The sequence below is a fragment of the Helianthus annuus genome, chromosome 15, assembly GCF_002127325.2.
Source record: "Helianthus annuus cultivar XRQ/B chromosome 15, HanXRQr2.0-SUNRISE, whole genome shotgun sequence".
NCBI classification, from domain to species: Eukaryota; Viridiplantae; Streptophyta; class Magnoliopsida; order Asterales; family Asteraceae; genus Helianthus; species Helianthus annuus.
Window position 1 is genome coordinate 364,266 of NC_035447.2, and position 144,179 is coordinate 508,444.

Genomic DNA, 144,179 nt, shown 5'->3' on the forward strand with positions numbered 1-144,179 from the left:
GATTAGTAAGGTCTTGTGCGATCCACAAGTCTTGTGCGATCCACTAGTATTGTGCGATTAATAAGTTGTACAAATTTTGTGCGACTGTCTTGTGCGATTAGATCATCTCTTATGTAATCTGATCTTGTGCGATTATCTTTTGCGATCAGATTATCACTTATGTGATCCAATCTTGTGCGACATGTTTAAGGCTGTTGGTTGTGATAACTTAACTAAAATTCGAAAATTATGAATTTTGATAGAGTTTCCTATTATAACATTGATCTAATTTTATCATAAAATTTCGAAAATCATAATTGTTTATCTCATTAACAGATTTCGAAAACAACTTATTAGATAAAATAAGATCAAATTAGGAAAAACATTACATAATTCAAAACACATTCCAAAACATAAGGGAAATTTCGAATTTTAACTAAGAACATTATGAACCCTAAAAAAATAAAAAACATAATTCTGGGTTCCGAAATCTTAATTTTAAGAATTTTGTTAACAGATTTCGAATATTAGGTTTGTCCATTATGATTTCGAGTCAAAACCTTAATTCATTAACTTCCGAAAACAGTAATTTCGGCAACAAAAACTCGAAAACATTCGTGACTTTTCAAGGCTTTAACAATTTTGTTTTCCAGATTTTTGATCCCAGAATAACGGATACAAAACAGAACTGGTTTATCAACATATGCTCTGATACCACATGTTGGATCAGTTCTGTTTAAATGTAATGGAAAACATGAATAATAATACCTGATACAGCATGCAGGCCAGCAGAGAATCCAGTCAGAGACGCAGCCACGGGGTTTGACATAGTTGTCAGCTTGATCTGGTTCCCCTTTAGGATGTATCTTCTTGATGGTAGTACCGAGTTCTTTAGGGTTGAAGAACTCGTAGTAATGGAGAGAGAGGGGGCGATATTGTGTATGATGTTAAAAATGTCTAACCCTAATCCCTCTCTAGTAATCTCCTTATATACACCCAAGGGGAAACCCAATTAGTTAATTAGGGTAATCTGGCCCATCAACAATTACCAACTAATTTATTATAGGTTTTAATATATTTTGATCCATATTATATAAATGATAATGATGGCTACTAGATTAAATATATAAATAAAATATTTAATCTTACAAACACTGTATATATGCATAGGAAGTTTGGTAAGCTATCATGAGTTACTGCTGATAATAACCAAAGAAACTAGTTTAATACCCGTCCGGTGGACGGGTTACGCTCACAACGTAACAAACAAAAATAACGTATATTGATGGTGTTTCGGTTTGCTTCTCCTTTTCTTCTTTTCCATCTCCTATTTGAAAAAGTTACAACCATCTAACTTTTCCTTTTCTTCTTTTTAAACCACTAAAACTCATTCTCAAAACACATTATCCAAACACAATGCATCATAATATTTTTGAATTACAACCGACGATCATGCAAAGCCTTTCCAGCCTTCATAAAAAAGTACCCAATCTCAACTGGCATTATCAATGAAAAGAGCAGCAATAGTAGGTATAGTAGGTAAAGGTCGTGTTAAACTTTATAAAGCCCCATGAGGCTAAGTTTCAAAAGCCCAGGGCTTGATCATGCAAAAACAAAATCCATGGACTTATGTCCAAAATCTAAGCAAGTCTATATAGGTTACATTTTCCTTTCTGGTATCTTCTGCATGAGTAGTTTCCATGGTAAAAAGGGCAAATATCTGAAGCTGGGGGTTTGCATAATGTCTCCTAACTTTCCCGTAGCTGTCAAAGTATCTAAAAATGAGCAAAAATATACAAGGTAAACAAATATTTCCCAAACGTACATAAGAGTCTGCTATAATAAAAATAGGGGAAAGGATACTAACCCTCCTCGTCCTTCGGTACCAAAATTTTCACTAAAAAGCCAAATTAGGATACATATAAAGACAGGCAGACAACATTTTCCTACACCCGATACAATCAGCCAGGATGGGTAACATGTGAAAACGGTTCAGGTTGAAATAGATCAATTTTAGCATAGGTCAAAACCGACAGAGTTGACCCATCTTTGTGTAGTTTCTGTATCCATCTAAACAAAGCCCCAACCGCCACCATGTTATATGTCTCCACAGGCCTTGGCGAACAAACAATTCAAAATTTCTTGCCCTTATTCACTTTCAAGTGGCTTCTCTTATCCCTCCGGCCTGCTAAATCAGAACTTAGATGTTAAGATACATGACTTTTTGGACCTACATAAACTCCATGAACATTAAATGTCCTACTATCTTCAAGGCGCAATTAGTAAATAAGATTAAACAAAATATACAAATTAATACACAAGTACTAAATATCAATGTAATAAAAAAATACAATTAAATAGGTTAGGTAATGAAAGACGAAACATAAAAGGCACATCATCAAGAGTTGAGTTAGTTAGTTACCTGTGGACATGAAATACAAAAAAACAAATGGTCCTTGGAGAACAACAAAGCGTGGAAGCCACTTATCGATTTCTGAATCATCAACAGGCGGTGGTTCTCCAGGTATTGTGGCCCATCTCTATGTAAACAAATTAAATCAAATTATCATTTTTTTAACAGAAAGAACATGTTAAGATAAGTGCAATCAACAACATTTGATGTTCAAATAGATGCTTTCTACAAAGATTAGAAAAAGACCACATAAGGAATATGCTGCTAAGCAAAAAAAAATGAACCACCTAGTGTCAAAAGATACTTACCAATTGAGCTAAATTGTTGAATATAGAGAGAAAAATCCGGTAAACTTCAAGCACTTGGTTTGACGTCACCACCTCTGCTTTGAAGGAAACAATATAAGCCAACAAAATCAAGATTAAGAATAAAAAATAAATTTGATTTCAAAGATCAGTAATATAATGTTCAAAAAAAAAAAAAAAAAACTGGCATACCTTTCTGTATCAGAAACTCTATATAAAGATGATTGTTATGCCAAAAATTCAGGCATAAATCAAGCACGAATACCAATGAGTTAGGTCAAGAGAAAATCTTGAGAAAAACTCAAACGAAATCAACTTAGTTCCAAGCAATTCTAATGTCTAAGCATCAAACCACTAAATTAACATAAGAAAGAGCAGACTAAACATGAACATCATTCAAACCTAAGCGTGCAGCCTTTCCCGGATCCAAAAGCCTTCCTTCCTAGGTTCCTATCGCCGCTCACCCTGTTCAGCTTTGCCCCTTTTCACACCTGAAGAAGAAGCAACAGTTACACGAGAACGACTAATATCAAGGCAGACCTTCTTAATCTAGATCTTCCACTTGTAGGGCCTGTTGAAAAAAAAATCTAAACGCTAAGTTTTAGCATATTGAAAGGTGAAATGATAGAAGGTTTTGACCACACAAACAGCAAAAATTCATCATCTCAAATCATCAACCTGATTGCAAATTGGACATCCAAAAACACATATGTTAAAAGGTATCGCAACCCATCCGCATCTTTTACGATGAAAAACAAAACAAAAAAAGTAAATTTATATACAAAGCAAGTACCTCAAGCAATTTCAAATGACAGGAACATCAAAATCGAGATTCGTATATATACCCAAATTGCAAACCTGCTTCAAGAAAAAGAAAAAAAGATAATCAAATAACAATAACAATACAAAATGTAAAGATACCATATTATCTTTTTGTCTCTGATGCCATAAATCCCACCAATACAGTACAGTTTGGCTTAAAATCCAAGAGACAAGTCGTGTTCTTTAGACACGTGTTACAACAACGTTCTGCAAGATCGCACCATTCATTAGCCCAGTACCAAATAAAACTTTAAAATGCCAATGACGTATCAAACTTTAAATTTAAAAAACCAATAACACATATTGAAAAAATATACCTGGACCAGCATAAACTTAGCATATCTGCTCGAAGATCAACACCAATAACAACTTCATAAGATTGCAGCCACAACTGGTTAAAAACATTATCAGTTAAGCAAACGACAAGGAAATCAAACGATTTCAGAGCTTCGCCGTATGAAAGCGAGCAGAGAGCAACGGTAATGTGTGGTAAGAAAGAAAGGAATTAGGGTTCCATACAGGAAGAGATAAACCGATTTACATGACCACTGTAATTCGTACTTATCATTGGCGTTGAATTTGGTATTCAATTTTCGTCTTAAGAGAGAGCAGCGGTGATGTGTTTGCTCTTCTGCGTTAGGGAAGATGAACTTGAAGTCTTGAACAATAGCCAGAACAATGGATCACGGAGGTGCGTGTCGATGGGTGTGATATAAGTAGAGCGTAAAAGCAGTTTTTGCAGATTAGTGGGTGGTTTTTGAAAGGATCTACCCATGATTTTAGGAGATAAAGTAGGTAACCTCTATAAACTGCCTATTTTTAGGAGAGAGGGTACATAACCTCCTTGAACTGCCAAAAAAACAGTTTTTTTTTTTTGAGTTTGGATGGTCAGGATCAAAAGTTGATTAGTTTATACGGCTGAGATTGTTTTAAAAGTTGGTTAGACTTAATGGGTTCCATATATATATATAATGCGAATTGTTTTAATCTAACATACTCTTTCACCAAAGGTTGTGTCATTTCAACAAAACGTTCTAATAGCTATGAAACACAAGTCTTTGGTGTATAACCACCGTTGTTTCTTTTGGAACTATCCGATTGGGATTCAAAATACATAAATTTAAAAGTAATTCAATCAAATTAATTTCAAAATATCAAATTGCTAAATTTCTCGACCATGTACCCACATAGGTCTGCTACTCAATTTATAAATATATCAACACTATAATTTACATTTACATCATATAAATAATTAACATGTTGGTGTATGGAGGTGTTGTACCCTATGTTTAGGGGGCTTTTCAAAAAAAAGTTGATATTACAATTTTAATCCACAACTATTTTGAATTTTTACTTTTAGCCCAAAAGTTTTCGTCTTTTCAATTTAACCTCACAACATTTTACTTTCAACTTTGGTGCCCTACACTTTTCATATGTGGCAAATTTTTCGTTTTACGTGTTGTTCTAGATTTTGCGAGTTAACATGGTGCAACGTGCGTGTGTGGTTCAACGTTTTTACGTTTCGTTTTACGTTTCTTTCTAGATTTTGCGAGTTAACATGGCGCAACATGCGTGCGTGGTTCAACGTTTTTACGTTTCGTTTTACACTTCGTTCTAAACTTTGCGAGTTAACATGTCACAACGTGCGTGTGTGATTCAACATTTTTACGTCGTCTATTTTTTCCCACTTGACAGGTTCACCACAACATGCAGGTCCTAAATGGACTTAGTTATTATTTTATATATTTTACGTTTTGGTCGAATTTCTTCGCAATAACACACTCCAACTTTAATGTTGGTGGTTGGTGGTGATGGTATGACATTTGTGCTATTTGTCACGGTTTTACGCCTCCACCGCAACGCGGTGGCCTTAATACTAGTTATGTTCAAAATACAATTGTTTAAATTAATGTTATGTTGTAGTCTTATTTTTTCGTTTTAGTAAAAAAATAATCATTATACTCGTTAAGACCATGGGTTATGGTGGGGCGGGGGTTTGGGGCATGGGTTGACACGTAGACTCCGAGGGGCACCACTGGTCACTTGCATGTTGGGTCGGTATGGCGGGGTGTGGTTAGCCCGCGTGGGTTGGCCACGTGTCCATTATTATAAAAAAATTGAAAAAAAAGCCTAAAATTATTATAAAAATACACATAAAATTAAAAATAAAAGCCTAAAATTATTATTAAAATTTCCTAAAAATTACAAAATCCTACAAAAAAAAGGATTACAAATCTAAAAAAAAACATAATTAGATATATAAAAAACCCCCTAATTAAGCGTTAGGTAGATTTTGAACAGGGCGAACTTGTCAAACGGCTTCCGCTCCTTGCCCCGGAACTCGATGTTGGCCACCGCCATCCGGTCTTCGTGACTTATATCACCGTCCGGGACGCTGTCGTAGTAGGCTTTAAAACGTTCGAGCTTCGATCGTAGTTTGCGTCACTTGTGTTGGCACGCGTTTAGATTGTGCCGGTCGTTCCCCACGTTGTGCCGGTAACTAGTGAAAGCTTCCGGCTAGTAACGAGTCTCACCGGGTTGGCGGCCCTTCATCGCGTCCACGACGCTCGTTACAAGTGCTATCTCTTCCTCGTGCGTCCATGAAGCCATTTTTCAAGTGTGGGTAGCGGGTTCAGGTAGGTGGAGTGAAGGGTTGGGGTAGCGATGTGGACAGGCGGTGGGGGGTTTTATAGTAGTTGGGGCAACGGTTTGGCTTGGCCAGACGGTTGTTTTTTAAAATTTAAATCCTACACCTATAGCCTAGCCAACCCAGCCAATGAGAGCCGGCCACGGAAGACCGCTAGGCACGCCCAATGCCCGGGTTGAAACCCCCGCCCAAAGGGCCACGCCAAAACCCAAGCCCATCCGGGGTGGTGACTTGGGCGTTTGTACCCAACCTACACTCCAACCCCGCCCCATACCCGATAGTGTAAGAACACTAAAAGTCTAAAACATGTATATCTGTGATTTTATATATCATACTTCTAGGTTTTTTTCTAAATTACCAATGACATTTACATGTTTTAGTTTTTAGCAATAACATCTATTAAATTAATAACTTATCTATCACAATGAAAGAAACTACATAAGTTATAACCATTTCGAAAACCGAACACGAATTATCACCACCAATCAAACAGAAAATTGTGTCGTCATTTATGTTACAACCTAATGCATAAGACATGATTAAACATTTAAACCTATTGGTTTTGAGCCAATCACGTAAAATCCACCAATGCTTGCATTCTTCTTCTTCATGCTAAAATTTGGGATCAAACCAACTAATGACCGTAGGGGTACGATGCCCATGATCCAGTGGTTTAGTAGTATAGTGTTTGTTCCTCGTAAAAGCATTGTAGGTTCAAATACTTGCAAATTTAAGGTTATGTGATATTTAGTTGTAAAAAAAATACTATTAAAAAAAGATGAAACTAGGTGTCCGATTTTACAAAAATTCAGTTGGATTCTTTTAAACAACTGTTAGTTTCTTTTAATATCCTATAGGTTTGAATTTGAGTACCCATTTTAAGTATACACTAAATATTCATCAAACTACAATAAATATAGTCATTCTAAAACTAGAATTCTTCACATTAAAATTGGAATATATTTAAGAACAGTCAGGTTTAGTCGTTCACTACACGGAATCAGTTTGCTAAAATAATATTTGTACGTTTATTTTGGGTTATTAGCACACATAGTAAGCAATAAACGTCGACTAGTTTAGTTCAAATTGATATTTATCAACATCAAACATTCATTCCAACTTAATAATTTAGTTCCGGATTCCAGAATATCTGTGTAGGTAGGTAGTGGGCCCAATTTGCACGTCTATTTGGACGAATAGAAGAATTATTCTATAATTTCCGTCATATTTACGGCAAACTCTGACTTTCAAAGTCAATTTTTGTTGTTTCATAAAACATACTTTTATTATCCTCCTCCTCTTCTTCTTCTTCTTCTTCTTTCCCTCCAAAATAAAAAAAAAACTTCAGCACTTGGATTAACTACTCCGATCAATGAAGACAACCGTTCTTCCCTCCGAACAACAACGTCGCAGCCTCAACCGCCATACCAAATTCCGCATATTCACCACTATCTCTTTGCTAGCCATCATCTTCACCTACATGTTCAACACTAACACTTTCATTTCATTCAACTTCAACCCAGCTATTTTCACCAATCACAAACTCATCATAAATTATAATCAACTCATCATTCAAGAATCACACAACTCACCTCTTAATCTCAAATTCGATATTTTGAATTCCAATCCCAAATTCGAAACCAGAGCAAACGAATTCCTTAAAGATTGTAAACTTAGATTCTTCATGACATGGATTTCGTCCCCTTCCATACTTTTTGGAGAACGAGAGCTTCTTGTTGTAGAAGCTCTCTTCAAATCGAATCCAGATAGCTGCTTGATCATAATATCAAACAACATGGATTCTGATCACGGGTTTCAACTTCTAAAACCCGTGATCAACTTGGGGTTTCGGGTTCAAGCTATTGAACCCGACTTTCACTTCCTGTTCAAAAACACCCCAGCCGAATCATGGTTCGGCTGTATCCAGAACAGGAAGTGTGACCCTGGGGAAATCCCCTTGGCACAAAACTTATCGAATTTAATCCGGCTCGTCGCTCTTTACAAATTCGGAGGGGTGTATCTGGACACTGACTTCATCCCGTTAAACAATTTCAGCGGTTTACGCAACTCAATCGGAGCTCAAAGTGCGAACCGGTTCGGAAACTGGACAAGATTAAACAACGCGGTTTTGGTATTCGACAAAAACCATCCTTTGTTATACAAATTCATTGAAGAATTTGCGTTGACTTTTAATGGAAACCGGTGGGGTTTCAATGGACCTTATCTTGTATCAAGAGTTGTGAAAAGAAATATGGAGTATAACTTAAGTGTTTTACCGCCGGCAGCTTTTTATCCGGTGGGTTGGGGTCGGATTGGCGGGTTGTTCCGGCGGCCAGTGGACCGGGGTCACCGGAGATGGGTGGAAGCTAAGGTGGTACAGCTGAAAGAGTCTAGTTATGGAGTTCATTTGTGGAATAAACAAAGTAGAAAATTAAGAATCGAAGAAGAAAGCATTCTTGCAAGATTGATTTCTCATCATTGTGTGGTTTGCAAAACTTTCAACAAAAGTCAACGACTTCGATAGCCCAATCCTTGACGGGTCAGTCAGACTCCCATCCCATGCATGCTAAAAACATCATCCGTAAGTAAAAGAAATCGTAATATATAACTCCCGCAACATGAAATTCTGGATGAAATTTTAAACCGTACAAAGTTGATGTTTTATCTAGTATATTTATGGAAGTCTCGTTAAAAAAACCATGTAAAAAAAAAGGTTTGAAAAAAACCATATATAACTCCCTTGTTTATTTATTTTTTGTATTTTTTTTAATCAAACTAGGATTGTTGTAGGTGAGTTATTTGAAAAAAAAAAGGTTTGTGTAAAAAAAGTGTAAATATTTATTCTTGTAGAAGTGGTATGTATCCTTTTAGAAACTTTTATTTGGCTATGATTCTACATACTTTGTTCGAAAAACATGAATATACCACAATCGTTTTCAAACCATTAACCGATATATTGACAGTCTTTGATCGGACCGCTCTAAGGTATATTCTTGATTAAACAAATAATAAGTGAAAATGAAGAACATATCTTAGAAAGCCGAACGAATCAACAAAATAAAAATTTATGTTCACTAGAACATGACGCAACATTTATATTCACTAGAGCATGACGTAACATTTATATTTACTAGAACATGAGGCACATCCAAAGTATTTTAGCTTTCTTTTGTTTCAACTTTCATTTGTCTTTCACTATTCCAAGCAATAGACATATATTTAGCATCTTGATGTGTATCTACAATGTCACACCCTCAATTTTCACCTGCGGAGTTTTACCGCAAAGCATGTAATTGACGACGATCTAGCCACTAATCATATTGAACCAAACATTTAAAACTATAAAAGCCTCACTAATAACATGATTAGCGATACAGTTTTTGATTGTCCAAAACAAAGTTTATGTTGCAGCGGAAAAATAAAGGGTTATTGGATTTTAATAATCCTAAGTTTCACCACTTGGCCGATAATAATCTCAACTTTAAAAATTCCCTCCAATAATCCCAACTTGTAAAAGTTTGGCCGCCATTGATCCGTTTCAAACATATGAGAATTTGGTCTCCTCAATAGATTCAATTACACTTAGAGACTTCTTAATTAATTTAAGTGCACCTATGTTAGAAAAGGATCAACGGCGTCCAAACTTTTACAAGTTGGGATTATTGAAGGGAATTTTTAAAGTTGGAATTATTATCGGTCAACTGGTGAAACTTAGGATTATTAAAATCCAATAACCCAAAAATAAAGTAAAACTCATCAAAGTGGATAGTATGTTTCAGTGGTTCACACAAGGAACACGCGTGTAGTCCCAAACAAGGCTACCGTAAAAAGTGTTGTCCCAAACCAGGGACGCATGACCAACTGGAACTACCTAAAATAAAATTTTGAGATCATAACTCAATTTCTACATTGAGTTATGACGTTCGCGATGGGCTTTAAATTCTGATAGAAAATGCAGTCTAGACTTTTGACACGAAATAAATCATTTAAAATACCAAACGACGTCGAAAAAATGCGTTTCCAGTTGCGTTTGAATAGGGCTGGCAATATATATCTGTATAAGACACGATTACACATGTTTACTAAAAAAGTACACAACGTGATTTTTTTACTTTTAAAAAATAAATATAATTATGAGGTTAGGATCCATCATTTCTTCTTCTTGGTACATAAAACGTAAAACAATGTTATAAACATGAGATATAAAGTAGTTAAACGAGTTGTATTCATGTTTAATATTTGTGTTACACGCGTTGTTAGAGACCTGTTAAACCCGATAAGACACGATTTGCCAGCCCTATGTTTGAAAGGTATCTCCTGGAAGTTCATCATAGACTCAAGAAACATCAGTTTTCAATTATATTTGACCCGGTTACAGCCGCTTAAAGTCGGCTGTAACATTCTGGACATAACTATTTCATTACCCGAACCCCATAAACAATTAATTTATGAACCCAACAACTTATAACCAATAACCACAATAGGTTTCTACCATAAATAAGATTATGTAGCAACTAATTTATCACTAACCACCAGGTTAAACCCATAAACAACATCCGAGAGACATACCCAAACCCGTGATTCAACCTAATCATTATACACACACGATTTTTAACAACTAGAATTACAAATATTCATCAAGAAACATCAACACTTAGCAGGGATTGGTAAACGCAGCCAAGATACTTTATAAAATCGTGTATAACCCACTAATAATACCACAAAACACATGACTCAATCCCACAATTAAAACCCTAGTGGTTTAACCTAACTCAAGATCAACTATATAACATCAACAAATGCGATTTCGAATTATTTTATATGACATGTAATTATTAAAACAACAAAAACCATCAACACAACAGAAAAACGCAGCGATGTAGCAAAAGATTTAATTACCGAAAAACATATGTAAACGTTTAGAATTATAACAAATATCAAGAGGCAATACCTAGTGATGAAGTAGAAGTATTATCGCCTTAAACCGAAGTTTTAAAGGGTTTGGGTCTTTCATGTGTCAACAATAGAGATGGAGGGAGAGCAAATTACGTACGCAGGTTAGGGTTTGGAGTTTTGTGAATAAAAATATAACTTCTGCATGTACATAACTATATTAATAGAACTAGTATTAAGTCCATGCGTTGCAGTGGTTGTCATAAAACTGTGTTAAGTAGTAGCAATGCTATACCATTGTCAGCGACCACCAACACCGGAAAAGCTCGTAAAAACAAAATAAATAAAAACGTGAAAAAAATAACGCTGAGCAAAAAGCATACATAAAATCTTTGAATCACGAACGCTCGTTGCTGAGAAATTAAACCGAAACGTAAAACATAGAAAAAATAACTAAGTCCATCCAGGACCCGTGTGTTGGACGAACTTGTCAAACGCAGAAAAATAGATGTGGCGCCACGGGCCAGTCAAACGTGAAAAAAATATACGAAAAAATGTTAAACCCCACACACACGTTGCAGTGCGTTAACTCACAAAATTTAGAACGAAACGAAAAACTTAGGAAAGATGAAAAGTATGGTGGACCAAAATTGAAAATAAAAAAGAGTTGGGATTAAATTGCAAAAGATGAAAAACTTTGGCTTAAAAGTAAAAAAAAAAAAACAAAGGGATTAAATTGCAAAATTGAAGTTATTTATTAATTTTAGATAAATATAAGGATAAAAATAAGTGATATCTATATATTGGTTATTAATTAATATTAATATTAAAAGAAATTTATTAAACAAACATAAACAAAATTTATGAGGTTGAAGGAGAGAATGCCATGTGGGATTATTTGAAGTCTTTTATTATAAGTTAGATTAGATAGGAGTTTTGATGGATTTGGGATACATGGCTTGGGCCGAAACTTCCTGGCCACAAAAGAAAAGATTGAGTTTAATGTGATTTAGGTTGGATTTTGGTTTGGAGGAATTATCGTATAAATTCATGTATACCTAAAACACATACTTAGGCTTAGAGGATGAGGGAATTTCCCCTTGTGGGCCGTGATTAAGGGGATTTGGGCTGGTTGGGCCGTGAAAAATGGCTGCAACAATTTGTTGGTATGTTGTTATTATTATTAGAGTTAATTGTCCGGATGGTTCCTGTAGTTTCACCTTTTTTCATGTTTAGTCCTCACCTATTGAAAATAGCAGGTATGCTCCTTATGTTTTGTTATTTTGTTACTTGGATAGTCCCCCGAGTAGATGTCAGTTAGTTTGGAAATAACAGGTATGTTCCCTATGGTTTGTCATTTTGTTACTCGGATAGTCCCCTGAGTAAACGTCAGGGGACTATCCGAGTAACAAAATAAAAACCATAGGGAGCATACTTGCTATTTTCGAAAGGTGGGGACTAAACGTGAAAAAACGTGAAACCACAGGGACTATCCGGGTAATTAACTCTTATTATTATTGTTGTTGTTGTTGTTGTTGCACATATAATCAACTAGTTATAGAAGTATACTTAATCAACTTCAACTAATTCTTATGTTGAATTGCACTAAGGGTTGTTTCTTTTGAATGAACATGTCAAAACAAAAGTTTAGATAACCTGTGTTGAATGGTTATTGTATGTTTTGGTTTAGTTTTAGATAACATGTTTCTGTTGGATGAACATGTCAAAACCAGATGTTACAAAGGTCAAAACAAAATTCTAGTTCTAGTACTGAAACCCATTTAAACTTCAAATCTGGTTACATGTGTTGTTACGAGGTTTTGTAGTTGTTAATACTTTCATGTTGCAGATTATATTAGCTTAATTGCAAGATTAGGATTTGTTTTGAATATGGAAGGAATTATGTCATTTATACATTCAGGGACTGTAATTGTAAGTAAAGTTATGAGGGTATTTGAGTCTTTTCACTGATTTACAAACGGTCATTTAGAGGTGTCACACCCTGGCTTTTGCGAAAGCGTGGGTTTATTTGGTGTGACTTCTTAATACCATAGCATAATCACAACAATGCTATATGAAAATAAAACCATGATGTTCATCCATTCATTCAAGTTTAAAAAGTTAACACGACAACCTTGTTTTTAAAAGTCGACACAACAAACCAAATACAACCATGACATAATGAGAACATGTTCAACGACATAACGAAAGACATGAAATAAAAACACAGTTTAAGACTTGTAACCCGTCCAGGCAAAGGTCACACTTCCTAAACTCGGATGACATCATTATTCCTACGCAGCTTGACGAGGATGCATACCGTGTCAGGTCCACTAGTTTCCTGAAATACATGTAGTTTGAAAAATCAACAAAAGTTGAGCGAGTTCATGTAAAAGTGAGTATGTATAAACCTTTAACGTATGTATAAAAGTCCCTGGTATGTAGCAATAAGGAAAAAGAGATCACCAATGGGTTGCAAAGCCACTGGTATGTGTGAGAAGTGCAGGGAAACTCAAACCTAGCAAATTTGTTACCGGGCTTCGGCTGGAAGACACAGTCACTACTATGGGCCGCCCCGGCCTCACGGGTGTGGGCTCGCTACACCCAAATAGATCTATCACTCTTGTGTCCCTCGGTCCTAACAAAGAGGATTAATGGCCTCAAGTGTTATTGCCCACCCCTCACATGATCTAGTAGTATAACCCTCCCTACGCTAACCATACCACGTAATAAAAGTTTGTAATAATTGTCGCATGTATTTCACCCCCGAAGTACAAAACTGTAAAACAGTAAAGAGAAAAGGGGGACATGAACTCACAGAAGTGCGTATCCAGAAACACCAAACTCCAACTCAATCCGCTGCGTGACGACCTACACGTACTAATTCCTATTAGACGGACGGCCGTGCCTTGGCTTAAGGTTTAACGTTTTTGGGAAATAGTTAGACAACTATTTCGTATTCACACTTCTTAATTATTTTATAAGTATATTTCCTTCCCAATGATGGGGGGTAATAATACATGTATACTTATAATTCCGAAAATATATTTTAAGTCTCACTTGAAAAATATATTTTAATTACTTGACTAAAATGTTTTAAATCCCAAAATAATATATTTTTCCCAAAAATATTATATTTTATTTCATAAGTTTTTCCCAAAATAATATTCTATCAAAAATATATGTACAAGAGTATTTTTCCGAAAATACATAAGTTACATTTTAAAGTTCGCGTTGTAATAGCAATTCTTGCGTAACTTAAATAACTATTTTGTGAGAGCGTTGGTATTATTTTGGAGTCTTAATTTCACGGTATTTTCAAGTTATATTATTTTTACCCTAAAAATAATATATCTAAAGCACAAAATAACAAACAATCACACACGCGTTTTATTAAAATATATATTTAACAAATTTTATTTACGAAAATCCACCTCCAGTACTTGGTATTTTTGAAATAACAATCATGGCGAAGTTTATTTTGAAAAACTAAGTTAAAAATATATTTGTAAACTCTTGTTATAAAAATATTTCTATGTGTTATATTTCTAGAAAAATTTCGCCAGAGTTTCCTCTGTAAATGGAGGTGTCCATGCTTTTAGCATATCATTTTCTTTTGTAAAATCAATCAAACAATTTAACAATCAACAACATACAATATTTAATCACTAATCTTGACAAAAATAAGACTAAATCATAAACTCATGAACTTGAAAGTTTTGTAACAAAATATGTAGTAAGTCACTAACACATTTAGTAGGTCCTGTTATCTTTAAAAATAAGATTAGTTTCTTAAGAACTTTATTTTTAAAGAATTTGAAGTTTCACAACTTCTAGTCATGATTTACAAAAATATTTCCTTGTTAAATTTTCTTGTTACACAAGTGTTCACACACTTGTTTACTTACTAAAAATGCTTTTAGTTCATACAAGATCCGGGTTATAACAAAACTAGTATTTTTCACTTGGTTCTTCCGAAAAACCACTTGTAGATCTTTAGATCTACAAGTTTACAACTTCATTTTTCAAGAAAAATTATATTTATTCAAGTTTCAAGTTCATGGGTGGATGGTTTCATCATCCTTCATATTTCTAACATTTACATCTTACTAGTTCATGTTCTTGAACATGATCTAGCATGTCTAGATGATGATCCATCCTACTTCTACTAACAAACAACATCCAATAATCATAACTACACAAGATCAACATGATTTACCCATATATCTTCCCTTTATCCACCATTTATCACTTTATGTTCAAGACTTAGTTTATGTTCATTAGTGTTTCTCAACATTTAATCATTCTATCATCTATTAACCACTAAATACAAGATCAAGATGATGTTTTAGAGCACTTGCTACTAGCACAAGGCTAGGGGAGAAACAAGGCGTAAAAGTGGTGGATAAAAGAAAACTAGAGTGGTTCTTGAACTTCCGAGTGCACCAAGCTTGTTTGTTGAACCTCTTGCACCTTTGAGTGTATGAAAAATGGCTTGAAAGAAGGTTGATGGTGGTGATATGGTGGAGGAGGGTGGCGGCCGAAGGTGGGGAAGAAGGGGAGAAGAGTTGTTTGTTGAAGTGTTTGAAATGAGAGAGAATGGTTATGCAAGGTGTTTATATAGAATCCATGTCCATTCTTAATCCATCATACAATATAGTTAGGAACTTAGTTAGGATTTTAGTTAGGATATTAGTGTGTTATCTAATATAAAGTGTGTTAGGGTGTTCGGGGACCCTAACTAGCTCAGAAAAGTAAAAACAATGTATTTGGCAATACTTTTATGTTTCGGGTAAAGTCCGGTTGTTCGGTTAGATGTTGATCCGTTAAAGTGTTAAATAAAGCTTTAAAGTGTCTTTTATATTGTTTTTAGTGATACAATGAATTCCCAACACTTTGGAAAGTGTCTAGAATTATTTTGCCAAGTTTTTGCACTTTACTAGCATTGTTAAATGCTGAATTTTTGGTATTTAGTGCAGAGTATGTTTTAGGCACTTCCGGTCACTATAACTATCACCTAGTGACGCAGTTTTATGGTCCTCACCTCCCTACACTCCCTACTAGTGTAGTATTCTATTCCTGGCTCACACTGGCCTCCAAAAACAATGTATGTTTAGTGCTGGCATTGTCAGCATGTTTTCTGGGTTATCCGCTCATTGTGCTAACTGTGCTTTGTGCATCAAGTTTGTCACTATTGTTTGTGTGTAATAAATGGAGTGACAGTGTAAAATGTGATGCATGAGTATGTATGTATCAGAAATCAGAAAGCAGTTTAATCATAATTGAAATCAAGCACAGTAATTAAGCACTAATTAAATATTAATTAATTTGTACGGATACCTGGATTTGTGAGGGTTGTCACAAGAGGGACGGGCTTAATTGTGAGCAATTGAATACGTCAGGGACCGGAGTGTTGTTTTTTTAAAATAGGGACTGAACCTCAAAGTGGATGTAAACCTCAGGGACTGAAATTGTAATTTACTCTAAAAATCAATATTGGTACATATAAGCAAAGAGGTATAATATTCATATACCCATCATTATAAAGTTTGAACCCTTTCAACCATTAACCATAAACCCCTAACGACAGGGCCGACCCTGAGAATTCATGTACCCCGTTCGAGCTCTAAAAAATGTGCCCTGAGGCCTTAACGAAATTGGGTATTGGACTCACTAAAGGTCTAAACCTAATGCCAATGGGCTAGTAACTAATCTAAGCCATAAAAATAGTTTTGTAAGGGGGCTATGTTGGTGTTTGTATGGGTATACCTTATTAATTTATTTATTTTTGCATATACATATCGGAGTTTTCTAAAACATAACGTGCTCTTCGAAATATCCGCCCCTAGCCGGTGGTCCTCCCCGCCCACCTTCAGAGCCGGCCATGCCTAACGATAACATAAATTATTAGTAAGAAATAATTAAATTAAACTATGTAGCAATAAACTAACATCTATAATACCAACAAGTCCCATAAGATTTTAAATAATTACAAACCTTAAACTTGTGAGTCAGTATTGGATTCTTTTGGTGACCACTATGAAGATACACTTTTATCTCATATGTTTATTTTTAATGTTATATTTTTTTGTAATTTCGTTTTCTCAAGAAATCCTATTGAGATCTTTACAGTTGCTACTTCTAAAATTAAAGAATTTAAACATATGTTTTAATTAAAAACTTCACATATTTAACATTCTACATACCAAAGATTAATATCTAATATTTGAGATTATGTTGCAAAATCAAACAGTAAAACACCACAATGATTAGGACATCTCAACCACATATAATTAATATTGCTACTATCATTATAGTTTATAAATACAAAGGAGCACGTAATATAATATGGTAGTCACCTCTCACTTGAAAATTGATGGATCTTATTCATTGCATGTTCCGTATTTACGACTTTTGGATACATATGTACTTTAAAGTTCATTACACGTTCGCAGGGCCGGCCCGGAGGAGGTGCGGGGTGGGCGACGGTTCAGGGCCCAAACACTCCGGGGGCCCGATTTTTATTTTTTTTAAATAAAGCTACGCATAGTTAAACCTCCCTATATCTTGTGTTAGAAAAAAACAAATAATAACTAAAGTATTTTTAACATAACAAAACACATAGTTAAACCTCCCTATATCTTCACTAATTGAAGTTTATTAAGTATTTAATCCCGAATTTTAGACAATTTCTAGCTAAAGCCAGCAAAACCTTCATCTAATGTTGAAGTCATTGTTATTCTCTCAAGTCTCAGTGTTAAGTAAAAAATAATAAGAGGCGTTGAACTGTTGGACCTTGTTTCAAACATTGGGCTTAGCCCATAACTTATACTCCTTCACACGGGCTAAAGTAACTCAAGTCCATTAGAAAGGCTTTATGGTGATCTACAATTAATAGGGGATAATACATGAATGATAGAATGTGGTAAAAAAATGTCATGTGTAACTATATTTCGTGACTAGGTTTTATAATAAGAGAACATGCCACATTAAGATTGTGCCTAACATGACCTTAAATGATACTGATAACGATATGGACTAAAAAGCAAGATCATTTATGTGATCAAGTCTTAAAGGACCAAACTATTAGTTATTTGTAGACATAAAACATACTGATTGCGATTTGTTAAATTAAATTCAAGTCACATTTTTAGGTGAGTAGTTATGGATGTGAAAAAGAGAAGTTTTAACAAAATATCTATTAGAGGGATTATTGGTAGGCGTAGCCTAGCGGTGGTATCAACGTTACGTGCGTATATAATCCCAAGTGGTTGAGTGTTCTACTCTTATGGTGGATAAAGACGTAGATTTGAAAATATGATTAAAGAGTGTGTGAGTTGGTCGTTCTAAAAAACAAAATATCTATATATTATAAAATGAATATAAACTCATGTGTTATAAAGTTGACAATTTATTTACGACTTCTCTATTGAAGTTTGTATGTATACCAAGAAGACACCGCAACAATAGGTATTGTGATTTGGAATAGATACACATCCATGCCCATATATATTACCTTCAACTTAACTTAAATACAAACAATCATGATGATGCTTGGTATATTGGCTTGACCCAAAAGCTAGACCCCACAATAGAATATTATATTAGTCTGCCAACAAAGGTATAAATTCTTTTGCAACTCCACTCGCTCTGAATAATAAGCATCTCTTAAGCAATCTTCATCTCCGCTAAACAGGCGTAGAAGGATGTTATGTTTGTTGTCCATCCTTAAGCATTGGAGGATTTCTCCTTCGATGTCCGTTGTTTGGATTTTAGGATGAACGAATTGCCCTTCTCGTTAACAGAAAAATGGATGAAGTTAATCTAGTGGACTAAAATGACAACGTTGAAAACTTTTTGGACCTACAGGCGAAAAATGAAATATTTGGACTAAATTGGCAAAATGACCCAAACCACATGGACTAAAATGACATTTAACTCTTTTTCTTAATTTAACCTCACAATGTGTTAGTTTTTTTGTCCAACTACGATTATAATTTAAATATATATTGTGCTACTTTTGAATATTATGCTGTTTCAGTTTAAATTGTGTTATTTTACTATATAACTATGCTGTCTTATAGCGAAAATTATAATTGCTTATCATTTTCAACTGTGTTGTTTTATCATTTTAATTGTATTAATACCATTATAATATAATGATAAAACATCACATTATTATTGTAACCGGTAAAACAACACAATTTTGATAAATGCATTATAAATGTTATATTTAAATTTAAAAAAAAACTTAATTTTGATTTTATAATGCAGTATAATTGTATAAAAAGGTCATATAACTTGAAAAAAAAGTTGACTTTTTTACAAAATGTCCTTCCAACTTTCATTTTTTTTCTTATTATCACCATTTATTTCTTTATTTATTTTAACATCTTAAATTACATCAATTCGTGACCTTTGGCAGGGCTCGAACCTTAACCTCAATTTTAATTAACGACTGTTGTTGTGTCTTTGTTTTGGGCGGCCCTCTTCTTTCCCCTTCCAGATTTACGATCACTTTCTCTAACAATCACCAACTTCAGACGACTGAACAATGGGGAAGGCTCTGCATGCATCTGGCCGGGAATTTTATTAATGAGGGAGACCAATTTTATTCATCCAAGTAATTTAACTAATTGTATATGGAAATGACTAGCAATAGAAGAAAATCATTAACTTTTCTAATTTACAAAAGAGCTAATTCCACGCATCCGAGTAATTGTTACGACAATAAAACCATAATGGTGATAGCAAAAGGCAAGCCACGTAGGCGGATGGATGATCACATTCACTATATTATTGAAAGGATTTCATTGGCTCACGTTTAATTGAGTTGAAAGAATTTGCCTCATGAGACGGTCACGGTGATCCTTCTCACGACCACTCACTTAGGTGTGGTGCGGTGTTTGTGTAATAGTGAGTCTCATGTGGCAATACTTCCTCTCTTGACCACCGTACATAACACGTTGTCTAATGAGTAATTATTGAAAATCATTGATTTCATTCAGAAAACTAAACTCTGATTTTGTTAATTAGAGAGTCAATTAATTGATTTATTTAAAAAATCAATTTAATTATTATGTGCAAAATTTCTTTAGTCCGAGTAATTGTAGATGGTAATTGGTAAATTTGGAGTGACCAGTATTGGTAGAAAACACTATTTCATTTAGAAAAAGGACCTCATATTTCAAAGTCAATTTATTTAAATTATTCATTAAATCATCAACTTGATTAAAAATTAAAGAGGGCCAACTCCGTTCATCCGAGTAATTGTAGATGAGATAAATCATTAATTTCATTAAGAAAAATGTCAATATATTTAAATCATTTTTTCAATTCAACAAATTAATTTAATAAAGTAGGATCAACTCTTATTCATCGAGCTAGCCAATCAATAAATTTAAATCCTTTAAAGGATGTCTAATCTCATTCATCCAAGTAATTGTGGATCAGAAAAACGAGTAGTTCATGATGAGGTATTGAGGTTACACCCCAAGTCTTCAACTGGACCAAAACCGTAGTATAATATGGCTCGGTTAGGAGAGCATGCCATCGCTTCGGTTGGGAAAGCATAACATCAGTACTAAACGAAGTAGGACACTAATCCAAGGCCAAAAAGGCATGACATTGGCCCGGGTTGGGATACTGCTAAGCCCATCGGGCCGCCCGAGCCTTAAATGATCCAAAGTAGTTTTATGAATCTTCCCGATTATTGTAGTGTATAAGTATTTAACAAATATACAATTGGTATGTAAATAGTGTTGATCCGAGGGTATTCTCGTCCTTAAAAAAGATAAAAAATTGAGAAAGGCTTAGGTACATCGATCACATGCATAAACGAAGGAATAGTTGAACGAACCCGTGGATAAAAGAGGAAAAAGAATGTTTGCAAGTGAAGTGATATCTTTCTTTAGTTTTATTTAATAAGCCAGCAAATTACCGGATTCAGTTGGGGCGCAGGCCTCCGTATTTATGATCCACAATGGTGACTGCCAACGACCCGATCTTCATTCTCCACCGCCGAAACAATATATATCGTTTCATATTCTAGTTAATAATGTGTTGTCATTGTTTTTGTACAACAAATAATAATAATAATAATAAATATTATTATTAGTTTTTACTAAAATAAAAGGACACATGGCTGCCGATCCACCCATTATTATTTATATATAGACCGCCTAGTAGTATTTAATACCAAATTTAATTTAATTTAAAAGAGGGTGGGTAATATAACATGCTTAACCGTATTCTTCATTGAGCAATTAATGTCTCCTCACAACAAGTGTCACACTAGATATAGGTTTCTGGTTGAAAATAATTTGTTTACTGTTACTTAACTTTTAATAGTCAATTTAACAACAATTTTAATCAAGAACTATCCATAATAATAAAAATACAGGTCATAAGTTTGACTTATCTACGAGTGAGCATATCAGTTTTTAAACGAGTATATGGATAATGATATCATCTAGTTAAAACATAATACGCAGAGGTAAGAAAACTTGGCCCAAAAATATCCAATAAAACTTCTTAAATTGTTTTGTATTTAACATGCACTTAAATGTACTTTATTCAAATGTATGACCACCGGGCACACGAACGAACAAGAAAGTAGGCTAATTTATTCTACTTTAGTGGAGTCTTGCTATAGTATCCTACCAAATATAGTAGTTTTTTACTTTTTATCTATGGTAATTTTCCATACATAAAACTCTTAGCTTAAGTTGTTGATAAGTAACACTAATGAGGATACGTCCTGGATCGGATCGAATACCATCCATCCTCGGACCGAATAACTGATGGTCCAAGGTCGGACCGATGACGCAAGGGTTTGGACGGACCAGGCGGACTCAGTCGGATCGATCAGCCAGTAGGATCTTCCTTAACTAACTAGGGGCCCACAACCTTAACTGCTTGATAGCAACTGGTCCGACCCTAACTAACTTGCCACGTCAGCACACCCAAAAGATATAAATACCCTGCCAAGACCTCCAGCAAGTGGTAATCGCTACTTTCTCTCTCTAAACTCTCCTCTCTCTCACTGACTATTTCTCCTCTCCAAATACCTATTCTCACGCCCGAGCTTGGTCACAGAGAGGCTCCCCTCCCTGTGACGAGGCTAACGGTATGTTTTCTTTCTTGTGATCTTACAGGTCTCTGCTAAGGTCTCCTGAGGCTCTTCTCAGTCCAGTTCGTATCAACTGGTGCTTGAGTCTTCAAACACGCTAATGACCTTTTGGTGTGGGTTCGAGTCTTGTGTGGAGCAAAAATGCTTCGGGTTGAATAGTTGCTCTACGCGTAGGGGTGTAAACAAGCGTAGAGGCTCGAGAGCTACTCGTGATCGGCTCGGTTAAAAGCTCGAACGAGTCGAGCCTTAACGAGCCCGAGCTCGAGTCTGAAATAGAGCTCGTTTAGTTTTCGAACCCGAGCTCGAGCCTGAAATACAAAACTCGTTTAGGCTCGTGAGCCCAAACGAGCCTAAACAGAATTTTAGTTTTTTATATATATAATATAATAATGATGATGATAACATTGGTGAGCTGAGCTTGAGCCGAGCTTTGACTCGCTTAATCGCTGTTGAAACGAGCTCGAGCCGAGCTTTTAGCTCATTTGAGGTTGTTCTCGAAGTAGCTCGAGCCAAGCTCGAGCTTTGAGTTTTACTCGCGAGCCGAGCTCGAGCTTCATAAAAACATACCGAGCCGGCTCGACTCGGCTCGTTTACACCCCTCTATCTACGCGTAAGGCATACTTTTTTTTTTTTTTTTTTTTTTACCAAATTGTGCTACTTGTAAATGAAAGAAACCACGTGAATAACAAGATCGAGGCAATTTCGATACACCCTCAAAAGGTGGTCAAATATGGGATTTCATTTTCACCAATATATCAATAATTCATCAAACATATATAATGAAACATAATACAAATATGTATAAAAAAGATTTAGGAACTAACACCGTTGTTAATCTAAAATGTATCGACATATAGACAACTCAATTTGATTAAAACTTACATTGACAAAAAAACTGAGTAGCATTGTATATTTGAATTATATTACTATTATATTTTTTTTGAATGACAAATTTAAATCACTGATGGACCAGTATCGTGTCACCAGCGGAATCACCCGATCATATCCATCTCCACTAGGCGATAACGTCTATACACCAATTCAGGAGAAAACCCAATAAATATGGAAAAAAAAACCTTGTAAGAATCGAACCGAGAACCTCATGGCCCCTAAGCCTTGGCCACTCTCAAAATGCCACTAGATAATAATGTCATGGGCATCGAATTATATTTTTAAAAGTTATTTTTTAATTAAAACTTAAAAAATATTATTATAAAAAAAATTCTACAAGCACTCAATGCAAAAAGCTATATACATTTAACTTTAAATAGACCTATAATCGCTATGAAGGAAGTTATCTATAAGGAACACATTTTTCTAAGCATAGCAACTCTCGTTTTTTAAAATTTGTATTTTATTATGAGTTTAAAAAAACAAGTCACCTCACTTGATTTAAAGTTATACTTAACATGATTATATTTAACAGACAGTGTTATGTTCTCATTTTAATGATGCATCTTAATTATTGTTTAACAATAATATCAATACTTATTATAAGATTAATGCTATTATTTTATGATTAAATAGAGAGAGAAGGATTTATGATAAGGTATATCATTTTCATATTTAATTGCACCACATTCATTGATTGCCAACTTGCAATCCAAAACATATTTTTTTTATAATTAATAAACTTTTCTTTATTAGTTTAATGAATAAAGAGTAAAAGAGATGTAATAAACATTTGGAGCTAAACGCTATTTTAACAAACTAAGGGATTGTTTGGCAACATCTGAATGGTTAAGTGCTAAACTAGTAAGAGGTCTGAACCATTAAGTGCTGAATCAGTAAGAGGTCTGAACCATTAAGAGCCTGTATAATGATTAACCGTTTAGAGGCAAATGTCTGACTAATTCAGATTAGAGGTCTTAACCATTCATACTCTATATAAATCTTAACCATTCAGAGGCAAATGTCTGAACCATTCAGACACCTGCTCGTGAAACAAACAGTCTGAACCTTTAACTGCTGAACCAGTAAGAGGTCTGAACCATTAAGAGCCTTATTAAGAGGTAAACAAACAGCCCCTAATTGTTACATATATAAACTGCATAATAAATTTTTTATATAGTGCTTTCTTAATTTATAGTGGTTATATAACCATATAGGCCTGCAAACTAGTAGCTGGAACCATTCACAAACTTATTGGTAGGACGTTTATTTCTAGTTGTTTACTTAATAGACGAGTAAACATGAAAAAACATGATATATAACTAAATGATCGAATGTAAACATATGTTCTGTTTATAGACAACATTTATGTTTAATTACATTTTTTTAAATTAATTGATTAATTATTAGTAATACTAATTATTATCATGCATCAACCCATTAGATCAATCGAATTTTATAACCAAGTCTTGTATACTCGAACAATGGACTAATAGGAACACGATAATTTTCTTCGCTTATGTTCATTTAGTTGCGTTAGATTATGTCAGTTCATTTACATTCATTTGAAATATTAATGAATCAACATAAACGAACATTAACACGTTCATTTTTTAATAAGCAAACACATACAAGAAAATTTGTTCATTTAAGTGTTCGGTTAAGTTAAATGAATGAAACGGACAAACATTGTTCATATTTGTTAAATTCGTATATATGTCTATAAGTGTCTTATGCATCAAAGTTAAAAAAATATTCAATTTTTTATGTAATTATTATAGTAATCTCTTCTTTCTATATAATAATTTGTTTGTAAAGGATGTAGTTTTCATCTTCTCACATGCGCGTCACTTTTGCATGATAAACAATAAAACCTCACAAAAACAAAAACAAAAATAAAAATACAATAATAAAGAAATTATAGTACTCAATGCGTCCATCCTCCAACTTCTTTTTAAACCCCTCCAACATTTCATCTTCGTAACTCATACCAAACAACTTTATAGCCATAATCCCACAATGTCTCATCAACCCAATTTCGAACCCATCTCAATATGCAGTACAAAATCGAGATCCGACCAAACCATCGCCTCGGATCTCAACGGTACCCTTCTTGTTTCCCACAACCCGTTCCCGTACTACTTCCTCATAGCACTTGAAGCCGGAAGCATTTTTCGGGCCATCTTTCTATTACTAGCCTTCCCATTCCTCTACATCATTTCCCTCTTTTCTGAACCAACCGCCACTCATCTTTATATTTTCATCTCATTTGTCGGGCTAAGAATCCGGGATATTGAACTTGTTTCAAACTCGGTGTTACCTCGATTCTATGCAGGTGATGTTCGCCCCGATTCGTGGAGGGTGTTCAACTCATTTGGGAAAAGGTATGTGGTGACATCGAGCCCGAGGGTTATGGTTGAACCCTTTGTGAAAAATTATCTAGGGGCTGATAAGGTGTTGGGGACTGAACTCGAGGTCTCAAAATCGGGTCGAGCCACCGGGTTGGTTAAGGGGCCTGGTGTTCTTTTTGGCCCACTTAAAAAAACTGCCATTTTGCAAGAGTTTAGCGGTTCGAATCTGCCTGATTTGGGTCTTGGAGATAGTGAGACTGACAAAGATTTCATGTCAATTTGCAAGGTATTTTTATTATTATCATGTCATATATATATAACTTTTATTTTTTCTATCAAACTACTGATCTTTAAGGCAGCAAATGCCATTGAGGAAATCAACAACATAACATATGCAGTGTAACAACCACCTACCACTCTTTACAACCCGAACCACTATCTACAACCAATATCAACACTCGTCACATATACAATAATACTAACAACCTCATTTAAAGATCAAGCAAACACACCCAAACCCCATCACCTACCTTTCTTCTTTTAGATGAAAAAATATATAAACTAAAAGTAAAAGTTAGCAACGAAAATAAAACTCCAACATGAATAAAAAGGAAAACAAAACCGGAAACTAAAAATAAACTCAACAATATATGTCAAAGGAACTAAGAGAGTTAGATAACACAGAAAACCAGTCATACAATTGTAGGTTTAAATAGTTTACATCTAGAGTTAGATAACAATTATGTATTTTTTTATTATATCACAAAATGTTAGCTTATTATATGGCAACCATTTCATATAAGTTTAGATCCGAAACACACACACACACACTCATTTCAGTTTGTTTTTTGACAATAACTGCAATTCATTTATTACCTCTTCAAGAATTTTATTTCTGGTCAGGTTTATATACAGAATAAACCTATAAATTGATAATCTATTTATTAGCAAATTTGAAGAAATTCTTTATAATTTTTTAACAATAATAAGAATGTTTCATTTTGTTTTATTTGATATTTATATTTTAATGTTATTGTAAGGTATATTAGATTTGTAACATTAATTTTTAGTCTTCCTCTTTAATAACTAACTACATTAAATTTGTAACATATTTTCAAAATATAAATTTTTTCTAAAAAATAATAATAATAATTTAGAGTGTATGATAAATTACAAGGTGCGCATGATAAATTCCGAGCTATATAAGATAAAATATAAGATAAATTTTGATGAGCTATGTAAGATAAAGTATAAGAGAAATTTTGATATGTGTACGATAAATTTCTACGCGTAAGATAAATTTCGAAATTTGTAGGATAAATTTTGATGTGTGTAGGAAAAAAATATGTGTAGAAGATGATAGTATTTCGGAATAATTAATTAGTTAAAAATAATAATAAATGAGATGAGAGAAAAACTATTTAATATTTTTCAATTATACCTTTTGTTATTTTTTTCTCAATTAAAATTTTCTTCTCAATTGATCCTCCCATATTAGGCTATATGTTATATATATGTGGTTTAGTAAAGGTGTATAACGTTCAATCATACTCATACTGGCGGAGCATCTTGGTGGCTCGGGGTGCCCTGGCCCTCCCGATTTTTCGCTGGTAGTGTTAGTTTTACCAAAATTTTCTGAAATTATTTTTAGTGTACATTGTTGGAGTTTTAAGGGTTCGGTCCTCACTCCGAGTTTGACTTTGATACCAATGTTACAACTTAAACATGGGGTGGATGAGAGCTTATTTGGTTACCCAACATTTATTGTCCATAGAACTGATATTATATATATATAATATATATATATATATATATATATATATATATATATATATATATGAGAATGATCCGTTGGGAACCACCCTTTATTGCGAGAACCGCGAGAACCAATGTGAACACAACCAAAAATAGCTAAAAAACACACATTTTTTTTTAATATTTTTACTTAAATTCGCTATATTTCGTTATTAAAAAAAATTGGCTACTAAAAGTATCGATTTTTAAGTAAAAAATATTTAAAAAAAATTGTGTGTTTTTTAGATTTTTTTTAGGGTTTAGTTTTTAGCATTTAGCTTGGGTAGGGGTGGGTTAGGTTTTTTTAGGTTTTGGGGGATTTAGTTTTTAGCATTTAGCTTGGGGGAGGGGGTTAGGTTTTTTTTAGGGTTTTTTAGGTTATTTTGTTGTGTTCACATTGGTTCTCGCGGTTCTCACGAGGATCATTACAAAACACTAAATATTGCGAGAACGAAAAGAACAACTCTAAAACACTAAATTTTGGGATTTAAGTTTCATATTTTTTTTAAATTTTATGTTTTTTACATTCATATGTGTATTATATATACATAAAAAACCATATTTTTTACCTACACGTAGCTTACATACATGTTGGTAATTTAACCTACACAACAACAACAACAACCATACCCAGTAAATCTCACAAATAGCAAAGCTACTTATAGGGTCTGGGGAGGGTGGGATGTAGACAGGCCTTTCCTCTATCCCTAGGGATAGAGAGGCTGCTTCCAGAAGAGACCCTCGGTGATGCGTGTCAGTGTGTATATGTTTTTAGATGTTTAATTAAGCCCTTTTTACACTTTTAGCCAAGTTTTAAATTTATAAAACACGATATTTACTAACACTAAACACACATATGGGCAAGTGCACCCATCGTGGACGTAGTATAGTGTTGGTAAGATACCGAGGTCGTCCAAGGACACAAGAGCTTTTAATACCGGTTTATCCTCAACGTCTAATCAAATCAAAAGGTTAGAAAAAATGATTTAAACTAAGAAAAATAAAAACTAACTAAATGCTGAAAAATAAAATAAAATAAAAACAGATAGACAAGATGAATCACTTGGATCCGACACGTGTATTAGTATAACCTTTGATTATTTTCGCACTTTTGCACTTGTTTAAGAGATTATCTTAGTTATTGTAGTAGGCCTCTCTTTTGAAGGCGACGTTACCCTCAACCCAGTAGTTTGAGTCAGCAAGGATACAATCCTAAAGGGTCGGATTATTGAAAGATAATGAATTAAGTTATTAATGCAAATTGTGGTAGGCCCCGCTTTTGGCGGTGACGTTACCCTCGGCTAAGTAGTCTGAGTCAGCAGGGATACAGTCCTAAATAGCCGGGTTATAGTATTAATAGTAGTTAACTTATGAGGGGGTCAAAGAGTTTGGATCCCCGCCATCCAATACCTATGGGCATTGAAGGAGATCCTACTAAATTTGACCCAGGTCCCAAGCAGGACCTCTAAACGCTGAACAAGGGCAAGACCCTTACCAAACCGTTCCCTTAACCCCCGACCAGGTAGCCAACATACCTCCATATAGACCGTGGAGATATGAATGGTGAAAATCTTTTATTTTATATAGACAGTAAAATAATGCCAAGACACCACGGACAAACGATAAGGAAAGATCACCTTCAACATAAGTAACTAGTTATTAAAGTCATTAATACAAAACCAAATAAAAAGTGCAAAAGATTAAAAATAAAAAGTATTATACTAAACACTTGTCTTCACCAAGTGATGTAAGAGACTTAGACAAACATGGCCTTGATTGTCAAGAACTCTTACGATCAATCTTGGATCCCGAGACGACTCACACACTCTACGATGGACAATGGATGATGGTGATATGGTGGTGGTGGGTGGTGGATGAGGTGTGAGAGAGGTGGTGTGCCAAGGGATGAGAGAGAATGAAACCAAGCTCCTCTATTTATAGGCTGGACAGAACGCTGGACACGGCCCCGTGTCCGCTGGACACGGCCCCGTGCCCGTCTGACACTCTCTCTCTTCATTAATTGTAATTGCGAATTACAATTAATGCGCCTGCTGTACTTTCACCACGCCCCCGTGCTCGCTGGACACGGCCCCGTGGTGAGCAATGGAAGCTTCTACTGGTTTGTCTTTTCTGCTGCTTCCTGGGCACGCCCCCGTGTTCGCTGGACACGGGGCGTGTTCAGACTCTGTTTTCTTCTCTTTGTCTTGGGAGGTGCCGTTGAGGGTCCGGGCAGTCCACTTTTGTTCCTTTTCTTGTATTTATGGTAGAATTAGTGGTCTTTTTGCTTCTTTTGTGATTTTGAGCTCATTTCATCCTGAAAATACAAAAGGAAGACAAAAACACTCTTTTTCCAACATCAGTACTTAAAAAGGGTTAGTTTTATGCCTTAATTGATGTGTTTTATATGTTGCATTTTACACACATCAAATACCCCCACACTTGAACTTTTGCTTGTCCTCAAGCAAAACTCTTTTAATGTGGCTTACACTCCCAAATGGAATAGGTAGAAGAGAAGTTTTTAGCTTGTCCTAGAGTGTCGGGAATCCAAGGTTTTTATAGGTTTTATTTTTATTTTATTTACAATCCTATTCGTTATGATTTATTTTGAACTTTTCATAAGATAAACTACTTATTTTGGCATAACATGCCTTATTAAAATTCCATTTATATACAAGTTCACATACCTCACGGGAGATCACTCAACACTCGGCCGAAGGTGTATATTTAAGTGAATCACTCGAGAGCGGCACGGACTTACGTTTTCCATAGGCTTGCCAAGCGATCAATCCTCCTCCTTTTTAACTTTTTACCTTTGTAAATATCAAGAGGACTTTTGGGGTGAAGGCTTGGGTATAAAGGTGGGTGGTTGGTTAGTGGTTAGTAAAAAGGGCGAAAATCGTAACAAGTGTCGGTTTTCGTAAAATACCTTGTTTTTAGTGACATTTATTTTTGAAGTATTTCTCCAAACAAGCTTTTGTAGCTTTTGTTTGTTTTTGACTTCATATTTTTTTTTTTTCGTCACATAGAGGGTATGTTTATGAAAAACCGAGCTTGTTACTAAAATAAAGGTGAAAAATGAAAAAGGTTTTTGGTGGGTAAAAAAAATTAGTTTTGGGGGTAATGAAATGAAAGGTTTAGACTCAAAGGGGTTTTCTAGGGGGATTTTTGGGTAGGTAAAAAAAATGAAAAATAATGGTTTTGAAAGAAAAATAATTAGTCCTAATGCCTCCATCATTTACTTACTTGGGTTTAAGTTGGTAAGGACCGGGAATGTATCGTCGTGGCAAGTTCTAGATTTGTAAAGACCGAGCGGCTATTCACACAAGAAACGAAAAATGAGCATTTAATCTAAATATGTATATTTTTATGCTCAATAAAGGCTCAAAACTCACTTTTGTGGGAATGGGTTTTTAATGTGACCAAGCATATATAATCGAATTTTTAACTAGACTTGTTATACCGTTTCATAATTTTCTTATGTTAGTTCTTTTTATCACGACGCTATCGGTTGTAAATTTAAAAAAATATAACCCTTTTATCACTTGTTATTCCCAACTTAAACTAAGACAAGTAAATAATAAAAAAAATGAAAAAGTTTTTTGAAAAAAAAATTTTTGGGGTGTTTAGCGGTTCCAATAGAGTTTTGTGTAAGGCTTGTTTTAGGATTTTGCAAAATTTCAAGGTTTTAGCATCCCCCCACACTTAAATTACACATTGTCCTCAATGTGTCCAAAAATAAAGTTTTTGGTTGATTAGAATGTGAAAAAGTGTGTTTAAAAACAAAGATTTGTGTTACTGGCATTCTGGACACGGCCCCGTGTTTACCGGGCACGGCCCCGTGGTCAAGTGCCAGTAACAAAAATTATAGAATTGAAACAGAAGCCTGGACACGGGGGCGTGTCCGCTGAACACGGCCCGTGTCCAGTTACCTGAACTGGGTGATTTCCTGCAGGGGGCTCAGCACGGGGCCGTGTTGGTTGGGCACGGCCCGTGTTGAGCCTTCTGATATGGAGATTTTTGTCGGTTTGTTCTGTTCTTCTGCATGGTTCCATTTTTTCTTGTTCCCTTTTTCATCCATTACCACCATGAGTCCATAAATCATAAAAACCATCATAACATTGCTAACCATAGAGGAATTACATAAAGATAGCTAATTAACCAAGGGATACATAAGGTTATCATAAAGGTTCTACTTATTTAGGAAAATTTTGGGAATAACTTCCCAATGTAGAAACATTTTTTTAGCCCATGGCTCCTCGGTTTTCACTCAAAGCCATTCTTCTATCTCCCTTGGGAGGTAGAAGGTAGCCTCATTCTCTTCGGTATCTTGAGGAGGAGCGCTTACCGGGACTCCTTGCACTACCCTTGGTTGCGGTACTTGGTGCAAGGCGTGCCATTCTGCTGGGATGATAACCTCGGGTACTACATTCCACGCCCTGTGTGTTATCACTGGAACCAAAGGCGGGGAAGCAAGAAGGTTTAACCTTTGGTGCAAAAGGTTCACTTCTTGCAAGCAGCCCTCCAAACTTATCGTCAGATGATTAACGCGGTCCACTAAAGCTTCTTCTACACTTGTCATTTCGTCTACGGCTTCCCTTAAAGCGTAAACGTAGTTTACTAGGGAATCCTCCGCGGCGGACGATCTCCTTCCATTTCGGTTATTCCTTGAAGATGCTCCGCTGTTTCGGCTGGCCATTTTCTGCGAAATAAGCCGAGGATAACTAAATTTTTGCAAAACAGTACCTCGAACACGGCCCCGTGCTCAGTGAGCACGGCCCCGTGTTCAACTGTCTGCAGGAATTTTTGTCTAATGGTTCTAGGTTTTTAAATTATTTCCATATACTTTCGTTGTGTTATGAGCTCAGATAATTTAAAAACAAAGTTATAGAACTATCTTTAGACAAGAATCCATAGCGAAAACTCCTACAAACCTTGCATAGAAGGTTGGAATTATGGGTTTCCAAGCTTCCATGGAGGTAGGGTTTGAAAAATTTTTGGAAGAAGAGGAAATGAACAAAAGTGGAGAAGACAAGATGGTCCTTAGGAACCTTCTTTTGGTACTTACCTAGGATGGTATATGTGAAGATTCCAGGGATCTCTGCTTGGTGGAGTGGTCAAAAATGAGCAGGATTCAGGCTGCATTTAAAGAAAACGACAGCACACTGAACACGGCCCCGTGTCTGCTGGACACGGCCCCGTGTGCAAAGAAAATCCTGACACATTTTGTCCGTATTCTGACAGAATCAGCAGAAAATCTTCTGAGCGAACACGGGGGCGTGGTGACCGGACACGGCCCCGTGTCGGAGGGCTGACTTATGAAGTTTTGTCTTTATTAAGGAGCTAATTTGTATCGGGTGGCTTCTGACTTGTTGGAACAACCCCAAAGTGCCTAAGATACCTTAATTGTCCTATACTAAGGCGAGAACGCAAGAGGTTGTCGGTGAGGGTAATTCCTATTTTCATTCTAGGTGGACAAGTCCAACCCTTTCCCGGGCTCTCGTTAAAGAAGGTGTATGCCGAATCGCTCAGGTCTATGTATGCACCGAACGAGGTCGATGGGGAGTCCTTCACGGCACAATCGGCACAGGGACGACTATCGTCCACGTATTGCTTAGGAAGAAAGGTATTTTCGGGAGCAACGAGGTTGTCAGAATGCGGTTCCAACATTTCCTCATGGTCATCTTCTTGGGATGGATCTAAAAAATCCTTCCTAAGTTCTTTTGACCAATTTAGAAGTAGTTCTTCTAGTTGAAATAACTCGTCAAGGAGCATTTCTCCTAGAATATCTGGCTGGGCTCATTCGAGGGAGAAATAGTGTTTATTTTTACTTTCGCCCCTCTTAAGGTTACACGGAATCGGTGGGTCTATATAGTGTGGCCTATAAGTGAGGAAGAAACATTTTAATTCCTCGTGTTCGCCTCCACATATTCGACACCACAAACCATAAAAGTGCCGAAAGTAAAAAGAATCACTATCACTCATGTTTGTATCAGAAATTACCAACCGCCGGGATCGAACGGTTCTGTTTTCAGCAACTGAATCTTGGGCACGGGGGCGTGTTGAGTGGACACGACCCCGTGTTCAGCCTACTGTCTGATATAAAACAGGATTGCCAGTTCCAATGATTGGGCACGGGGCGTGTTCAGCGGGCACGGCCCCGTGCTGAGCTCTGCAGAAGCTGAAAAAAATCTAAAAAAAATCCTAAAAATTAAAGAAAAATAAAAAGATGATTAGGCCGTTGATTCCTAACTTTCTTAAAATCCTTGTGTCCCCGGCAACGGCGCCAAAAACTTGATGCGTGTCAGTGTGTATATGTTTTTAGATGTTTAATTAAGCCCTTTTTACACTTTTAGCCAAGTTTTAAATTTATAAAACACGATATTTACTAACACTAAACACACATATGGGCAAGTGCACCCATCGTGGACGTAGTATAGTGTTGGTAAGATACCGAGGTCGTCCAAGGACACAAGAGCTTTTAATACCGGTTTATCCTCAACGTCTAATCAAATCAAAAGGTTAGAAAAAATGATTTAAACTAAGAAAAATAAAAACTAACTAAATGCTGAAAAATAAAATAAAATAAAAACAGATAGACAAGATGAATCACTTGGATCCGACACGTGTATTAGTATAACCTTTGATTATTTTCGCACTTTTGCACTTGTTTAAGAGATTATCTTAGTTATTGTAGTAGGCCTCTCTTTTGAAGGCGACGTTACCCTCAACCCAGTAGTTTGAGTCAGCAAGGATACAATCCTAAAGGGTCGGATTATTGAAAGATAATGAATTAAGTTATTAATGCAAATTGTGGTAGGCCCCGCTTTTGGCGGTGACGTTACCCTCGGCTAAGTAGTCTGAGTCAGCAGGGATACAGTCCTAAATAGCCGGGTTATAGTATTAATAGTAGTTAACTTATGAGGGGGTCAAAGAGTTTGGATCCCCGCCATCCAATACCTATGGGCATTGAAGGAGATCCTACTAAATTTGACCCAGGTCCCAAGCAGGACCTCTAAACGCTGAACAAGGGCAAGACCCTTACCAAACCGTTCCCTTAACCCCCGACCAGGTAGCCAACATACCTCCATATAGACCGTGGAGATATGAATGGTGAAAATCTTTTATTTTATATAGACAGTAAAATAATGCCAAGACACCACGGACAAACGATAAGGAAAGATCACCTTCAACATAAGTAACTAGTTATTAAAGTCATTAATACAAAACCAAATAAAAAGTGCAAAAGATTAAAAATAAAAAGTATTATACTAAACACTTGTCTTCACCAAGTGATGTAAGAGACTTAGACAAACATGGCCTTGATTGTCAAGAACTCTTACGATCAATCTTGGATCCCGAGACGACTCACACACTCTACGATGGACAATGGATGATGGTGGTGGATGATGGTGATATGGTGGTGGTGGGTGGTGGATGAGGTGTGAGAGAGGTGGTGTGCCAAGGGATGAGAGAGAATGAAACCAAGCTCCTCTATTTATAGGCTGGACAGAACGCTGGACACGGCCCCGTGCCCGTCTGACACTCTCTCTCTTCATTAATTGTAATTGCGAATTACAATTAATGCGCCTGCTGTACTTTCACCACGCCCCCGTGCTCGCTGGACACGGCCCCGTGGTGATCAATGGAAGCTTCTACTGGTTTGTCTTTTCTGCTGCTTCCTGGGCACGCCCCCGTGTTCGCTGGACACGGGGCGTGTTCAGACTCTGTTTTCTTCTCTTTGTCTTGGGAGGTGCCGTTGAGGGTCCGGGCAGTCCACTTTTGTTCCTTTTCTTGTATTTATGGTAGAATTAGTGGTCTTTTTGCTTCTTTTGTGATTTTGAGCTCATTTCATCCTGAAAATACAAAAGGAAGACAAAAACACTCTTTTTCCAACATTAGTACTTAAAAAGGGTTAGTTTTATGCCTTAATTGATGTGTTTTATATGTTGCATTTTACACACATCACTCGGCTTCAAGACGAACAACATACCAACATATCAAGTCAAAGAATATAGACAAATAGAATATAGAAAAAAGAAGTCACCTATACCAAGAAAGTAATCAGAGTGACGCAATATATTGTCAATCAAGTATAATAGCATACAACCTCATTCCGGCATAAACACAAGAAGTCAATCGCTGGTAAAGTCACTTAAAGAATAAGAAAAACCTACGTCCCTAAAATACCCCTAAGACCATACTGCAATATCCTCTAGAAGTCCTTACCCTAATCCTACGCCTCCATGAAGTCCTATCTTGGACCATGTCCTCGGTAAGATGCAACTCTAGGTTATACAAAAAGTGAAAATTTTTTCATATTTTATTTTGAATTCTAGTGTAAGAAACAATAAATCTTACATTTCCAACATTTTCATTTGCTTTTTAGGTTTTTAGGATTGAAAAAATAGGCGATTCATTGTGTTCTGCGTGTTCATTTGAGAACCACCTTTATTGTGAGAACCAATGTGAACACACCAAAAAACTTAAAAAAACATAACCCCCAAGCTAAATGCTAAAAACTAACCCCCCCCCCCCCTAAAAAAACCCTAAAAAAACCTAACCCCCCCAAAAACCTAAACCCCAACCCCCCCAGAAACCTAAAATCTTACATTTGCAACATTTTCATTTGCTTTTTAGGTTTTTAGGATTGAAAAAATAGGCGATTCATTGTGTTCTGCGTGTTCATTTGAGAACCACCTTTATTGTGAGAACCAATGTGAACACACCAAAAAACCTAACACCTCCCCCCCCAAAAAAAAAAAAAAAAAAAAAAACTAATCAATATATTATAATGGTTTATTATTATATTTACTTTTAATGTCATATTTTTTATTTTTTTCCTTTTTAAAAATCATATATATTTCCTTTACCATTTTTATTGTTAATTATTTTTTCTTTTTTAAACATATATCAATTTATCAATTAATTTGATACTTCTTTAATAGTTTACGTTTATAACTTTTTTCTAAAAACTTAAGTACGTAGTTGTGTTTGATTTTTTCTCTTAAGTTTTGTTAAAAACAAAGTTATACTCAAAATAAAGTATTTGTTTGTTATCATAAAACAGTACGATGATAAACTAAACTGTTCTAATGGTTTGACTTTCTAAACAACATACTTTATTTTCAAATCACGTTTATTTTAAATTATCATTTGCTCGGTTTCACCGCAACGCGCAACGCTAAAAAAACTAGTTCTCACTATTTCCAACTGAGACCAACAACAATAAACTAAAAAGTTTATGATAAAATATATATAGTTAATAATATAAATAATTAGCTTAAAAAGAAAAAAAATGCGGACCCAAAAAACTAGAGGCCCAAAACAAACGTTATATACTTAAAAGCCAGCCATGAATAAGTATGCTCATAAATGGAGTCATAAATTATGTTTATTTTTTCTTTTTTCTAAAGCTGGAATTGCACAAGCCTGTCATGTGAAATAGACATGATATAGTTATGTGGCCAATAAAACATTTAATTTAAAGTTTTCTTTTATATTTTAATAATATTCATCTTATATAATTGGGAGAGTAACATTAAGGTTGTTGTCATGTGACCTAAATGCCACGGGTTTAAGTCGTGAAAGTAGTCTTTTGTAAAAATCTAGGGTAAGTATACGTAGTTGTATACATCAGCAAGTTGACTTGACATCTCGGATCATGTACATGCGAGGCCTCATGCAAAGGGTTTGTTGTTTTCGATCTTAAATATGATGAAAAAACTAAAATTTATAATGCGAATGTATGCACATATACATATGCGTCTGCGTAGTGGGTATGTATATAGAATCAAATATCGAATGAGAAGCAAAATATTTATGAGAAACATACAGAAAGACTTTGATATATTTGTAATTTTGTAAGATCATTTTTATTTGTATTTATTTTCAATATATACGAAACATATATAAGAGTTATAATTCGTGTGTGTGTGTATTGTGTAACTATTTTAGACCATGAAAGTCATAGCATCTATATTAAGTATCTTCTTATGCTTGAAAGGGTCAAATGAAATGATGCTAGTTTTGTAAATTTAATGTAGTAAGCTTTAAATTTCCACCATACGTTTAATCCCATTTAATTTTGTTAGTTCGTGCATGGGTTTGAAGGTCCCCATGACACGAGGGCCAATTGAATCGCATAATAAAGGAAACACGTGATAAGCACATGGGAAAGCCAAGAGTGAAAAAGACACTTTTAACCACCTTGAAAGATTTGAAGTTTACTTTACATTTCAAATAAAAACAAATGATTGTTGTTCTTACCGTACGTAATGTGATTGAGTGCAGGAAGGTTATATGGTACCAAGAACAAGATGCGAGCCCTTACCAAGAAACAAGCTTCTACGCCCCATCATTTTCCACGAAGGACGTCTACTGCAAAGGCCTACACCACTCGCGGCTCTACTTACCTTCCTATGGATGCCCATAGGCATTTTCCTATCCATCCTTAGAATTTACCTCAACATACCTTTACCCGAAAAGATTGTATACTACAACTACAAGATCCTTGGAATCAAACTTGTTATTAAGGGCACCCCACCGCCCCCTCCTAAACAAGGACAAAGTGGGGTGCTCTTTGTGTGCAACCATCGTACCGTCATAGACCCTGTGGTCACTGCTGTCGCCCTAGGAAGAAAGATAAGTTGTGTCACGTATAGCATTAGTAAATTCTCTGAGTTAATTTCACCTATTAAAGCGGTTGCATTGGCAAGGGAGAGAGATAAAGATGCCGCACATATTAAAAAACTGTTGGAAGAGGGTGATTTGGTCATTTGCCCGGAGGGAACTACATCTAGAGAACCCTTCTTGCTTCGATTTAGCGCTCTTTTTGCAGAACTTACAGACAGGATCGTGCCAGTTGCTATTAATACAAAACAAACTGTGTTCTATGGGACAACGGCTCGTGGGTATAAGTCCTTGGACCCATATTTTGTATACATGAACCCTAGGCCAACGTACGAGATAACCTTCTTGAATCAACTGCCTCTGGAACTTACTTGCAAAGGCGGGAAATCTGCATTTGAGGTGGCAAACTATATTCAAAGAGTGATAGGGGATACACTTGGATTTGAATGCACTAATTTGACTAGAAAGGACAAGTATGTGATGATGGCTGGAACGGATGGTCGTGTTGAGACCAAGAAGCTGGATAAGTCTCAATAGAGGAACCAAACCAAGTGATTTGATTCAGATTTATATAGTTTGTTGTTATTATTATTTCGTTTTTGAATAATCTTGCAAAGAAGTATTAAAACAGTTTGGTTTATTAATTTACATTCTTAGTTAAACTATTATTAGTATATTGATCAGGATATTCTAACTTAACTATTATTAGTATATTGATCAGGATACATGTACGTGATTTAATTTTACTTATACATATACAGGTTTTCATCTGATCACTAGTTAAAATTAACTTGTCGCATCTGTGATTTAGTTGCATTACAAAAGGTGATTATTATATAATATTTGAATTGTGTAGGAGTAATGCCAAAAGGTGACGAATACAACAAACATGTGTTTTTTGAGCCTCTCGGTGTGATGTCAAACCAGGGCCGGCGGAGCCAGTGTATAAGGAGGGGTAACCCGGGCTACCCATCAACTCTGTCTCTGTAGTATAAAAGTACCCTTCAACTCCATCCGCGTAGTGTCAAAATTTTTATTGATCAACAAAAAAAAAAAAATGAATACCCCTGAACTTTTATGCTAGATCCGCCACTATGTCGAACCAGGGGCGGACTGAAGTATTGCCCAAGGTGGGCGGGCGCACCCTCGGGAAAAAAAAAATTTAGTGTTAAGTTCCGTCGAAAATCCCGTCCGCACCCCTTGAAATTTTTCGTCCGCACCCTTTGGAATTTTTTTGTCTGCACCCCTTAGGTAAAAATTGTTATCCATTTATATTTTAATTTTTTTTAGTAAACTCTTATTTTTTTTAAAAACACTACCTAAATTATATAACTTTTAATACCTAAATAACTAAACTCAAATACCCAATACCTTTAACTAGCCCACTACTAAGTCTTAGCCCAATAAACAAACCCAACAAATCAACAATATTTCAAACTAAAATAAAATAAACAAGCCCAAAACCCTTACATATTCTCTCCCCCTCTCTATCATCCTTGCACGCACGCCAGCGATCAGAACATCAGCGACAACAGCAGCCGCATACCACCGTAATCAGCCATCATACCATCGTCAATCGAACACGGGTAATTTTCTTTGTTATTTTTGATGATTTTTGGTTGATTTTTTGGTGGGGTGGGACAGAACCGGTAGCCACCGGAAGTGATTTTTTGATAGCAGGAGACATGTGCTTCTTGTTAGTGATGATATTTTATTTTGTGGTGGGTTATATATTTATATTTTGTTAGTGATGATGGTGATATTTTGTCTTTTAATGGTGTATATGATGCTTAGATGATTTTTAGTGTGATTTACATTATGATTTCTAATGTTTGAATACTTGATACATTATGTAACATGTTATGTAGCCTTGAACTTATAGATCAATTTGTTTGTGATAGCCGATAGGAACCATGAGTAGGGACGTTATGGCGCGATTTCTCAAGAGGAAAGTTGATACATCTTCCGAATTCGTTGATGTGGATACTCTTCCTTCGGATGCTTATAATCGCAAGTGTTGGATATATGTATGTCCGAAGTTAATTAAAGTCAACGTAACTAACTCGGTACGATCCGAAGAGTTACACGTTGGTACACGAATCATATATGTTCACGAGTAGGTAGATTATTATTTGTGAAATAATAATAGTTTAAACCCGAGGGACTTAATATTAATTAGATTATTATTAAGAGGATTATAATTGTATAATCTTAAAGGGCCTTAATGTAAGATTGGGTTTTATAAAAGGATGTTTAAGGTGGAAACCCTAGACACACTTTTATAAAACACAAAACCCTAGCCACCCTCCTAAGCTTGGCCGCCATCCTCTTGCCGTCGACCAAGCATCGCCGCCGCCTCCTTCTTGGCCGGTTCTACTCTCGGGTATCTTGTGCTCGGTTGTGAACTTCCTACTAGCGAGGATTCGTTATAACCCGCGTGTTACAATTCCGGTGTAGTCGTCAAAGGTTGATTACTAAAACCCTCTATGGTTGTTTATTCCGTTTATTTGTTTATACGCGTATAACCTTGATCCTGATTGGGAATATTTATTAATCGGATTAATAAATCAAATTTATATAATCGGCTTTTGGTAAATTATATAAACCGCTTCCGCTAATATTTTGATACCATGATTCCCAACAATGGTATCAGAGCCACGGTTACACGCGTATAGATGGTAAAGTTACAATCTTGATCTATGTTTTATTTGTCAAAAATTATTTGTTTTGAAAAAAGATCAAAAGCTTTTGGTTGTCTATGGATTGTGATGTGAATCGAGCCCTAGGTTATGACCTTTGTCATGGTTGTGTTGTTTATGGTTTTATTTTTATTTGTATTTTTTTTCGGATATTGGATCCGATGTAATAGTATTTTTGATTTGTATTTTGTTGCGGATATTGGATCCGATGTAATAGATAGGATTAGAATAGATTTGGTTTTATTGTATTTTCAAATTTATTTTTGTAATCCTTCGAGTACAAGATCAAGATCAAGATCAAGATCAAGATAAATGGCGAACAGGTACCATGAAGATAGAGATCGCGGGTCAAGTGGGAGCTTTCAAAAATTAGCTTTTGAAACCCTTTTTGACTAGTTCGTTTCGTTTCTGGCTAAAACGAAACGGCCAACCTATTAGGGGCTCGATTCGTTTTTTTTATTGTGTTTTGTGGTTGTGTTTTATTTATTGTAAATAATCTAGATAACCCAAAATAAAAAAAAATTTCACAATCGAGACAACGGTTTTATTAAAACAAGTTTTATAAAACTGAAAAGTATAATTAATAAAAGGTTTTTATAAATATTTAAAACAAGATCATTCACGATAAAAACAACCGACATAGTTTAATAGGGTATTTAAAACTATATCGTGCGAGCGTGGAAAGGAGTTTCTATTATCACGAATTATATAAAATCGGATTTTATAAATAATTGTGTAACTCGTCTCATGCTACGAGTTATTCAAAATATTTTTGTAAATATTAAAATAAATCCCAAATTTTAAATTGATGTTTTATGCCACCCTTAACGAGTTAATACTTCATTCTAAATCGAATCCAAATGTTAGTGCTATACCCTGCATCTGGGCGTCCATCATGAAAGAAGGTAATCATCGCGTTTCCTGTGTAACATAGGCCGGTGTTACAGTTAACAGTAAAGGACAAAACATCACTTGTTCATCAAGTGGGCATAGTTGGGGTTAAACATACATCGTTTTAAGCGATAACCCCAAATGGAGAGTTGTGTAGTGGACACAATTAACAATCGTTGTTTACCTACATAATCATACCAGTGGATAGTGCTTAAGCCAATTCACTGTCATATGATGAATCGGGATCTCATCTTAATTAAAATTTTGTTTTTGGGTCATAAAATTAAATTAAGATATTAAAAGCATAAAATACTAATTAATTAATTTTGAATTTTGTAGATGTCAACTGAAAACAATTCCTCCCAATTCTCTCTCAAGTCCATCTTAGAGAAGGACAAACTGAACCACTCAAACTTCATGGACTGGCACCGCAACTTGAAAATTGTTCTCAAGGCGGAGAACAAACTGTATGTTCTTGAAACACCAGTCCCTGATGAACCCATCAATCAGCAAACTGTTGCATATAGAAACTATGCAAAGCAGTTTGATGACTCTATGAAAGTCTCATGTTTAATGTTAGCATCCATGATTCCTGAACTTCAAAGGACCATGGATGACATGATGGCATATGAGATGAATGAGCACCTGGTTGAAATGTTCCAACAGAAGGCTCGTCATGAGAGGTTTGATGTGATGAGATCACTCATAACCACTCGTATGCAAGAGGGTACATCAGTTAGCGCTCATGTGCTAAAAATGAAGGCATATGTTGATCACTTGGCTCGTCTGGAATCCCCCTTGAGTGATGAATTAGCTGGGGATATCATCCTCAACTCATTACCTAAGTCATATGATCAGTTCACTATGAACTACAATATGAATGGGATGGAGAAGACACTTGCAGAACTGCATCAGATGCTCAAAACTGCTGAGGTGAATATACCCAGCAAGACTGCACCAGTGCTGATGATCAAGGAGGGTCATGTTAAGAAACCTAACACCAAGAAAAAGGGAAATCAGGGCAAAGAGAAGGGCAAAGGCAAATTAGTTGCAAACAAGAAGCCTCAGAAGGATGCCAAGTGTTTTCATTGTAATGAAATTGGGCACTGGAAGAGGAACTATGCTAAGTATTTAGCTGAACTGAAGCAAGCCAAGGCTTCAGGAGGAGAGTCCTCAGGTATATATGTTATTGAAATCTTTTCTTTTTCTGGCAAAACATGGGTGTTTGACACAGGATGTGGTTTTCACATTTGTAATGCTTTGCAGGGACTAAGAAAGATTAAGAAGCTGAAACAAGGCGACTTGGAGGTCCATGTTGGCAATGGACAAAGAGTTGCTGTGAAGGCAATTGGAGAATATGTTCTTTTACTTCCTTCTGGTTTAGAACTTGTTTTGAACAATGTTTATTTTATTCCTAGTGTTACTAGAAATATTGTTTCGGTTTCTGCTTTGCATGGACAAGGTTTCAATTATCATTTTAATGGTGAATTTATTTCTGCTTATTTTAATGATGTATTTTACTTTGATGCAAAACCAAACAATGGAATCTATGAAATAGAAATACAAAACAATAACATATTATACAACATCTCCCATAAACGTAATAAGTTGGACTTCAACGATACGTATATGTGGCATTGTAGACTTGGTCACATAAGCGAGAACCGTGTTAAACAACTTAAAACCGCAGGAATCTTAGATTCTAAGGGTTCAGAAACGTTTGGCAAATGCGAATCATGCTTAAGTGGAAAGTTAACAAAAGCACCTTTTTCAAATGTTGGAGAAAGAGCTAATGATCTACTGGGACTTGTACATACAGATGTATGTGGTCCATTCAGAACAATGTCAAGACATGGAGAAAGATACTTTGTTACATTCACCGATGATTTCAGTAGATATGGTTATGTTTATCTTATGAAGCATAAACATGAGACATTTGAAAAGTTCAAGGAGTACCAAAACGAAGTAGAGAATCAGCTAAATAGAACTATTAAGATGCTTCGATCAGATCGAGGCGGTGAATATCTTAGTCAGGAGTTCATCGACGATCTAAAGGATTGTGGAATAGTTTCACAGCTCACTCCACCTGGAACGCCACAACATAATGGTGTGTCTGAACGGAGAAATAGAACTCTATTAGATATGGTTCTATCAATGATGTGTCGAACAACCCTCCCACGCTCCTTTTGGAGTTATGCTCTGGAAACTGCCGCAAAACTTGTGAATATAGCTCCAACAAAGAAGGTTGACAAAACGCCTTATGAGATATGGCATGGAAAGAAACCAAAAGTATCTTATCTCAAGGTCTGGGGATGTAACGCTTATGTCACTCTAGAATCTTCGGATAAACTAGATCCCAGAGGCGAAAAAGTGGTTTTCGTCGGATACGCTAAAAGGATCGGTTACCTTTTCTACCACCCCACTGAAAATAAGATTTTCACAAAACGCAGAGGCACTTTCTTGGAGGAAGAGCTTCTAGCAAGAGGGATTGGAGAAAACCATGTGGATCTTGAAGAAATTCAAGAATCACAAGTGACTGAACCAGTTGTTCAGACAGAACCAGAAGTAACTGATCTAGTTGTTGAAGTTGAGCCTGAGAGGACTCAAGAAACAACAGAAACACCAAGTGTTCGAAGAAGTATTAGGGATCGTCGTGCACCTGAAAGGTATGACGATATCTTCATGATTGATGAAGTTGAACCTACTACTTACAAAGCTGCAATGTTGGATTCAGAATCTAAGAAATGGCAAGAGAGATGCAATCCATGTATGATAACCAAGTCTGGGATTTGGTTGATCTTCCTACCGAAGGTCGGACTGTAGGAAACAAATGGATCTTCAAGAAGAAGACCGACATGGATGGAAATGTGCAAACCTACAAAGCAAGGCTTGTAGCAAAAGGGTTCACTCAGACTCAAGGAATTGATTATGAGGAAACTTTCTCGCCAGTAGCCATGCTTAAGTCTATTAGAATTCTACTTGCCATTGCTGCATATTATGACTATGAGATATGGCAAATAGATGTCAAGACCGCGTTCCTTAATGGACACTTACTTGAAGATGTCTATATGGTTCAACCTGAAGGTTTTGTCGATCCAAATAATCCTAATAAGGTGTGCAAGCTAAATAAATCCATCTATGGATTGAAGCAAGCATCTCGCAGCTGGAATATTCGTTTTGATCAGAAAATTAAAGAGTTTGGCTTCATTAAAAACGAAGATGAACCATGTGTTTACAAGAAATCTAGTGGGAGCTATATCACTTTTCTAATTTTGTATGTAGATGACATACTAATCATTGGAAACAATATCCCTATGCTAAAAGATGTTAAGGCTTGGTTGGGAAAATGTTTCGCAATGAAAGATCTTGGTGAAGCCGCTTATATTCTTGGAATAAAGATTTATAGAGATAGATCAAAGCGGTTATTAGGTTTAAGTCAAAGTACATATACTGATAAGGTCATACGACGCTTCTCAATGCAAGACTCAAAAAGGGGGCTCTTGCCCATGGCACATGGAACCATTCTTAATGGTGAGCAGTGTGCTAAGACCGAAGAGGAAAAGAAGAAAATGGAAAGAGTTCCATATGCTTCTGCTATCGGTTCCATCATGTACGCCATGTTATGTACTAGACCTGATGTCTCGTATGCTCTTAGCATGACGAGTAGATATCAACAGAATCCAGGAGAAAGTCACTGGGCTGCAGTGAAGAACATTCTTAAGTACTTAAGAAGGACTAAGGACATGTTCTTAATATATGGAGGACTGGATGAGGAGCTATCAGTTAAGTGTTATACTGATGCAAGTTTCCAGACTGATCGTGACGATTCAAGATCACAGACGGGATATGTTTTCATTCTAAATGGTGGGGCTGTTACTTGGAAGAGCTCGAAGCAAAGTGTGGTTGCTCAATCCACCTGTGAATCAGAATACAATGCTGCATCGGATGCTGCTAAGGAGGCTGCCTGGATGAAGAAGTTCATTACTGATCTCGATGTTGTTCCTAGCATAAAGAAACCAATCGAGATGCTGTGTGACAATACTGGTGCCATTGCTCTTGCAAAGGAACCAAGGTCGCATCAAACCACAAGGCATATACTTAGAAAATTCCACTATATTAGAGAGATAATAGAGCGTGGAGACATCGTAATAAGCAAAGTTCATACGGATCTAAATCTGGCTGACCCCTTTACTAAGCCTCTACCTTATGCTAAACATGAGGAGCATGCTGGAAAAATAGGGCTTAGATTTGCTAGACAGTGGGCATGATCTGTAGTTAGTATTGGTGTTTTAATTTTGAACTAAAACAGTTACATTAAAATAGTTATTTGATTTATTGGTTAAATGCAAGTTTAATTATTTTGTAACTGTGTTCGGTTTTGTATGTTTATATCCTTGAATAAGCGTATTCTAAAATATCCGTAGTCGATCAAATTACATGGGAATGAATTTGAATGTAAGACTATTGTGAATTAAGATGATTGTATTCATGAGATGAATAACTCAAGAGTTTGAGAATCAAAATTCACAGATATCACTAGGGAATGATATTGGATGTAACTCGCTTCAAAACGATCTCCATGGATCTAAGTCATGAGATGTTTTGATATTGATATGTTCAATCTGTCCTTTTTTCCTTAGGCACATATTAAACTACATTGATCAAGGACAATCTTTGATGTTATCTAACACTGTCCTGAAACATGGGTAGTAATCCGGGCAGTGTTGGGAGGAATCCAAGGTCAAGTGGGAGTTGTATGATGCTGATGGAATTTTGTACTTCTATAGGATTAGAAGTTTAGACATTCTGGCGCCCTCGTTAACTCAAACTGGAATAAACGCGTGGCCACGCTCGGACTAAAAGTAGTTCGTTAGACCACTTTGAATTAAAGACGAGAATAGAGAATGGTTGATCACTATATAAGAATGAATGATCCATGTCTTATGATCAACGAATGATCTATGCAGAAGGGACTTATTGATAGAATTATCATGGCTATAGTATTTGGTTAAGTAAAGTGTTACTTGAACGCAAAGAACTAGTTGACGACTGTAAAGTGTCATGCCGTGTTAAGAGCAGTGCGATGCAGCTAGGCGTCCAACTCTGCACACGTTGACTCGTTTAATTAAAATCGTCCAAGTGGGAGATTGTTGGATATATGTATGTCCGAAGTTAATTAAAGTCAACGTAACTAACAAGGTATGATCCGAAGAGTTACACGTTGGTACACGAATCGTATATGTTCACGAGTAGGTAGATTATTATTTGTGAAATAATAATAGTTTAAACCCGAGGGACTTAATATTAATTAGATTATTATTAAGAGGATTATAATTGTATAATCTTAAAGGGCCTTAATGTAAGATTGGTTTTTATAAAAGGATGTTTAAGGTGGAAACCCTAGACACACTTTTATAAAACACAAAACCCTAGCCACCCTCCTAAGCTTGGCCGCCATCCTCTTGCCGTCGACCAAGCATCGCCGCCGCCTCCTTCTTGGCCGGTTCTACTCTCGGGTATCTTGTGCTCGGTTGTGAACTTCCTACTAGCACGGATTCGTTGTAACCCGCGTGTTACAATTCCGGTGTAGTCGTCAAAGGTTGATTACTAAAACCCTCTATGGTTGTTTATTCCGTTTATTTGTTTATACGCGTATAACCTTGATCCTGATTGGGAATATTTATTAATCGGATTAATAAATCAAATTTATATAATCGGCTTTTGGTAAATTATATAAACCGCTTCCGCTAATATTTTGATACCATGATTCCCAACAGCAAGTCGATTGAATCATATAACGCGAATCAACGAGATAAGATTAGAAGGGCATATCTACTAAGAGGACCATATCAACCATTTAGTTTGATTTTTTTTGTTTTACATGACCCGACCCGACCCAACTCGACTCGAACCGACCCGATACGAACCGATTTTTTTACTTATATACTTCGGGGCCTAAAATTTTAAAAATGTTCCGCACCCCCATGAAAAAATTCCTCGGTCCGCCACTGTGTCGAACTAGCTTGATTTTAATATGATAAACTATATCAAGTGTCGAGCTCATGTTGATAAATTCTTTAAGTATGTAATGGAAAGCATGTAAATGTTGTTGGAAAAATAGAATGTGGTGAATGGAAATTAATGTTCAATAACATACTCTATCAAGCTTGGTTTTAGGCTGGACGGTATGGTACCGTCTTCCAACCCGTCGAGGTCCGGCGACGCCGGCAAACCGTGCCGCCCCCCTCCCGTCCCGTCCTATCCGTCTCATACTCGACGTTGGCGACGAAGCAATTAAGGTGGGCCCTTCTCCAAAAGTAACCGTTACAAATAAAAAAATCAAGAAAAAAAAGGTAAAGAATCAAAGAACAAAACAAACCCACATGAAAAATTTGTTCTTTTTTCACAATTTTAATCAAAATAAACACAGATTACCAGTAAAGTTCAAGTGGGTACCTGCAAATTGTTGAAAAGGTTCAATCATTATGTGGATGAACAGACCCTGATGGCATGAAAAGGTTCAATCTTTAAGGGAGAATCTAATGCGATATACAGAGGAAAAAGGAAAGTGAAAGAAGGAAGAAAGATAAAACTTAGAAGAAGGAGATCTCTGGTGTCGATGACTTGCAAGAAAGATAAAACTTGCAAGAAAGATAAAACTTGCATAGTGGATTCCACTGAATTTAAGTAAGCAAAATACGGTTTTTTTTTAATTAAATTATCTTTTTTTAAGGTTATGTATTAAGATTATGACTAGTACCATCCTCCCATACTCTCTACTTTTGGGGGGATGGACCATCTTTGGGAGGACTATGACGTGGCGCCTACGTGACAGATCATCATCCCTTTGAGGACCATCAGCATACCCTCTAGCCTTAAAAGGTGTGAGGCGCTTAGCGTTATACCTATAACTTAATGAGATCACTCTCTAGCGTAGATCTACCTTAATTAACATATCATCATCATCATCATCATCATCATACTCAGTAAATCCCACCAATAGCAAAGCTAAGGTAGGGTCTGAGGAGGGTAAGATGTAGACAGCCTTACCTCTACCCCGTAGGATTAAGAGGCTGCTTCCGGTGAGACCCCCGCTCGATTGTAGTTTTGCATCAAGCCTTGGACATAAGGCACGTAACACTTACCGATCGGGAAAAAGACCGATTGGTGCATGCGCCTCCATGTCTTTCGGCTATCAACGCCACTACATGATGCATGATTAACCGTCCGTCGCTTTTAACGTTATTTTCACGAAATTAGTAAAATAACATTAAAATTAGTGCACTTGCCTTAGTAATAAAAAAAATACAAATTTATAAACCTATATTTACCAACTTCTTTGTGAGACAACTTCTTTGTGAGAGACTTGGTACTATAGCGATTTTTATAAGTTGCACCCTTTGTACAACCTTTTTATGCATTTTTTTTTGTTTTTGTTTTGAAGCCACGCATGTCAATCCACTTGTTACATTTCTCTCCCTTCTCTGCGGGAACGAAAGAACTAGGTAATCTCTATTGTGTTTTCGTCCCTGTCAACGGCTTGGTCTTTACATTTGATTTGATTTTCTTTGTGTTCGATCTTTTTGTCGACGACTTTTCATATGATTTATGGAGGGATAACTTTAAAAAACATGAGAGTATGATGTGTAGTTGAGCCTCATTGGATGTGATGGTCGCCTGAGCCATTTATTGTGAATATGTGTGAGCTTGGACACTATACGAAAACTACATACTCTCCACTACTGAGCGAAAAGTTCGGGGGGTTGGTCGCCCCCTCCCGCCCCCACAAAGCTACTTACTTATTTTCTTGGTCACCTTGCTCAGAATTGATGGGATCCTCAACAGAAGCATTATATACTTGTGAAACATATACAAAGTAGGCTTTGTCTTGCGGGACCATCTAAGTATCTTGTGTTTATCACAATGCAAAGATCTTCTCACACATTCGAACTGTCTTGGTCCAGGCCATAGCATCTTCAAAAAAAAAAAAAAAAAAGAAAAGTTGAAACTTTAATATGAAAATTAATAAAAATTTTACACGAATATTGAAATTTCAATTGGGTTCAAGAAAAAAAGACAAAAAAACCCCGAAAAACTGAAAGTGGAAACTTAAAAGATGTTAATCCGTTAGACAATTTCTTACATGGATCAGATGATCGAACCTCCTATTCTTACATGTCTAAGATGTTATGGAATGTGTATGTCTACATGATGTGTATCTTGGTGGATATGTGTATGTAAGTAAGTTCATGTACATGATAATGTTTGTGTCGAAAATCGTTTTGGAAAATATACAATAATATGTATTGTATATTATTTTCTGGGTATTATTCGTGATTCGAACTATATATATATTTTAGAATAAAGGGGGAAAGACAAGTGGGAGGTGAAATGACCGTTCTACCCTCATGTGCAGTGCACATGACATAACTTAACTGAAAATTATAACTGGGTTTGTCATAAAGGACATAACGTGCAACATTTTCAAACATTAAGTACAAAAGTCATCAATTTTAAAGGTAAAGGACAGTGCCTGAAATTTGGGACAAACATAAAGGACAAAACTTGTAATTTACTCAAATAAAAATAATAACCTTGTTCGTGTCCATTTTCTTGGTTTTCGAAATGGTTCTTCATAATATATATATATATATATATATATATATATATATATATATATATATATAGGATAAGGATCCGTTAGGAACCACCCTTTATTGCGAGAACCGCGAGAACCAGTGTGAACACATGGCAAAGTTGTAATTAAGTGACATATAATAAAAAAATACGCTCTCCTTTTATTTCCAGCCCCCTCTTCACTATCTTCTTCTTACAAACTAGGGTTTCATTGTAGATATTGCATAATCTACGACGGCGACTGATCTCTCCAATTTCACGGCGACGACATCCACATTTGGCGTCTCCCGATTCATCACCTGCAGATCCTCGTATATCTGATGATCCTCCTCATACATTGTCTGAATATCATCCTCATACAACATCTCTGATGCCGAATTTGGTGGTCCATTTGCTGTCAATCCCGTTGATAATCACAGAATTATGTCTAAAGCTATTGTAAGTCAACATACCCTCCATGTCTTTGAAATTCAGACTCTTGAATCTATGTTTACATCAGACAATGTTGTCTTATAATCAATGTATCTGATCGTTCATTATCTTTTGATACTAATTCGACTGGTACAACACCTACAAATACAGAACATCAAGAGTTGCAATTTATTCGATTTGTGACTAAAGGTATTATGTTGATTGTAAATGATGTATATACTTTGTAAATGATATTATATTAAACGATATCCACATGTGCATTATATTTACTGTAAATGATGTTGTATTAAATTATATGCACATGTGCATTATGTTGATTGTAAATGATATTGTATTAAATTATATGCACTGTACATTATGTTGAAAATTAGACTATGTCGTTGATGTATAGTTTCTGAACAAGTGCTTTATGGATGACTATCCAATTATGTACAGGATAGCAGCAAACAAATGGGCTTGGGTGGCGGACAACTACAAAATAAAAATAGGGGAGGTCACTGTGTGGGATTGGTAATGGAATAACAATCCGACAACCGGGGAGGAATGGGTGGAGTTTATGTAGCTTTTGGCGCTGCTGAGAGACACCCATATGAAGACGGGTCAATATGGGTGGGTTGGCACTCGGAAAAATAAGTCGACTTTCAATGTTAAAACCGTTAGAGAGGATTTGTATGTCCATAAGCGATATACTCAGTTGATACAGCTATTGCATCTTCTTCCATTTTTGTTTCTGCAACTGTCATATGGCTTCTGTTTGAGAGGATAAGCTACCACCTTCTTCCATTTTTGTGCCACTTTCTAACACTTACTCTGGCCATATTGTTCTTGTGATCCCATTTGTCTTCTTTTGTTAACAGATGAGTTGATCACCTTGGTATCTATAGCTCCATATCCAGGCTGACCAATTGTTTACTGACAAATTAAAATTTCAATATTCTTATTTTATTTACCTTTAATGTTGATAGGTCTCCTCTAAAGTTTCATGATATTACATTGTCCCAATAAATTTGTGATGCTATTGCTCTCCTTTTGATGGACCAGATCAATTAGGCCTGCTTGTAATTAATGGAAATCACTACTGGGAGAGACTTGAAAAGATTTATGAGTTTGGGGTTTAAGCACGTCGGGAGACTTGTCTGTTCGGAGTTTGAAGTCTAGGCTACCAACATATAATGAGGAGGTTCCCGAGCAGGTATCCGTTTGGAATAATTGGACACCTAAAAAAGTTGGTTCGGTCGGGTGGATAGTCTTAGTCGAGAGACTCCCAACTAAGGTGGCACTTAACGCAAGAGTCATCCAAACACAGTCAAACAACAACGTTTTTTGCAGCGATTCCCCAGAAACATGCGAACATATTTTCGTTTCATGTCAGTTCGCTCAAACAGTTTGGTCTGTAATTACTCAATGGTGCAAAGGCTTGGCTGCATTTATTTTCAGTCTCAAAGATTTGCTAGAATATCATAATATTGTCCAAGGGTCTGCAAAAAAGAAAAAAGACGATTTATGCGGTGTCCCTTATCTACCTCTGGAGCGTTTGGCGAATGAGGAACAAGATGGTTTATAATCAAAGTCAATTGTCGGTGCATAAGTTAGTTGAGGAGATCAAGAACATGAGTTAGTTATGGTAATAAATAGATCGAAGGAGGTGAGTTTAACTTGGGCGGCCTGGAACAATTTTGATGTATTTCCAGTATAGTATTCTGTTTGTTTTTTGCTGTATGAGTTTTCCTTCTGTTGGTAGATGTAATTGTGGTGTAGGACCTTGCTAAATGTTATGAATAATTTTATATAAGTAACATCTACAAATTTAGATCAACAAGAGTTGCAATTCATACATTTTGAGATTAAAGGCATTATACATTTATATGTGTTTCTAAGTTTACACTCACATGATTCATTTTTATATCCTTAAAGTGTTTTTTCATAGTTTACTCTTACATGCTTCATTATTCTCTCATCAATTAAATCACATTTATTTACAATCATACCATAATAATGCACATGTGCATTATTTTGCCAATACACCATAATCCATGTTTAATTATTAACCCTTTTTTATCATTAAACATTAAACAAACAATTGGTTATTACATAAGTTACTTATATTTTCATACATCATGTAATCCTGCACATGTGCATTATGTTGCCAACCATCTTCCTGCGCATGTGCATTATGTTGCCAACCATCACAAATAAACTGTTAACCATCAGTACATAATGTTATGTACATGTGCATCACATTACCAATGCCCCGTAACCATCACCGAATAAATGTTGAACAAGTGCGTAAACACGCCATATACTTTATTAATTAGAATGTTGTATGTTTTACTTTTTATGTATACATGAACAATTACAAGTGTTGTACATTCTACACTACAGGAACAATTACAACTATTATACATTCTACACCTATTGGCACGCTATATGGGATACCCTATGTTGAATCTAAATACAACCATATGGGCATCAGTATCAACCGCCGCCGTTACCGTTGATCTTGCCAACTTCTTGTTCTTTACCGCGCGCACTTCGTCACCTCCTTTTTTATGTTTCAGTCACCTCCTTTTTTTATGTTTCATCACGTAACATCCTTTTTTGAGGTTTCATCACGAGTTCGCTTAACTGTTCGCCTTTTTTTGTGTTTATTTCTTCTTGCGTGCCTGTGTGCATTATGTTGCCAACCATCTGTACTCATAAAAAAAATAAACTGTTAACCAACAATACATAATTATGCACATGTGCATCACATTATTAACACTCAATAATCATCAATAATAAACATTAAACAAATAACTGTTATTTTTTACATTCATTACTTTTATTTTCATATATTACATAATCATGCACATGTGCGTTATGTTGATACCAATCCATTATCATCACAAATAAACTGTTAACCATCAGTACATAATGTTACACACATGTGCATCACATTACCAACGCCCCGTAATCATCACCGAATAAATGTTAAACACATGCGTAAACACGCCATATACTGTATTAACTAGAATGTTATATGTTTTACTTTTTATGTATACATGAACAATTACAAGTGTTGTACATTCTACAATACAGGAACAATTACAACTATTGTACATTCTACACCTAATGGCACGCTATATTGGATACCTTATGTTGAATCTGAATACAACCATATGGTCATCAGTATCAACCGTTGCCGTTAGTTGATCTTGCAAACTTCTTGTTCTTTACCGCACGCACTCCGTCATCTCCTTTTTTTGTGTTTCATCGCGTAACCTCCTTTTTTTGAGGTCTCATCACGAGTTCGCTTAATTGCCTGCCTTTTTTTGTGTTTATTTCTTCTTGTGCACCTGCACGATATATTTCATGTGTTTACATAAATTATATCATTTAACATGAATTTAATAAAGACATCCGGGATGCACATGTGCATAAACTCCCATCTGGATTATCAAACATTAACCAACCTTTTTACCTTTTTGTTTAACTGTCGCGTAATCATATTCCATTCCATCTGACATTTTAATTGACCTTTCATCCCTTGGTTTCAAAAAAAAAAAAAAAAAGAAATAAACATAACTTATCAATGAATATGTGCATTAACATTAACTTTATCATCACCATATACAATATGCACATGTGCATCAACATAAACGACCTTATTAATATATTCTAGCAAATTATGCACATGTGCATAGTGCATAATTATGCACATGTACATTAGCATGAATGACCTTAATAACCCATTCTGTCAAAGTATGCAGATGTACAAAATTATGCCCATTTGCATCCATATACATACCATTATTAACTTAATCTAGCAAACCATACATATGTGCATAACTATGCACATGTGCATTAACATGACTCACCTTATCAGCAAGCTTGCTTCAATAATAAACCTTAACCTGTACCAAATGAAAATTCGTAAGCTTGCTTCAATAATAAACCTTAACCTGTACCAAATCAAAATTCGTATTATCACTAACCATATAGAACATTAATCATTAACAAATCTATTATGGTAAGATATGCACATGTGCATAACTATACATATGTACACCTAATACCGCCGGCGATTGATTCCCGGCGATACCATCGTAGTGACACACTCATTGAACCATCTATTCTTATAATCACGCTGGCACGTTGCCCTAGTTATGAACGGATTAAAAATCCACAATGTTGCCCTAATTATTATGTTCCTAATATAGATTATATGACTAATTTTGTATGAATTTGGGGAACTAACCTCGATTATATGACGAAATATGAAATATCTGCTGGTAAAATCTCAAATCTGAGATAAAATCTCAATCCATGTGCTTCAATAAGGTGAACTGATGATGCTGAAGTGATGATGTATTCGAGACGATGATGAAATCGACTGTAATCGACAAATTCTTGATAGATTCAGGTTGAGAAATGTTCAGATACTTGGATGTAATCAGAGTTTGGAGATTGGACATGAAAGTTTGTATTAAATCTAGTTTAATTTTTTTTGAAGTCCGATAGTAAAAGGGAAGCAGGTAAGCGGGTTTTATAAAATTGTTTGGTATTTACAAAATTGCCCCCTGTTCACATTGGTTCTCGCGGTTCTCGCAATAAGGGTGGTTCTCGCATGAACCCTACCCTATATATATATATATATAGGACAAAGATCCGTTAGGAACCACCCTTTATTGCGAGAACCGCGAGAACCAGTGTGAACACAAACAGTAATACCTAAAAAAATCTAAAAAACACCCAAATTTTTTTACTATTTTTTATAAAAATAAGTTTTTTTTTAATTTTTAAAAAAAAAAAAAATTTTTTTGGCTACTAAAAGTAGCGATTTGAACATAAAAAATAGTAAAAAAAAATTTAGATTTTTTTTTATTTTTTTAGATTTTTTAGGTTTTTTGGGGGTTTAGTTTTTAGCATTTTAGCTTGGGGGGGGGGGGGGTTAGGTTTTTGGGGGGTGGGGGATGGGGGTTTAGGTTTTTTTTGTGGGGGTGGGGGGTTAGGGTTTTATTTAGGTTTTTTGGAGATTTTAGTTTTTAGCATTTAGCTTTGGGGGGGGGGGGGTTAGGTTTTTTTGTGTGTGGGGGGAGGGGTTAGGTTTTTTGTGTGTGTGTGTGGGGGGGGGGGGTTAGGTTTTTGGGGGGTGGGGGGTGGGGGTTAGGTTTTTTTTAGCTATTTTAGGTTGTGTTCACATTGGTTCTCGCGGTTCTCGCAATAGGTGGTTCTCGCGGTTCTCGCAATAAGGTGGTTCTCGCATGAACCTTACCCTATATATATATATTATCTTTAGAAAGAATATATATTTATGTGCCGATTGGTCGTTTGTAGAGATGCTGGTTAAGGCTTTTTATATGATTTATGGAGGGATACGTTTAAAAACATGAGTCTGTGATACGTAGTTGAGCCTCATTAGATGTGATGGTCACGTAAGCCATTTATTGTGAATACGTGTGAGCTTAGACACTACGCACATGAAATGTTCGATTAAATGCTTTACTAGTTTTTTCAAACCATGTTTGTTATGTTTGTAAACATTAGCGTCTTTTGGGTTTTGATAATTTTAAAAACCCTGAAGCTATGATGCGTAGCTCGGCCTCATTCGATGTGATAGTTTCCTAAGCCATTTATTGTGAATATGTTTTACCTTAGACACTATGCACATTAATGTTGGATTAAATGCTTTGGTGTTTTTTTCGAAATATGTTGGTTATGTTTGTGAACGTTAGTTTTTTTTTTTGGGTTTTATTGTTGGTTCTGACATGTTCTCATGTTGGCTTTAAAACAACAAGTTTAAATGTATGTGGCCTTCGATGCATTGCCGAGGTTGAGATTCTATGATGGCCACTTGAGGCTCCGTTGTCAACAACTTTGTTAGTTGAATTTACAAGGCAATGATGTGTATCTAATCCTCGGACCTCCCTTCGCTGCATCAGATATGTGGCTGGCTTTCGGCAATGATGATGACAAAATTTGGGATTGGAAACTGAGATGGCTTGGAACAACCAATGAGATGTATTGTCTCCTTGATTCTAGGCCTGAACTTACTATGAACTTATCATTAGTTACCCACTTCTCTGAGTTGGTAGTGTAGTTGTTTGTATAAGTTTCTAATGTAATATGTGTCAACCCTGTTGTTATTATAATAACAAAGTGTTAACCAAAATATAACTAAAAATTAAAAATACTAATCTATACTATTATAAAAAGGAGAAGTGATGTACCAAATTGTAATTTTACTATAAGTACAAGTTATTAAGCAATGTTTACAAGAGAGTGCAAGCTAACATATCAGGGATCTGGCTTTATTTTTAAGACGCCTGAGGGTTAAAATTGGGATTTTGTAGTAGGATTGAATGCCGCCTCTTCAATTTCATTCTTTATGGCAAAATTGAATGGATCTGGATGAGTGCGATGGAATACGTTTCGTAAATTGATGATGAATTAAAGATTTAATTAAGTTGAAACCTCCCCTTGAATCCTATAATACATGAGATAAAGAAAGAAGAGCATCCCCTCAAGCAAGCAAGACATCATGCCAGAAGACAATCGATCTAGGGTTTGGATACCAGAGTCTTAGTTGAAGGCTGCAACCGATTCGTCTCATCATACAAAACAAAGGTTTCCTCTTTCCTAGCATATATGAGGATTGCTTTTATGGATTAAATTTTTGTAGATTTCATCTCTTTCGTTTCAAGATTTTACAATTTTAGGGCTCATTTGTGTAAGTTTTTTTTTTGTTTACTTATTTTGTGATTTTGTTGTTGTTATGTTTCTATTCGGATTGTGGTTACGAATTTGAGGTATGACTCATTAGATCAACGGTTTGTTGTTAAGTTGGAATATTGTTGCAACTTGTGTGATGATTGTGATTGTTGGTGGTTTTATGTAGGTTGTATCACCTCTTACTGATGTTGTAAAGAGCGATGGGAGAGAGAACTACAAAGAGGGAGAGAATTGAAGACACACTAGAAGCACCGCCGCCGCCGACCTCACTCGCACGTTAATTCCGGTTTCACCCACCAATTTGTAGTGTATTATTTGCAACGGAATTCGGAAGGACCGCGGGAAGCCGTTCTGGTTTCATGTCGTAACGCAAATCGATGCGGGGAACTCGCTGGTACAAATCTCTGTTTTTTAGTTGGGGTTTAGTTCATTTGTTTTCTGAATTAATCTTGCTTTTCATTTATGTGTTACATTTCATTTTGTTTTGATGTTCCACTACTTAATTCATTTATTAATTTCATAAATTTGTTAGCAATTTAGGAGGTGTTAAGCATTTTAAAATGTTTTACTCTTTGAGTGGCTATTGATTTGTTCAGGTTAATCTATTATATTTAGTGTTTGGTTTTGTTCAACTTTGTGGAACTTATGTTTCTTAAAAGCTAATTAAGGTTTCGTTTTGTGTTTTTTTGTCTACCAGAGTTTGGTTTGCAGGTATTTTTGTTACCAACTTCTAGGAAATAAGCAATGAGAATGCCCCTAGATGAGTGATTGTGAAATGATGAGATCAGCTATGGAGATATGGGCTGCTCTTCTAATGGCCTCATCAAGGATTTGAGAAAATGTCATCTCTAAATGGGTATGCCACTTCTGAAATAATGATATACTTATATGTGTACTGGATTGAACAACTATGCTATTGTTTATAAGAGGACAAGTCAGCCTACAAGCCCTTTAACAAAGGGGCAGTGATCTGCAGAAGAGGTATGCCATAAAATTTGTGCTGTTACATACCTTGTAGCATAATTTCACTATAGAAAAAGGTTTAAATAAAGCCCCAATGCATATGAAGAATGTCCACTGGCTTATGCTTTTTTATATAGACTTGATTAGACTTGCATTATTATTGTAAAAATTGTTGTACTTGTAGGGAATTTTGAAGTATGTCAAGTCGGTTATGTGGGTGGGTTGTTGGGTGATATAACTGAAAGCTTGGATGCAAAAAAGGCTTTGACAGGAGCACTAAAAATTCATAAAAAGTATCTGAAAAAGGCAGAGTATTACATCTTTAATAATTGTTCTTTCATACATCTTATAAGTGGGAAAATGGGCTGGTTGGGCCGATGGATTTTGTGCGGGCCGAAACAGGCCTGGTTACGTTGATCCAAGACAGTTGTTCAACATATTTATCTTTTTAATAAATAATTAGTTTAAGATATGATCACATATATTCCCTAAACTAAATTTTCGAATGAAACAATTGAAAGAGATTTTAGCATTAAAAGTGCAAGTTGGACGGTTGTTGACCCGTTTGATCATTTGATCCATTTCTTTTAAAACTATTTTATATGAATTTTACCTGTTACAAATACAACATAATCTCTAATAAATGTGGTAAAGGGGCACACTTCTTTTTTTGGATTTTATGCAAGAAATTGAGAGAATATGATGAATGATCTGAAGTGGTCAAGGGTGCTGGTCTAAAGAATTTAAAGACTATAATTCAGGAAGTCAAAGTTGCTTTGAAGTTTATAATTCTATTTGGATTTAAAGTTGAGGTGATGTTAGATTGAAAGTTGGTGTTAAATGGGTTCTGGTGGTGTCATTGCTACAAAAAAGATTAGGTTTAAGACTATTGCCTTGAAGCCCACTAATTGGGCTTGGCGTGTTATGGCTGCAACTATAGGAATGGATATGCAGATTGAAGATGAGGCTGCTACTTGCTGTTATTTCTGTTTTGTTTTGAGTATTATGTTTACGTTTTTCATTAAAATCGAGTTGTGAATATCCCAATTAGCATATCTTTTTGTATTGCCATACCGAATGTATACTGTAATGAACCAAAACGATATAGGCATACTATACAGAAAATTACGAATCGATTGATAAACCAACTATGAACAACAACCGGGTTGTAAATTGTCATCACCGCCGCATCGCGCGGGTCCCTGCTATCTAATAAAAAAAGCCAAGTTTTAAAATAAAAAAGATAAAAAAAAATTACTTAAATTGTAGACTAGACCAAAGTTATGGATAAAAGTACGTACAAAAGATTGTTTGTTATTCGAGGTGCGTAAAAATGTTGGATTAAGGTTATCAATACAATTACGTATACGAGACCAAAGAATTCTTTATTTTGAAGCAAAACTTGGTTTATTATGAGAAAACTATTATTATAACTGGATTAGTGCTAAATCACATACGATGTGATGGTTTTAACATGATGAGGATGATCCGTGTAATTTTAAAAGCTAAATTACAATATGTGGTAACACATAAAGGAGAAAAAGTAAAATTTATCTTTTTTTAATTCTATAAAAAAGTTATAATTTTGAACTAATTATTAATTAAATAACAAAAAAGCATTTACGGAAATTTTGCAGGAAAGTTGGAATTTATAAAAAATTCACGTCCACTCCTACGTCCAATCAGGAGCCTTAGACTCAGTTGCCCTACGATGGTGCAGCGAAGTCGCAATCGCAACCATAACCGTCGAAATCACTGCCGGAAACGACCGGTGGCTCCACCTCCACCGCCACCTCCAACACCACCGCCACCTCCAACGTCAACTCCATCGCCGCCGCACGATCCATTAATCGATCCTAGTAGCGGATCAGTACAACATTGACCCGCAGCTGTTGTATACACTCCTTCAACCTGCTATGTTTGGGGGACCACCGCCGCCGCACGGTGCATTCATCGATCCCAATATCGTGGAGAGAGCGGTTCAACCCGCAGGTCCTGGCTGCACTCCTCTAGCCTGTGGGACCGCTGCCTGAAATGATGTTTCCAGGGTTCAATGAGGATCTGCTGAACAGTTTGTTTGGGGACCTGTTCCTCCTCGTGATCCATTTGATTTCGATTAGGAAGATTGAAATGAAAAGGTAATCATTGTTGTTAATATTCATTCATTCATCGTGTTGTTGATATTCATTCATTCATGGTGTTGTTGATATTTAGACATTTTTAATGCTAAGTTAGGTTAAATCCAACATTGTTTGAGAGTTTTTGGGGTTTTAATTAGGTTGAGACCTAGTTTAGGGCTAAATTAGGTTAAATCCAGCTTTGTTTAAGTGTTTTAATTAGGTTCGGACCTAGTTTAGGGCTAAATTAGGTTACATCCAGCTTTGTTTAAGTGTTTTAGGGGTTTTAATTAGGCTGAGAAAGCATATGACCGCGGATTGTCTTGGATAATGAATTCCTGTTTGTAGGTTAGTGGTTTAATTAATATTTGGTCTTATTTCACCTCCAAAATCTAAGCTCTGCATCCCTCTTGATAATGATTTCACCACCAAAAGTCATGTAGTGTTTGTTGTCAACGAATAACTGGATGTCGAAATGGATCGATGTGCAAATGGTATAAAAGTGACCATACTTTGTGAACCTTTTAACTACCACCAGTATGGTATCCTTGCCTGATATTTAAACACTCCACATATACAATTCATCCAAATGTCTGTGAAGATAATTTGAGGTATTGGCAAAGGTTGAAGTGTAACTGTCTGATACTTAGTGTCACGGAGTTATTCTTGAACTCCCGTGCGGCACTTAGAATGCTTCTAAGTTCAACCTTTTGGATGGGTTTTGATATGTATGGCATCGGAAGTCTTTGTGTCTGCAAACACAAGATTGTTTTTGTAGTGCAATACTTCAACAAAGATGAGTTTTGTATTACTTGAACAAAGTTTACAAGTAAAGAGTTTACAAGAAGTTGGGTTATGAATGAATTATGAGGGGTGATTACAAATGAGGGTTACCATCCCTATTTATACTACTCTAAATTCTCTAGATCATTCGAAGTCTAGAGAAATCTTTACATCAAAATATGTTGGCTGAATTCTAGAGATTTCTCCCAAAATATCAAGCAATTCTAAGTGTTTTCATGAGTGTTCTAGAGTCTTCTTGGCTGCAACTTTTGGGCAGAATTATGTAGCCTATTCCGAACCCTTCTGAGCTCCTTCAAGGCTAGTCTAGGACCTTCTAAGGGTGCCAAAACGTTCCAGTATTATCTAGGTTGTTCTGTAGTCTTTCGGGCAGCCCTAGATGCTTGCTTAGTGTTCCGGAAACTTCTGGAATGCTGAAATTTTGAGCTAAATTTTTGCGGGGCGTGACATCCTCCCCTACCTAAATTCGTAACGTCCTCGTTGCGATTTCAGGTTGTGCCTCGTTGTGATGAATGTGTGGTTGATCTTGTCTTTGAACCAACCTCCATGTGTATTGGTGTAGTTGACATACCTTGACGGTCAGTGTCCGTCTCTGTCTTCATTTTGTGAACTTGGTTTCCGTCTATGGTGCAAAATTTGTTTGCAAACGGAATAAGAAAGGTCAATTCTTTCTTTGAGAAGAAATCCTAGCCAAGCACGAAGTTGTGTTCCTTCATTGGCTCTACCGAAAGGTCGATCTTACCTTTCCATTTGCCGATTGTGATTTTAACGTCGTATGCCATCCCAAGTATTGTTTGGACGGGTCCATTCGTGGTCTTCATCAATGCGTCTTGTTTTGTGACTCGAACACCAAGTCTTATTGCTTCATCTATTGAGGCGAAGTTGAGGCTTGCTCCTGTGCCAACTAGGGACTTAACGGGTCTCCCGTTTACCACCATGTTGACGAGTTGAAGTCCTTCTTCTGACTTCTTTTCTGGTTTTGCGGTTGTGGATCTTTTCTTTCCCTTGTTCGGGAGCTTTTTGATGTTATGTTTTTCCTGTATTTTGTGAGTTCCTTGTGTGTTTAAAGTATTGAGATGCCTTACTTGCATGGACCACGTGCATGTTTCTGGTTGTGCCTTGTTGGTGTCGTTCATTTTTGCTTCTAACCCAAAAAAGTTTTTATGAAGGTTTTGGACCTTGTCGTCTACCTCACTCCGCAGCCTTGTGATTTCCTCCTGGATCATGGCTTGCATCTCGAGGCGTATGACGTTGATAGCGGTTTTGAAGTTCTCTTTGAGTCCTCTTAACTCATCTCGCAATGTTCCCAAAGCCAGCAACAATGATCTTCTGTCGTGCATGTTCTATATAGTACGTCAGTTTTGGTTATAAGTGGCACTGACGTCCGCCGCATCGGATTTGGTGCCGATGATTCACCTTGTTTCAGGAATACGGGGACCTGAATAGTTGTAGCAGCTTTCACAAAACTTCCTTTTTACGGCGCTGCTTGGACCGTAGATTTTTTAACATAACAAGGAGGGCATCATTGCAACTATACTTGAGCGGCTCTCACGATCCCATACGCGCGGAGTACAAAGACCCTTGCCGAAGCAAACCCATATTTGGTCTTCTCCCACCACCATTGCGCAATCATACTCTAAATGTAAAGTTCATTTGGTTAAGAGTCACGTTCCAACGTATCTGAGAATCGTTCTGCTCTGATACCAAGTTGTCACGGGGTTACTTTTCGACCCCCGTGTGGCGTCCCCAAGTCCCCGGGGACAAGCCAATCCATCTCGAATTATAATTTGGAGATCAACCCATCTCAAATTGGGTCATTATCTGTATTGTTTTATTTCAATCCAATCAGAATTTTAGATTCTTATCAGTTAGCCTTCTCTTGAAGTGGTAGTGGAGATACAAAAACGAGGATGGGAGTATATGGAGAAGGGTGGTCACAGTGATACACTTTCAAACTTATTGCATGGTCGTATGTCGCGGTGAAGGCTGGCATTTCAGGGGTGTGGAATGTGATATGCAAAGTGGAGAAAGAGTTAGGGAATTCCAACATTCAGGTCGGTGGTTTGCTAAAGGGTGAATTAGGCAATGGCCTGTCCATTCTGCTTTTGATAGATAAAAGCTTCCATATTTCTTTACCTTAGGCTGAAAAGAAAGTAACAGTCGTTATCATAGTCACAAGACACAATCAATCTTTGGATTGGGTGTGGGATTGAGAAGCGAACCTATGTTTGGAACTAAGCTACAAGAATTGGAGAATTGGAACAATGCAGTGAGATGTTGAAACAAATATTGCTACAGGAGTGTCAGGACAAGTGGGTACGGGAACCAGATCCTAATGGATCCATCTAAGTGAATTCATGTAGAAAACTATTGTCCATGCATGTAGTGCCTTTCTACCCCTTCGAATGGGTAAATGGGTTTTGCAAAAGAATAGTTTTGGATGGAGGGACAAGCTAGACTTATTACGTACCGTCGATGGGCATTATAAACGTAGCACATATCGAGGACAACGACTTGTCGGTAATGTGGAGATAACGAGGAGACTTCTGATCATCTCTTCACATCGTTTTATGTCGTTGCAGTAGCATGGAACAAGGTTAGTGAGTGGTGTAAAATTCCAACAATATTTGCGTTCTCAACTAGAGATTTTCTGTGTATATATCCATACGAACTTTAGGATTGGCGGTTTCAAGCAACATGTGGTTCAAGCGATTATCTTGGTGGCTAGTTAGGTCATTTGGAAAAGTCAGAACGACTTGCTGTTCTCTGGTAAAAGAGTACTAATTGACCGGATCCTTGGGAAACTCAAGCCACTGCCTTCTTGGGGGTCAAGCATCGTGCTAGACAACATGATTTGGATTGGGATAATTGGTCTTCATTTAATTTTTTGAATTTATAAATTGTGCGTGTATGATAAGGAGATGTAAGAATGGGGTGTATGATGAATCTTGCCTTTCTTCTACTTACTTGCTGGAAGAAGCTGCTGTATATAGTTGGTGATGAATTAAGACTTTTGCCATTCAATAAAAAAAAAAAACTCACCCTTTTACAATCATAATTCTAAATCTAAAAAAAACTTGCATGTAGTGCCTTGTAAATTTAATAGGAGAGAGAACTAGTTTGGTAGATTTTTTTTTTTTTTTTTGAACGGCAAATTTGGATCACTGACGGACCACTGGAGTATCATCGTGCCACCAGCGGAACCACCCGATCAAATCCATCTCCACTAGGCATAAGGCCTATACACCAATTCAGGAGGAAACCCAATAAATATGGGAAAAACCCCCTTGTGAGAATCGAACCCAAGACCTATTGGTCCAAAGTCTTATCCCACCCCCAAGATACCACTAGACTATAAAGCCATGGGTGAACTAGTTTGGTAGATAGTTACATATTATAGTTAGAAGAAAAATACAAATGTTTATATAGATTTCAGAGTTCTTTATTTGAATTTGGTTTGTATTAAACAAAACATTCAATACAACCATATCGGTTGTATCCTTGCTTAAAAATATATAAATCTAAATTGTACCTTCATAGATAAATGTTATTTTATCAAACAATTTAAAGATAAAGATATTTACCAAGTGAATAGATAAATGTTATTTTATCAAACAATTTAAAGGTAAAGATATTTACTAAGTGAATATCGTAAGTGACCATTGAAGATAACATTCTCAAAGGAAGGGCATATTTTGGCGAAGAGATTAAAAAATTAAGAAAATTAAAAAAAAAATAATAAAAACCTTGAGCATAAAGAAGAAAGAAGAATTTAATAAACTAAAATAATTCAGTATTTGTTTTAATAAAAAAAGCTTTTATGTACTATATCTATTTAGCTGAGACACGTTGAATTTATTTAATTCACATGATAATATTGTTTATCAAACAAATCCAATCATTGGATATTTCTTTACAAACATTCATGTAAATTATTATAACAAAGTAAACTGAAATAATGTTCTTAGCATTAACATTATGCTAGGATCTTCATTGAAAATAGCTATACATAAAATAATGAATTCTTTAACTTAACATGGAAAATTTCTTACCAACTCAACTTGAGGAATGGTTTGTAAAGAGCTGTAAGACTCCGAATCCAGGAAGCTTTAGATTCGGCCAATCATAGCATGATAGTTCAAACTCGAATTAATTCAAATGAGAAGAGGGAATATTCGGCTGTTTCCATGTCTCCGGTAGGCCGATGACTGATGAGGACATGCAGCCATTTCCATGTAACTAGAGGTCGGCTTCCCACCTTTTTTGGTGTTCTCTTTGATTTGGTGGGTGCCAGTGTGTCTGGTGACAAATGAAAACGAAGGTAAACTGTAACTCTGTAAGTATTTGTGAAGCATCGTAGATCATAAAATAAACGGTAAAGATGCATTATTGTAGCTAAGAAGCTATGTTATTTGTTATAATAGGAAATATCATAGAGCTAAAGTACATTAATGGTGTAGCTTCAACTTTTGTATTTCTTGATGTTGTTGTTTCCTTTTCTTTGTTTCTAGCTCCTGACTAAATCTTTGCTTGGTTTAGGAGGTAAAAGTAAATTTTTCTTTTTTTAATAATTATCCTCGAGATTCGAATCCTCGACCTATTACAGAGATACACCATTTTTGTATACAGATATCGCTAGACCAAAAGGCCATTAGTAAGTAATTTAAATACAAAAGCTAGGCCAAAAGGCCATTAGTAAGAAAATTGCAAATTATAATAAGAACAATGATAATGATAAAATTTATTAAAAGAATACTAATAAGTTGTGCAATTTGACTCGGCTTTAAATCTAAATTTTAAAATGAAAACTAACACATATTCAAAGTAAGAGTACCTACATCATTTTGAAATTAAAAACATTTATCTATAATGAGACAACCTTTCACATAAATATATTTTGAATAAGATAATAAAGTGTGGGTATTTATTTATATGTATTATTATTATAATGTATAAAGGAGTGATGGAAAGAGAGAGTGGGAAATAAGAAATTGAAAGCGAGGAGACCCTACAAGTGTGAGTAGTTGCTTCGAAGTTGGTGAATTATACATTAAATCTATCGTACACAACAACATAAATGAGACATTAATTATTCACTCTTCTTTTTCAAGTGCATAGAATGTTTCCATATACAACCTTAAAATAATTAGTCATATCATTAGACAACAATTATACTAGCATTCTAGTTATATCATTTTTCATTAATCTATTATTACTAAACTTATATTTGGTTTTTAATTAATCTATTATTTTTTAAACTTATTTTTTTTATTTGAGTCAAGACCCCTCCCCCAGCCAACGGCAACATCGCTTCGAAAAAAAACCTCACCCACAACGGTCAAATAGGGCTCAACGCCCGTTACCCGAATGACGGGCTCCCCATTAACACCCCCAGTTGGTGCCTTGAACCGGTGTTCAATGCCTCAACCGGCTTAGGTGACGTGGGGCCATAATCCACAACACATAATCTTAAAACAAACATATTCTAGAGTGAACACTATTGTATTTGTGAATGAGTGACCAAGTCTTGACCATTGATTTAGATCAACAAATCATAAAATACACTAGTGTATTTCCATCTTCTAATCCTGCCATTGATTTACACTTGTGTATTGATAATCAAGGTTTAGGATTAGTTCATTAGTATTCACAAACAAGGGTGTTGTTCACATTTGAACCTAACCCTATATATAGTACACTAGGTTAAAATCCCGTGTGTTACACGGGTTGAATAAATATAATTTTATACATTAAGTAATAAAAAAATATATCTTAAAAAAAACATGTGTTGCATAGGTTGAATAAAACTGCGTATTACAAAGGTTGAATAAAACTGTGTATTATATAGGTTGAATAAAATGTAATTTAATCGGTTGACACATAAAGTCATCAAAACATGTCTTTAAAAATGAATTTCGAAATACTATTTATTAATTATAAGGGAAAACAAAAAATAGATAGCCTAAATAAATGATACGTGTCACGCATAGGTTTGTTTATTATATAGTATAGATATAGATTCGTAGACTATACTCATATAAATTATTTAGTTTAGAATTAATGGAGATAAAAAAAAAAAGCTTAGCCGTTTAAAAAAATATAAGTTATTTTATTTATAATTTTTGTTTTATATAAGGCATTTGTAGACTACAAAGAACCTAATTTAACGATCATTATTTTATATTTAAAATAGAAATCAGATTATTATTTTCTAGCATACCCGTTTATTCACTCAACAACAAATTATAACCCGTAATATATTAAGCTATGAATTATAATATAATAATATATCAGTAAATGGGTAAATTCAAAATAATCGACTTTCAATAATACATATTTTTAATTTTAATATAATCAATAATTTTAGTATTATATAATAATGATTAGATTTGATTTAATATTATCTTTTGATTGAGAATTGATGATCAACATTTATCCTCAAAATTGTAAATTATTTAATTTAATAAGAAAACAAAAAAAAAATAGATAATCTCAATGAATGATAAGTGTCCCATAAATGGTTTCTTTTATTATATAGTATTAGATATATATAATGAGAAAATGAGTGTCGCATAACATTTGAGAAGCTTATATCAAAATGAGAAATATATTGGTTATCTTTTTCAAATTAGACGGAAACAGTTGATTTGTACATGGTGTACAAAATTACTTTGTATAACACAAATGTAGTGTGTATGTATTTTTTTGGATTCTTATTTTAATGACACGCACATATTAAGCAATATGTATAAACATTAAACAATTATTGCACTTCGTAACATATTGTTTTAACGTAGCGTTTTTGTGATTAACATAAAGGATTGTATTCACACGTGAATGAAGCTCTGACATACGTGAATTATATAAATAATTGATTGATACCCTACGTACGAAGATAAAATGGTTTTACGTTTTAAGATTATGATTATCCTATAGAAGGTAATGCATTTTACATTGGCTATCACCCAAATGTCCCTTGTAAATGGTTCAAGTGAGAATCGAAACTGCATCTCCACTAAAAAAGGCATACCAATTTACCACTAGACCAAGTTCTAAGTACAAGTGAACCTGAGATCATACATACCGAGTGATTAGGGAATGGAAATGGCGTGGGATGGAGTGCCCGTTTCATTTTTTATTCATCTGGTTCAAAATAAGGCGATATTCCCTTATTCGTAGCTTCATTTTGATTCATTTGGTTCAACATAGAGTGCCCTAAATGCATATAACCCTATTTTTTTTTTTTTGTTATATAGATTTCAAAATCAGAAGAAGAAAAGTAAAATCGTGGACCAATAGGAGTTTGTAATTTATGGCATAAGACTGGTCAAAAAATAACAAACATAAATTCTACTCTCTTTGTTGACCAAACTCTTGTTAGGATGCATATATCATATATACTTTTCAAACACATCTTGATCACAATCAACAAATTAAAAAAATATTATCACAAAATTTACTTATAAAAATCTAAATTATATGTACCACCATCCTTCACTAACGGTGAGGCTTTTTTTTTTTTTTTTTTACTTTTAATGATAGAGTAGACAAAAAACGAGATGGTCACGATACATTAAGTGAAAGAGACAAAACTGAATTATTACTTGAATACAATAAATTCTCTCCCGGTCGTTGTTGGACTAGAAATATACTGTAACACTGTAATCTGACAAATCTATGTATTAATATTACTAATATACGATATAACAGTGCTTCAAACTCAACAAGATTAACATGATAAATGAAGTTATTGTCATTAGCAAAAGCCTAACTCTCTACACCTATATATATAAACTTGGTTCTTTCGCCTCATCTACAATAAAAAAGAAATTGTACATAGTGTATTATATATAAAATTAATGTTATACATAGTGTGTCATATATATTAATGTTAGTTGACAAAATTTTTGTGACAAATATGTGGTAAAGAATATAAAACATCAAGAGGAAATTAAGGTTAGCTCACAATTTGCATTTACAACTTATATTAAATAAGATTGTTACATTCAAAAATACCAAAGCGAATCCTTTCATAGCTCAAAACTGATGGTGACACTAAAAATGAATTTAAAGATTGCAAAAATATTATATATATTTATATTTATTTTCCTAACTGATTTACAGTTTATCTACGCTAACTACAAGAAATTAGAATATCAATAAGAAACTGATTTTGACCTCTGAAAAGAGGAAGTTGAAGAAGAATTCAAGAACTGAATACAATCTTCAATGGCTTGAGCTCGATTAGAATCGAAGGCTTCAACGTATGATCTTGATCTTTTTAAGGTGCATTCACAGGAAGATGTTGATGATGACGATGACAATTTACGCGAAGATGAAACAAAACCGAGTGCTCTAGCGAATTTGGCTTTGATTCTGCCTAGAAATCTCATGGCGGAAAAACCTGAGCTTTTTTGGGACCGGAAAGTCCATATTCTGATCATCGGTTCCGGCGTGTGGAGGTTGTCTCGGGCGTGGTTGGTGAGGTATAGCGGCGGTGGCGACGGCATGTCGTCCACGTCCGGGCTGAAACTCACTCTTCTGGTCATGTTTTGGGAGAGAGTTTGGATGAATAATGAAGAGATGGTGATATAAGAGTAACTATTTATGGATGAATAGAAGAGAGAGAGAGAGAGAGAGAGAGAAATAATTTGAAAAAAGTGGAATTCGAATTTATAAATGTTGTATTATTATAAGGTAGTTGTAGGGTTTAAATATAAATAAAATGATATTATTATATTAAATGTGATGATTGAGAGGGTTCTTTCTTTCATTGACCCATGAAACACGAATTGCAGTTGAGAAAAGGAACTGAGTCGTGTGTTGTAAGTTGCAAGCCAAATCATTATACAATCTACTATAATAAAAGAAATCAACTTTTGGACACGTGTCATTCATTGAAGGTATCCTTAAATTTATATTTATCTTATATTAACTAAATAAATAAACAATAAATTAATATTAAATCTTATCATACTTTAATAATTTATTTTCTAATAATTTATCTTCTAATTTGTAGATAATATTAAATAGAAAAATGTTTATATGATAATTATAACCCTTTTATTGAAATTTGAAAAGGGTTTCACGCTTTTTTGGATTTTATTAAAATTCATGACTACATTATATAATTATAAGTTTGAATATATATGTCAAAATTAAAAATTATTCTTCAAAAATTCAGTAACATCCATACTCTATACATACATTTAGAAAAATGTTAATAATTGCAAATAATACTAAATAGAAAAATGTTAATTGAATACAAAAAAATATAGGATCTCATCAAATGTATATCAATTACTTAAATGAGTATACACATGCATGGGCGGTGATAAGGGTGTGCGGAGAGGAGCATCGCACAGGGTCTGTGACTTCGAGGGGCACGTGTTTTTTATAAAAAAAAAAAAAACCCGATATCTATATTAATTTTTTTTAAATAGCATACCAAACATGCTCTTAGTGAGCCCAATACCCATTGGCATCTACAAAATGATGTTTGACAATATGAGTGTATGTGAGAGGAAAAAACCAATAAGTCAATAAGTCACTCCATACTGACTTTTCCAAAACCCCAATAAGTCTATAAGTTGTTTCAAAAAAACATAACCAAACATGCTCTTACTAAGCCCAATGCCCATTTTATTTTAAAATTAAATAATAATATTAAAACATTACGAAAGAACATATTTTTTCGAGCTCAAACAGGGTACATGAATTCTTACAGATGACTCTGTACACATGTATGAGATTTTTTTACTATTATTATTAGTTTCATTATTTATCAAATATATATAAATGTCTCCGTCTTTAATTTGCATTTACAAGAAATATTTATTATATAGTTTAAATTGTTCAACCCGTGTAACACACGGGGAACTAACCTAGTCACATATATAATAATAATCATATATGAGTAAAACATATCCTCCTACAAATAAATAAAAAATAACTTACCACATGCCTATTTTATTCTACATAACATTTCCAAACATAAATAGTACTTTTGTATCATGTTGCACTCTATCATTGGACCATGTTTTGTTTTTCTTATTTTTTTTCTTATAAAATGAAATGTGTTTATACGTTATCTATAATATTAAAGCTTATATTTATATAATATTACAGGAAAGCCTATATAAAGGTTATTAAAACGAATAGGTTATGTTCGTGCGTTGACGCGGTTTGGTTTTAACCAACCCGAAACAATCGTTTTTATTATCTTGGTCCAGTAGAACCGAACACATGTTGATAAGCCTTTGTTACACTACCACTTTATTTTATTTTTTGTATTAATTTGATTGTTAATGCTGCCATATTTGGGTTTTCCATTTCGATTACTATATTGAGTTTTGACTTCATTCGAACCTAACGATACGGACGAAATTTCCACCCTACGTACCCGTCGTAGTGCGCAGGCATTAACCTAGTTTTTTAACAAACTGTATTCTAAAACATTGATACATGACTTCAATTTTGTTCAAAAAATACCTTGATTATTAACATGCAACTTCTTTTCTTTGTGAAGGTGATTATCGTAAATATGTATTATTTTAAAAGAAAAGATACTAAAGTTTCCTATCTTCTCACAGGTTTTCTTAACAAACAATTTATCAGTTTAAAATTAATTTGTTACCACAATATCGTTATTTTCATTTTCAAAATACATGTTTTAACAAGTATTTATTGATTGTCTATCTTATGTTTAAAAAATACTGTCATTGTTTATTGTATTTTGTCTCACATACGAACAGCAAAGGAAAAGGTAAACTTCATTCATCAGGTCAATCTCAATTAGTCATTGTTTTAGTATTGTACTTATTTAATTATTTAATGTAATACGTAATTTTATTTAATCATTATTTTATTTAATTATTATTTTATATATATTGTTTCTAGTTACATATGTTAAATTGTCCAATTCTTATATTATACGAGTGCTTAACCTAGTTTTATGTATATAATATATATTTTTTATAGAAAGCATAAAGAGGCTATACTGATCAATTAAAACTTGAGAAAGATGTAAGATTAAAAAAAAATACTTTTTTTAATGGAAACACTTAGGACAACAATAAATAAAATAATTGAAAGCCATATACCATAGTAACTAATTTAGTCAAAATAAAACAACGATTTAAATTTTAAAAATCTGAAAAGCAAACTACCAGAAAGTTGAGTGTGACCACCAACAAAAATTTAACAATATAACAACAAAAATCAGAAATTCGGTCTCATCAATTAGGTGATATTCTAGAATTTGAGTTTGTCATTTTTAATAAAAACATGTTTCTATTTAAAAAATATATATATAACCAACAATGAAAACCAGCCAACTGTTTAATCAGTTAAACTTATAGATTAGAGTGTTAAAGAATAAACCAATATGATCTAACAAAAGTTTTAGGTGAATCATCAAATATATTATCAAGAAATTCGTGCTTTATGTTGTTGTAATATGCGGATGGGGAGTTTTCCAAAAAACTTTTGTATTTTTCACTTCTAACCCAAAGATTTTAATCTTTTACATTTTAACCCCGTTAACTTTTTTACTTTTAACAAAAAAAATTCATCTTTTACAATATAACCCCCTAACATTTTTTTATTTTCACCTTTGGTCGCCCATACTTTTAATCTTTCGCAAGTTTTTCGTTTTAAGTTTCGTTATAATTTTTTCGAGTCAACACGCCACAACATGTGTGTAGGGTTCAAGTTTTTTTCGTATGCTTTTTCCCGTTTGATAGACAGTTGCAACATGTCTATTTTTATTCGTATTGACAAGTTCATCGATCGCAACACGCGGGTACTGGATCGACTTAGTTATTTTTTGTACGTTTTAATTTGTTTCGAGTTTACAGCTATATCTCCTTTACTTAAGAAAAACTAATTATATGTGCATATTTTTATGTACGTATTGATATAAATTCGATTTGCTCTATGTTTCGACATAAACTTTTTAGGGAAACGAGTCTGGTTAAGTATAATACGTTTACGTTTAAAAAAACAAATTTTACATACATATTTTTATGTACGTTTTGGTATAAATTCGAGGTGGTGTATTTTCGATGTAAACTTTTTGGGAAACGAGTTAGGTGAAATATAATATGTTTTCTTGATTTTATGAACATTTTGTAAATTTTGTTTTGATCCAAGTGGAGTCAAATTGCAGTTTCTTTTTTTTTCCCCTTTTTTAAAGCTCTAATTAGTATTTTTTTTTATTATATGAGTCAGCATTTCCGTTATAACCGTTATATTGTCTATGTTGACTCGGGCCACATATAATTAATACGTTATAATTGTACGGTATAAATTTGACTTCTTTATGTTTTAATCCAATCGCAATGATTATATAGGCTACACTGAGTTCAAAAATATATGTCGAAACACGTGTTTTCATATAATTAACTCATCACATAACATGTGAACAAATTTATTCGATGTTTGATATGTACCCGCGCCGCAACGCGCGCAAATATTATTACTGGTTATATCTGTTTAATAAGCTAAAAATAAAATATTAGATTATATAACATGATATTAGATTATAGTTAGACCACCAATAATAGCCTTTCCTCATAAATGACGTCACGACTCACGCCGAATTGCTTGATGTTGCCACTTCTCTTTTCCCAAGAACAAGCTCGAACCCTCCCTCTGGCTCCCTTTCCCATCCACTCACTTTCCTCCCATTTCACGAACCCATTCAAGGGAGTTATAACCAGGGGCGAACCTAGCTTTATAATAGGGGTAGCCCCCGCTACCCCTTGACGCTCTGGCGGTAATTTAAATTTTGGAAAAATTTGTCATTTTTCAATTTCGTTACCCTTTTTTTGAAACGTTGCCTCTGTAACGATTTTCTAGATCCGCCATTGGTTATAACATCATAACGACTTTTGACTCTCTCTCTCTCTCTCTCTCTCTCCTCCATGTTGATGTCCGTCACCTCGTTTTTCCTTCATGTGAACTCAAAACCAAGCTAAAAACGATCCATTATGGGTTTGTTACGTTTTTATTCGCGGCGGCTTTTGGTTGGTATCAGTTTGTTTCATTATCGTACCAGTACGATACTGGCACTCGGTTTATCAATCGACAAGTGCTTTACATCAATCAAAAACCATAAAAACAAATATCGATATCAGTTTCGGTATCGTTTGGTCGGTACCGGTTCGCTTCGTCACAATATCAAAATCTTGAAAAAAAAGTTTATGTGTTCCGAGTGTCAAGTATCCAATCAACTAATCAAGGGTAATCACTAATTCTTAACCTTGTTAAATCATATATATATTTTATTAATATATTAATATATTATTTCTTAATAAAGTATGAAAATTAAATAAATTTAAATCATTGTTCATGGAGACTTCTAATTCATCTAATTCATATGTATAATATAATTAATGTGGTGTCTTATTGATCACATTTGCAACAAGATATCTTGAAAAGGTAATGATAGTGAGGATGGTGGGAATTTAGTACACAACTTATTCAATAATTCTTGGTGTTAGTCAATTACAAATTCATGTAAAATAACACTAGGGATGGCAATGTGTCGGGTTTAAGTCAGGTTCGGGTTGGGTATTGGTAATCTCATACTTATATTTGCTTGTAAAATCATGTTTCATACCTGGCCCAATACCCGTCGGGTATTTTTTGGATACTTACCCATTTGTATCGAGTATATTCACGGGTATCGAGTATATCCATTAATTTGTTAGAAAATATTCGTTGAGGTTTCCAAATACATTTTTTTACTATTATAATTATTATATATTTTATTTATAAAGCAACTATTATAAATAAAAAATACATTACCTAATATAAGTTTTATCATAAATTAATAGTAGCTTTATAATACTTATACACTTATACCTATATATTTCACAACATAGAAAATTTAAATATTATTATCAAATACATATAATAAAAGAAAATAATTTTTTCACATTATGAATATACTAAAATAAATCATTAGTAGACAAGGGTTAATAGAAAATAAAAATATAAATTAAAAAATCAGGTATATAGTTCGGGTAAACGGGTATGTGGTTTCGGGTAATCGGGTCGGGTATCACCTAATCCCATACCCAACCCATACCCGCGAAAATTTTTAAAACTAATCACATACTGGACCCAATACCCGTCGGGTATTAGGTATATCCGTTTCATTTGTGTCGGGTTTCGAGTATACACATCGGGCTCAGATATTTTTGCCATCCCTAAATAACACCCCATTGTATATATAATATATGATTATGATCAAATATAAAGGCTCCTAAAAATAAGAAGTGTAGAAAGGCTCCTAAAAATAAACCCACTACACAAAAAATAAAAAGAAAAACCTGAACACCCACCACCACCCAAAAACTTAAACCCCCCAACCACCCTCCCCCCATCACCCACCCCCCCCCCAAAAAAAAAAAATTGCGGAGGGGTAGGGGTGGGGTTTTAGGTTTTTGGGTGAGTGTGGGTGTTTAGGTTTTTTTTAAGGTTTTGGGGGGTGGGGGGGGGTTGGTGAGGTATAGTTCTTTTTTTTTTTTTTTTTTTTGCGGGAGGGAGGGGGGTTAGGTTTTTGGGTGGTGGTGGGGTGGGGTGGGGTGGAGGTGGGTGTTTAGGTTTTGTGTGGTGGTGTAGGGGTTTTAGGTTCTTCGACACTTGTCACTCTATAAAATCTTCTTCACTTGTTATGATTAGGAGCCTTTATAGAATAACTTAACCCATATAATATATACGTAGAATAGGTTTTATTCATACATCGTCTATCCTTTCCTAATGTGGTTTGTCATTTGCGGAGGACACTCATTTATTAACTTTTGTTATTTATCATCCAAATACGTATAATGTACTTGGGGAGTGTAGGAAAGATCAAAAGACTGGTATTTTAGAAGAAAAAAACTCACTTTCTCCATGATTTCAAACAGCTATAACATTTTCATATGATAATATTTTATAATAAAAATTCACCGTATTAACGAGTATTTCATTCTCCTTAATTTGAGTAGGCTATTACTAAAGTTTTCTTAATGTTTATTTTTTTTACAGGATACGTTGTTACGTGATTACACATTTAGTATTATTTGTTATAATTAGTGTAATTACAATTAGGCTTATTACATAATTATACATTAAACAATAAGAATTTAATTGTTTATGCTTTATTAGGTGATTAAATCTGTAATATACGGTATTATGTGGTTATTATAGGTTGATTGGTTAATGTTTTGTATTACATTTATACTTAATACGTGATTAGACCAGAAATTTAGGCATTCCGTGAAATATTATGTATTACATTTTTTGTGTTTTGTTATAATTATGATTAGTACGTAATTACGTAATCACATAGTAGTTTTTCACATAAATATTATAATTAAATCACGTAATGGGTATTCAAAATCATGTAATAATACATAGTCAACTATTGTTACGTAATTACGTACTGATACATAATCACGTAACGTTAGACTTGTTTCAAGAATAAAATGCATATTACGTAATTACGTACTGGAACATAATTATATGACGTTACAAAATCATGTTAAATTTTTTTAAAACTATAACAATATCCTACTCAAATTAAAGATAATGAAATGTTCGTTAATACGGTGTATTTTTTTAATATTATCGTATAAAAAATTATAGCCGTTTGAAAATCACGATGAAACTAGGTTTATGAGTCACAAATATTGATTTTTCTATTTCGCTCTTTCCCACTTTTTTCATTGTTTTTAGCCACATGAATTCTACATTTGGGATCACTTAGGGGCTGTTTGGTAGCCTCTTAATGACCATTCAGATGCTACCTCTTAATGGTTTAAAACCTCTGAATGAATAAGAGGTAACCTCAAATCTGAATGGTTAAGAGGTAACCTCTGAATGGTAAATCATCACATATCACATTCTTCTACCTTCTCATTGGTAAAATTCTTAATGGTTCCATTAAGAGGCTACCTCTTAATAACCATTCAGAGGCTACCAAACAGCCCCTTAGTCTCATGCATTGGATTACTTCATTAATCATCAAAACTCTCTCCTATACTTTGTACGAATTAATAGGGGAATTGGATCTTATCATCCCAAACTAATCAAAATTGGCCGATGTCACTCTCAACTTTCACTTTAACTTCTATCATCCCCAACTTAACACTTGATGCAATGTTCTTATGTACTATTCTTTGAAAAAAATAAAAGAGAATACATGAATTACATGTTAAATAATAGTTCTTAGTGACATATAAAGTAATTCTATTCTATATCTATTCTATTCTATATCTAATAAATACAAAGAGTATGTACAGTAACTTCTATGTCTTTAATAAGTGGATGCCATTTGGCACCATTACCCTCTTTTTTTAAAGCATTTAATTTAAGATAAATAGAAAATGCAAGAAGTATAATCTATCTCACCTAAATTATATACATAAATGAGCTTAGTTAGAAAAATTCAATACCTAATAAATAAATAACTAGTTATATCATGTGTTAAAATTATATAAGTTGAAGATTATTTTTCAGGCTTCTCTTTTTTTAAACGGTCAATAAATCAATCTTGAGTACTCTCGGGGCATCCACTGGACAAACGGAGTACTCTGAGAGTAACCCGAGTCGTCCACCATCAATTATGGGGAAAACCTGGTAACTCACCCGCTCGTAGGCACATCGGTGATATTACCGGTAAAACTTGTTTATCTCAAGAATCGAACCAAAGTTTTCTTAGGTCTCATATTATTGTCCACCAATGCCTTACTATTTTTTCATGCTTCTCTTATTTCAACATATTTTGTTTCTTAACTTTGAAAAAAAGTTGATTTCTAAACTTTTAATAATTTTTATTTAACAATTTTAATACAATTCATGAGTTTTAACATAGTAAACAAATAAATATATAAGACTTCTTCACACGAGTCAAAAGAAACAAAAGGTAAAGAGTATTAAAACAAGAGCAGGAAGACCCCATTATGTCCCTGCAAACTGCTTTTATATACTGCATCTACCCTTCTATCCAACCATTTATTTTTGACCTTCTCATACTTTATTTTTACACGCAAATTCGAGATTTTTGACCTTCTCATACTTTATTTTTACACGCAAATTCGAGCTTAATGCATACATGTCTTGAATTTTCTAATCTAAACTATCATAAAAGCACAAATTTTATTTTAAAGAGCGGATGGTATAAAAAGTCCATAAGAACCGTATCAATTAAATAAAACTTGAAAGGATTAAAAGAGTAAAATGCACGGATAGTTTCTGTGGTTTTGCAAAATAACACCTATAGTCCCTAACTTTTAGAAATTACACCGGTGCTACCTATGGTTTGACAGTTTGTTACTCGGATAGTCCCTTGAGTGGATGTCCGTTAGTTTTCTACGTTAAATGAATGTGAAATGACAAAATTACCCCTCATCTTCTCCACTCTATAAAAATAAAACAACCCCACCCACCTCCCACCTTTCTCTCTGTTTCCCCCCACCATTAACCACCACCCACCTCCCACCTTTCTCCCTGTTCCCCCCCCCCCCCCACACCACCACAATTAATCACTAATATCTCATAGCAAAATTCACAGATACCATCGGGTCAAAATGTCACGGCCCCCGACCCGGTTTGACCCCTTTCAAGAGCCGCGGGACAGCAATCCCGTGATATTTATTTATGTGATTTTAGCGGCGGAAATTTTTTTTTTATCATCAGGATCGTTTTAAAGCTAAAAACTTTTCCCGATTATTTTATTTCACAATTCGGGATAAAACCCCGATAATTTACGATAACAAGATTTACTGATAAATCTTTATTTTTAGAAAAGATATTTCTCTATTTTATAATGAGCCACTACTTTAAGCCTGCACTGCTTCCCAGCACTTTTCCTGAATTACAATAGATCACCTGAAACATGTTTGAAAAAGGTTTTGTCAGCGGGGAAATACTGAGTGAATCATTCAGTTTATTAAAATGACTCGTTTATTATAATTTACAGTATTAAGAGTTTTTACATATGTTTCTGATATCTACCAACTACCCACAGTATTTGTCACTCGACCGGATCTGTGAATGTGGTCATATCACCATTGGCTGCCCCAATGAATGACGTATATCACTTAATTTTAGGTTCGCCCACCTAATGTGATTAAAACAGTAGTAATGTGCACAATACCCCACATACTGGCTGTAATTTGGTGATTACATAAACTTAATCACTGTAATTTATAATTCTGAAAATAATTTGGAGTATTGTAAAACAGTTGATAAAAAGAGAATGACTCACATTGCAGATTTAACACGGGCGGAATATGATTTAGCCTTGTTAACCTAATTTAATAATAATGCACACAAAACCGGGTTAGTGATCAATACAGCAGTTACGATAACTCACGAGATCAAATTCTCACAACGAATTACAAAGTGAAATACTTAAACATCCATCGATTTAACGACGAACGACAAAGTATAACCCTATGTGGGCGGCACTTAAACATCCATTGGATATATTGATCAGTCGGAAAATGAATCGTAATAGCGATCGAGTGATTACCCTGTTTTGCGGCAGCAATTCAAGACTCGTGTGTGTTTAATTGTAATTCTATTGTGATATTTCGACGTACAGAAGGCTTTTGGCCGTCATTTTAACTCCAGAAAGCTAGTGCCAATGTCTGCTATTTATAGTGATTTTTGAGACATGCTTACGGACCGTATGGCATTTCCCCTTACGGTCCGTAAGGGGTGCAATCTAATTATATAGGCTAGCTGGGTACGGGACTAGCTTGGCTGACTCATTTAAAAATCGAATTTCAAACTGTACAACGCATTTTGAAGATAATTATCAATAGGGTTTAACCCCCTTTGTGTTTTAGGGGCCCTGATCCTAATTCCAATTGTTCTAAAAATTTTAGGGTTAGTGCAGAATTACTTGGGTGTCTTAATTAGGGTTTTCTTATTGACTAATTATCATCCTAATTATGGATTTTAATGAGAGTTGTTACATCCTCCCCACCTTAAGAAAAATCTTGTCATCGAGATTCATTGAAATAGATGAGGGCATTTCCGCTTCATTTCTGTCTCCAGTTCCCAAGTATATTCTGGTCCTCTCTTTGAATTCCATTTGACTTTTACTAGTACTAGTCGCTTGTGTTTAAGAAACTTGACCTTCCGGTCTTCTATTTGTAAAGGTTTCTCTATGAATTTCAGCTTTTCATTTACCTCCACATCTTGAAGAGGTACTACCAGGGATTCATCTGATAGACATTTCTTGAGATTGGATACATGAAATACATCATGTACTCCAGCTAGTTCTTCTGGTAGTTGTAAGTGATAGGCTACTGGTCCTATTCGTTGGATTACTGGGAATGGTCCAACATATCTTGGACTCAGTTTTCCTTTCTTACCGAATCGTACTACTCCTTTCCAAGGAGATACTTTCAAAAGTACTTTATCTCCTATCTGGAATTCTAGTGGCTTGCGACGATTATCTGCATAGCTTTTCTGATTATCTCTGGCTGTTTTCAATCTTTCCTTGATTTGAGTTATCTTGTCAGTGGTTTCTTGTACGATTTCTGGACCTGATAATTGACTTTCTCCTATTTCTGCCCAACATACGGGAGTTCTGCACTTGCGTCCATACAGTGCTCCGAATGGAGCGGCTTCGATGCTTGAGTGATAACTATTATTATAGGAGAATTCGATTAATGGTAAATGGTTATCCCAGTTACCACCAAAGTCAATTACACATGCTCGGAGCATGTCTTCTAGAGTTTGAATCGTCCTTTCACTTTGTCCGTCTGTTTGTGGATGATATGCAGTACTTAGATTGAGTCGGGTTCCCATTGCTTCTTGGAAGCTTGTCCAGAAACGGGAAGTGAAACGACTATCTCTATCCGATACAATGGAGAATAGGACTCCATGTAAGGATACTATTTCATCCACATACAGCTTGGCTAACCTTTCCATGCTAAAAGTTTCTTTTATAGGTAGAAAATGAGCAGATTTGGTTAATCGGTCCACAATTACCCAAATCGCATCATTACCTTTTCTGGTTTTGGGTAACTTAGTAACAAAGTCCATTGTTATGAGTTCCCATTTCCATACAGGCATTTCTAACTGTTGTAGTAGTCCTGAAGGTTTCTGGTGTTCGGCTTTAACTTGTGAACAAGTTAGACACTTAGATACGTATTCGGCTATATCCTTTTTCATTCCTATCCACCAGAAATTCTTTCTTAAATCTTGGTACATCTTATTGTTTCCTGGATGTACAGTATACCTAGATTTATGAGCTTCTTCTAAAATCTTTGATCTTAAATTTCCTTGTTCAGGTACCCAAATTCTGCTTTTGTGGAATTTCCAAATTCCATCATTTCCTTGTTCCAATTCTTTTAGGTAACCTTTCATTCCTTCGGCATCGTCCTCGATTGCCGTTTCCTGAATTTCTTTCAATTGTTCCATTAAATCTACTTGTAGATTTATTCTAAGAGCACGGACTCGCCTTTGCTTCTCATGATCCTTACGACTTAAGGCATCTGCGACTACGTTTGCCTTTCCTTCGTGATATTGAATATCACAGTCCTAATCACTTAGGATTTCCATCCATCTTCTTTGTCTCATATTTAACTCTTTTTGCCCAAATATATACCTTAAACTTTTATGATCTGTATAAACAGTAAACTTACTTCCATACAGATAATGTCTCCATATCTTAAGGGCAAAAACTATAGCTCCTATTTCTAAGTCATGAGTCGTATAGTTTTCCTCGTGCTTCTTCAATTGTCTGGAAGCATGCGCAATTACCTTCTTGCGTTGCATTAACACACATCCGAATCCTAATTTTGAAGCATCACAGTATACTTCAAAATCTTCTGTTCCTTCTGGTAAGGCTAAGATTGGAGCATCGGTTAATTTCTGCTTCAAGATTCTAAAGGCTTCTTCTTGTTTAGGTCCCCATTCAAACTTAATGGCTTTACCGGTTAGCTTAGTTAATGGTACAGCTATCTTGGAAAAATCCTTAATAAACAGTCTATAATATCCGGCTAAACCTATAAAACTTCTAATTTCCATTGCGGTTTGCGGAACCTTCCAATTGGTAATTGCTTCTATCTTAGTAGGATCTACGTGAATACCTTCATGATTCACCATGTGTCCTAAGAATTGCACTTCTTGTAGCCAAAATTCACACTTCGAAAATTTGGCATACAACTTTTCTTTTCTTAACAAGGTTAAGAGTGCATACAAGTGCTGACAGTGTTCGTCCTGACTTTTTGAATAAATAAGTATATCGTCTATGAAAACAATTACAAATTTATCCAAATATGGTTTACAAATCCTGTTCATCATGTCCATGAATGCTGCAGGTGCATTAGTTAATCCGAAGGGCATGACTGTAAACTCATAGTGTCCATACCTAGTTCTAAAAGCAGTTTTAGGTATGTCTTCTTCTTGAACCTTTAATTGATGATATCCGGAGCGCAAGTCTATCTTAGAAAAGTACCTAGCGCCTTGTAATTGATCGAAAAGATCATCAATCCTAGGTAATGGGTATCGATTCTTAATTGTAACCTTATTTAGCTCTCTATAATCGATACACATTCTCATTGATCCATCTTTCTTTGTCACAAACAACACTGGTGCACCCCAAGGGGATGAACTAGGTTGTATAAATCCTTTGCTTAGTAATTCATCTAATTGCTTCTTCAATTCTAGCATTTCGGTAGGAGCCAATCGATAGGGTGCCTTGGCTATCGGTGTAGTTCCAGGAATTAGATGAATCCTAAATTCTACCTCCCTATCTGGTGGTAACCCAGGTAAATCTTCCGGGAATATATCTGGGTATTCTGAGACTACAGGAATTTCCTTAAGTTCCTTACCTTTAGTACTAATGATTACTGAAATCATATATATTATTCCTTGTTTTCGTTCATAATTAGCAACTTTCATTACTGATATGAACTTCAGTGGCTTTCGAGGTTTATCTCCTGTAATCATGATTACTTCTCCAGTAGGTGATTGAATTTCTATAGAGTTTTTATCACAAATGATTTGAGCATGGTTGGCTATTAACCAATCCATTCCTAACACAACATCAAATTCAGCTAATTTCATAGGTAATAGGTTTGCAACAAATTTATGACCTGCAAGTTCTATTCCTACTTTTTGCAAAACCTGATTGATTTTTACTGAATTCCCATCGGCGGTTTCGACTGTAAAAATCTGCCTAATGGTAGTTAAGGGTAACTTAAGAGCTTGGCAGAATGAAGTATTTATAAAACTTTGGTTTGCACCAAAGTCAAATAATACTTTTGCATAAACGTCGTGAACTAAAAACGTACCGGCTATCACATCCGGGATGAGCTCTGCTTCTTGAGTGGTTAGCTGGAATGCTCTGGCATTCTTCTTAGTAGCTCCTTCGGTCGCTTTGGTTTTGTTATCTACTGGTTTGACTAACTTAGGACATTCTGTTTTGAAATGTCCGGCTTCTCCACAATTGTAACAAATTATGGATTTCTTTCTGCAGTTCTCTTCACGATGTCCTATCGTTTTGCAAAAATTGCAAAGTTTGTTACATTTTCCAAAATGTTTCTTTTTGCAAATTTTGCAGAATGGCAAAGTTGAAGATTGCCCTGCACCTCTTTTCTTGAAACTACTATTACCCACTCTATATCCTTGGGTAATTTTCTGAGCTAGTTCCTTCTTCCTGTCTTCATCTCTTGTGCGTATCAATTCATCAGTCAGAGTGTTAGCTAATTCTACTGCATCGTCAATAGTGCGAGGTCTCACAGCCTTAACGATATTGCAAATTTCGCTAATTAATCCCCAAATATAGCGAGAAATGAGTACCGGTTCTGGCGAAGCCAGTGTTGGTACCACTCTAGCATATTCAAAGAATGTCGAAGTATAACCACGACAATTTACACCTATCATCCGATGAGTTGGGAACTTATTTGCCATTTGTTCCTTTTCATACTCAGGACAGAATTTTCTTTCTACAAGACTCTTAAATTCTTCCCAAGTCATAGCATAAGCCCTATTTCTTCCTTTAGCTTGTAACACAGTGTTCCACTATTCCAATGCTCCTTCTTTAAATAGATTTGATGCGTACATGACCTGATCACCTTTGGCACACTTACTTATTGCAATTACTGCTTCGGTTTTCTCTAACCAACGCAGTGATGCAGTTGCCCCTTCATTGCCTGCAATTTCAGTGGGTTTACAAGCAAAGAATTCTTTGAAAGTGCAACCAGATGTTGCAGCTTTCAGTTTCTTAGGGAGCGGCGTGTGCTGGGATTCATTATCATGATTACCATGATTATTACCCCCGTTTATACTATTACTGAAGTTATCTTCAGAAGTACGTTTACTAGGAACGATATGTTGCGGTTTGATTGGACTTTTTACAGCAGCAATGAATGCTGGAATAGCATTGGCTATCCCTTGAGCAACAATATTTTCAATATCTTGTCTAGTCATATATTGATCCCCTGGATGTTGCTCTGACCGATTAACCTCATTTACCGGTTCATTACCAATATTTGCCATCTGAATATATATATAATTTTTTATTAGTATTTGATAAATAGCAATTATACACAAACAATCAGACAATTTACAATATATGTATAGTCAAAACTATCGATTTCTCGATTTCATTTTATATCGGTTATAGTATGCATCACTACACACAAATATTTTACAGGGTTTTATTCGTAGTTATGTTACAGACTAATTTTACTATTTACTTTTACTATTACACAACTATAGTTTTACCACCTTCCTATCTCTCGCCATTTGTCGTTCTAAAAACGCATTTCCCTTTCATCATATTTCCAGGCAATTTGTCCCCCTATCTCCCTGATTCTATTTCCTGCATCCATCAATTCTTCACCATAATGACGAAGTTCCGCCATATTTTCGTTACTCATTGGTGGATTAGGTAGGGGTTCTGGATCGAATTGTGGAAAAAAGGAATAAGGGTCGTTGACAATATTTTGAAATTGCCAATCATTTGTCCGCCATTCGTCCATTTCTACAGGTTGAGAGTGGACTATTGGTTCTGGGATTGCTGGTTCAAAGTTCACAGGGAGTGGATTTTCACTAGGATAGGTAAAAACATTCGTATTGACAGGCTGAATAGTTTCACAGTTTGCTAATAGAAAATCTATTTCATCCTGAAAAGTTATTCCCTGGTTTTGGTTTTGGTTGGAGCTTTCTCCAATTTCTATCTGAGTTGGTCTAGAACCTTGTCCTACTTCCAGTTCTATATCTTTAGAATATTCCTCAAACTGTTTTTCCATTTGCCTAGAATCTTTCTTGACTTCAGGTTCCATCTCTTGCTGTTTAGTACTTTCTTTGATTACAATTTCTTTTCCTTTTCCTAAAGGGTTGTTTATTTTAGGAAGTTTCGGAGCTGGCTTTTTCCTACGGATACGGCTACCCCATACATAATTCTTTCTTTTCTTTCGTTTTGGCTTTGCCAAAGGTGGAGCATTGAATTCTACAGGTTGTTCCATATCAGCAAAGTATCCAGTGAAATCTTGGGAAACTTCTACATTCACCGGGTAAAGATCGAGGTTCTGAAAGGCTTCAGATATCTCATTCATGTTGTGTAGCATATATGCAAAATGCACAAAAATACTAAGTTAAAACTTTGGAACAAAGTTTAACAAATAAACATCAAAGTTTTATTGCACACTATTTGTACAAAATAACAGGAAAGAACACACTCGGATTTATTTATTTATTTACTGGGAAGTGCAATTACTAGACTTAGGGTTTTTAAAGATTTGCATGTTCTGCTACTGTAGCTAGCATATACAAATTTTCCCATTTCTCATCTAGCTTCTCTTCCCAAGGTGATTTATTGATTAATTCCTGGGTTTCCCTTTGTTACGCCCTAATTCGTATTTGTCAAAAGTCGCAGCGGAAACACGTACCATAAAATTTCTTTCACTATAAATACCTCAACTTATTTAAGATTTAACTTTAACACAGTTCTTTCTCATAAATCCGTCATCCTCTTATTTACTAGTTAAAAATATAGCTTATGTTTACTACATTATGTACATCAACGTTTCCGTACAATCTCTCTAGTGACTCGATCTTCGATCTCCAATCCTTGGATATCCTCATGACTGGTACTACCTGCGCTCACCACATAAAATTTCACATCATTAGTACGCGTTATAAACATACAAGGTTTGTTCACCTTTACTTCTCGTTTCGTTAACTCTTTACATCCCAGCTTTCCCATCCTGATCATATGATCCGTAGTGAGACTTCTTTGGTATTCCTGCGTTACACTTCATTCACCAAGCACGCAACTATTACCGTTAGTACTCAATTTCATTAGATGCATGCGTACATACCTTTCATACAAACTGATACATACCTTTACGGTCACAAATAGCAACTGTCCTACATACGTACCTGCATACATACGTACGTACCTACGTACGTGCATACCTAATTACATCCATTCCTACCTACATACATACATACCTACATTCATACATACATACATACATACATACATACATACATACATACATACATACATACATACATACATACATACATACATACATACATACATACATACATACATACATACATACATACATACATACATACATACATACATACATACATACATACATACATACATACATACATACATACATACATACATACATACATACATACATACATGCATACATATATACATACATACATACTTATTACATGCCTTCACACAAACCTACATACGTGCATACCTTCGTGTATGGATCCCTCGTGAGCCCATATTCATCTAAACGCATACATACGTTCTACCTACCTACACACCAACATACATACATTTAAACGCAAAAGACATTCATACGTATATACCTTTCTTACATCTTTACATCCACGCATATGCTTATGCCTATCTTTATGCATACGTACATGCACCTCTACATACATACATACCCTTCCTACATCGTTACGTACATGCATACACTCGTACATATCTTTATACATGCATACATACACATCTACATACGTACATACTTTAACAAACACGTACTAGATCACGCGTACCTCTTACATAATCATACATCATTAACATGGGTCTTAGACTTAGCTTTATAGCCCATAAACATCTAAGGAACCATCAAAATCATGTTTGGAAAGTCCACCGTAGTCCACGGATATCAAACCGAAGCCCACGGTACATAAATTAACTTAAATAATAAGATTTCAGCTTTTGGGACTTGGGAAGGCCGTCGCCGACGCCCCTAGGGCCGTCGGCGACGGGCCTTGCATTTACCCGTAGCCCAAAAACCCGTAGACAGGTAATTAACCCGTCAGCACAAAAACTGGTTTTCTAGAGCCCGTCGGCGACGCCCCCATGCCCGTCGGCGACGCCCTCTAGATTTTGCATTTTTCTGCAGCTCCGTTTCGTCGTCCGTACGCACTAAAACGCGCATAACTTTTGAACCGTTTACCCGTTTAACCTCCCGTTTCTTCCTACATGCTTGTAAATTCATATTCTATCATATGAACTTAAAATCCCACATCCGGATTAAGGAAATTCTTATCTTACGCTCTATTGACTTATTGTCATTTCCTAATTATTTGACCCGTTATGGGTATTTGCGCATTAATTGATCTAAGACTAGCAAAACCATACTTCCCACTTCCATACTTGTCCAAAACATTACACTAATCGTATAACTTGTTTCTAATCCACTTATTAAAATCGTTTGCCCAAAATACCCATCAAGGGCATTTTGGTCAACTTAATCCCATCCTTTACGACATAAGACTACGACACATATTTGACCTCAACCATCATGTTTAATTAATCAAAACGCCATATCACCTAACCGAACATAAGAAGTGATTACAGAATCACTTACCTTATACGTCCGTGCTCGTATCCGATTCCTCGCCTTTTCTTGACCCGTTATCCTTTCATGCTTGAGTCCGTCACGACGTGATTCCTATACTTTCATTTCATCGAAACCACGCTCATATTAGCATACTCATTTGTACATGTGACAATCATATCATTCGCATAATTCATACTTAACTTTCCATAGTCATTACTATCAAACATTAAAACATCTAATCAACTTCATATCCTTTCCAACACACATAATTCATCGGGTAATCCAAATTAACACATATTTACCTATTCTTACCAACAACGATTTTCGCTAACATGCATACGACATAATTTGTCAACCACGATATTTAATATCTTCGAAATCCAAATTCATTATCACACATAACACATAATTAATGCCCACATACTCATATCTTCATAACGCTACATTTGACAACCATGTCTTATAAAAATCAAATTAGCATAATCCTAGCATCATCCTTGGTTAGTGAGGTTATATGCTATGTATATTTAGTACATGTTCACTTTTAACAGTAATTAAGGGACTAGTAGACCACATAGCAACCTCACCCGTTCAAACACAATGTACAAGCTCCTAATGCATAAATTTGACCAACTTATACCTTCAACCCGAATTCATGTACGAATTCCATCTAAGGCACATTTTTCAAGTTAGTAAACTACTACTTTCATCACAATCGCTTTTTATACATATAAACTTACAACTTGCATACAATTTCACTTTCTAACTTCATCTAGCAATTTCATCGAACGCTTGGCGTGCGCACTAACATTTAAGCACATTGTACAAGCAATTTAAGCATATTCTCCCCACATTCACCTCATGAATCCTTTTATTCAAACAAGATCACATTTTCAACTTCATCATATTACTATCAAAACCTAATACGTAACACATGCATCAACATAATCAAAATAATCCATATACACATGCTCATCATAATCATTATCATACTCATAAACATGGGTTTCATTCTAAATCACTAGATAACTAAAATTTAACCAAGATTCAGCTTAAACATGATAACATTAGCAAGATTTCATCCTGATTTAGATCAAACCCACGAATTTAACAAAACCCATTCCTTGGTTGTTCATCAAAACTGAAAATTAAGACTTACCTTGGCTAGAACTTGCTTAGATAATCACTATTTCGACTCATGCAAGTTCGAATTCAGCCCAATTCGCATCCAATTTCGTTGATTAGGGTTCATGAGGGGTTTCCCCCTTTCTTTCTCTTCTCTGATCGAACACACACACGCCCAGGTGTGTGTGTTTGGGGGTTTTTATTTTTGTTTTATATTTAGACTTTCCCTTTATTCAAAAACCACCCCTCATGTTTGTTACTTGCTCATTATTTAACTCAATTTCATAACCTATTTGTTTTAACCAAGTTTTTAACTAGGTTTAATAACCTAGTTATTCCATTCCTTTCTTTTAAACGTGATAACATACTAATAGCTAACGAACTCGAGTTTTTGGGGTGTTACACCCTTTTAATCCTCTTTTCTCGGATTTTCTCTTTACTTTTCTTAATAATCATACTCCTTTTTCTAGGAGAAAGCGGTTTTTCATATTGTGCTTTTCGCACAAATATTCCTTCTTCAGGAATTGTAGGGAGTTTTGAAGATTTGTTTTGGGATGAACTTCCCTCTTCATAGACTGACCTATCTAATTTAAGATAGATATCTTGCAGCTTTTGCTTACCCATACTGTAACTAACAAATAATCAGTTTAATAAAACACATAATCACACAATAGTAATCAGGAAAAATTAAGTATCTCTAAATACTTAATTAGCTTAACTCAGTGGCTCTGATACCACCTCATTTCTGTCACGGCCCCCGACCCGGTTTGACCCGTTTCAGGAGCCGCGGGACAGAAATCCCGTGATATTTATTTATGTGATTTTAGCAGCGGAAATTTATTTTTATCATCAGGATCGTTTTAAAGCTAAAAACTTTTCCCGATTATTTTATTTCACAATTCGGGATAAAACCCCGATAATTTACGATAACAAGATTTACTGATAAATCTTTATTTTTAGAAAATATATTTCTCTATTTTATAATGAGCCACTACTTTAAGCCTGCACTACTTCCCAGCACTTTTCCTGAATTACAATAGATCACCTGAAACATGTTTGAAAAAGGTTTTGTCAGCGGGGAAATACTGAGTGAATCATTCAGTTTATCAAAATGACTCGTTTATTATAATTTACAGTATTAAGAGTTTTTACATATGTTTCTGATATCTACCAACTACCCACAGTATTTGTCACTCGACCGGATCTGTGACTGTGGTCATATCACCATTGGCTGCCCCAATGAATGACGTATATCACTTAATTTTAGGTTCGCCCACCTAATGTGATTAAAACAGTAGTAATGTGCACAATACCCCACATACTGGCTGTAATTTGGTGATTACATAAACTTAATCACTGTAATTTATAATTCTGAAAATAATTTAGAGTATTGTAAACAGTTGATAAAAAGAGAATGACTCACATTGCAGATTTAACACGGGCGGAATATGATTTAGCCTTGTTAACCTAATTTAATAATAATGCACACAAAACCGGGTTAGTGATCAATACAGCAGTTACGATAACTCACGAGATCAAATCCTCACAACGAATGACAAAGTGCAATACTTAAACATCCATCGATTTAACGACGAACGACAAAGTATAACCCTATGTGGGCGGCACTTAAACATCCATTGGATATATTGATCAGTCGGAAAATGAATCGTAATAGCGATCGAGTGATTACCCTGTTTTGCGGCAGCAATTCAAGACTCGTGTGTGTTTAATTGTAATTCTATTGTGATATTTCGACGTACAGAAGGCTTTTGGCCGTCGTTTTAACTCCAGAAAGCTAGTGCCAATGTCTGCTATTTATAGTGATTTTTCAGACATGCTTACGGACCGTATGGCATTTCCCCTTACGGTCCGTAAGGGGTGCAATCTAATTATATAGGCTAGCTGGGTACGGGACTAGCTTGGCTGACTCATTTAAAAATCGAATTTCAAATTGTACAACGCATTTTGAAGATAATTATCAATAGGGTTTATAACAACCCTCGGTAAAACAGACATCCTCATAATATTCCGACGCCCTAATATATCTTTAAATATATCAACTTGTCTTTATATGCACCCCGTATGTGAAAACCGAGCCCCAAGATAGATTATACTATATAAAATAAATAAAAACAATAATTATTAAGTTGAGGCGGGCCGCGTAGGGCCTCACCTCAAGCTTAAGCGGGCCGCGCGAGTGTGTACCAGGATATCGCCAAAACCCTTAGTTGATGCGGGCCGCGTACATGCTTGGGTAAGTGAAGGCGGGCCGCGAGCGTCCTGATTTGTGGCACAGCCCGGAGCGGCCACGTGTTCGATGCGTGTCGAGGCTACATAGTGACCGGACCAAGCTACGCTTTGACCCGGAGTTGACGCGGGCCGCGTAAGCCCGGCCCAAATTCCACGCGGGCCGCGTGGGGACTCGAATTCAGCACTATAAATAGAAGGCAACGGCCTTCAGTCTGCTTTCGTTCATTTTCTTTCTGTCTCTCTACACTTTTAAATAGTGGGCATTATACCCGAGTTCAATACCCCCTAAAATAGCGAGGTTCTGCTACGATGTAAGTATTATAACCCCTGGAGACGTATTAGATACGCTGCCCGATTGATCTAGGGTTCCGTAACGGCTGTCGTGGTTCTGCCCGACGTAGTCGTTGGAATGCCGTCTCGGGGAGGGTATTACTAATGTTAAAATGGGTTATTATACTAACACACGTGCATTTGTGTAATTTATAGATTATCTCCAGGAAACCCTTACGAAAAACCTAAAACAGCAATGTGAGTAATCCTCTTTTTGTGTAAACCTTTTTGTGAGTAATCTCCTTTTTATTAACTGTTTTTACAAAACCTTAAATACCTTTCCATGCAAATGACAGTTATTGAGTATTTGTGAAGAATACAATTATAGTGGGTATGTTGGGGTTTTGTATACAAAATTGGTTACTGGCGTGGTAACATCCCATATGTTGAGTATGACCGTACCACTGATGTTAATTGTGATGTCTTGGATACAAATGTAATTGCGGATGTGCCCTCAATACTGCAAATTGGTTTTTACTTAAACTTGATTAAACTGGGATTCACTCACCAGTATTTCCCACTGACAAAATGTTTTTAAAACGCGTTTCAGGTAACAAAATGTGAAAGCCAAATAGAAGCCAGCTGGACAGCACTGAAGGCTTGGAAAAGTGGCAATAAAGTTACCTAAGAATAAAATGGATGTTTTTATTAAATAAATAGGATTTATTCCTATGAAACGTGTGTATTGAAAACTTGGGTTTTTACCCATATGTTTAATGTTATAAACATGGTGGTTTACTCTGATTAAAATATTTCCTAACTACGATCCTGATGAAAATTTCCGCTGCCAAATTGGATAAATAAAATGTGATACCACCGAAACTGGCTCACGGCCGCCCGTTCCCGGGAGATAGGGATCCGGGGGCTGTGACAGAAGGTGGTATCAGAGCTATGCCACTGATTCAGCCACAGAAGTGTTCTGCTGACATCAAAATTCAAAGTGTTAGGAAATAAATTATGGAAATACGTGTATAATTGTATTTCTTGCTATGTGTTATCTGACTATTTGTTAGTTTACAGTATGAGCGACCAAGGACCTTCTGACGCCTATCGTCAACTGTCTGGTTCGCCTAGGAGCGAAGGCACCTCCTCTTCTCAGCTTGCCCTCTCAGGGTATTCTGCTGACACAGAAGAAGGGATCTTTGTGTTTAAGGCTCAGTCTGAAGAGCCATTTCCTCAGAAAAAGAGGGGATGGTTCAGTAGGGGAGCGCACGAACGTAGGAAAAGAATGAAAAAGTTGCAGGAACAGCGAGTGTTAGCCGCAGCAAAAAGAGAAACTGATGCTTATAATCAGGATATGCTCAATAGGGGTATCGCTAATATCCATATTTTAGCAACCACTGCTGCTGACCCAAACCTGGAACAAATGCTAGCACCCCAACCACAAAATCCTGATCAACCCATGGAAATAGAAAACCAGATAGAAATGCCTGATTTCAACCCGGAGGAGATACCTAGGGTACCTGCACCTGATCCTTTAGACCCAAACAACTACGACCCCTGGTGGGACGATGTTAGGGACTACGTGCAACAAAACCCAATTCAGGAAAATGTGCCAATACCCAACTTAGGAGCTTACCCAGGGTTAGATCCTCAAGATCCCTACAACATTAGTGACGCATATGTTAGGGAAATTTTAGAAAATCCATACCCGTACCAAGCCCCTATGCCTCCGTATCAGGAACCCGTACCTCAGTTTCCAAACCCAGTCCTAGAACCTGCACCCCCAATGAGTGCAGAAAATGTCCAGGAACTTAGGACTTTTGGGGAAGAAATTTTAGAAAGCAGTGATAGAATGCGACAGGTGGGAGAACGCCTCGTATGGAAATACGATGAGCGTAATATGGATTTTTGGATGAATCCATATCAGTGAAGGTGATGGTAGAAACAGTAATAATAATAATAATAATAGAATAATATATGTGTGTATGTGTTAGAAAAAAAAAAACTACGGATGCATACTATTAGTATTGTAGTTTTATATTTCAGTCGGTACTGTAATTTTTATTTCTGTACTGGTGTGTACTGATGCATACTATATAAAAAGAGTAAAAGTCGCAATGCTCGACGCTTTTGGTTAAAAAGTGCGTGTCATGTGATTGGCTATATATAAATATTATTTGTGATATTAATATTTGGTAAATGTCTAAAATTCAGATGGCCGACGCGGGAAATCAAGAAAATCTGAATAACGATAACCAGAGTAACATTAACGTGGTTAATGAGAATTCGGACAATAATAACAACGGAAACCAAATGGATAATAGTGTCGTTCAGCATATTGTGGCACAGGGAATTATAGATGCGATGCCATTTATTATTCAAACAGTTCAGGAAGCGAATAATAAAAGTAAGCATAGCAGTAAGCGACCAACTGAACCCGAAAACAGCGTGAACAATGGACCCATACTTCAAGCGCCCGTCCCCAAAAGAAGAAGAACCATGCCACATGGTTGTTCTTACAAGGAATTCTGGTCCTGCAAACCAATAGAATTCTCGGGCAATGAAGGACCCATTGCAGCTTTACGCTGGATAGAGAAAACTGAGGCAGTTCTAAAAATAAGCAAGTGTGCTGAAGAAGATAAAATACTGTTTGCTTCAAATCTGTTTAAAAATGCAGCCTTAGAATGGTGGAACACTATCCTCCAATCCAGAGGAAGTGATAGGATTTATAATATGGAATGGGGAGAATTCAAGAACATGGTAGAAAGGAAATTCTGCCCTCCCAATGAAAAAGAACAGATAGCAAATAAGTTTCTGAATCTAAGAATGACCGGGGTAGATAGTAAGGGTTACACTATCACATTCTTTGAATATGCTAGGATAGTACCTACCCTTGCATCACCTGAACCGGTATTAATCTCCCGTTATATCTGGGGATTAATTGGAGAAATTAGACATGTAGTCAAGGCAGCTAGACCCCAAACCATAGAAGAAGCTGTAGAACTAGCTAATACCTTGACAGATGAGTTAATCCGTACTAGAGAAGAAGACCAGAGGAGAAACCTAACCCAAAGGCTTACTCAAGAATTCCGTTCTGGGAATTCCAATCGTAGGAATGTAGGTTCTACCTCTGCACCCTACTGCAAAGCTTGCAGAAAGAAGCATTCTGGAAAATGCTCTACTTACTGTAATTTTTGCAAGGCCCCAGGACACAAGGAAGAGAATTGCAAGAAGAAATCCAGTAATGGAATGTGTTTCAATTGTGGGGAAAAAGGTCACATTAGGACAAACTGTCCGAAATTGGCTCCAGCTGCAACCAACAAAAATCCTAAAAATGCCAGAGCATTCGTGCTAACTACAGAGGAAGCCAGGATGATTCCAGACGTCATTGCTGGTACGTTTTTAGTTAATGATATTTTTGCTAAAGTATTATTTGACTCTGGTGCAAACCAAAGTTTTATTAATACTTCGTTTTGCAAACTCCTAAATCAATCATTAACTAAACTACCACAAGAATGTCTAGTGGAAACCGCAAATGGAGAAACTGTTAAGATTTCTGAAATCTTGCAGGGAGCAAGAATAGAAATTTTTAATCAAAAATTTATGGCAAACCTTTACCCAATGAATCTGGTGGGATTTGATGTAGTATTAGGAATGGATTGGTTAATAGCCAATAAAGCCAGTATTTTATGTGATCAAAAGACAATTCAATTAAAATCACCAAGAGGTGAAAAGATCTCAATTAAAGGAGATAAACCTTTTAGATCCACTAAATTCATCTCTGTGATGAAAACTGCAAGTTGTATAAGAAAAGGATCTATAGTGTATTTGATTTCAATAATCACTAACACTAAAGGAAAAGAAGTAAAAGATATCCCAGTAGTATCCCAATTTTCAGATATCTTTCCAGAAGAATTGCCAGGACTACCGCCAGACAGGGAAGTTGAATTCAGAATTCATCTGTTACCCGGAACAGCACCGATTGCCAAAGCACCTTACCGTTTAGCACCCGCGGAAATGCAAGAACTGAAGAAACAACTAGACGAGTTGTTGGAAAAGGGATTCATACAACCAAGCTCATCGCCATGGGGAGCGCCGATTTTGTTTGTTAAAAAGAAGGACGGATCAATGCGTATGTGCATTGACTACCGCGAATTGAACAAAGTCACGATTAAGAATCGGTACCCATTACCGAGGATCGATGATTTGTTTGATCAACTTCAAGGAGCTCGATTTTTCTCTAAAATCGATTTAAGATCAGGATATCATCAATTAAAGGTACAGGAAGAGGATATTCCTAAAACCGCATTCAGAACAAGGTATGGTCATTATGAATTTACTGTCATGCCATTTGGTTTAACCAATGCCCCAGCCGCATTTATGGACATGATGAACCGAATATGTAAGCCATATTTGGATAAATTCATAATTGTCTTCATAGATGATATTCTAATTTACTCTAAAAGTAAAGATGAGCATGCAAAGCACTTGCACTTACTTTTAAGTTTATTGAGAAAAGAGAAGCTTTATGCTAAATTTTCAAAGTGTGAATTTTGGTTAGAACAAGTGCAATTTCTCGGACATTTGGTGAATCATGAAGGAATTAATGTAGATCCAACGAAAATCGAGGCAATTACCAAATGGAAAACCCCAGAATCACCAACTGAAGTTAGAAGTTTCTTAGGATTGGCCGGTTATTATAGAAGATTTATTCGAGATTTTTCTAGAATAGCCATTCCTTTAACTAAACTAACCTGTAAATCTGTTAAGTTTGAATGGGGACCAAAACAAGAAGAAGCCTTTAGAATCCTTAAGCAAAGATTAACCCATGCACCCATACTAGCATTACCAGAAGGAACTGAAGACTTTGTAGTCTTTTGTGACGCTTCTAAATTAGGTTATGGATGCGTATTGATGCAACGTCAAAAGGTTATAGCTTATGCATCTAGACAGCTTAAGAGTCATGAAGGAAATTATTCAACCCATGATTTGGAATTAGGAGCCATAATTTTTGCCCTTAAGATTTGGAGACATTATCTTTATGGTAGTAAGTTTACCATATTCACAGATCATAAGAGTTTAAGATATGTTTTCGGGCAAAAAGAGTTGAATATGAGACAGAGACGCTGGATGGAATTGCTTAGTGATTATGATTGTGATATCCAGTATCATGCAGGAAAAGCCAATGTGGTGGCTGATGCTTTAAGTCGAAAATATCACGAAAAACCAAAAAGGGTACGTTCTCTTAAATTAAATCTACAAGTAGATTTAAACAATCAAATTAGAAAAGCACAAGAATCAGTAATCAAGGAAGATACTGAAAAGTTAAAGGGAATGATTAAGGAATTAGAACAAGGAACGGATGGAATTTGGAGGTTCCATAAAAAGAGAATGTGGATACCTAAATTAGGAAATTTACGTCACCGTATATTAGAAGAAGCTCATAAGTCTAAATATACGATGCATCCAGGAAGTGATAAAATGTACCAGGATTTAAGGAAAAATTTCTGGTGGATAGGAATGAAAAAGGATGTAGCAGCTTATGTTTCTAAATGTTTAACTTGTTCACAAGTTAAAGCTGAACATCAGAAACCCTCAGGATTGTTACAACAATTAGAAATACCAGTTTGGAAATGGGAATGGATAACAATGGATTTTGTTACCAAATTGCCTAAAACAAGAAAAGGTAATGATATAATCTGGGTGATTGTAGATAGATTAACCAAGTCAGCTCATTTCTTACCGATGAAGGAAACCTTTAGTATGGAACAATTAGCCAAATTATATGTAAATAAAATTGTTTCATTACATGGCATTCCTTTATCAATTGTTTCTGATAGAGATAGCCGTTTTACTTCTCATTTTTGGTCAAGTTTCCAAAAAGCAATGGGAACCAGGTTAAATCTAAGCACAGCTTATCATCCTCAAACGGACGGACAAAGCGAAAGGACAATTCAGACAATGGAGGACATGCTTAGAGCTTGTGTAATTGATTTTGGAGGTAACTGGGACGAACACTTACCTTTAATAGAATTTTCTTATAATAACAGTTATCACACAAGTATCAATGCTGCACCATTCGAAGCACTTTATGGACGAAAGTGCAGAACCCCAGTCTGTTGGGCAGAAATTGGGGAAAAACAATTATCTGGACCTGAAATAGTACAAGAAACAACTGATAAAATCATTCAAGTCAAGGAACGACTGAAAACAGCACGTGATCGCCAAAAGAGCTATGCTGATAACAGACGCAAACCATTAGAATTTCAAGTGGGAGATAAAGTGTTATTGAAAGTCTCTCCCTGGAAAGGAGTGGTAAGATTCATCAAAAGAGGAAAGCTTAGTCCCAGGTATATTGGACCTTTTGAAATTATCCGAAGAATAGGACCTGTAGCTTATCAGCTACGACTGCCAGAGGAAATGGCAGGAATACATGATGTGTTTCATGTATCCAATCTTAAAAAGTGTTTAGCTGATGAATCACTCGTAGTACCTCTTAAGGATATAGAGGTTAATGAGCAACTCAAGTTTGTGGAGAAGCCTCTACAAATTGAAGATAGGAAAGTTAAAAATCTCAAGCATAAGAGATTGGTTCTGGTCAAAGTAAAGTGGGACTCCAAAAGAGGACCCGAGTACACGTGGGAGCTTGAATCCGAAATGCAAAAGAAATATCCACACTTGTTCCAGTAGATCTCGAGGACGAGCTCTAAAACAAGGTGGGGAGGATATAACAACCCTCGGTAAAACAGACATCCTCATAATATTCCGACGCCCTAATATATCTTTAAATATATCAACTTGTCTTTATATGCACCCCGTATGTGAAAACCGAGCCCCAAGATAGATTATACTATATAAAATAAATAAAAACAATAATTATTAAGTTGAGGCGGGCCGCGTAGGGCCTCACCTCAAGCTTAAGCGGGCCGCGCGAGTGTGTACCAGGATATCGCCAAAACCCTTAGTTGATGCGGGCCGCGTACATGCTTGGGTAAGTGAAGGCGGGCCGCGAGCGTCCTGATTTGTGGCACAGCCCGGAGCGGCCACGTGTTCGATGCGTGTCGAGGCTACATAGTGACCGGACCAAGCTACGCTTTGACCCGGAGTTGACGCGGGCCGCGTAAGCCCGGCCCAAATTCCACGCGGGCCGTGTGGGGACTCGAATTCAGCACTATAAATAGAAGGCAACGGCCTTCAGTCTGCTTTCGTTCATTTTCTTTCTGTCTCTCTACACTTTTAAATAGTGGGCATTATACCCGAGTTCAATACCCCCTAAAATAGCGAGGTTCTGCTACGATGTAAGTATTATAACCCCTGGAGACGTATTAGATACGCTGCCCGATTGATCTAGGGTTCCGTAACGGCTGTCGTGGTTCTGCCCGACGTAGTCGTTGGAATGCCGTCTCGGGGAGGGTATTACTAATGTTAAAATGGGTTATTATACTAACACACGTGCATTTGTGTAATTTATAGATTATCTCCAGGAAACCCTTACGAAAAACCTAAAACAGCAATGTGAGTAATCCTCTTTTTGTGTAAACCTTTTTGTGAGTAATCTCCTTTTTATTAACTGTTTTTACAAAACCTTAAATACCTTTCCATGCAAATGACAGTTATTGAGTATTTGTGAAGAATACAATTATAGTGGGTATGTTGGGGTTTTGTATACAAAATTGGTTACTGGCGTGGTAACATCCCATATGTTGAGTATGACCGTACCACTGATGTTAATTGTGATGTCTTGGATACAAATGTAATTGCGGATGTGCCCTCAATACTGCAAATTGGTTTTTACTTAAACTTGATTAAACTGGGATTCACTCACCAGTATTTCCCACTGACAAAATGTTTTTAAAACGCGTTTCAGGTAACAAAATGTGAAAGCCAAATAGAAGCCAGCTGGACAGCACTGAAGGCTTGGAAAAGTGGCAATAAAGTTACCTAAGAATAAAATGGATGTTTTTATTAAATAAATAGGATTTATTCCTATGAAACGTGTGTATTGAAAACTTGGGTTTTTACCCATATGTTTAATGTTATAAACATGGTGGTTTACTCTGATTAAAATATTTCCTAACTACGATCCTGATGAAAATTTCCGCTGCCAAATTGGATAAATAAAATGTGATACCACCGAAACTGGCTCACGGCCGCCCGTTCCCGGGAGATAGGGATCCGGGGGCTGTGACAGGGTTTAACCCCCTTTGTGTTTTAGGGGCCCTGATCCTAATTCCGATTGTTCTGAAAATTTTAGGGTTAGTGCAGAATTACTTGGGTGTCTTAATTAGGGTTTTCTTATTGACTAATTATCATCCTAATTATGGATTTTAATGAGAGTTGTTACACAAAACCTTTTGATAAACTGGTAATACAGTTGCTGCTCCGCATTACAGTAATCATGCCAATCTTACCTGCTCATGGGCTTTCAAAGCGTCACGAGTGAAAACTGTCACACCCCCAAATTCCACTTCGCGGAGTAACATCCGCTTGAGGGCGTGACGGACCAGGATCCAGCCACCAATTATACTGAATAATTGAATTAGTAACCAAAGTAATACTTACTAACCATACGATTAGCAAATGTCATGTTCAGAGCTTAAAGTTTTAAGTTCAAATAGTAGTAAGTAGCGGAAGCATAAGTAAAACAGTTTTAAACAAGGTTCATAGTTCATGTTTATTTAACACCCAACACAGGGGTAGACGAACACTACACATCCCCAAGCAGGAAGCTCCTCAGTCACTGGTTACCTGCAAAGCATGCAGTAAGGTGTCAACAATAATGTTGAGCGAGTTCACTAGTTGTCCAGTTTTAATTACCAAAAACTTGTTTCACCAGTTAATTTATCCGTTTATACATGCCATGGGGAGCTACCCCAAAAGTAAGCGACTAAACTGTTTTTCCAATACCGAATACTAAGTTAACCCCGCGTTTCCGCCGTGCCCCGTTTGTCAATGTTCTATCATCATTGACGGTTGTCAGAGTCTATTAGTTCACGCCCGTTCCCAGTAACAAGGATCGGTGTGAGGCTGGTTAGACCTAAATAGCGCTATCAACTAATAACCCGTTCGCCAGACCCCGGCGACTAATCGGTATTAAGTAGTAGGGACTTGAGTGATAGAGTTTCGTTTAGTGTTGCTCGTTGCATTCCGTTAAACAGTAATTAACTAAGAGTTCCCAGTAACAAGGGAAGAAAAGTAAGTTTGTTTTTAGTTCCGTTTCCCAAACCACCGGGAACGCATGCTTTAAGTTGTGAACTCACCTTGGGTTGCTCGGTAGGATTATTTACTCGGTCAATCACGTTGGGCACCACGTCCTAGCATGGTTACCATTATAGGTCAGGTTTGGGGTACAAGTAATCACGTATATCCTACATGTATCTAACACATAAGATGCATGCAGTTGCCATATAAGTTATTGGGCCTGCTCTAATAACTACACGGTTACACAGTAACCGTTAACACATTATCCAGCAAAACACATAGTCCGATCATAACACATTGTGGCCCAATAACCCAGGTAGGCAGCCCAGTCGAGACAAGGTGGTCTCGACTCGAGAACACGCGGTCTCGAGTCGCAACCAAGAGATTTCGAGTGATCACGTTTTGGTCTCGAGTGGTGCCGGTCAGGAGTCGCAACCTCAGAGGTCTCGAGTCCAGTCTCGAGTCGAGATCATGAAGTCTCAAGTCGAGACCTTGCCGGTCTCGAGTCCCTGAAGTCCGTCTCGAGTTGCCATGAGGTGATCTCGAGTCGCAACCGAGGGTCCCGACTCGCAACCCCGGATACATGCACAAGAATCCTTCTAGAACCTGCTCCAAATGTACTATCCAATAGAATTTCATATTTGTGATAATGTGTACTAACCAATTAAATTTGCACAAACATGTTTTATTGTCTAATTCTCACACAAAACAGATCAAACATGGCATATTCAAATATTTTTCATGATCTTCAAGTAGTTCATCATGCATTCAAACATTTCTTATGATCTTCATCAGTAACCTAAAGCATATCGAAATAAGCTTTCACTACTACAACAAGCACACCATGCATATCATGAGTAATAACATGTAATGTCTCATTCTTTTTATCAAGAACATTCATGTGCATATTCATAAATCGTTCAATAGTCATGCATATCATTCTGTCTACATCCTATTATTCAAATATCACCTTGTAAATCATCCAAACCACTCGCAAACAAGCAAACAAGCATCTTTAACACACATTATCGTTAATCAAATAGAACATACTAACCGATTGATGTTCGGATGCAAGGGTGTGGGGGAAACAGTTGAGAGGGGGCTCTCGAGTGATGAATACAAGCTAGATCCCGAGCTCCAAGCTGCCGCTTATCGGATCCGAGAGGATGGAGCGAGTTGGTTAGTGAAGTTTTTAGGGTTTTCTAGAGAGAGAGGAAGCTAGGAGGAGTGAGAGGGTGTGAGAGTGAGAGAATGATTGTTGATCAAGAGGGGGTAAGTTGGCTTAAAGCAAAGGTTTTATAGCTCATTCAAGGCCATGCACCCTAATGGGTTTTCGAGTGGGTTGCGGCCCCAACCGGCCCATTCGCTCACTGTTCACTCGAGACTGGGCGGTCTCGAGTCGGGTCCTTGGGATCTTGGTTCACAGTATTTATACACACATTGCCACATATATACATATATATATATATATATATATTTACATATATACTACCCATATACAAGGATCACACATAGTGCATCAAAGTAACACGCAACTTTCATTTAATAACGTATATACACATAATGATATTACAAGATAATACTCGGGAAATCCTAGAGTGTCACATTATCCCCAAGTTTTAAGAACTTTCGTCCCGAAAGTTAAGGCAGCCACTGACAAGCTAGTATAAGTGAGAGTGTTTCAACGGGGTGTCACATCATCCCCCCGTTAGTTTGGAATTTCGTCCCGAAATTCGGTGGTAGCTTCAGTGCTGGAGGTTTCGTTTGGGAACAGCTGGGGATATTTGTGCTTCATCTGGTCTTCCCGCTCCCAGGTAAACTCTGGGCCACGTCGTGAGTTCCAACGAACTCGCACGAGAGGTATTTGGCTACGTTTGAGGGTTTTGATCTCTCGATCCGTGATCTCAATCGGTTCCTCAGTAAAGTGTAGCTGTTCGTCAATGGTGAGTTCCTTGAAAGGAATTACTAGCGTTTCATCTGACAGACACTTCTTCAAATTAGATACGTGAAATACGTTGTGCACCGCACTCAGTTCTTCAGGCAGATTCAATCTATAAGCCACCTTACCGATTTTCTCGGTAATTCCGAATGGTCCGACGTATCGCGGATTAAGCTTGCCCCGTTTACCAAAACGAACCACACCCTTCCAGGCTGAGACTTTAAGTAAAACCCGGTCACCAACCTGGAATTCTAGCGGCTTCCTACGCTTATCAGCGTAGCTTTTCTGACGGTCACGAGCTGCCGCCATGCGTTGTCTGATCTGGGCAATCTTTTCCGTTGTGTCTACCACCAGTTCTGGGCCCGTGATTTGGCTATCGCCAACTTCCGCCCAGCAGAGAGGTGATCGGCATTTACGACCGTACAATGCCTCAAAAGGTGCTGCTGAATGCTAGTGTGGTAGCTGTTATTATACGAGAATTCTACTAGTGGCAGGTGCTTCTCCCAATTCTTGCCAAAATCGATCACACATGCCCTAAGCATGTCTTCTAGGGTTTGGATGGTGCGTTCAGACTGCCCATCCGTTTGTGGGTGATAAGCGGTGCTCATGTCCAACCGTGATCCAAAGGATTTGTGCATAGCTTGCCACAACTCCGAAGTAAAACGAGCGTCACGGTCGGAAATAATGGAGGTTGGCACCCCGTGCCTCGAAACCACTTCCTTTAAGTACACGTCTGCCAAGGTAGAAAACTTATCTGTTTCCTTAATGGCCAAAAAGTGTGCAGACTTGGTCAATCGGTCTACTATCACCCAAATAGTGTCATTCCCGCGTTGGGATCTGGGTAGGCCAGTGACGAAATCCATGGAAATTTGCTCCCATTTCCACTTCGGGATTTCTGGTTGTTGGAGTAGGCCTGCTGGTTTCTGGTACTCTGTCTTGACTCTTGCGCAAGTCAAGCATTTGCTGACATATGTTGCTATGTGGGCCTTCATACCAGGCCACCAATATGTAGTCCTTAAGTCATGGTACATCTTATCCGAGCCAGGATGTACTGAGTAACGGGACTTATGAGCCTCGTCCATCACGAGCTCACGTAGGTCTCCATAGAGTGGCACCCAAATGCGTCCTGTTACATAGTAAGCGCCGTCTTCCTTTTGTTCTAGTCGCTGTCTCGATCCTCGCAGGGACTCAGCCCTGATGTTTTCCGGTTTCAATGCTTCAACTTGAGCATTACGAATCTGAGTAGGGAGGCTAGACTGGATGGTAAGTTGCAATGCTCGCACGCGCTTGGGCGTAGTGTCTTTTCGGCTGAGGGCGTCTGCCACGACATTGGCCTTGCCTGGATGGTACTTGATGGCGCATTCGTAATCATTCAAGAGTTCGACCCATCGACGTTGTCACATGTTTAATTCCTTTTGCTTGAAGATATGTTCGAGACTCCTGTGATCGGTGTAAATGGTGCACCTGGTACCGTACAGGTAATCTCTCCATATCTTAAGGGCAAAAACCACTGCTCCCAGTTCCAGGTCGTGCGTAGTGTAGTTTCTTTCGTGAGTCTTAAGTTGTCGAGAAGCGTAGGCAATAACTTTCTTACGTTGCATTAACACGCAACCAAGTCCATGAATAGACGCATCGCAGTAAACCACGAAGTCGTCAGTGCCTTCAGGTAACGAGAGAATAGGAGCGCTACAAAGGTTATCCTTTAGCTTTTGAAAAGCGAACTCCTGAGCTTCATTCCACTTGTAAGCAATACCTTTCTGAGTAAGAGTCGTGAGGGGTTGAGCAATCTTCGAGAACCCCTGGATGAATCTGCGGTAGTATCCTGCCAGTCCCAAGAATTGACGAACTTCGGTCGGAGTCTTAGGCGTAGGCCAATTCTTTATAGAGTCGATCTTAGCTGGGTCGACGTGAATTCTGTCCTTATTGACCACGTGTCCAAGAAAATGGACCTCTCGAAGCCAGAAGTCACATTTCGAGAACTTGGCGTACAGTTGATCATTGCGAAGGAGTTCGAGAATAAGACGCAGGTGTTGCTCATGCTCCTCTTGATTTTTCGAGTAGATCAGGATATCGTCGATAAACACAATCACGAACTTGTCAAGGTAAGGCTTGCACACTCGGTTCATGAGATCCATGAATACCGCAGGCGCGTTGGTCATTCCAAAGGGCATGACGAGGAATTCATAATGACCATAGCGAGTTCTGAAAGCAGTTTTGGAGATATCTTCATTACGGACTCTCAATTGATGATAACCTGATCGCAGGTCAATCTTAGAGTAGTAGCTTGATCCTTGCAACTGATCGAATAGGTCGTCGATGCGCGGGATAGGGTAACGATTCTTGATGGTAACCTTGTTCAACTCACGATAGTCGATGCACATTCGGAACGTGCCATCCTTCTTCTTAACAAAGAGTACTGGCGCTCCCCAGGGTGATGAACTAGGGCGGATAAATCCTTTATCCAATAGTTCCTGTAATTGCGTAGAGAGTTCCTTCAGTTCTGCAGGGGCTAGTCGATAAGGCGCACGAGCTATGGGCGCTGCTCCGGGAGCTAGCTCGATTTGGAATTCGACCTGACGGTGGGGAGGGAGTCCAGGTAGTTCCTCAGGAAATACCTCGGGGTAGTCACGTACTACTGGAAAATCTTCAATCCTCTTTTCCTTTTCGTGTGTGTTGGTGACAAGTGCTAAGATAGCGGTGTGCCCTTTTTGTAAACACTTCTGGGCTTTTAGAAGCGAGATAATGCCTGTGACTTCTCCGCCCTTGTTACCTTGAACGATGAGGGGTTTGCCAGAGCGGCGAGGAATACGAACCGTTTTCTCTTGACAGAGGATCTCAACGCGATGTTTGGATAACCAATCCATGCCGATGACGACGTCGAAGCTTCCAAGTTTGACAGGGAAAAGGTCGATACTAAACGTCTGACCAGACAATTCTAGTTTGCAGTCGTGGATCACGTGCGAGGCCTCGATGTTCCTACCATTGGCTATCTCGACGATGTGCTTAGAACTTAATAATGCAGGCGGGTGCTTAAGTTTCTTACTAATACGAAGGGACACATAACTAGCATCGGCTCCGGAATCAAACAATACAGAAACATAACGATCATCAAGTAGGAACTTACCCGCCACGACGTTGGGGTCATTCCTTGCTTCTCCAGCTCCAATCACAAAAGCTCTTCCTCTTGCACCATTCCCGGCATTGTTGTTTTGTTCATTGTTCCCAGCTCCCTGGTTGTTGTTGCGATTCTGATTCAGTTCAGGGCAATCCTTTCGCATGTGCCCTGTTGCCCCACATTTAAAACATCCGCGGTTGTTTCCCTGCTGCTGTTGCTGTTGGGGTTGTTGCTGATTCTGCCTTGCCGGGAACTGACTTCTACAATCCTTGGCTTCATGCCCCATCTTGTTGCATCGCTGGCACTGACCTTTGTTACATGCCCCATTGTGGTGTCTGTTACACTTGTTGCACTTAGGGTAGCTTCCCCGATAGCCACCCTGTTGCTGAGGGCCTTTGTTGTTTTCAGTTTTCCTTTGCTGGGCTGGGGCCTGAGTAGAGTTAGCATCCTTGCCCTGATTTCCATCCCACTTTCGTTTGCCATCACTAGAAGTTCCTTCCGCAACACTGATCCTTTTGGGCAACTTGCCCTCTTCCACAGCCTGGTTGGTGAGTTTGTGGGCAAGACGAACCACGGGCTGTATGGTAGTGAGGTTGGCCGAGGTCACATGGCTCCGGATTTCTAGGACTAAGCCTTTGATGTACAATCGATCCTTCGATACATAGGTCGGGACATGTTTGGGCAAAGTGCAGCATAGTCGTTGGACAGCTTGGTGTAGGTCTCTATCTCTGACCCAACCATCTTGAGACCATAGTACTCGTCCTCGAGTTTGTGGATGTCGTCCCTGTGACAATACTCTTCCTTGATCATATCCTTGAAATCTTCCCATGCAGTAGCGTTAGCAGTCTCCAAACCAAGCATTTGAATTTGCGCCTTCCACCACGAAAGCGCGCTTCCCTCAAGGGTACCAGTAGCAAACTTCACCCAATTAGCAGGGGGACATTCGCAGACAGCAAAGACAGCTTCCACCTTCTCGATCCAGTGCAGAAGACCTATGGCACCCTCCGTGCCATTGAAAGGAAGAGGCTTGCAATCCATGAAGGTCTTGAAAGTACAAACACGTGGTTGCACAGGCGCATGCTGACCTGTTGTGAGAAGTGAAGCGAAATAGGTTTAGGGGTGAAAAGACGATGTGGCGGTAGGATCTAAACATCCTAAGATAACGAGTTTACCTCCAGGGTGAGCTGCGAAAGCTGCAGCCACCGTGTTGATCAGGTTAGTGAACTGAGCCTGAGTCATGTTAACGTTTCCTCTTCCGCCTCCACTCATTGTCTTCATAACCAGAAAACATAGTGTGAGTGTGATGTCGTAGTATAGCGAGAATGAGATAGAAGAGGGAGGTGTATCTATCTAACTAGGCATACTAGTACGTATAGCAGAAAAGAACAGGAAGCATAAAGCAAGCACACCAGTAAATACTAGTCCGAGCTATGAGGTCTAATGGGTTGAGTCTTGCACTTGGAGTGTAGTGTCGTCACGAGTCACGGGTTATAGTCTGCTTTTTCTCAAAAAGATTTCCCCCTTTTTAAAACCAAGTTCACTATAACCAATGGCTCTGATACCAATCTGTCACACCCCCAAATTCCACTTCGCGGAGTAACATCCGCTTGAGGGCGTGACGGACCAGGATCCAGCCACCAATTATACTGAATAATTGAATTAGTAACCAAAGTAATACTTACTAACCATACGATTAGCAAATGTCATGTTCAGAGCTTAAAGTTTTAAGTTCAAATAGTAGTAAGTAGCGGAAGCATAAGTAAAACAGTTTTAAACAAGGTTCATAGTTCATGTTTATTTAACACCCAACACAGGGGTAGACGAACACTACACATCCCCAAGCAGCAAGCTCCTCAGTCACTGGTTACCTGCAAAGCATGCAGTAAGGTGTCAACAATAATGTTGAGCGAGTTCACTAGTTGTCCAGTTTTAATTACCAAAAACTTGTTTCACCAGTTAATTTATCCGTTTATACATGCCATGGGGAGCTACCCCAAAAGTAAGCGACTAAACTGTTTTTCCAATACCGAATACTAAGTTAACCCCGCGTTTCCGTCGTGCCCCGTTTGTCAATGTTCTATCATCATTGACGGTTGTCAGAGTCTATTAGTTCACGCCCGTTCCCAGTAACAAGGGTCGGTGTGAGGCTGGTTAGACCTAAATAGCGCTATCAACTAATAACCCGTTCGCCAGACCCCGGCGACTAATCGGTATTAAGTAGTAGGGACTTGAGTGATAGAGTTTCGTTTAGTGTTGCTCGTTGCATTCCGTATAAACAGTAATTAACTAAGAGTTCCCAGTAACAAGGGAAGAAAAGTAAGTTTGTTTTTAGTTTCGTTTCCCAAACCACCGGGAACGCATGCTTTAAGTTGTGAACTCACCTTGGGTTGCTCGGTAGATTATTTACTCGGTCAATCACGTTGGTCACCACGTCCTAGCATGGTTACCATTATAGGTCAGGTTTGGGGTACAAGTAATCACGTATATCCTACATGTATCTAACACATAAGATGCATGCAGTTGCCATATAAGTTATTGGGCCTGCTCTAATAACTACACGGTTACACAGTAACAGTTAACACATTATCCAGCAAAACACATAGTCCGATCATAACACATTGTGGCCCAATAACCCAGGTAGGCAGCCCAGTCGAGACAAGGTGGTCTCGACTCGAGAACACGCGGTCTCGAGTCGCAACCAAGAGATTTCGAGTGATCACGTTTTGGTCTCGAGTGGTGCCGGTCAGGAATCGCAACCTCAGAGGTCTCGAGTCCAGTCTCGAGTCGAGATCATGAAGTCTCAAGTCGAGACCTTGCCGGTCTCGAGTCCCTGAAGTCCGTCTCGAGTTGCCATGAGGTGATCTCGAGTCGCAACCGAGGGTCCCGACTCGCAACCCCGGATACGTGCACAAGAATCCTTCTAGAACCTGCTCCAAATGTACTATCCAATAGAATTTCATATTTGTGATAATGTGTACTAACCAATTAAATTTGCACAAACATGTTTTATTGTCTAATTCTCACACAAAACAGATCAAACATGGCATATTCAAATATTTTTCATGATCTTCAAGTAGTTCATCATGCATTCAAACATTTCTTATGATCTTCATCAGTAACCTAAAGCACATCGAAATAAGCTTTCACTACTACAACAAGCACACCATGCATTTCATGAGTAATAACATGTAATGTCTCATTCTTTTTATCAAGAACATTCATGTGCATATTCATAAATCGTTCAATAGTCATGCATATCATTCTGTCTACATCCTATTATTCAAAGATCACCTTGTAAATCATCCAAACCACTCGCAAACAAGCAAACAAGCATCTTTAACACACATTATCGTTAATCAAATAGAACATACTAACCGATTGATGTTCGGATGCAAGGGTGTGGGGGAAACAGTTGAGAGGGGGCTCTCGAGTGATGAATACAAGCTAGATCCCGAGCTCCAAGCTGCCGCTTATCGGATCCGAGAGGATGGAGGGAGTTGGTTAGTGAAGTTTTTAGGGTTTTCTAGAGAGAGAGGAAGCTAGGAGGAGTGAGAGGGTGTGAGAGTGAGAGAATGATTGTTGATCAAGAGGGGGTAAGTTGGCTTAAAGCAAAGGTTTTATAGCTCATTCAAGGCCATGCGCCCTAATGGGTTTTCGAGTGGGTTGCGGCCCCAACCGGCCCATTCGCTCACTATTCACTCGAGACTGGGCGGTCTCGAGTCGGGTCCTTGGGATCTCGGTTCACAGTATTTATACACACATTGCCACATATATATACATATATATATATATTTACATATATACTACCCATATACAAGGATCACACATAGTGCATCAAAGTAACACGCAACTTTCATTTAATAACGTATATACACATAATGATATTACAAGATAATACTCGGGAAATCCTAGAGTGTCACAAAAACTTATAAAGCTTTAAACATTGGAATTACACCACCTTGTAAACTACTTAATTCGCCGTTCTGAACCAACTTCATAGCTTCTTTATAATCCACACTCGCTCGGTCTTCAGACGAAACCATTGACCCATGCGTTTCATCAGGCCGAAGATTTTGACTTTTTCCTACAAAATCCTTCGCAAGATACTCCTTTTTGACCATAAGTCGTTGTATGTCATCTTGTATCTCCACCAATTTCCTCAACTTTAAAGCAAAACTATGCATCGATTTCAACACTTTTTCTTGAGAAACGCCTTTAATTTCCCTTTGCCAGTCATTGCATATTATGAAAATTTGCAGGGCACCAAAATGACCGGGGGAATGGTGGGGGGAACAGAGAGAAAGGTGGGAGGTGGGTGGTGGTTGGTGGTTAATGGTGGGGGGAAACAGAAAGAAAGGTGGGGGTGGGTGGGGTTGGGATGGGATGAGGTTGTTTTGTTTTTATAGAGTGGAGAAGATGAACGGTAATTTTGGCATTTCACATCCACTTAACGGAGAAAACTAACGGGCATCCACTCCAGGGACTACCCGAGTAACAAACTGTCAAACTACAGGGAACACCGGTGTAATTTCCAAAAGTTTAGGACTATGGGTGTTATTTTGCAAAACCACATGGACTATCTGTGCATTTTACTCTTATTAAAATGTACTAAATTTGACATTATTATAATTTTTGTACCATACTATACTATCTATAAACGTATCAAACCTGTGTATTTTTACTGTTTCATTGGAAATTGTTTGCTTAACATCATTGGCGGATCTTCAATGATAAATCCCGCGCGCAGGGGGGTGTCTGCCCAGCCCCAATGTAAGGCCCTAATACATAATATCTTAAAAACAACGCAGCGGAAATACGAGCCTTAAAATTTCTTTCTTTATTAACGACATTACGTACGTGAAGGCTCAATTACAAAATGTCATACGTTTTCTAGAAGTAATTCACAACATTCACACTTAAATTAATACTTCAAAGCGTTACATAATTCAAACTATGTGGCCGTTCTTCTGTACAATCCTTGCTCTTTGACTCGATCTACGCCCGCTTATCTTCGTTAGTGGTAGAGGAAATCCGTGTGATACATGTGGACATCATATACAACTTAACCGTTAGTCCTTGACACACCATACAACATTATTATTCTATATAATTGAAAATCGTATAACAATCCATAATGTAAACTTGGATTCATTCAAGCATTCTTTTAAATTCTCTTAATCCAAGTTCGGCTTCAATTCCTCATGAACACGTCGATCTCATACTTGCATTACATTCCAATCTCAAGGCACATCATTAGTAATCGTTAATACCCAAACGTATTGAAACCATTCCTACATACATTCATAGCAACTTACGTTCATACATGCATACATTCCTAATTCCTACGTACGTTCATAGCAACTTACATTCATACATGCATACCTTCCTAATTCCTACGTACAAACAATCATATACACCTATATATATACATACGAGCTCTTGCTTACCACTATTATTCACATATATTTATAATAACATATCATATTCACGACTTTCCATAATATAAGTTTTATACATATCGACCTACATACTTACTCGTTTCCAGACACTTTTCCTTATAGATTTCCTTCACTAACACAAAGGTAAATCCATACTTATATTATCTGGAGTCCTATAACATTTACTTATAATTAAAACCATCTTAAACACTAGTTATGAGGCCTTGAAAATCGATTAAAACAAGTTTGATGTCCAAAACAACAAAAATAGGGACTTTTGCCAGTTCGGCGGTCTCTCGCGGGCCGTGAAAGACTTAACTCCTATTGTTGCAGGGCGCGACAGCCTCCACCGCAAGCTACAGTGACTATCGTAGCTTACGGTGGCACCCAAAAGCTTACGGTTCCTTTAAACTGCCTTACGGTGGAAGAAGGGTTTTCAGCACCTACCGTAGCCTACGGTGGGTACCGTAAGCTACGGTGGTGCCAAGTTCAGCCCACCATTTTAATACCAAAACTCTCATAACTTGATAGTTTTGCATCCGTATCACTTGGAACTTGTTCCTAATTGTCCGTAAAACAAATCCTACATAACTGACTAAAAATCATTACCCCGGGTCCTTAATCTTTACGAATTTCATTATCGTTACATTACTTATGCATATTTATTTGACCCGTTTAACCCACCATTATACCTTCATCTTAGATAACTACCTTCGTCTAACTAAATCAATACTTATTTTAATACTCTCATTCATTACACAACCTTACATAATTTCCCCACATTCATAAATATCAAATTTCTATATACATACTAAGAAGTGAACTGGAATCACTTACCTTTGCCCGTAAGAAAGTCGTCGCCATTTCCACTTGTTTGCCATGTTAAGTTCGTCATACACATTCTTTTCACTGCTGCACTTTCTGTACAGCAGCTATTCTCGACCCATTTTTTGCCTCTATACGATCTGAATTAGCTCAATATATTCACATGTAAAATGTAATATGCTCAATAGCTTTCCAACCATATATCATATGCCTTAAACCGGGCCACGGTTTATTTTATACGAATTTTTCAAAACAGGTGCGCAACAATAATTACTTCCGATCAGCTTTGTAAATCTTTGAAACTATGAACTAAAACTCGACTTTAAATCATCAATTCATGTTCATAATTTATGCTAAGCATCATAAACATGTTAGAGACCATATGATACAATAATTCTCACAAATTTCTACATAGAACATGAACCACATTGAAGCTACACATGCTTGAATGTATGAGTGCATTAGCTAATGATTCAAGCATTTCATCAAATACTTGGTGTGCATAACACTTTTTAAGCATAGTGTACAAGTATTTTAAGCATGTTTCTTCCCAATTTCATCTCATGAACCATAAACAAAATCATATAATCATCAATTCCATATCAAGTTCATCTATCACAATCTATCATATGACACTTTATACATCACAAAATCACACTATAGCATCTACATGTTCATCAACATTATCATCTTCACACTCATACAATGGGTTTCATTCTAAATCATCTAAATATTCAACTTTAACATGATAGCATTGACAATTAATCATTCTAATTTCAACCAAATTCACGGATTCGTCATAACCCACTTCATCCAACATCACCAAATCATAAAATTTAACTTACTTGGTGTGAAGAACACTTAGGAGATCGGAAATCTTGATACATGCATCATAAAAATCTTCAATTTCCTTTAAATTGGGCTGATTCATGATCAACAATGGTTTCCCCTTGTTCTTTTCTTGTTTGGTCGACATACTCACACACATCAGTGTGTGAGTTTTGGTGTTTTATTTAATTTTAATTTTTCATCTTTCAAATTGCCCAATAATAGTCCCTCAAGTTTCGATTTGCTTATAAATGTGATTAAACTCATTATCTTGTTACTTATATACATGTTACCACTATTAGACTATGAGCCCACGGGCTTAGTTAGGTTTTTAGGGTTACTCGTAATCCCTATATATTGTAACCTACTCATTCAATAATGATCATTCAGTCTTTTATAATTCTTACATGGTATCAGAGCCAGCCTAGGCTCTATACCGTTTCCGCCGCGCCACACACAAATAACCAAACCCTAGCCGTCACCACTTGAGAAAAACCCTAGACAGGGCGGTGTGCCTTCACTATTGCTGTCGCCCTGTCCAGCCGCTGTTCGTTTTCCGTTTCCGGTTCTTCTTTTTTTCCCAGTTTCATGTTCAAATAAAGCTTTGTTTTCAGTTCTAGATTCACCAGTGTTCTTACAGTTTCTTATCACATAGATGATGCTACGGTTGATCTTGTTAATTTCGCGTCTCCATCAAGCGGCCCCTTGCCGCCGCCGCTCATTAGACTACGGTCTCCCGCCGCACCGCCTGCAAGATTACGATCTGCCGCTGCGCCGCTACCCGCCGCCACCGCCGCACTGCCGTATTGGATGCCTCTTGTAGGATTACGAGATCATTCAAAACTGTGGATCGAAGATTATGGATTGAAGATTGCAAGATTATGGAATTTTGACCGAAATCGAAGACAAGTTTTTAGGGTTTATTATTGTTTTTGTTTTCATATTTTTTTTTCAGTCTAAGCTTCTAGTTCCTACGCTACGACTGCGGGGGAGTATTAAACTATGAGCTCACGGGCTTAGTTAGGTTTTTAGGGTTACTCGTAATCCCTATATATTGTAACCTACTCATTCAATAATGATCATTCAGTCTTTTATAATTCTTACAATCACTAGGTTAGTTTGTTCCTAGTTATATTAAACTTAAACTCAATTTCCCATCTTCAGCCTTTCTCATTTATTCTTTTGCCATCAATGGCACTAAATTTCATTCTCTGCTTACTTGACTAACTATTTAACTTAGTTAAATAGCTCGGTTATTTTACTTCATGACATTACATAGAGAAACATACTAGTCGATTAAATTTCGAGTTTTTGGGGCGTTACACCCAAGGAAGCTTCGCCATTGCTTAACGCTAGTAGCTTGAAGCTAAAATGTATTCAACTTTGCACGTTAGAAGGCTTGTAGGCTAACATTATCAATGTGTGATAAAAAAATGACACTTCTTACGTAATTAGGCACATGTGTATATTTATAAGTAGGATTAGAGGGTGTGAATTATCTAGTAAAAAAATTATACTTTGCACATATTGTATTATTTTATATCCATACATTAATGGTTAAAAAAATAAGAAAATAATAATATCTGGATGTAAAATAATAGTGTTATTTTTCAAAAACAATTCAAAGGCCAAAAAAAAGTTATAGAAACAAAGACATTTCTATTTTTGATTTTTTAAATATAATGATTTTAATAATATACTACATTTAGACTAGTTGGTGTGTAGAGGCATGAAGCATTATGTGACAGCCACGCATGGAATGTTTTTTTTTTAAACACGGGGTGGAAAGGGCTTGAAAGGGGATTTTTTAAAAGAAAAAACATATCGAATAAAAATTAAACCTAACTCCACCCATCATCCCACGTGTTCCGACGTGGAGGCTTTCACACCACTTTGCCTCCCTCACACCGTTTGGTCTTAGTTCAATATATTTTAATATACTACATGTAGTTTAATATATTTGAAATATTTGGAGATGAGAGTTTTAATGGTAGTAATCACTCTATCTTTTAGAATAGAGAAAGATTTGCCTCTATCTTATTCAACTATTCTCCCTAGACCCTATCAATAACTTGTTAGTCACGTTTTTTAATTGTTTCTAGTTTAATACATTTAGATGACACTAACCTAAGAAATGAAACGACGGTTATATGCATTTTGTTCTGGCATGTTTTATATTTCAACTTTAGTTTTCTATTCAACATGATGTATATATACTATGTCAACAACTACTGGGAGTATAATGGTCAACAAACCAAACTTATAGATGTAACTAAAGTTTTATCATAGTTTTCTATTTTTATTATAAAATTGTAGGGTTATGCATCTAGTTTTCTTTTAGACACGATTTGACAGCCTTATGTATGATACCAAATGGATTAAACCATTATCAAATCAAATTTGTTATTGCATTATGTAAATAAGTATAATGTAATTAATATATACAAAAGTATAAACATTTCTAGTTAAAAAATTTTGATGCAATAACAAAATTTCTAGTTAAAACTCAAAACGGGGCTTGTTCTCGTATTCAAAAGAACTATGCTTTTTGTATTTTTCGTCTATTCAGTTTATTTGTTCTTTAGTTTCTTGCTGGCCCTTTATATTTACGTATAAAGTGAGTTGCTGTTTAAAAAAATATACATGAATAAAAACAGAAAATTCAATTATTGTGTTCTGAAATTAAGCAAATACGAGAAAGAACTTTGGAATTGGGTAAAGATGTTGGAAGTTGGGTAGGAAGAAAACACACTTGTTAAATTCTTTTCCTTTTACCTTTCTTTGTTGGGTCAAAGACATAATGTGATTTGTTTGTTTCAAATATGTTGGGTGTCGAATCTCTTTTTCAATAAAAAGAAAAACCTTGACAGTAATGATTCATTTTTGTATCGTCAATGTGAATAGGACAAACCTTTAATACAAGCTTCGTCTTCTAGGTAATATAACTCTTCACCTTGAAGCATAGTTCTTGTCACCCTCAAAACGGGGCGCAACAAGAGTTAGATTTATACAAGTCTTTTTATTTCCAATTACAATGGAAGTTTTAGGCCAAAGATCTCTAGATCAAGTGGTGGAAAGCTTGCATCTCTCTTAAGTGATGCAAGTTCAACTAAGACCACCCATAGTGGGGCGTGATTTTTTAAAAAAAATTGAAAAAAAAACGCCTTAAAACGCCCCCCACCATTACACTAGGCGTTATTTTAAAAAAAATCTGAAATTTGAGTTTGGCGTTATTATTAAAACGCTGCATACCTCCATTCCATTCTTGCATGTAGCCAATGGGAGAAGGAGTTGGTTTGACCAGCCAATGATCAATTAGTTAGTTTCTTTTTTTTTTTTTTTGTTTAATGATTGAAAGGGGCATTATTCCCACTATGCCATTTTTGCAATAACGTCCCATGCTAACTGGACTGACACGTGTCATATAATGCCCCATAGTGGGGACATTATTTTTCTTAACCACTACACATGGTCTAATACTTGGTGTAGAGTGAGGTACTAGTGGGCAATGATAGGTCAAGTCTTAATCAACGGTGGACCTAGAACTTTTTTTCTGGGGGTGCGGAATATTTTTAAAAATTTTAGGTCCCTAGCTATATAAAAAAAATCGGTTCATAGCGGGTCAGGTCGGATCATTTAAGACAAACGAACATTACACAAAAATTTATATAATCATCAAAAACACATCAAACGTCATTATACTCTATGTGGGTCCGCCCCTGAATACTCGATGTGCCAAAGCTCGTATCTAATCTAACTTATAATAAAAGACTCCAAATAATGCCACATGGCATTCTCTCATTCAACCTCATAAATTTTATTTATATTTATTTAATAAATTTCTTTTAATATTAATATTAATTAATAACCAATATAGATATCACTTATTTTTATCCTTATATTTATCTAAAATTAATAAATAACTTCAATTTTGCAATTTAGACCCTTTGTTTTTTTTACTTTTAACCCAAAGTTTTTCATCTTTTGCATTTTAATCCCAACTCTTTCCCAAGTTTTTCGTTTCGTTCTAAATTTTGTGAGTTAACGCACGTCAACGTGCGTGTGAGGTTCAACATTTTTTCGTATATTTTTTTCCGTTTGACTGGCCCGTCGGGTCACATCTATTTTTCTGCATTTGACAAGTTCGTCCAACAAGCGGGTCTTGTATGGACTTAGTTATTTTTTTTTCTATGTTATACGTTTCGGTTTAATTTATCAGCAACGAGCGTGCGTGATTCAAAGATTTTACGTATGTTTTTCGCTCGGCGTTATTTTTACGAGCTTTTCCGGTGTTGGTGGTCGCTGACAATGGTATAGCATTGCTTCACTTAACACAGTTTTATGACAACCGCTGCAACGCGAGTGCTTAATACTATTAATCTAATAAAGAAAGAAGTAAAGCATGGAGAAATATTTGGCTCTAGAAGCTTCCACCAAAATGAAGGCCTAATGTATCGCATACCTAATCAACAATCGCTCAGCCACAGTGGCAGAGCTCATCAGTTAAGTCAATTAGGCAGAAGCTCATCTAACCAAAGCCCATCACGCTTGAACACATTAAGCATAAGCTCATCAGCTTAAACCCTAGCACATTACACAACTCATCATGCTAAGGTTCATCATGTTGAACTTCATCCTACTTTGGTTGAAGTTTATCAGATGAAAATTTATCAAAGCAACATAAGCGCAAAGCTTATAAAGATTCTGAGCCTAGTCTATTGTGTATATATAGATATACATCACGCTAGACTAGGGGATGATGTTGTAAGTAGGCAACTGGGTCAACCCCAATAAAGCCCAAGTAACCCAAACAACAAAATACTAAAAAAAAACTATTGGGCCATCCGGCCTATAACAACAAGCTTCATTAGGGTTTAGGGATCCCTCATCTATAAATAGGAGGCCTTTGACCTACTAAGGCACCATGACCGGAGCTAGTGTACGTATCAGAAGGGGTAGCACGGGCTACCCCTCACCCCCGTCTCCGTACCGTTTCGTAATGAAAAAAAATAAAAAATAAAAATTTCTGATTTTATACAAAGGATACCCCCAATCCTCTAAAACATAAATTGGGATACCCCTTAATTTTTGGGCTAGCTCCGCCACCATCACAGCTGCCTGTTGCCACGCTAGTCTTAACCAGACTAGCTTGATTGTACCCTCGGGTTCTAGAAGCACTTCTTCTCCACATTGTACCTCTTATGGAAAACACGTTTCCCAGACTTTGTTGCTGGTGTGCTAAACAATTTTCATCCATCTGGCGGAAATACACATGTGGCTCCTATTAATCCATTTGATGATATCACATAAATCCTGGGTGTGATCAACACTAGTTTCTATAGATAATAAGTGTTATTTAGATATAATAATAATAATAATTCATCACCTTGTGGCAAAACAACATCAACCCTCAGCTTTTGGATGCACTTTAAAGTTATGACATGATTTCATTCTATTTTTTAATGTACGCGCTATATGGAGCCCCAGTAGTACAGTACACAGAGACCTAGATCTTTTTCCACCATTTGCTTTTTTGGGGCAAAACACTTCAGCCTTGTAACATATGTACAATAGAGCTTGCAGAAGAAAATGAAGCTTTTGATATACCGAATAATAACACATCGCCACTATGTTTTTCGGTAGCAGATCATCTTTCCACTTGTTGAGCTATTGGGAAGCAAACTAAAAGGACAAAAGAGTATAATAAATGACAGAATATATTACAATTACATTACAAAAAGAATATAAAATGTCAACAAATATTATCAGACTTTTTTCTCAAGAGCAAACTAATCTATTACTAAAACTAACCTACTACTAAAAACTTGTATATATTTAAACTCTTAACGTTTTAGATAGAGGGGGCACATTTTACCACCACACCATGTCCCTCGGAAACATAAGTTATTACCACACAAAACAGTTTGATTTCATCGCTCCATATTCTAATTTGTATGCGAAAATTACACAAATAATAGAAACCAACAGCAATCTGTGAGATTTGCGATTTTACCAATCTTGATCAAATCTTTGACTGTGGTAACAACCGGGTATGATATGGTAACGTTGATTTCTACTTCTAATAGTATTCTGGGCCTTTTGGGCTTCTTCTACTGGAGCATGTAATTATTTCAGCCCACCTAGTTATGGTCTCACTCTACTCAGTCTCCGGTGGACTTAAATCAAACTATTTTTATTATAAACTATAAGTTTAAATTAAAGATTTTATAGGAGGATATTAAAACGTGTAACATGATTATTAGAATATAAATTAATGTTACTTTTATATCATTTTCTTTAGTGATCCACCAGGCACCAAACCAAATTCAAACTTCCCTAACTATACAGTAAAAAAGTTTGCATCAAATAATCTAAGCCAAAAATCTGCAGTCATTGATTTATGTAAGTTGTTGCACGTCTGTCTCGTGAACACCTCTGGTGTAGAATTATTTGGCATTTAAGATACAACTCGATACAAATGTGCCTTGAATTGTTATCACAAGTTGGATCTTGAAAAGTCAGAATTGGACCATTATAATTTTTTTCAAACAAAAGATAAATGTAAAATTTCATAATTGTCCGTAACTTTACGCATGGTCGCAATAATCACTTTTTAAACACACATCTAAACACCCTTTGATAAAGATATTTTGAGGAATCTGGGGTACCAACCCATTTTCTTATAAATGGGTCAATTCAATTCATGGTTTATCTCAAACAGTTCGTAAATTGCTCAAAGTGTATTCGAGTCATCGTCAATTCCAAAGTCTAAAAACCGGTTGGTTCACCTGTTAGTGGTCCAACCCATGTGAGAGGGGAATTTAGTCCAACCAATGAAGAAACAAGGAGATAAAAGAAGAAAAATTGAAACTTGTATGAGAAAGCCCATTTCTGTATGTGGTAGACTGGTCAAGAAAAGAATTTGGGCCTAATTTGGCCCATGTAAAATATATACATCATACATGTGGATTAGTTGATGTGATTGTGGTGTGGTATAAAAATTGTATTTTTTGTGCGTTTAATATAATTTCATGATTTAACTTTACTAATTACATCAAAAATCTTTAATATTACTGTTTGGATAATCCCCTTAATGTATGAAGTATGAAGTCAAACACAAAAGGTTTAAATACTAAACTGATGAAAACAAATTTTCATAAGTTGTTATGAACAATTTTGAATTTAAATATTTGAAAATAAAAGGGTGCTTGGATCTTGAATCATAAGACAAAAATGGAGTACAGATTACAAAGGCAAAGCTTGATGATTCATAGGGTTCTGTGCCTCTTTTTTTTTAACTTTACCTTTTCCTTTTTCTTTTTCTTCAAACATGTTGGGTTGGTGTGTTTTCACTCACCCTTTTTGACTTTATTGTGATCAAGATCACTAGTATTTTTTGATCATTGAGCTTTTACATCTATCTATATGCTTAAAAACAATTACAAAATGTTTTTATCATCATCTTATATATTATTTACACAACTAGGTTTGAACATAGAAAATAATGAAAGTATCAGTTGTTATCTCATAAGAAAATTACTATTTGTTGTCATACTTTACTCCCATCAATACATTGTATATGCATGTTTCATCTTGTATAATATCTACAATTGTGCATTTTGCTGTTCATATTTATCTAACTCCTTTTGTTCTATCTATTTTTCATCCTTCATTGGTGTTTTATATAACTTCAAACTATCAGTTGTATATGCATGTTTCATCTTGTATAACCTTAACCATGAAGAAAATGCTAATCAACCTTAAGATATTGAGAGACAGCCCTATATATCACCATCATCATACATATGAATTATTAATCATTTATATGTGTCTATTGGATCTTGAACAATAAGTTCATTTCATTCATATCATGTGATGTCAGTCAGGACACATTTAAGAAGCCAACATAGGAAGCACAGGTCACTTAATGAAGGGGCGATGATTGATTACATCTGAAAAAGCAATTCACTGAAAATCCGGTGGATGTTATCGATTGATATCATTGGGCACATAACGCAATCATACATTCGTGTACCATTGAATCAATGCACAGAATAGATCAAATGCGTGCAGTTTCAGATGTTATTCAAATAAAGTAAGAAGCAGAGCATGATCATGAAAACAAGAGTAACAAACAATATTCAAGTTTGAAACCCAATTCACCAACCAATTTTAGGATAACATGAACATAAACATAAACTTAAACAATGTGTCATTATTACACAATGAAAAGATCAACCTTCTTCGGTTTCAGACTTTCAGTAGAGCCCAAGCATGTTCCTGGAAATCAAATGAGATGTACTCGACACTCTGTTTTTCCCCGATGAAATCCCAATCCCTGATCTTCGACTACCACTCAATGGCGCTAGATAGAACCGTAAAAGCCCATTGTCAATGTGATTCGGTGAGATTCGCGTGCTGCGACTACGTTCAAGAACAAACTCATCACCTGTCCTTCGGCTCTTCCCATTCACAAACCCGTTTTCATTTCCAATCACTTTACCATTCGGGTTAGGTCTCCTCAACGAAGAGCTTCTCCAGCTCACACTACTATTGCTTCTTAAAACCTTCCTGTTAAACCCCTCATTACTGCAATCTTGCCACGACTCCGAATAAGATCTTCCAACACCACTAACCGTACTGCATCGATCTTCATCGTCATCTTTACTCCGCCGGTGAATAAACCCCCACAGCTTCCACCGCCACTTTCGTGCCTTCTTGTTCTCCTTCTTCTCTCCCCCAACCGGAATCACATTATCCCTATCCCTAAACCCTAACTCAAACGTCTCGGAACAATCATCCCTTAACGAATTCGAATTCGAATTCGAAACCCTAGGCGGATCAATTGTGACACCATTGTAATTGTAATCAATGGTAGCAGGTGACACTTTAGTATTTGAAACCGCTGGATTCACATTCACCTTCACATTTGAATTTGATTCATCCAGTTCCGCAACAACCGCAGCAGCCATTCTTCTAATAGAATTAGACCTATCAAGACTCTTTCTCCTCTTAGAAGAAGAATCCAGATAATACTCTCGGGTCTGGATCGACCCGCCCGGTATGTTACTATCGTTTGAATTCGCAACATCTTCAACCGGGATCTGCGAATCACAACGCGCCACGTGTACCACAGGAGCATCTTCCACCATAGGAGGAAGCCGTGGGAACGTTCTACCAACCAAATACCCGTCCCAGGAAGCCCTAGGTTCGTCAAACGAGTATCTCGGATCATCAAACGAGATCCGACCCGCATCCAGCGAAAACCTAGGGTCCGTATCACATGATCGTCTTCCAAATCCGTAATCGGCGATTTCCGACTGAGTTTCACGGTACTGACGTGATAGCGGTTTCTCCACCGGTAACGTCGACGATAAAACGACGCCGTTACCGTTAACGTTACCTCCGGCGACACTCTTCTTCTGCTTTCTCCTCCATTTTTGCCATTTTTTGGTCAACACAGACGCCGCTGACCAGAAGTTTGACCGTGAAGATTTTTTGGAGTTTGAATCTAGATCTATGTGATCCTTCATCGGCTTCAATTCATCTGAAACCATCTCCTTATGTTCTTCAATTTCTTCTTCAATTTCAACTGTTTCTTCTACAATGTCGTTGCTGAAATCGTCCACAATTATCTCATCCAGCTCTTCCGTAACCCTAATTTCTTCGTTTTCGTTATTTTCGTCAATTTCGCCGTTGTTGTGAATTTGATCATGTTTGTGACCTTCTTCTTCTTCTTCGTCATCTTCTCTGTTCGTTTCCAGAACGACGCCGTTGCCGCCGTGAGTCGGTTGTTGAGAGTACGAGTGCCGAGGCGGTTTATTCTCGTCGTGGATTGAAAATAGCGACCAGAGCGTGTTCCGTCCTCTTACGTCACACGATTTCCGTTGCGGCTCGTACACACCGGCGAAGATCGATAAACCGTCGTTTTTCGCGGCGGAGAACGACTTCGTCCGCCGGAGCTCCGGCAAAAACAAATTTCTAGGTACCGTTGCTGCTGCTGTTTTGTTTTTGTTAGCTTCAGAGTTGGAGGCTCTGAAAAATGATTTTATGGCAGCGGCGGCGGTAGATGAGCTGGTAGAGTTGCGACGGGAGGAGGAAGCAGCGGCGGCATTGGCGGATTGATCTAGTGTGGTGAGACGTTCGCAGAGGCATTCAGGGCAGAATCCGGTGAAGTTTTCGTCGGGATGGCGGTCGCAGCTGAAGGAGGAGCGTGGTGGCTGCAGTGGCAGCGCCTGTGGTGGCGGTTGGTGGTCTGTTGGTGGATTCATGACAAATTACGGTTGTGGTGGTGTTGTGTACACTGTGCTCATGTTAGCAAAACAGTGAAAGTGCAGTGTTTAATGTTGGAATGAAAGCGTTTACGTTTTCGAGAGTGAAGGGATTGATTGAGAGAGACAATTGAATTATAATTTATCTATTTATTATTTTTTTTAGTCTTTTTTATTAATTAATATTTATTAATAATCAATAGTATCTCACTAGAAAACCACTCCCTTTTTTCGTTGGATACTTTGCTTCACAAGGACCACAACCCTCTTGCTGTTAATTAATTAATAAAATATATTAATTAAATTAAATTAGTATCCAAATTTCACCTTTTTAATTTCTATTCACATTTGTAGCGTTGTTAACCGTCCCAACCTTAGTATCATGTTCATTCCTAAGAATTAACTCATAATTTTATAAGTCATGTATTATGACACAAGTAATGTGGCGTTAGAGTGAACATAACATGTTATGTTGCGCGGACTATTCCCCACATATAAGAATGGACAAAGGAAAAAATGAGAGGTATGGGGGAGGAAAGCTAATGTGAATGGAGATTGGTATAGTATAGAGAACACCAAGCCAGTGCCGAATGATGCAAAATGATGAATGGAGTGAGGACTCTCGCAGGTATAACAGTTTATCCTTTGATATGATGATTTGAGTAAACACTATTAAGCTATAATCAAATTATATAGCTTCTAAAAATTAGAACATAATAATGTGGTTTTTTACATTCAGCATTGACTATTCTATAGAAAGTGTGAATTACTCTATTGTAATTTGTGTATACTTCTAATAGTATATCACAAATGTTACTTCTATCTACAAAATCACTTAAGTTTTAATATTGTTTTATTATTCTGACTTTTTTCATAAATGTTAGAGCTAAGTGACTAAAATGAAACAGATATCAAGGTTAATTACTATCTAGTGGTATTTTTTTAAGGTTAACATGACCTCAAAAGCAAGAGGTAATTGAAATAAAACAATGTTCAAATATTTTTTAAAGTTTACTCTCTTGAAACAATATTAAGAACTTTATTAGTATTTCATGATATAACATATAATAATTTACTTATAATATGAACCGTTGTGAAAGAAGGATTTTCAAAGATTCGTTTGAAAGGAGAAAAGCAATTTACAATCACGCCCATCCACTTTTCTCTCTCTTTAGTTTTTGTCTCTCTTTTCCTCCTTTCGCTTTCTTTCTGCCTGCCTGTTTCTACACTTTGATAAAAAGAAAATAGTTAAGTTATATTCTCATATGATTTATAAACTTTTTTGAAGTTTTAATTTGCATTTTTATTAATAACAAGCAAGAAATAATAACTAATAATTTATATATCATCAAAAAATAAGACGGGTTCTAAAAATCTACCCATGAAAAGAAATATCATAATATTATACAAAGTAAATAGGTGTTTGGAGTAAAACCGAAAAATATAAAAAATGAACCGATATAACTGAATTGATTGAGAAAAAGATCGTCGTTATGGTCTCATACATAACCGTTTTTATTATTTGGTTATGGCTATATGTGTAGAAAAAAAACTGAAATAACAACCAGGTCGGTATTAAAACCAAATGTCAATTTTATATTTTACAAATAATGTCATATATATAAAAAAAATGTTATAACATGTTAAAAAGTAAAAACATATTTTTAGCTGCCTCTTTTTTTGTTTATTAATCAAAGGAAACTAATATTTTCTTTGACAAAATTTGATTTATCAATTGAAAAAAAAAACTTAAATCTACTCCTGCTAAAAATCAACGTTTAACCGATGATTAACCATTGACCAAACTTTTTTATCATTTGAACAGATCGATTATGAAAAGTGAAAAACCAGTTATATGTTTGGTTTCAACTCATAACCGAATCAAAACGACATATACACACACCTATAAAGCCTTATTGGTACTTATCATACCAAATTGATACTAAAACTTTTAGAATCTAAAGGACTGTTTGTTTAGCTCTTAGTGAAACTCTTAATAGTTCAAACTGATTTATTGCAAGCAGATGTTTGAATGATTCAGATATTTGTCTCTGAATGGTTAAACATTATACTGAGTCTGAGTGGTTAAGACCTGTTATCTAAATTGGTCAGACATTTGTTTATGAACGGTTAAACATTATACTGGCTCTTAGTGGTTCAGATCTCTTACTAGTTTAGCACACATACACATTCAGAAGTTGTCAACCAGCCCCTAAACCTTGTAATATTGGCTCGAAATTGGCATGCATAACTTGTTTAAAACTAGTTCGATCCAACATATTGTGACCCGATCTCAAACTTTAAACTAGTGTTGAGCTGTTAATAATGGTTATTACAATGACGGTTAATTAATTTGCTTAAACATATACATGCAAGCAGATTAAACTAAACACTCTTAGATTTGTAGTTATGTATGATACAAAAGTCAAATGCATTTATATAAATTTATAGTCATTTTTAAAAGTTTCTTTAAAGAATTATAGTTAGGAGTGAATAAATGAGGAAGTCACGAGGAGGATATCAGCGGCTTCAACATACACCACGGGGCCGTATTTACTCCATTCTCTTCACATGTCTCATGTCCATGCATTTATGCGTGTCAAATATGTACATGGATCACAACTTCCTTAACGTTCAGGTAAAGTATAAATCAACTTTCTTATTTGTCTCTGATTAGACAATATTAAAAACTTTGATTTCCCATTTCCATTACTACTCCCTCCATCCCATTAAAAGTGTCCTATTTTGAATTTTCAAAGTCTTTATTTATAAACTTTGACTTTAATTATATATTTTTTGTGTTATATAAAACTTGATTACAATTAACCTGATAAAAACACTTGTAAAACACACTCAAATCATATAACTTTCATCAAGTATTATCTAACACAAACTAAATTATTTAAGGTCAAAATTTATAAATAAAAACTTTGAAAATTCAAAATATGACACTTTTAATGTGACGGAGAGAGTAATTTTCAATATATATAGAGTATGTACCGCTAGTTGAATATTGTATTGTACTTGTTTGGTCGGTACCAATATTATACAGTACCATTAAAACCCTCAACTAAACTGTACTGCATTGTACAAATACTGAAATTGAGCTAATTTCAAAACCATGTATGTTTGATCGGTACCAATATGGTAGGGTACCGATATGACATTGGTACAAAATTTCTCATCCAAGAGGATTAATCAAATACATAATAATTTTAGCTTAAAAAGCATAGAAAACAATCTAAACTCTTAATCACATCATTTTAATGGTTAGGATGAACGGGGTAGGTGCAGGGAAGGCTGCGGTGTGCCCTTTCACCGCGCGGCAACACCACCGCCGACCCTTTCCTCACTGCGCAACAACATGGAAATCGGGGAGTGTTCACCGCTTGATGAACACTCCTAGTTAATAATCGGGGAAAATAACCCGTGGGATCGTATGTTTTTTCATGCGGCTGGGTCTTCTTATAGGCCTATGATGGTGGAGTTCCTCTCCACGTTTATCTATCGACCACGGCCTGCTGAGCAGCCTAACTCAGATATGGACGATCCGATGGTGGAACCACCCCCTGCTGAGGTAACTTTCTGTTTATTCGGGGAGCGACAGAATATGTCGCTGCGTCAGTTTGCTTTGGCCATCGGATTCTACACTGATGAGGAGTTGGTTCAGGATATTTATACCACCGCGATCACATCTATGCCTGATGATCAGTTGCTTGCTTGGTGGCCCACCCTCTGTGATGTACCCTTCGGTAATAAGGCCCGTGTCTCATTGATTCCTGACCCACTCCTTCACTACGTACACCGTTGCATTGCCACGTCGATATCTGGGCGTGGCAAAAGCAACGAGTGGGTCACGAAAACCGACCTGTTCTATTTTTACTGTTTATTCACGGGGATGCCGTGCGCCCTCCATCGCTGCCTGGCGGAGTATTTCACCTCATTTTCCCGACTTCAGAAGCGGCGGATTGCACGGAGGGGCGTTCATCACGCGTATTGCCCAGCATTGCGGTCGGTATTTTCCATTCATCTGTGAGTTGCCACCGCCTGCCCCTTTCGAGTATTTGGGTATTAGGACGATGAGAGGGATGAACTTGGCGGTGAACTTTCCGGGCATCGGTTATCGGTTTGTCGGTTTGGACGATCAGATTTTCGTAGCCCAGCCGTTAGTACATCAACATCTGCTGGAGGCTGCGGAGGTGGATATGCCTCATGTTGTTGATGAGCCTATTGGAGAGGGTGACGTCGAGCCTAAGGTTGAGCAAGGGCATCCGCAGGAGCCGCCACAGTATCCTCGGCGCGTCTATCATGCGGTGAGGTTGCCTCATCTCCACTCAGCGTCTCATCGAGAGGCTTGTGGCGGGTCAGACGGCTGTGATGGGGAGGTTGGCGTTGCAGGATCGACGGATGGACCGGATGGAGGATATGATGGAGTGGATGATGGCTAGCGAGGCTAATAGGCGTACCGAGGCGGGGTTGCCGGTTTGAGACCCGCCACAACCACGACTGTATCCGGGGTCCGGCACGCAGGCAGGCCCGTCCGACACGCAGGCAGGCCGTCCGGCACGCAGGCAGGCCCGTCTGACACGCAGATGCAGTTGACATGTTATGATAGTGGTTCTGATGACAGTGAGGTGGAAATGGCTTAGGAGTAGTATTTATCTGTTTTGTTTGATTGTATTTTGGGTTTAATGTGGTTGTACGAACAAATATTTATTCCTCTTTTGTTATTTATGTTTAGTTGTATGCCCGGTTGTTTTTGTATAAACGTTTAATCTTTTATCAGCTTGTATGGATGGTAACATGTTTAATCTTTTATCAGCATCTTTGTTGGGTTTTTTGGATTTTACAGCTGTATTGTCATGTTTATAAGGTCCATTGCTTGTTCAATCCGGGTTCCATAGGTATTGGGATTCTTATAACGAAGGGGTAGATTGGTCTTTTTTAAAAATGCTAAGCATGCGCAGAAGGGGTATAAACGGTTAGAAGAATTTCAGGGACTGGATTTGAAAAATTAGAATTACAGTTAGTTTTTAATAACTGAGCAGGGACTGTTCTTGTGCAAAACAAACCTCAGGGACTGGATTTGAAAAATTAGAATTAAAGTTAGTTTTTATCAACATCTATGTTGGTATTTTTTTGGATTTTACAGTTGTATTGTCATGTTTATAAGGTTCATTGCTTGTTCAATCCGGGTTCCATAGGTATTGGGATTCTTATAACGAAGGGGTATATTGGTCTTTTTTAAAAATGCTAAGCATGTGCAGAAGGGGTATAAACGGTTATAAGAATTTCAGGGACTGGATTTGAAAAATTAGAATTACAGTTTGTTTTTACTAACTGAGCAGGGACCGTTCTTATGCAAAACAAACCTCAGGGACTGGATTTGAAAAAATAGAATTACAGTTAGTTTTATCAGCATCTATGTTGGTTTTTTGGGATTTTACAGCTGTATTGTCATGTTTATAAGGTTCATTGCTTGTTCAATCCGGGTTCCATAGGTATTGGGATTCTTATAACGAAGGGGTCTATTGGTCTTTTTTAAAAATGTGTGCAGAAGGGGTATAAACGGTTATAAGAATTTCAGGAACTGGATTTGAAAAATTAGAATTACAGTTAGTTTTTACTAACTGAGCAGGGACTGTTCTTGTGTAAGACAAACCTCAGGGACTGGATTTGAAAAATTAGAATTACACAAATAAAAAAGGGAGGGGTCCTTCTGTATCGGACCTGCCTCCCCAGGGTTTCGAACTCGCACATTTCGCATAGAGCACAAGCCTTAACCAGTTTATCCACCTGTACAGGAGCTGATAAATTGGTTATAGTATATCCTTTATACACTTCATACGCTTTAACTTCGTCTTCAAACCCAACAACTCCTATAAGGTGCTCATTGAACCATACGGCTCTCATTGAACACAAACACTTTCCCAACTTCAATAAAGGGGTAAACTAGATCTAAAATTTGAAAACTCACACACTAAAACACCAAGAACACACACACACAAACGCTCTGGACCACACAATTTTCACAAGACAAACTCTGGACCACACGATGAAGGTTAGTTTGTATTCCAAATTTTATTGCTTAATCTTCAACCTTTTTTTATTTTTTTGGTTTTATTTCCGCCATTTGTGGTGGTGTTGGGTTTGACGGTGGTGAGGGATTGACGACGGTGGGGGATTGGTGGCGGTGGGGATTGACGAAGGTGGGGAATTGACTGTGGTGGGGAATGACGGCTGTGGTGGTGGAGGTGGTGGTTGTGGTGGTGGTGGTGATTGAGGGTTGTGGTGGTGGTGGTGGTTGTGGTGGTGGTGGTGATTGACGGCTGTGGTGGTGGTGGTGATTGACGGCTGTGGTGGTGGTGGTGATTGACGGTTGTGGTGGTGGTGGTGGTAGTTGACGGCTGTGGTGGTGGTGGTGATTGACGGCTGTGGTGGTGGTGGTTGTGGTGGTGGTGGTGATTGACGGCTGTGGTGGTTGTGGCGGTGGTGGTGGTAGCGTAACGCTACCCGACTCCCGGCCCGACACGTTTGTCGGGTCTAGACTTATATCATCGTTTTTTTTAAATGTGCATATGTTATTTTTATTATTATATTTATTATTTTTAACAATATATTTTCGGATGTCGGGTCTAATGCTATAATTATATGTTTTATTAACAGGATATCGAAAGTCTGTGTTTTGACGGTGGTGGTAGCGTAATCCTTATGGAGAAGTACACTGCGTTCGTATTTCAGATTCAAATGCTTAACTGCGTTTGTATTACAGATTCATGCACCGGAAAGTCCACCAACGGCAATGCTTCTGCACTCACAATCTGTGACGGTGGAAGTAGATATTTACCGGTGACTATGAGGGTTAACTGGAATGTCCTAGAACCTCCACCAACTACAATGCTTCTGCGTCAGCAACCTCGAGGGAGAACTCCTTCTGTATGGATTGGTTCTTCATGTTGTGGAACCGGTTACTGAGAATTCTTCTTCAACGAGGAAGCGCCAGATCAGGTCGGAGGTTCTTCATGTGGTAATGGGGAAGCGGAAAGCGCACGTTTACCGTGGAACGCATCCTTAAACTTGACGGTGGTGAGGTGGTGTTGTGTTGTGTTGTGGGTGGTAGGCTGTGGTGGTTGTTGAGGTGGTTGAGGGTGGTAGGTTGTGGTGGTGGTGGTGGTGGTGGTGTGTTGTGGTAGTTGGGATGGTGGTTTTGGTGGTGGTTAGGTTGTCGGTGGGCGGTGGTGGGCGGCCGACTGGTGGTGGTGGGTGGTGGGCTGTGGTGGTGGTGGTGGTGGTGGTGGTGTTGTTGTTTGTTTATTATATTTTACAATATAATTTCTAATATCGAGTCTAACACTATAATTCTATGTTTTTTAACAGGATATCGAAAGTCGATGTTTTGACGGTGGTGGAAACGTAATTCTTATGGAGAAGTGCACTGCGTTCATATTTCAGATTCAAACGAGTACCTGAGCTCATATTTCAGATTCATGCGCCGGGACGTCGGTCTAGGGTGAAGTGCTTGGCGGTGGGGGATGCATCATCCAACATCAATTGCCAAGTCACCCGGAACTCCGACATTGTCAGATGTTACCGTGCAAATAGCACGGAACTCTCATATTGTCGATTCCGGGTGCACTCTTGATAGCATCTACCGACGCGCGGTAGTTCCGTCACCGGCATCTACCGACGCCCGATAGTTCTGTGACCACCATATACCATCACGCGTCTGAATCGGCTTTTAAACCGGACGGAATCTACGAAGAAACTGTTCGATTTCACGGTTTGTTTGAGAACTTGATTCAGATACACAACGGTCTCTTTGCTTCGTCCACTAGAACTATTTGTGTATGCATTCTTTTGGTAGTTAACAACACTTTGAAGTCAAACTGAGAAAAAACAGCTTTGGAGAAACCGGACCGGCTTTGAAACAAGCATGTGAATTTAAGTAATAATATGTAATAGTTAGCCATTTAGTGTGTAGGGTTTAGGTTTAGGGTTTCGACTATGTACTGTATTACATTTTGTATGAAAGTGTTGTGTTTTGTGTTATTTTATCAAACAATGTTCACTTACATTTTGTATTTACGTTTCTTCTTGCGTTATAGATTATAGAGAATTTGACGTTTTTTAATAACACTTGATAAAAAATGTAGAAGTTTTATAATACTAATTAAAAAAATGTTGACGTTTTATACTAACACTTGATAAAAAAATGTAGAAGTTTTATAATACTAATTAAAAAAATGTTGACGTTTTATAATACTAATTAAAAAAATGTTGACGTTTTTTACTAACACTAGATAAAAAAATGTAGAAGTTTTATAATACTAAATAAAAAAAATGTTGACGTTTTATAATAATAATTAATAAATAAAAGTGTTGCCATTTTTCTAAATATATTAAATTAAAAAATGACATTTATATACCTTCCTTTTATAACAATAAATAATAATAAATATAAAAGTTTATATTTTAACAACAATTTAAAAAAAATAAAATATATAAAGTTTTTTTTTAAATAATATTTCACCCACTTGAAAACCCTCCATACTATAGGATCGTTGTTAGACCCGAATGAGTCGATCAGAAGAGTTATTTATCCGAATCAAGGGCGGAAACAATGACACGGACGCTCAATTCAATATAAATGTCTCTATTATTGATTCTGATAATGTTTACAGCACCTGGAGACAAATCGGCAGCACTTCGTTACCGATCACAAGACAACACCGATGATTTCGCTCCACATGAGCATGACCCCTATATATAGTGGTCTTGATTTCGCTTGAAATGGCCCAAGGCAGTTTCAAGCGGAATCACCACTAAAACCATGAAACTCAGTTTCTCGAACCTTGTGCACTGGTTATCCTATCTCATTCTATGACTCGATACAAGACGAAGTCAATAGACATAGTGCACTAACACATACCCTTCAAATTTATTCCACACAAAAGAGCCAATGATTGGGCAATCATTGGCTGACACCCAATCATTGACAATTAATAGGATGTGTGAAAAAGTAACCAAAAAGTAAACGTATAGGGCAATGAGGGGCTTATCAGGTGGGTCCATTTTCAGGCGTATAGGACAATGAGAGATGTATAGGATTAGAGGATGTGTGGATAAATTAAGGAGAATGTGTGGATAACCAAAGCCGTATTTACTCCATTCTCTTCACATGTCTCATGTCCATGCATTTATGCGTGTCAAATATGTACATGGATCACACCTTCCTTAACGTTCAGGTAAAATATAAATCAACTTTCTTATTTGTCTCTGATTAGAAAATATTAAAAACTTTGATTTCCCATTACCATTATTACTCCCTTCATCCCATTAAAAGTGTCATATTTTTTTTTTGAAGTAATTTAGCATTTTTATTTCATTCCAATCATCAGGGCAAATTACATAAGGATAGCAGGTAGACGAGCAACAAACTGTGCCGCCATTCCTTTCTGAATAGAAAACCCTAATCTACTAAAAACCAAGCCCCGCCCCTGAGGGGTTGAAAAGTTGCTATGGACCACACGCTACACTCTAGACAAGAACCGAACTGCCTCCGGCGCCAAGGAGCCGAACGTGTCAAACGCCAGGGGGACAAAGGCATGCTGATTATCCTCACAAGCTTTCGCGTGCTTTTCCACCTTCTTTGACTCTGCTTTCAGTACCGCTTGCCCCGCCACAAACCCATTTTCCCCGAACCCGGCTAGTGGGGATACACCTGCGAGATCGACACAAGCATGTTTCCCGCCCTCCCAACCAAAGTGTTTATTTATAAACTTTGACTTTAATTATATATTTTTTGTGTTATATAAAACTTGATGACAATTAACCCGATAAAAACACTTGTAAAACACACTCAAATCATATAACTTTCATCAAGTATAATCTAACACAAACTAAATTATTTAAGGTCAAAATTTATAAATAAAGACTTTGAAAATTTAAAATATGACACTTTTAATGTGACGGAGGGAGTAATTTTAAATATATATAGAGTAGGTACCGCTAGTTGAATATTGTATTGTACTTGTTTGGTCGGTACCGATATTATACAGTACCATTAAAACCCTCAACTGAACTGTACTGCATTGTACAAATACTGAAATTGAGCTAATTTCAAAACCATGTATATTTGATCGGTACCAATATGGTAGGGTACCGATATGACATTGGTACAAAATTTCTCATCCAACAGGATTAATCAAATACATAATAATTTTAGCTTAAAAAGCATAGAAAACAATCTAAACTCTTAATCACATCATTTTAATGGTTAGGATGAACGGGGTAGGTGCAGGGAAGGCTGCGGTGTGCCCTTTCACCGTGCGGCAACACCACCGCCGACCCTTCCCTCACCGCGCAACAACATGGAAATCGGGGAGTGGTCACCGCTTGATGAACACTCCTAGTTAATAAATACTATAAATTATGTTTTCTAAAAACACCGGAGCGATACATTTCTATAGAATTTATACGGTTTTTACTTTAGTTTTTGGAACTTTATTTTCCTATGACCAATTTATTATAAACTCATAAATTTTCACTAAGAGTTTCATATTGTACAAAGCTGACATAACGTTATGTTCTTGCAATGACTATATCTTACATCTTCTACAATTCATGGGTACAATGTCTATTGTAAATGAACGGGCTTTTGCCCAATAAATGTTATTAAAAGTAATAACAAACGTATTACAATCAAAGACGTCCTTTTTCGGACAATCTTTAATCAAGATTCAAACAAACCAAAGCAAAAGGCTAGGCTAACCCCGGCCATGAGCTCAAAAAAATACCATAAACTGTAAATTCCGAATCAAACTATGTACATACATATATCTAATTAGCGATTTTCAATATTGACAAAACCCAAACCCGTCTTCAGCCAAAGCCACGTCTTATTCATCATCCAAGTTTTCGCAGTTGACATGCAACACACGACAAAGACCTCAATTAAGGGCCGGGCCGGACTTTATGAGCAGTATTACAAGACTCTGATCAAATTCAATAGTGTCTCATCATTGTCATTTTAAATATCATCTTAATACAGCTTATTTCCATCCCACACTATAGATATATATATGTTACTTCTCATTTGAAACAAACAAAAAGAAAACACCTGAATTTTAAAAGTTATCATAATATTTACTTTTAAAAATAAAAGTGTAAAAGAATAAGTTTTTTTGGGTTGTGGAGATTCTTGTGGTCAGTTTTTGAAATATGCAGGAGACATGGTCTGAGAGAGCATAGGAGATTTTGCATCTGATGTTTTTATTCAATCACTGACATCCCCAGCTTTTTCTTTTAACATTTGTATTGTAAATTTTAAATTTCTAAGTTATAATTATATTATATACTATTATATTATATTATATTATATTATATATTATATACTATTATATACTATTATATTATATTATATTATATACTATTATATACTAATTATATACAAACTGAATGAACAGTAAATTCAATATATATTAATTAAATAAATAGTGATTTCAATTAATTAAAACAAACTAAATCAATAGTGATCTAGGAAATATAAGAATATGGGGTATGGGGCGGGGTTGTGACGTGGGTTTAGTACAAACGTCCAAGTCACCATCTCGGGTGGGCTTGGGTTTCGGCGTGGCTTCTTGGGCAGGGGTTTCAGCCAGGGCGATGGGCGGGGCTATCAAGATGACATGGCGGAATCTCATTGGCCAAAACAAGTAGCCGTTTGGGCTAGCCGTTGGCCAACGGCTATGTGTTAAAAAAAAAGATCTAGGAAATATTATAATATGGGGTATGGGGCGGAGGTTGTGGCGTGGGTTGGGTACAAATGCCCAAGTCACCACCCCGGGTGGGCTTGGGTTTCGACGTGGCCCCTTGGGCGGGGGTTTCAGCCCGGGCGTTGGGCGGGGCTATCAAGATGACATGGCGGGATCTCATTGGCCAAGACAAGTAGCCGTTTGGGCTAGCCGTTGGCCAACGGCTATGTGTTAAAAAAAAAGATCTAAGAAATATTAGAATATGGGGTATGGGGCGGGGGTTGTGGCGTGGGTTGGGTACAAACGCCCAAACCACCACCCCGGGTGGGCTTGGGTTTCGGCGTGGCCTCTTGGGCGGGGGTTTCAGCCCGGGCGTTGGGCGGGGCTATCAAAATGACATGGCGGGATCTCATTGGCCAAGACAAGTAGCCGTTTGGGCTAGCCGTTGGCCAACGGCTATGTGTTAAAAAAAAGATCTAGGAAATATTAGAATATGGGGTATGGGGCGAGGGTTGTGGCGTGGGTTGGGTACAAACGCCCAAATCACCACCCCGGGTGGGCTTGGGTTTCGGCGTGGCCTCTTGGGCGGGGGTTTCAGCCCGGGCGTTGGGCGGGGCTATCAAGATGACATAGTGGGATCTCATTGGCCAAGACAAGTAGCCGTTTGGGCTAGCCGTTGGCCAACGGCTATGTGTTTAAAAAAAATATCTATTCACTATAAATACTCACACTTCTATTCATTTTTTTACCACAACTACTCCACCTCTTCTATAATGATCTCTATCTTATTTTTAAAAAAAATTCTCATCCAACCACAATACGAAAAAATGAATCCTCATAATCGAGGTTTTGACCCGAACAATCCGTGGGCATTCCAAGAAACACCTAGCCCAGCATCCAATCGTCCAATTGCTCCCTTTTTAATGCATTCCACGATGCCGGATATGACTGGTTACGCATCGTTTATCTCGAATCGTTTGAAGAATGATGTCAGTCAGTTTACTTACTGTGTGTATAAAAGGTAATCTAAACTGTGCAATTACTTGTATTGCTACGTTGTTACAGGATTTTATGAGCTCGGTACCAATCGGTACCGAAAATACCGTTACCGAAATCCCCAAAAGTATGTACCGGTACCGAATATACCTGGTACGGTACGGTTCGGTACCGGTTGGTACTGGTACAACACCGGTATCTGAGGGTAAAAATCGGTGAACACCGATGCCGAACCGGTACCGAAAAATACGTTACGTTTTAGTTCGAGCTACTTTTTATTATTTAACATGTTTTGTCATTCTTATAGAACGATTTGGTTTAGCGCGTCGCAACGCGCGCACATGGTAAACAACTAGTTTTTATTATTTTAAACATCAGGAATGACATTGTTAAAGTCATTTTCGAGGGCAAATCTATATGTGTAACTAAATAATTACTTTTCAAAATACACAAAAGAAAATCTAATGATTTTATCAATGGTAAGTTCACTATAATATCTAATGTATATATATAACTACTATATTTACCGATAAATACATGTAATAGTTCTTAATAAATATTATAAGTAATGTATTCACTAGTGATTATGATTAGTATATAAAAGTAATTTTTCATTCAAACTTTTGTGTGTACATGTATTACTTTTATTTAAAGAGATTTTGGGCAATGATGTGTATTTCTTCAAGTCCTTCTAGAAAAGCTTTTAATAAAAATCTAAACAAAACACGATTAACAAATAAAAAGTATAATCTTAGTAGAAAAATATATTTATGCCGTTAATATTAGTGATGGGAATGGAATCATTGTAGACATGCGACATGCACATTTTTAGATCCTAATGAGTTTTATGCAAGCAATTATATCAAATTATGGTGTTTTTATACTAATTACTTGTCATAATTACACAAAACATGTGCACATATTAAAAGGCACATTTCAAATTCTAGAAATAGTTACACATATTGTGATAAAAATGATTAACCATTAATCAAATGTTTAAAAGTTAATTACAAAACAAAAAACAAACATATAAACACTCTCAAAGTTCATTACCATCAAGTCTTATTACAATAATAGCAAATGTCTTCTTATGTCAATAAAAATTATACTGTTTACCGCAATTCCATCTTTATATGAATTTTCCGTTTACATGATGAAAAAGGGAAAAACATATGAAAGTGAAAGGATGAAAGAGTGTCCCACCATTTGTAGAGAATGAATGTAGGAGGACAAAGCAATTGGTACCCTTTACCCTACAAATATTTAACACATAAAAATGCAAGACTTTACTAAAGAAAAAAGCAAGAGCATGTAACAATTATATGGACCCACCCACCATGGGTTATATGCAAAACAACACTAAGATTGGACCAACATGCCTACAAACATAAGTTGTCTCCCCCATCTTGGTTTAGGAATAAATATTGGTCTAAGATTTGCTTTGTATTCATTAAAAAGAAACATATGTGTGTTAAATGTTGCTTTCCTAACTTGAATATTTTGTTTTTTTAAGGTTTGGTTTATGTAACCTCAATAAATCTAATAAATATAAAGGTATTATCGTGAGTCGTATTTAAGTGATGTTAGAAAGAGAAGATATAAAACCATATATCAAATAATATTGAACTAAGCACGCGCGTTATCACTTGGAGTCTAAGGCCAGATTGTGTGGGGGTGGCAAGATGGCATGAAAGCCTCCTTCACGCCGAAACACCGCCCCATGGGGTGGCGTGGGGCAAGGAGCATGGTATTCTTCAATGGTGTGGGAGAGAGATGGTGGTTGACATGGAGGCAAGCGTTTGGTGAGTGGTGTTTGGGTTAGTTTTGATTGGTTGGTTGGTTGAATTTTAATTGTTTATTTTATATTTTTTTTACAAATGTCCCCTTTCAAGCCCCTTTCACCCCGTGCTTTTTTAATACGGCCTCTGCTAACATGGTTGTTACGTGATGTCCCTTCTTCAAGCCTCTCCACACTAAATAGCCTAAATGTGACGAAGGTCATTTATCAATAATAAAGAGATTAGAAAGAAGCTGGCCTTGAATCACCTGCTTTTTTTTAACAATAAATTATTATATAAAAAAAACAGAGATACAGATTTTACCTTTATAATATATTGTTTCACCTGGTTTTTACATGAGATAGATAAAAATAACTGAAACAATGATGAGGGGGTACGAGGTTGATTTCTTTATTTAAACATTAATCCTCGATGATTATGATGTATATAAAACTAACTCGTATCTTCTGAGTGTAATCAGTATATGTCATTATAGAAAAACACACAATACACATGCACACACATAAATATACATTAGGTTAATAGTTAACACAGAAGTAATGCACCACAACCTAAATATCATCTTTAATTTTTAATAATAATAATCTAACTGTATTTTATAAAAATTCATACTTGAAATTCATCGACTTACATTTAAAAAGGAATAAAAACTTCACAAATAGATGAATTGCTTACATGTAGTATTCTACCTTTACAAGTGATCTAATGTTTCACATCTATGAGCATATTGATCCACCAATTAATAGCTACACTCATTAGTTGTGTCATTTCTTTTAAAGTTCAAGTGTTATAGTTTCTTAGATTTATGGATTTACGACAGTGAATGATGATAGTATATCTTATTCAAGAACTAAACACACATCCTAAAGAAATGAAGATTTAAGTATACATTTTAGATAACAAGATTAGTTTTATGCTAAAATGTTCAATAGCATATGGGAATGGTAAATTCATAAAAAAAAAGACTATGATAAATCTTGTATAAACACTATATAGAGAGAGAGACTAATAACGCCCTAATTGGTGTGGTATCGTGAAGCAACTCATGGAACTGAGATGGCTTTGTGGTTACTAGTAGAACACCGCCCCCATTGATCATGGACGTGACATTCGTGAGGATCTCCACAACCTTCACGAGCTTGTGGAGGAGAGAGGATGGGAAAGGGATGGATAGTGGAGGTAGGGCTTACATCTCATGTCAGACACGACCTATTAAGACACGAACACGACACGAAATCTTGTTGTGTTAGTTTTTTTCAAAATCGAACACGAACCTGATAATAAACAGGTTACACGAACACGGCATGTGATAACATGAAAAACTTACCAGCGTATTATACGACATGTTTATACACGAACACGCCCTGGAGGGGTGCTGTGTGGACGCCGACCGTGCAGACGTAGAGTTGAGAGAGATGCGGTTGCGAGCAGCTAACAACATCAAAGGCTGTGTATATCAAAACCCTACCCACTTCCTACATTTTTTAAATAAAAATTATTAACATGTCTTAACGGGTGCTTAACATGTTAACGTGTTTTTAACCTGTTTATACACGAAAATTAACATGTAGATCTGTTTAAGATACAAAACCTATTAAGGGTTAAACACAAATTTGTTAAAGTCGTGTCGTTTTGTGTCCGTGTTTGAAATTGTCAACTCTACTGAAGGGGATGATGACCATGCCTCTGGATAGTAAAGAAGAGATGATTGAAGGAATGCTAAGATAAAGGATGACAATAAGTGTTCACTGATAAATCAACGTTCTAACCTAATAAAATGAGAAATATAAGTTGTCATATAAAAAGTAAATAAAAAAGAAAACTTAAAGTAACGAAGGTAAGGGTTTGGCATGTTATTAAAGCAAGACAAATGCATTTGGATACATCAACGTCAAGGCCGTACTTGTTTTTTGGGATTCACAAAAACATTATTCAGTTCTTCATGTTCAAAGTTACTCATGTTTTTATCTATTTTTGTATTATATTGATTATATTTTTCTTGCAAATATATTACCTTATATCTTTAAATAAAAGACTATAGGGTATTTTCTTTTTACTTTCTCCCTTTGTGTTTTTTCCCTTTTCCCCTTTGTCTCTTTGTTTTATATTTTTTAAGTAACCGAGCTTATATTGTCTAGGTGTTGACTAAAAAACATCGGTACCAATATTGGTATTATCAGAACCGTTACTCATATTCATCTTTTTTATAATTTTTGATCGTCGTAAAACACACGTTGGCATCTTTTTAAACGTATGACGACACGTTTCGATGTTTTTTCTCTATGGCTTTACATTATCTCTTTCGATTTCTATACCGAATGTCGGTACTATACTGATAATTAAACTCCCGTCGCAACGCGCGAGGTAAAATTACTAGTTAAAGTAATAAATATACAAAACGAAATGTCAGCTATGAAGTTAATTTCATGGGTTACGGGTCAAAAAGAAATTAATATTGAATTTACATGGTCATAATTTCCTAAACTATTTATTTAAAAAAGTATTGTATTTGTATTTTTATTAATTTATATAAAAACCATTTAAAATCTACCCAATCATTAACTTAGGCTAAATCTATTCATGTGTTCCCCAAGTTTATTTGGACATCCCGTCATCGCGTATTAACCAATATGCAACGTATAGGGGTGCCTCAAAATAAGAGATTGACGGGTATCAGTTTTGGTCCGATGGCTGGTCCTATATGCGGGTATATGTCAATACGAGGCATATAGGCCCTCTCGTATAGGCCTCTTATAGTATACTATACGACTATACAAGGCCTATACGATACCTAAACTACACCAATAGGCCTATACGAGATCTATATTACATCTATAGGTTTGGGCTTCAGCTTTAAAGCTCCTAGGCCTGGAAATGGTCTATTTTATTATTAGTAGACGATAATCTAAAAAGATAATGAGAGTAAAATGAAACACAAGTGATAAAACATTGTTGTTTGGGCTGGGCCCTAATCACATTAGCTGGGTTTAAGCTTTAAAGCTCCAGTACTGGGCCTGGAAATGGTCTGTAGAAGTGTAGTTTAGCTCTGGTCTTGGGCTTGTAAATTGGTTTATATGCTGTTGAATGAGTGTCCAGTTTAACTTTATCTTTACTTGTGTAATTTGGATCTATTCTAAAGATCTGAAACTACTTCTTTTCTTTTTTTTCTTTTTTTCTTTTTAGCCTGGTTGTAAAGTGAATGAAGTGGTTATGGATTCAAATGCTTTAAAGGGCAAGTACGGATCGTACGGTGTGATTTTAACCGTTAAAAAGTGGCATGTATGATGTGATTTTAGCCGTTAAAAAGTGGCATGTATGATGTGATTTTAGCCGTTCAAAAAAAAAAAAAAAAAAATTTCTGAAACTATTTATTATGCTTATTTGATAAAAACAAAATTAGCTATAAAATATGTCTAGGTGAACCATTTTAGGTAAGTTGTATATAATGATATAAACTAAAATAAAAGTATGTTTTTAGCTATAAATATGGGGTTCCATTTATACTTAGATATTGATATATGTTCTATGTGCTGAGTTGTCATAGCATCGTGTTATACTCCACGGATTTTGTACAGAGCCATGGGAATAATATTATTATTAGATGAATCTGAAAGTTAGAAACCACCACTTTTGTCGGTTAATAATATATCCAAAGGCTATAATCTGGACTGAAGGGTTATCATGTCATATGATTTGCTTTTTGTTCTTGATGCATATATAGTTTGGAATTTTGGATTACTCAAATTATGAATTGTTTATATATGAGATAGTAGAATACAATTATAGTTGAAGAAACACCAATTTACTTGGTAAACTAGATAATGCTCAACCGGATAAGTAGGCTTTTTGATCTTTGTAAGTTCTATATCTTGATTTATCTGCAAAAGTAATACCATCGTGAATCTCATTACAAAAAGTAGAGGTTGGGGGTTCTTTTTATAACCATCTTCTAGCGTGTGAATAAACATATGCTATTGAGAGAGTAATTTATAAGTTAGAGTAAGGGTGGAGAGTGGAATGTTTTCACCTTGATGAAGTGTAGTATTTATAGCCGGAGTGATGGGAGATGATGGGGTGAGACGTCGGTATTAGAATATCCAGGTTCCCTCTCTGCTCACCGTTAATGGTTGCTGAGGAGGGTGCGTGTCAACGGCCTCTCATTGGTTATACGTCGCCTTCAGGATGTCCTTGTTGTCTCTTCTGCGTCAAATGTCAGTAGAGGTTTGGGAGGATGTGAATCCGCGACGCGTGATTGGCCAGATGTCGCTATCAGTTGTACTTCTTATCTTCCCTACAAGTTTATTTTTGCAAAAATTTAAACTGGATAGCTAGATTTTATGTTTAGATTAAAAAAATCTAAAGCATGATAAAAATAAAAACACAAACTTAAAAAAAAAAAAAATTTAACAGTTGAGTAAATTTCGACCATATGCTCTATATAATGTAGTTCTATACAATTTTACGATGCTATCTACTTTGAGTTTATATTATCATCAAATTGAGTGGCTTTGCGAAGCCAGTTGCAACAAAAAGGTATGTGATGCTATATGTTTAGTTTAGCTTTTATTATATATGCTTTGGTATATTTATACGTTTTCAAAGTTAAATGACTTATATGAAAACAAAACCACTTAGGCGTGTAATAGGTGTGCTAAAGTGTATATATTAAATTTTCATCAAATTTCAAACAAAGTTACATCTAATAACATTTTTAGCACAATTAAGCCTTACATGTACTAAATAGTAATCGTGCATTTTATACCATTAACTTCAAACAAGTTTCTTTTAAATCAAATGCATAGGTAGACTAAATGTTAAAAATGACAGTGTAAATGTGCCTTCTCCTTTTTATACTTCCGGTCTAATCCTTTTATTTTTGTTTATTTTTGTTTGTGAGGTTCTTGGGTTTGCTGGCTTGTTGGTCCGCTTGTTGTCTTTGGGCCGCTCCTCTCATGTCGCTGGTCTGCTCCTTTTTTGGGCTCAAGACTTGGGCTCCAGCTGTCTTCCTTTGGGCTCCAGCTGGCTAGGGTTGCTTTCCCCTTAAAAGGCGTTCGTGCTGCTGCTGTCTGCATACGAGCATCATCAGCTCTCTTCTCAATCATTTTGTGTCTTTTGATTCTTTGTTCCTCACAAGTAAAATACGTGAGATTATTAGTGCTTATTGTCTCTGGTCTGTAATCTTGTTCAACATATGATTCAACCAACCAATCTGTGATGACTGGTTGATTATTTTGCTGTAACTGATCTTGCTTTCGTTTGAATAAATCTTTGCATTCTCTTTGATTTGAGCTTTGTAACACTAAATAGTAAGAAAGGTTGGTTAAAAATACTTAGAGTGACATATGATATGATTAAGAACATGGGTTACAAGATGCACCATAGTTCTGTAAGGTGTTTCAAACACTCAAAGGTAAGTCTAGCTATGTCCATCATATCAAGCTTCCTATTAGCACATTAAAAGGGACAATACAATGATGCAGTGATGAACATAAGAACACTTACACAAATGTCTTCCAAGGATAGGATCCGACATAACCTACCACTTGTCCATCTTCTCTACCCAAACTTCATCACATCTTCATCAGCATCCTAACCTATTCACCACCACTAACCCAAACCTCACCAAGTTACCCATAGCCAACCCAACACCATCCTAATCACTAACCCTAACCCAACCACACTCCTAAAATGGCTAATTACAAATCAAAACAGTGTTAAAACGAACATGAATCACTTCACGGATTACAAGGAGCAGTATACACCGAGACTCTTGCTTCACTAAATATATATTACTAAACTTATCATTTTTAATGTTTGGTTGACAGGTACTCAACTAGTTAGAAGTAGGCCCCAATGGAACGTGTCACTAAGTTACCACACATTTCTAACCCTGACTGGTGTGAAAACAAAACAAGCTCGAACCCACCCATGGCTCATAAGCTCACCCAATCTTCACCTGCCAAACGGATCATAGCTGGCTCAAGTCCCTCCGCCTCAAATCGCATAAGAATTATCGAACATAAACACCCAAAAACCCACTGACGATCTTCTCTATGCTACCCCTCATTTCCCCCTAATAAATCTCTCTCTCTCTCTCTCTCTCTTGGTCTCAAACTGGTCGATCATAAAATCCCATCTCCCAAAGTGTTCAATTTCAGATCTTTATAGTCTTTTCGATTGAAATTGACAGGTATTCATCTGGGTTTACTTAATTTTTCAATTTCTTGTTTTTTGATACATTCTTGAACAACTCTTAATTGATAAATGCTTGATGGGTTTTCATTGATTACGGTAATCTTGATTAATATCAAGCTGGGAGCTTGATTTGGACATTTGGTACTATAATGCCTATGTCTATGCTGTTTGATTTGTTAGAAAATAAACATAGCATGCAAAAATTAGGCTTTT

The 144,179-nt window shown here is 36.5% G+C and overlaps 6 protein-coding genes and 1 long non-coding RNA gene across 7 annotated transcripts in view; 5 read left to right on the top strand and 2 right to left on the bottom strand.

The window, feature by feature from the left end:
- The first annotated feature begins 7,413 nt into the window (after nucleotides 1–7,413).
- On the top strand, nucleotides 7,414–9,134 carry LOC110913099 (lactosylceramide 4-alpha-galactosyltransferase). The gene has a single exon (XM_022157968.2). The coding sequence runs from the start codon at nucleotides 7,539–7,541 to the stop codon at nucleotides 8,688–8,690; it is 1,152 nt and encodes a 383-aa protein (XP_022013660.1). The 5' UTR covers nucleotides 7,414–7,538; the 3' UTR covers nucleotides 8,691–9,134.
- A 15,902-nt stretch (nucleotides 9,135–25,036) lies between these two features.
- On the top strand, nucleotides 25,037–38,520 carry LOC110909897 (glycerol-3-phosphate 2-O-acyltransferase 6). Its single transcript, XM_022154631.2, has 2 exons — nucleotides 25,037–25,718; nucleotides 37,517–38,520. The coding sequence occupies exons 1-2, from the start codon at nucleotides 25,101–25,103 to the stop codon at nucleotides 38,390–38,392; spliced, it is 1,494 nt and encodes a 497-aa protein (XP_022010323.1). The 5' UTR covers nucleotides 25,037–25,100; the 3' UTR covers nucleotides 38,393–38,520.
- A 1,500-nt stretch (nucleotides 38,521–40,020) lies between these two features.
- LOC118487211 lies at nucleotides 40,021–42,539 on the top strand. The gene is made up of 3 exons (XM_035983836.1): nucleotides 40,021–40,321; nucleotides 41,785–42,466; nucleotides 42,508–42,539. Exons 2-3 carry the CDS (start codon nucleotides 41,785–41,787, stop codon nucleotides 42,537–42,539), a joined length of 714 nt encoding a protein of 237 aa, XP_035839729.1. The 5' UTR covers nucleotides 40,021–40,321.
- A 14,269-nt stretch (nucleotides 42,540–56,808) lies between these two features.
- On the top strand, nucleotides 56,809–59,278 carry LOC118487326. The gene is made up of 3 exons (XR_004881376.1): nucleotides 56,809–57,120; nucleotides 57,392–57,619; nucleotides 57,923–59,278. It is a non-coding gene; the product is annotated as an uncharacterized LOC118487326 (long non-coding RNA).
- Nucleotides 59,279–69,262: 9,984 nt separating this feature from the next.
- LOC118487212 lies at nucleotides 69,263–69,655 on the bottom strand. The gene has a single exon (XM_035983837.1). The coding sequence runs from the start codon at nucleotides 69,653–69,655 to the stop codon at nucleotides 69,263–69,265; it is 393 nt and encodes a 130-aa protein (XP_035839730.1).
- Nucleotides 69,656–121,016: 51,361 nt separating this feature from the next.
- LOC110909895 (protein OCTOPUS) lies at nucleotides 121,017–123,356 on the bottom strand. Its single transcript, XM_022154628.2, has one exon. The coding sequence runs from the start codon at nucleotides 123,221–123,223 to the stop codon at nucleotides 121,211–121,213; it is 2,013 nt and encodes a 670-aa protein (XP_022010320.1). The 5' UTR covers nucleotides 123,224–123,356; the 3' UTR covers nucleotides 121,017–121,210.
- A 20,316-nt stretch (nucleotides 123,357–143,672) lies between these two features.
- The window catches only part of LOC110909894 (acetyl-coenzyme A carboxylase carboxyl transferase subunit alpha, chloroplastic), a 5,317-nt gene continuing 4,810 nt past the window's right edge, over nucleotides 143,673–144,179 (top strand). Inside the window, exon 1 of the mRNA XM_022154627.2 lies at nucleotides 143,673–143,961. The gene's annotated coding sequence lies outside the window, so the exon portion shown is untranslated. The remainder of the gene's footprint in view (nucleotides 143,962–144,179) is intronic.

What these genes read in the sequence shown, in the direction of transcription:
- LOC110909897 (XM_022154631.2), top strand. Translation starts at nt 25,101, where the DNA reads ATGTCTCATCAACCCAATTTCGAACCCATCTCAATATGCAGTACAAAA. An exon ending in ATTTCATGTCAATTTGCAAG is followed by an intron (nt 25,719 to 37,516) that starts GTATTTTTATTA and finishes GATTGAGTGCAG; the next exon opens with GAAGGTTATATGGTACCAAG.
- LOC118487211 (XM_035983836.1), top strand. Translation starts at nt 41,785, where the DNA reads ATGTCAACTGAAAACAATTCCTCCCAATTCTCTCTCAAGTCCATCTTA. An exon ending in CAAGAAAAAGGGAAATCAGG is followed by an intron (nt 42,467 to 42,507) that starts GCAAAGAGAAGG and finishes GCAAACAAGAAG; the next exon opens with CCTCAGAAGGATGCCAAGTG.
- LOC110909895 (XM_022154628.2), bottom strand. Translation starts at nt 123,223, where the DNA reads ATGAATCCACCAACAGACCACCAACCGCCACCACAGGCGCTGCCACTG.
- LOC118487212 (XM_035983837.1), bottom strand. Translation starts at nt 69,655, where the DNA reads ATGACCAGAAGAGTGAGTTTCAGCCCGGACGTGGACGACATGCCGTCG.
- LOC110913099 (XM_022157968.2), top strand. Translation starts at nt 7,539, where the DNA reads ATGAAGACAACCGTTCTTCCCTCCGAACAACAACGTCGCAGCCTCAAC.